The sequence below is a fragment of the Malania oleifera genome, chromosome 12 (genome assembly GCF_029873635.1).
Source record: "Malania oleifera isolate guangnan ecotype guangnan chromosome 12, ASM2987363v1, whole genome shotgun sequence".
NCBI classification, from domain to species: Eukaryota; Viridiplantae; Streptophyta; class Magnoliopsida; order Santalales; family Ximeniaceae; genus Malania; species Malania oleifera.
This window is the reverse complement of record NC_080428.1, coordinates 23,272,235-23,416,413: the sequence shown is the minus strand read 5'-3', so window position 1 is coordinate 23,416,413 and position 144,179 is coordinate 23,272,235. Positions and strand designations below refer to the sequence as shown.

The following is a 144,179-nucleotide window of genomic DNA, read 5'->3' as shown; positions in this document are numbered from 1 at the left end:
TTTATTATTATATCCATATCATTATGTTTATTTTTATTATCTTGAAAAATCCTGGAAGTTTGTTTTGAAAAAAAATTTTAAAAAAAAAGGCTCCAAAAACCTCCCAAAAATTTTGAAAATATTATAAAAATATTTATAAAATCTTTAAATGAATTTGGGAGCTATTTTCGTAACATATTTTCTCAATTTTCTGACCCCATGATTGTAACAAAAGGGTATGAGCTTTTCAAGCTTCGCGTACCCTTGTTCTGAAGGAATATTTATATATATATAATGTAAATATTTGTGTGATTCATTCATGTACATTTGCATTTTGTAAATTCTCAAAGGAGTAAAATAAAAGACTATTAAGTTTATTTTGGAATAATTCTTGATTAATTAGGTACCATTCGTAAGAACAGACGTGTAAGGGGTGCTTGTACCTTCCCCTGGCATAATCGAACTCCCGATCCCTGTTTTGGTAATGCAAACCGATTCTACCTTTAATTGTGTAAAGACCCAGAAAATAAAATAATAAAAGAAAGGAAAAAGAAGGAAAAAGGGAATTTTAAAAGGGAGAAAAATAGGGCTTTGTCGACAAACCCATGGTCTTTGTTGATGAATGTCCCTTAGATTTCGGCAATGAGGAACACGTGTCTCATCAATGAGAGATTATTGAGTGAGTTTAGGGAATTGCAAGTTCGTCGAGGAAATAGCCTCCTCGTCGACGAAGTGTCTTCATGTATTTGTCGACAAACCACTTGAATTCGTCGATGAATCCCAACCTATAAAGGGTAAAACCCTCATTTTTCAGTGCCATTTTCTCTCCCTCTCTCACTCTTTCTCTCTCTCTAGGCCTACAACCCTCTCTCACTTCTCTCTTCGTTTCTGGCTTCGTTGGAGCCTGGATTGACGATCAGGAACCGCCACGGGGCTCCGTGGAAGATTTTTTGTAACATAGGCAGAGTAGATTTTCAAATTGGAGTTTTAAGGCACCATCCCAAAATCAGGGTAAGTAATATACTTTAAGTATTTTCAAGTTAACTGGGAGTCTATGGAGTTTAGAGATTTCTAAATAATAAATGTTTTGGGAGTTAGGATGTTTAATTTGGTAAAATGTGATTTTTAAGCTTTTGAGTTGGGAACGCCGAGGAGCGATAGATCTAGGGTGTCAGCGGACCTCTCAATAAGCCAAGTAAGGGGAATAAATTATAGCAGTCTTGTAAGGGGAATAAATTATAGCAGTCTTTTATTGAAAATTATGGGCTGAAAAATATGTGAAAATGGTATTATGTTATTTACCTGAAATTTATTATGATATAAATATCAGATGAAATTTTTGTGGCATATGACTTGTATTGAAATATGTTTATATTGGGTTGAATGATTTACCGTGAAAATTTGAATTGAGATTATGAGATTTGAAATGGGGAAAAATGATGAAAGTGAAATACACGAGAATATGTATCTTCTAAGAAATGATGAAATGTGAAATATGGAAATGTGTATTGAGAAACAGTGAATTATGTGAAATGAAATATGTATACATTATTATGAGATGAGATGAATTTTGAATTGATGAAACATTATTGAAATGATGAAATGTGCTGAGAATATTGAAAATGTGAACATTGCAATGATAATACTGCAATGAGAATAATGATATGTGAATACTACTATGAGAATATGGGATGTGAATATGTGAAATGAAAATATTGTAATGTTAATTCTACAATATGAAAATGAGGAGTGTGAATATGAGAAATATGATTATGGGAAATGTGGATATGTGAAATGTGAATATTGCACCATTAATTTTGCAATATGAATATTAAATTGTGAAAAATGAAATGAGAAATACCGAGATAGGAATACATACTTGTGATTGATGAAATGACAATACCACATAATGATTGCAGGTATGTGGCAGTGATAACCCTAATGGATGGATATGGAAACCCTAATGATGGGTAGTGATATTGAGCACGGTACCGTTTTTAGTGGTGTTAGTGCAACCACACGGGATCATGGAGCGTGTGGCATGACAGTCGAATGAGCTGCATAGTAGAGTTGTTGTGCCATTGAGTCCGAACTAGGACTATTGGCTGACCAATCGTACTACAGATACTGGATATGTGATGATATTTGACCTAATTGGGTTGGCCAACCGCGGTTAGGTCCAGCTTTTAGGCCGCACAACCCTATCCATGGGGGGAAGCATAACATGGAAAGATATCCTCAGGGCAGCCATGAGTACGGATACAGATGTATTGGTAACTAATGAAACTCATGAGCTTGATATGGAAATGGAAATGGAAAGGAAATGAAAATGGAAATGAATTGGAAATGGAAATGAAAAGAGAATGGAAACAAAAAAGAAAATGTGAAATGAAATTGCGCAAGTTAATAAATAATTAAAACGAAGCAAAACACACCGCCTGAGGGCTTACTGAGTAAGGTGAATGCTCTGATAAGTATCAATTGTAGCTGAACTTGAGTTAATTGGGCTAGGATGCAAACAATATCAGGGTAGAGGGAAGCTACTTGTATGGGCGGGTAAGCTTCCGTCTTATTGAGATGTCTCTCACCCAATCATTTAAATACTTCAGGAAACCGAGATAGACCTGATGATAGAGCTCCGAGATAGAAGGGAGTAGATACCCTGAGTAGTTAGGGTGAGTATTTTGTTCTAGGGAGGTTTGATTACCCTAAAGGTTTTGTGGCTGACTTGTATTTATGGATGGTTGGTACTCTGGCATGTGTATTTGCTGTGGTATGTATATATGAAATAACTTACGCTATTAGGATTGTGTACAAGTATATGATTATGTATACTCGGTACCCACTTTTGAGTCGAGTCATGTATTGTGATATCAGAGGTTGACGTGGCCGATAGGTGATATGTGTGTTACTGTTACATGGAAAAAAAAAATTGTATGAAAAATCGGGGCGTCACAAATTGGGTAGTAATCAAGTGTTCTAACCCCACTAAAAGGTTAGTGGCAACTCCATTACACCATTTTTCACAAAAAAATTAAATTCACTTTTCATTTGCCTCGTTCCACTTTGGGACAACGCAACACCTTGAATGCACACCAACGATCATATTCCAAGGCGTATTCCAAGGACAATCAATGGAGCAGAAGACTTGAAGACTTTCTTTATTATTTTCTAAGTTGTAATAATTATTTAGGTTTAATGTGTGCATGCATATCATATGATCTAAATTGAAGCTCAACCAAGACCTTAGATTGATCTTAGAAGCCTGAACTTTTCATGAAAACATTTGTCCAAAACAAGTTCTTTGAAAAAAAAAAAAAAACCCCTTCATGTTTCTTCCGTTGCTTTCATGAGCACTTTTCTCAATCAATCACTCCTTATCTTAAACAGTATCTAACATGAAAGTTGTGGGATTTTCTCTTAACTTTCTGTTGATACCAAGAACGTTTAATTTGGAGTTGTATAAAAAATGTTATGTCTAAAATATTGAAGGGTGTCTGTGCAAAAATAAAGGACTAGTCAACTAGTGCAGGGGACTGGTCGACCAGCTCAAGTAGTAGCCAAATTTTTTCTCAGCCTAGGTGACTAATCGACGAATACAGGGCTCTGGTTGACTAGGGTGGTCATTGATCTACCAGTACAAGGCACTAGTTGACTAGTCATGTTGGGAACAGACTCCAACAACTATAAAACAGAAAGATTTCAAAATAAAATATTATTTCTTTCCCCTAATGGCTATATAATGGCTACAAACCCTTTTTGCCTATAAATACAAAGCCAACAATATCCCCCTTTTTGGTGATGAAAAATAAGGAGTAAAAGAGAGTGAACCTTTATAAGGCTTTCCCTTACAATAAGCATACTTTTAAAAACATCAAGATCAATATGTCAAACAAGTATCAGTGCATTATAATATATCAATCAAGTATTAGTGCATCATAATTCTTTTCATCGTATCATCAACATCCTTATTAAAAATATCATATCATATCTCATGCTTTACATTGCTTAAGTCTTATCTTTGCATTTTATCTCCTCAATTTTGCTTTTATTAATTCTGCTCTCATTTTTGCTCAAACTTTGTCCCCCTTTTGACATTAATCGAAAAGAAAAGTAACTTAGCAGAGGCAAATGTACCACATAAAAGATATTCATATTCATCCAGAGGTGTAAATAGTGTAAAAAAACATTTGGAAATACAAACCAAAGTATAAAAATAGAAAACTGAAATGTAGAGAAAATGCAAATAAATAACTGAGATACATAGCACAAAAAGATATATCAATCATCATCAGTTGCATCATCAATAGCTACATCATCATCCTCAGTATTTTCTTCATCTTCTTCATTTTTCTCTGATTCTTCATCAGATGCATTATCACTAGGAGGTGCAGAGCTGATGTCCATAGGATCTCTAGTGTGTGAGGAACTAGCCAGATGTTGTTCAGTACATCCAATTCTCTAATCAAGTGAGGAATAGTTGATCTGTAGAGATGCAACATTTTCTTGAAGAGATTTAACTCCAAACCGTATGTCACTACTGAAGGTGGAGAATTGGTGATAGAAAGGAAGGAACCATGAAGGGCTATCTTCTGCCTAAGGAGCAAACTTCTACTCTGGATACTAAACAGGTGGTTGGGGTTTAGGAGCTTGGTAGCGTTGCCTTACTCCTTTGGGAAACCACCCTTGTTAATGTTTTTCATATCCCTTCATCCTAAGGATAGTGGCAAAAAAAATGTCATAGTGAGTCTGTTTATTAAACGAGGAGGATGGTGTGATGAGGTCAAAGTGTGCAACTATCAAATTCAGAATCCAACCAAACAGAAGAACAATACGACGAGCTTCTTCCCTCGTAATCATCCACTTAAGAATGAGGCTTGGCAAATCCAAATTTTTCCCTTTAAGAATACACCACATTACAAAACAATCCAGAAAAGTGACATGGTCATGTGATCCAGCTCGTGGTAAAATATTGTAGGTGATTAGTTTTTGAAGGACCAGAGCTTGGAGGTTTAGTTGTTAGTAAAGTGGGGGATTACCAAAATAAATAGGTTCTTCCTTCATAACCAATGGCAAAAACTCTTCTGGAGTGAAGTCTTGAGCCATTATCCATGATTTTTTAGTTTGAGGAAATTCAAAATCATGTTGCTTAATATGGAGAAATTTAACTATGGATTGTGGGGTGAATGTAATTGAATTCCTTATGACCTCAGTGGATAGTCCCAAATCTCTTTTAACCAAATTGGCATAAAAAATTTTGTTCAAAGTTGGGTAATATCTAGGGGCTTGATATGTGCTAAACTTCTTCCAACCTAATCTTTTGAACATGGGCAATATTTTAGGAAAATTGGTTTCAAGGAAGGATGCATCAAGAACTTTACCGAATATAGGATTTGTGGAACGAAGGTGATTCCTATATAGTTGCTTGGCATGTGGAGAGGTCAGCCATTTTTCAACTTCATCGTCTTCAATAGGCTTGGAGGATGAAGCTTTTTTCCTAGTGGTCTTGGTACATGGCATGATGATTCGATGGAAATCCTAGGTATTTGAAAGAAAATGAGGTAGGAGTATGTGCATCAAGTGAGAATCAAAGGATTATGAGAAGTGTGAGGCTGGTAATCGAAGGAGAGGGAGTATTAGATGAGTGAAGAAATAGAGTCAAATGGCTGAGTGTTTTAGAAATGAGGGTTTTGCGTATATATAAGTATGCAACCCGCCACGTGTCAGTCACCTGACAATCAAAGAGTCAGGCACCTGTTGAATTTAAATTCATCAGGCAATAGCAAGTCAGTCGCCTAACTCACATTATCAGTCTCCTGACATGTAGATTTCCTGTTATCTTCTTTAAACGACTTCTCTAATATGTAACAATCCTATTTCACGTCTAATAGAGATAAATCAATCCTCTGAAAGTGGTTTTGTAAAGATGTCTGCCCATTGATCATTTGTATTCACAAATTCAAGAATTATATCCTTTTTTTGAACATGAACTCTTAAGAAATGGTGTCTAATATCTATATGTTTTGCTCTTGAATGTGATATAGGATTTTTAGAAATATTTATAGCACTTGTATTGTCACACTTAATGGGTATAGCTAAGCACTCTAAATTAAAGTCTTTTAATTGTTGTTTCATATAGCGTGTTTCAGCACAACAATTACCTACTGCAACATACTCGACTTCCACAGTGGATAATGCTATGGAATTTTTTTTTCTTGGAAAACCAAGACACAAGAGATCGTCCTAGAAAATGACAAGTTCCACTTGTGCTTTTTCTATCAATTTTACATCCCGCATAATATGCATCTGAATAACTAATGATCTCAAATCTAGTGTTCTTAGGATACCATAGTCCTAAGTCAATAGTGGCTATTAAATATCTAAATATTCTTTTTACTAATATTTGGTGAGATTCCTTAGGAGTTGATTGAAACCGGGCACACATGCAAACACTAAACATTATATCCAATCTACTAGTTGTCAAGTATAGCAAACTACCTATCATACCTTGATTGTATTTCATGTCAACTTGTTTTCCTTTTTTATCTTTATTAAGGCTTATGGAAGTACTCATTGGTGTTCCTATAGGCTTGCAACATTCTACGTCAAACTTCTTTAGTATGTCTTTTATATATTTTGATTCATTTATGAAGGTACCATTTTTAGCTTGCTTAATTTGTAATCCTAGGAAATAATTTAATTCTCCCATCATACTCATTTCAAATTCATTTTGCATACATTTTGAAAATTCCTTACATAAATCATCGTTTGTAGCACCAAATATGATATCATCAACATAAATTAATATAAGAAGCATATCTTTGCTCTTAGATTTTATGAATAAGGTGTTGTCCGCCTTTCCTCTTGAAAAACCATTTTCTAGTAGGAATCCACTTAACCTCTCATACCAAGTTCTAGGAGCTTGTTTTGATGCATATAACGCTTTTGTTAATTTAAATACATGATCAGGGTTATTTATATCCTCAAAACCGTTGTTCTATATAGACTTCTTCATTTATAAATCCATTTAGAAATGCACTCTTTACATCCATTTGATAAATTTTAAATTCTTTGTGAGATGCATACGCTAATAACATTCTTATGGCTTCCATTCTTGCTACGGGAGCAAAGGTCTCATCATAGTCTATTCCTTCTTCTTGATTATATCCTTGAGCTACGAGTCTTGCATTATTTCTTACTACTGTTGGAATTGGTGTATTCCCAAAAGGGGGTGAATTGAGTAATTAAAACTTTCTTCCTAGGTATAACTAATCCAACAACAGTATGCCACAACCTAGGGTCTGTCTAGAACAAATTCCAATTACCCAACAAGAATTTAACTGAGCAAATAATCAAGGCAAGTACAACAAGCTCAGTTTATCTCAATCATTCACAATATTTAAATCATGCACACATTCATAATAAATTAAATATAAGCAAACATGTGCAGAAAATTAAAGTACATGAATTTAAGAGCAGACACAAGATATGTTATCGGGGTTTGGCCTCAGCTCGGAAGTCCGAGGATTCCACTATGGTTGCTCACTTGCGGGTGGAGCGGCACCTAATACAACACCTTATAGGATGGTGCACCTAGTTCTCTTAACCGGGTCTGAATCAATTTGGGACTATTCACAGGGCTAGTCTCCCTCTTCTGACAACCCGTTGGGAATACAACAAATAATCAATAATTTTTGTATAAGCAAATGCTTCTAATACAAGTTGATGTGTACAATATGAAGCTCAAATACACTCACATATGATATGAAATACAAGCTCGAGTGTGTACATGATTTTCTCAAAATACCTTATGCGATCTTTGAGTTAGATATATATAATACAGCACTTCAAAAAAATCCTAGTAAAAATGATTTTCTCCCAAAAATACTTTTCAAATGAAGTACAGGAGAACCTAGGGTTTTTGCTCAAAAAATATTTTTGCAAGCACAAGCACACGAGCCTTTGAATCTTGTAATGGATGTGCAAGATTCACAAGCAATGAAAATATTTATCAAAGAATAATGTGGGAGAAACTTCAAGAACACTCTCAAAATATCATATGAAAATAAATAAGATATAAGAGTTAAAAGATATTTGATTTGTAAAACAAAAGCCCAAAGGAATGCTTAAAATAATCTCTCTTGAAAGATTCTCAATGTAATAAGTATAGGAGAGTATAAAAGAATGAAAAAATTAAAAATATTTTCAAAGGATTTTCAATCTAATCTCATGTTTAAATTTGAGGAATGACGGGGTATATATAGAGTTAGGAGGAGGGGTATATATAGAGTTTGGAGGATTTTTTATCGTTAGGGACATATTGGGGATTTTAGAAAATGTTTAATTAAGTTTTAACCCTAATTACCCTTAATAACCCACGGTAAAAATAGGCCAACCTAAGAGTTTCGGTCGCCCGAACCATAGGGTCGATCGCCCGAACACTCACAAAAAGAAAAGTGCATTTTATGCATTCGGGTACCCGGTGAAGAGTTCGGGTGGCTGAACCAAGGTGATTTTCAAAGTGTTCAAGGTTCGGTAGCCCGGTTCTAAGTTTGGTCTGCCGAACTTGCCATTTCAATAACCCAAGGTAAAAAGAACATGAAGTTCCGACACCCAAGGAAGGTGAAAAAGTCAACATTAAACGTTCGGTTGACCAAGAATGTTTAGTTCATTTTGGTTTGGTCGTCCGAGCTCGGTCAACAATTTTGAATTTTCATACATTCGGTCAACCGAGGCATTTTTAACATGCCAGGTTCGGTCCCCCAAAGCCCTTTCATACTTAAGATTAGGTTCTGTCTTTAGTTTAAAGTTTACCCCTATTGACATAGATGTGACTTATAAAGTAGAGGGTATTTTTCCAAGTGATGTGCAGCAACCTAACGTCTATCTAAGGCCATTTAAGCTAACCCAAAAAAATTTGGCATCGGTCGACCCTAAGGTCAAACTATGGTCTTGAGCATTCCATTAATATCATGCATGTCATGCAATATTACAGACCAAAATATAAAACAAAATGCTATTACAACATAAAACAAATGTCTTCTTCTTTGACTCTCGAATCTATATGGAGTATGCTAGGGGTATGTGCTTATGGTCTTTTCTGGCCTCCATCAAACTTCTCTCATCTGTGTTTTGAATTAACGACCTGTTAACGTACTAGGCACACACATTAGTTCCAAGTGTTTTGTCAGCATCAAAACAGGGATCAAACTTAAAAGGTCAACAACTACAATACAATTTTCATCCTTTTTATTCCTAAATACCCATTTAGTTCAAATTATTGAATGATCATCAGGTCTAGGAACTAATTTCCATACTCTATTTCTTTCAAACTAATTTAATTCTTCTTGCATTGCTATTATTCATGAATCATCATTTAATGCTTCTTTAATGTTCTTAGGTTCTTCTTGGGATAGAAATACATAATGATTACATAGGTTCTTCAATGAGGATCTAGTGGATACACCTCATGATGCTTCTCCTATGATTTGATCTACTGGATGATTTCTTACAAATTTCCGTTCTTTAGGTAATTCAAAATTTTCAGTAGAATCATTATTTTGAGTTTTTTCATTTTTTTGTTCTTTCACTTCTATGATTTCTAGGTCTTCTAGCTTTTGTGTAGCATCAATTTTAACTTCTTCAATATCAATTGCTTGTGTAAATGGATTTATTTATCAAATGTTACATGAATTGACTCTATAACTGTGAGTGTTCTTTTATTATAGATTCTAAATGCTTTGCTATTCAACGTATACTCTAAAAAGATTCCTTAATCTGATTTTGCATCAAATTTCCCTAAGTTATCTTTATCGTTTAATACAAAGCACTTGCATCCAAAAACATGAAAGTAAGCTATGTTAGGCCTTCTTCCTTTCCATAGTTCATAGGGGGTTTTATTTAAGGTTGATCTTATGGAAACTATTCAGGACATAATATGAGGTATTAACGACTTCAGCCCAAAAGTACTTATGTAATTTGTGTTCATTTGACATGGTTCTAGCCATTTCTTGAAGGCATCTATTCTTTATTTCAACAACTTCATTTTGTTGTGGAGTTCTAGATGCTGAAAAATTATGTTTTATTCCATGTTCATTGCAAAATTTATCAACACCTTTATTATTGAATTCTCTTCCTTGATCACTCCTAATATTTAAAAACCATATCCTTTTTCATTTTGAAGTCTTTTACACAAGTTTATCAACATATTGCAAGCTTCATCTTTTGAAACCAAGAAGAGTACCCAGGTAAACCTGGAGTAGTCATGAACGATAACGAAAGCATATTGCTTTTCTCCTAGACTTTGAGTTCTAGTAGGGCCAAATAAATCTAAGTGAATAAGCTCTAAGGACTTGCTAGTGGAAATATATTTCTTCTTCTTGAAACTGGACTTAGTTTGCTTTCCTAATTGACAAGCATCACAAATTTTAACATTTACAAACTTAGTGCTTGGTAGCCCTCTAACTAAGTTCTTTTTAACTAGCTTTGATAGTAAGTCCATACTAGCGTGTCCTAATCTTCCATGTCATAGCCAACTTGCTTCATTCATGGCTACTAAGCATGTGATATTTTGATATTTTAGATCTTCGAAATTTATGCAATATACGTCATCAATTCTTTTAGCTATGAATAGAACATTATGTTTTTCTCTATCTTCAACAATGCATTTGTCTTGTTTGAAAATTGTGTCAAATCATATATCACTTAATTGGCTTATACTTAAGAGATTATGTTTCAATCCATCTACTAACAAAACATCATCAATCGTCAAAGAAGGTTCTTTACCTATTTTTTTCAATTTCAACGACTTTACCTTTAGCATTATCATCAAATGTGACGTATCCACCATCTTTTTGTATTAGTGTGGTGAATTTGGATTCATCTCCAGTCATGTGTGTTGAACACCCACTGTCCAACTACCATTTGTGTAGAGACTCGAAGAATTATAATAATTAAATAATAAAATAAAGGAGAGAAAAGGATTTTTCAAAAAAAGGGTTTCAGCAGGGTCTTATTGGCGAGTGCAGAGTGCTCGTCAATGAGACATTACCGAGAGAGCTAATTTTAGGGCCTGAAACTCATCGACGAGAAGTAAGTGTTCATCGACGAACTCCCTTCATGGACTCGTCAACGAATCCATGTTTTATAAATTTTTCAAACTCGAGTTTCAACGAAGGAATTTCATGCAAGGTTTTTCTCTCTCTCTCTCTCTCTCTCTCTCTCTCTCTCTCTCTCTCTCTCTCTCTCTCTCTCTCTCTCTCTCTTTCTAAAACATCTTCCCCTCCTTCTCTCTAAGTTTTTGGCTTCATCCTTCGTCAGTTCGACAATCAGAAGCCACCACGCTACTCCTGGGAAGATTCTCTTCAAATCTGCTGGAGTAGTTTGTTGGTTAGGCCAACTAGGGCACCATCCCAAAATCTGGATAAGTTGATTATTTTAGGTTTTATAAGGTATTTGGTGTTTCTGGACTGAGGACAATTCTTTAGATAGAATAATACTGAAGTGTTGTTGGGAAAAATATAATTTCAGGGTGTTGAGCTAGGAAACACACGGGTATAGGTTTGGAATATTTTGCGAGCTTCTCAGTAAGTTAGGTAAGGGGATAAATTAAGTCAGCCTTTTTCATGAAATTATTTATTATTATAGAGCATTTATTTTCAAGAAAATATGTATGATTTAGAACTATGTTTGGGAATACTACTGTTGAACAGGGAAATTATTTTAACACATTTTATATGGAAATATGATTTCAAAGTAAATTATGAGTTTATAAGGTTATGTACAATTGTGTGTGGCATGAGTATTACATTTTCACGAAATTATGTTATATTGAAATATTATGATTATTTCCAAGATAAGTATGTTATGACAGTTTGAGGAAAACCCTAAAAATAGTACTGAAACTATGGTTTTAAAAATTATAATAAACAGTGCAAGAATTTATGATTATTACATTATGACTTATACCAGCGTAAATGCCGTGATTTTTACGTTATGAATTATGCCGGCATTAATGCCATAATTATGTATGATATGTAAAAAATTATGAAATATGTTAATGTTATGTTTACCTTGAAATATGAAACTACTATGTTCAATATCATGAAATGTATTATATGTTACCACAACCCGGATAGCTTAGTTTAGTTTCATGAAGTACGGTACCGTAGCTGTATGTTTACGTTTACATTTACATTTATGTTAGTGCTACCACACATCTTATATAGAGTGTGGGAGATGACAGTCGATATGACTTTATGGGAGTGTCGTAGTTCCCCTGGTAGTCCGGCACAGGTGGAACAGGCACATCGTACTTACACTATAACCAATATTGACTTAGCATGGTCGGCCAGCCATTGCTAGGTCCAGCTTTCAGGCCGCACAACCCTGTTATGTGGGGGGTAAGACATGACGAGAGCTAACTATCTATCTATCCTGGGTAATAATTCAAGTATGATATGGTTATATAAGATGATTTTCCAAGTATAGAAATTTAGTATGTTAAGCTATGTTCTGATAAATCATGTTTTATTCACATATGATACAAGTGTTTATACCAGTTACGAATTATGTAATGTTTATATGAATATCATGAAAAATACTCATATTGTCACACACTGATATTAATCTGTCTGCCTTACTGAGAGATGTCTCACCCCAGCCATATAAACATTTCAGGAAATCCAGGTAAAAGGGTAGATAAAGCTCTGTAGCAGTAGGAGTTGGTCGAGCTACCCTTTCAGATGGGTAAGTAGATGAGATAGGGTCAGATGGGTTTTTGTGATTATGACCCTAGGAAAACTTTTTGGTCTTATTGGGATGTATGTATATGTATATAACAGATTCAGTAGAACTCTTGTATGGTTTCTGATGTTTTATGGTATGTATGTAATTTTATATTTTCTGCTGCTTAGGTATTAGAGTTGTATGACAGATATATCCCTGGTACCTATGGGTCCAGGTTGATTACGAATATGACAGCTTAGCAAGATTATTATGTATGTTATTATGTGGAAAGAAAAAAATATATATTGAAAAATAGGCAGGTTATTACAATTTGTCTTTTGAAGAGGTTGTCCTAAAGCAAACCTACAAGAAGGGTTCAATGTGTTATTTTTAGGTACCCATACCTTCTTAGGTCTTTTTATTTCGGATTTATTTTCTTTGACTTCCCACACTTTCTTGACTTTAATATTTTTTTTTTCTTTTAAATGGCCATTCAAATTTTACAAATTTTACACAAGATGCACGTAATGTGTTCATAAATATTCGTGGAAGATGTACTTGCATAATACTTTGATTCCCTTACAAAGTATCCCATAAATAGATTCTTTTTCTTTTTGTTCTCAATTCCATTATATCCAATTCCTTCTTTGTCTAATGACACTCTTTAGGTTCCAATTAACTTTTCAAAGTTATCTTTTCCTCTTGTAAAATTGTAAATGATTTTATCCTTATCCTCAACAAGTTAGAGCACTAATATACTTCAAATTTAAATATCAATAAAGAATGAATTTGAAGCTCAAGAAATTAATCACCGGTTCTTCTTTAGATTGAAAGAAGCTTAGTAAGAACACAAGACCCAAGTGGTTTTAATTGCAGTAATTCAGTATAACTTCAACAAGAATGTGTGAGCAAGAGAGCTTTGAGAATTAGAGACTTTGATTGCTTGATTGTAAGTAGTTGTTATTGTAAAAAATCCTTTGGTTTTCCATGTATTTATAGAGTTCTAAAAGTAATTCCTTGTTGCCTAAGTTTACTTGGAGTATTTCCCAAGTTCATACAAAGTTTGGAGCCCAAGCAACATTTTTTTAAGACTTTTCAACGCTGCATTTTTTCAAAAATTATGAACATCAGTTGCTTGACAAAAGGGTGTCAATCGCCTGTCACATTAAAAATTGGCGTATTTCAAAAGTCAATGATCTGTTAGCCGCCTGAGTGTGTTCTGTCAGTCACCTGACTACTGTCAGTCACTTGAGAAAGATTTGTGAGGCTCCTGTCACAGTTCTGTTTGCATTTCTTAAAATCATACAAGCGGTCAGTCACCTAACAAAATTCAGTCAGTTGCCTAAGAGTGCAATTTCAGTGTTTCAAAGATTTTGTTTCCAAAAACTCTTTTAGCTTTTAATCTTGGAATCTTTGATTTGAAATTTGAAAAATGTATTTTCCAACGTTTTAAGAATGGATCACTAAGTCCATAATCATTCCTAAAGAGCTTCAAAGCATCCGTATTGATTTTAAATTGATGTACTTACACGAGACTTCCTTAAGACTTAAAACTCTCTAAGTGTGAAGTCTTCATGTATATCTTGCTTTGAGACCATCTTGACTTTGAGCTTAAGAAGTCTTTAAGATTTCTCAAACTTGATCTGTAGAGCTTTCTTTTGATCACTTGTTTGGAATGTAGGCTATCAATGCACTTTTGATATTGACTTTAATGCTTGATTCCTGAAACAGCATCACTTTATCCAAAACATGTTAAATTACCTTAATTTGTTATCATCAAAATAGGATTCTTAAGCCTCGTTAGGCGAACACCATATGCAAATGGCTTTTCAATTTAGCTGTTGGTGTGTAGGTTTCTTTGAAATTGATACCTTCTTCTTAGTTGAAACCTAGTACAACTAACCTAACTTAGTTGCGGCCAACAATACCATTGCAATAATACGAAGCTCTAATTGATTGATCAAGGATGGAGAGCTTATAAGGGAGTACGAATAAATACTCTTATACAAAGATTAACTTAACAATTAAATTAATAAGAGTATAGAGAAGAAATTTTTCTTCTTTTTTGAATCAACCATATGTTGTGAATGCTCAAAACAAAATTGCATTGCATAAATATTTTGAAGTTCATGGTTGAATGGGGGTTTCTTAGATAAGCATGAATGTTCATTTTAGAGAACCCATTATCGCTTTGCGATATTGATAAGATGAATCTTCATTGTTTGACGCGAATGAGTATAAGGATCTAAAAGATTTCCTTTCATCTTATAAGGTTTCATATTTGATTCTCAAAGTGACACTTTATCAAGAATATTATAATGTTTTTTCTTGTGATTATATATGATTTTACAGTGAAGAGCAAGGAGTTACCCCATGTAAATATTTTCCCGGTATTTGATAAAGGGTGGTCTTATTGCAATACCAATTGAGAGTTAAGGATAATACTGAGTTAGCTCATCTTGTGGGAATATCAGCATATATTTTCACTATCGTCGCTGCAGAGGACATATTTGTATAATTTCCTCTAAAGGTAAAAGATGATCTTTCTAATTATGTGGAAAGCTAGCAACTCTAGAATATGTCTATAATAGAATACAAAATGGAGCAATTGAATGATTATTGAATTTTGCTAAGCATTATGTTGAGCGCTAAATGCTTTTGTTGAGCAATTATCTTAACAAAGTGAATCTTAGATAAGAGGTTGATTTGTCCTATGTTAAGATAACCTCTCTCTGAATTACTTTGGTATTACATTACTGATTAGCATCTAAATGATGAGTCATGTATTCCTTGGCAAAGGATGCTCATTAGGTCGAGTATAGCCCAAGAGTTATTTTTCAATTTAGTACATAATTACAAAGTAATTAAAAGTATACATTTTCAAAATAAGCATAATATTTTCATGCTTGTGGATTAAGCATGATAAGTATGTCCTAAGTATTTTGGCAATGAGCATTAAGGAGTACATGAAGCTTTCTTGAACAATGCTCTTGGTGATTCCTAATTTATGACTTATGGGAACATACCCTACAAATATGTTCATAACTTTGAGTAAGGACACGAAACTATGAATAGATGATTCTTTACCGAATTTGATCATGGTTTGGTAAAGTTTTCATATGGAAGAGAAGGCTTTTGCTTCAACAATAATTAGGGAATTTTTACAGATTAAGCACAAAGCGAATATTTTATTTTGAAATGAAAACCTTGAATCCTTTTTTGGATGCTTTTAATTTGGTCATAGTAGGATATCTTTTAATAAGCCCTAACAAATTAAGAATTGATCATGATAATAAGTGCTTATGACTAGGTTTGAGAAGGTTTTACTAGAGAGTTTGATATGCTGATTTGTAAATGATGACTGGATTTTCATTTTCAAATGTCTTTGAATTTTGATTGAGCATTAATGTTCTAAGATGAGTTCTGGTTTGGATGGTACACAATACAATGATTAATTCTCTAAAGCTCAATTTTGTGCACTGGACAAAATATGCTATACTTTATATATTCTTATTTAAGCATAAATAAAGCATTAAGAATTATATAACTAAGAAAGACACCTTTGTCCATTAGAAGTGTATTTTCTAGAGCATGCTTTTGAGATTTTATTCAAGAGTAGATGACTTTAGGTTATTTATTTCAGAAATATGAGGTTCCAAAAAAAATGTTATTGTAACCCTCAAATAGGCTAGTTAAGCCCGTAACCCTTACTTTAGACATTTTGGAGGAATGATATCTTTTGAGTTTATGTGGAGACCAATGTCCCATTAAAGCCTATGCTTTTTCATTCCTTTCTAGTCCCAAGCTAGCACGCTATCTCATCTCTTGAGCAATAGTCAATACTTTCATATATTAACCAATCAATAACGATATATACAGTTAAACGATCATATTAGATTTATCATTTCAATTTCTTATATTGGCTTACTTCTCTAAAGTCCTCAGTATAATAAATGTGTATACTAGGATTTGTCATTTTAAGTGCTATCCACTACCCAAGTACTTAGTCATCACTATTCCCTTTTACTTTAATCCTTATTAAATAACTAATCCTAACATCTAAGGAAGAAATGTTCTAGAAAGTTGTGTAATTCTTTTAGGTACCCATTCTTCCTTGGGACCTAAGGGGTTTGTTTCCTTGACAACCCATTCCATCTTCCTATCTTTGCCTCCAACACATCTAAAGGGACAAGCGTAATGAATGAGCCATTTCCTTTCACAATATGATCAAGTTTTGTATGAATGTGAAAGATTTGGCTTATTAATCCTATTTTTACTTAAAAAGGCATAAAAATTATTATGACCATAGGATTTAGAAGAAGAACCCGAATCCCTTTTGAAAAAGTTATTTCTTTTAACTTCTCAGGATTTATTGGAGTTATCCTTTTTACTTGTAAATTTGCTAATTATTCTAGAGTAGTCATCAATATTTTTTTCCAAGCTAGAGATTTTCAAATCCTTCTCGTTTTTTAAGAGTAGCATGAGATTCTTTTAAATCTATTAATTCATTTTCCAAACTTCCATTTTCATTTTTCAAAATTGTGTTCTTTTTAGACATCTTAACTAGAATCTTATGAACCTTAAATAATTCTTCTTGTAGTTCTTCGTAAGAAGGCATGCTTTCATCACAAAAATTATCATATGATTCATCATAGAATTCATTACAAAAATTAAAAGAGGTAGAGGGAGAGATGTGTAACTCTTCATCATTTATTGCCATCAAGCAACAATTTGTCACATCTTGATCACTTGAGCTTGAATCATCCCAAGAGGTGGCCTTCATCGATCTCTTTGATTTCTTCATAAGAATTTTCTAATTCTTCTCACATTTCCTTAGCACTTTGGCAACTCATGATCCGATTAAATTCATTAGTATCTAAAGCATAATACAAAGAATTTATAGTACTAGAGTTGATTTGCATTAATCTTAGGTCATTATCATCTATTTCATCTTCTAGTTTAGAAATTTCTTTATTATCAACAATTTTAGTAGCCACATAGCTGCCTTCAACAATTAGTCTCCATGTCCTCCAATCCATTGTTTGAATAAAAATTTTCATTTTTTGTTTCCAAAAGGTGTAATTAACTCCACAAAACATTGGAGGCTTTATAGAGGATTGACCCTCACAAAACGGAGATACACCAATATGTTCCATGTGATCTTTATACAAAAACGATTAAGTTTATTGTAATAGAGCTCTGTTACCAAATGTTAGAAAATTTGTAGTCTCAAGAGGCGGGGTGAATTAAGTGTTTAAAAATTTTAAGCAAATACTTAAAAAAATTTAACCACAGTTTAAGCAAGTGATTTAAATAGGCAAATGTAATCAATATTCATAACAAATATGAACAAATATAAATATGCTCAAATTAAACAGATTAAGGAAGAAAGAATAAAACCTGTGTTTTTACGACATTCGATAATCCTTGCCTATGTCCTTGCCTCAAGCAACCCATTTGAGGATCCCACCATGCACTCATTTAATAGGCGGAGAAACCTCTCTTTTTTAGTAGGCGGAGATACCTTTTACAAAACTCCTTCAATAGGTGGAGTTGCATCTCTTCTTTACATAGGTGAAGTTTCCTCTCTCCTTTGGTTGGGTGGAGCACCTCACTCCTTCACTAGGCTGAGTCGCATCTCTCTTTTCAGTAGGTGGAGTTACCTCTCTCCTTCAATGGGCGCAAACGCCTTTACAAGTGGAATCAATGAAAATGATGTACAAAGAGTGCTCCTTAATTGAGTGAATAAGTACAATAAGAATACCACACTAATACACGCTCAAAAGATTATGAATGAAGTTCAAGGAGTAACTAGAAGGTCTCTCTTCGATCAATGATTTTCAAGAATGACTTTTGAGCAAGAGTGTAAGTGTGCACTTGAAAAAATGAGCTAGAAAAGCAAAGTGCATGAAAAGGATTTTTAATCAAGATAAAAAAACTTGGATGTGTGTATCTCTCTTTTCTTTTTTGCTATAACAAGTTAGATTCCTTGTATTTATAGGCAAGATGGTCTTCTAGCCAGTTTCTAGTCGTTGGGCTTTTAAAAATAATTTATCTTTAGAAAACTAGCTATTTTTATGGTCGTTGCATCAATCTGCCGTGATTTTTGGTTGGCCGAATTGAGAATTTGGTTGCCCGAATTACCTAGAGATTTTAACTGCAAACACCCTTCAGTATTTGGGGTATAAAGTTTGCTAGAGAACTCCAAATAGGGCGATTTTGGTATCAATAAAAATCTAAGAACAAATGCCACAACATTCATGTTGAATATCGTGGAAGATGAGAAGTCATTGATTAAGAAAATCGCACATCAATGCGGTGGCAGAAAAAAGAAGGGGATTTGGAGAATCTTGTTTTAGGATTTTTCATTCCAAAAATGATTTTAACACTTTGAAATAACTTTTGCACATTTATAAAATTATTTTCAATGAAATATAGAGTGCCTAGGGTCCAACTAAGGTCATGAGCTTCTTCACAAAGTCAATGATAGTGTACTCACATAGGTCCTATTTGCAAAATACATGAAATAAATTTGTTAAATTTTTCAAGCTTGGACTTCATGTGCTGCATAAGCATAACCATAGTCTTCAAGCTTGGTCTTTATATGCTCCATAGCTTTCCAATTTGCATTTGTTATTGTGCTTAATACCTTAATACCTATGTACACACTTAGTAGCACAATTAGATGCTTTGGTTTGTCATTATCAAAATAGGATGAAACCTAAAAAAGCCAACAATAAATTAATACAAATCATTTTTAGTGTCATGAATATATTATATTGTGCTTTAGATACTAATGAATTTAATAGAATCATGGCATGTCAAAGTGCTAAGGAAATTTGGGAAGAACTAGAAAATGCAAATGAAGGAACCGAAGAGAAGAAGGCTACCACTTGGGATGATTCAAACTCAAGTGATCAAAAAGTAGCAAATTGTTGCTTGATAGCATTAGATGATGAAGAGGTACACATCTCTTCTTCTACCTCATTTAATGATTCATGTAATGATTCTTATGATGATTTCAGTGATAAATCTTGTGATGAATCATGTGATGAATCTAATGACGAAAGCTTACCATCTTAGGAGGAACTACGAAAGAAGTTATTTAAGGTTCATAAGATTCTAACAAAGATGTTAAAAAGGAACATAACTTTGAAAAATGAAAATAGAAGTTTGACAAAACAATTAGAAAATTTAAAGGAATCCCATGCTACCTTAGAAAAAGAAAAGGATTTGAAAATCACTAGTTTAGAGGGAAAGGTGGAAGATTATTCAAGAATAATCTCCAAACTTACAAATGAAAAGGATAACTCAAATAAATCCTTAAGAGTTAAATAAATAATTTTTCTCAAAAAGTATTCGGGTTCCTCTTCTAAAACTTCTGGTCATAATTATTTTTTTACTTTTTGAGTCATATCCCTATTTTGATAATGACAAATCACAACATCTAATTGTGTGCTAAGTGTATAAATAGGTTTATAACTCTATAAGCACAAATGATGGATGCAAAATGGAAGTCGTGAAGCACTCAAATGCGCACATCATACGACATATTCCATGGAGATTTAAAGAGCAAAAGCTTGAAGACGTGTTTTATTTTTCAGTTGTAATAATAATTAGTTTTAAATGTGCATGCATGTCTCATGATTTATATTGAAGCTCAATAACGACCTTAGATTGACCTTAGGACTCCGAGTTTTCATGACAAACCTTTTATTTACAAAGTTAAACAATTGCCAAAAGGTTTGAAGGGTTTTGAAATTAAAAGAAGACAAAAACTTAATATTTCAAAGGAGTCGGTCGACCGATAGGTAAAGCCCAATCAACCAGATGTGCAAAATGGCCAATTTTTTAAGGGCCCAGCAGACTGGCCGTTAAGCTCGGCAGACTGGTTGTTGAGCTTGGCAGACCAATGAGAACAAATAGGCTGAACTTTAATTTTACAAAGGCTCAAAAAACCAGCCTCCTTGGCCTAATCAACCGGCCTTCATACGAAGGATGAATCAGCAGATCGAATCTTGAGCCCAACAAACCGAAGCACATGAAATTGGAAAATTGCCTTTGGTTGGTTGACTGGACCTTGGGTCAATCGACCAGACCTCTTGAGATTTGGAATTTTAGGGCATATAACTGTGAGATTTTTTAAAATAAAATATTATTTTATTACCTAACGATTACATAACGATCAAATTTGGTTTTTGTCAATAAATATCAACTCAAAAAACTTGGAGAAGGTTGAGAGAATTATTTTGAAAGTATATCTTATTTCTCTCTCATTTTTATACTCCCTTTTGAAGATCAAAGTTAAATTTCTCCTCTACTCTTGTTTTAAAAATACTTTTTGGAGAAAGTATTTTCACAGGGTTTATTGGAGGTCTTGAACTTATATTCACTTTCATATATACAGCTTGAAAGCCTCCTTATTGTTTTGAAGATCAAAGATCAAATTTCTCTTATACTCTTTATTTTGAAAATCATTTTGGAGAAATTATTTTGAATTATTTTTTGAAAGGCTTGAGCATATATTTAATGTCATATATATTTTTCTTGAAAGCCTTCTTGTTTTTTAAAGGTCAATCATTTAGAAAGAAAACCCTAATTTCTCCCATTCTTATCTTTGAATATATTTTTGGGAGAAAATCTTTTGGATTTTTCAAGAGAGCCTTAAGCAACATATTCACTTATATATTCCTGATTGAAAGGCATCTCACATTTAATTTTATCAAAGGTCAAAAATTGAGAAAATCATTTTCCAAACTCTCATTTTTCACTTGCAAAATATTTTTGAGAGAAATCCACTTAACTCTACTGAGCTTCATATTTAAAATCATTTGAGAGTGCATATAGTTTTTATTTGCACAAATCAACTTTTGTAGAAGCATTTCTTTGTACACAAAATTGTTTTTAAAATAGCCCTTCACAGTTTGGGTTGTGAACCATGGCCAAGTGAGGGTATATCACTTGGATAGGTAGCTCTGACTAGAAGGAGCAAACCAAATGAGGGGACATTGTTTGGAGAGGGGGGGGTGCTCCACCCCATTTGAAGGAGTGTACCAAGTCTGGGGTATCGCTTGGAGAGGGGTGCTCCACCCTATTTGAAGGAGTGTATCAAGCATGGGATATCACTTGGAGAGGAGGGCTTCGGGCTCCATCCTATTTGAAGGAGTGTGTAACTATTTGCTCCGCCCAGCTAAGGAAGTGGTTTAGTGGAATCTTTAGGAATTTGCCCAAGGCAAGGATGTAGGCGGGTATAGCCAAACCTCATTAAAAATCTCACTCTCTTTCTCTCTCTTTACTTTTATTTCTGCACGTGTATGCATATTTATATTGTTGTGATTGTATTACATACTCGTATTTAAATTTTGATTGGGATATTGTCTGGTGAATTGGTTTAATTAATCCACAAAAATTATTAAAATTCCAATTCACCCTCCCTCTTGGGATTACACCATTCCTCACATTTTTTTTATAAAAATAGGATTAACAAACCAAATCCCTCAAACAAAACATGCCTATATTATGAAAGGAAAGGCCACATTTGTTACATTTGACCATTTAGAGGTGCTTGTCGACACCCCAATTTTAACCAAGCTACCCTGAGGAGACCCAATGTAATAAAAGTTGACTTCGAATCCCAAAAATTTGAGGGCCCTGTTTGAAAATCCTGATGTTTTTAATCGAGTCCCGGTGTCTTAAGTTGAGTCCTAGTATTTTAAATTGAGTCCCGATGTTTTTACCTGAGTTCCAGTGTTTTAAATTGAGTCCCGGTGTTTTAAATTGAGTCATGATGTCTTTAATCGAGTCCCGATATTTTTATTTGAGTCTTGGTATTTTTAATTGAGTCCTAGTGTCTTAAGTTGAGTCCCGATATTTTAAATTGAATCCCGGTATTTTAAATTGAGTCCTGGTATTTTAAATCGAGTCCCAGTATTTTTAATCGAGTCCTGGTATGTTTATTTGAGTCCCAGTGTTTTTAATTGAGTTCCAATATTTTAATTAAATCCCGTTGAATTTTAATTGAGTCTCGTATTGGGTCCTTCAATGTTCAAGAACTAAGTTTTAATTTTCATTTTGGGAGGAATAACATTAGACAAACAAAAAGAAAAAGATAATATATAAAGAAATTTATATAAAAAGAAGAAGGCAAATGTGTGTACATGTGTGTGTGTGTGTGTGTGTGTGTGTTAGGTATGTATGTGTTCTAGAAAAAAAAATGTGTACACTTCAAACAGTAGGTCACCCAAGACTACTCGGGGGTACATCTAGGGGGGAGAAAATCCCAAAATAATAATAATAATAATAATAATAATAATAATAATAATAATAAAAGGGGAAGATTCGTCTGTTAAGATTTCTTTTTCTTTTTTTTTGGCCACGCGCAGGGAACTTTTCTTATGTTAACAAACCTCTTAGCGCGAAATGAATGCCGAGGACTCCTTATAAAGAGAGTCTCAGTGCACAGGAAAGGCAGGAGAGTCTTCATTTTTTTATTCACTGCTCACGCACAGTAGACAAGGGGCAAATTCGTATACATCCTCATCTCTCCTCTCTCACGCTTACTCTTGCTCCAACTCTCACATCCTCTCGTCACTCTGCTGCGACCACCTACCGAGCATCCCCAACCATCTCCCCTCTTCCCTCATCTCCCGTAGCCATATCACATATCCACCACCATAGACCCTATCACACCATCCCAGATCTACCTCGCAGAACCTCCACTGCCACCATCATCATAGCCCCCATTCCTGGCATCACCGAGTCACCACGCTACCTCTCTTTCTCACTAGCTCGGCCATCCCTCTCATACAGCAACCTATCCTCATCACCATCCTCATGAGTTCACCACCTTTATAAAACCACCTCATCTCCATCTCCTCAGTAGAGCCCTCGCCCAAAACAGTCATAGCCTTCCTCCCTTCTCTATCTTTCATACTCCCTTACACACCCCCACACCTTGCTGTCCTACCCACAGACCGGCAACAACCCCACCTCGCGGCTTGTATGCACTCACTCCTTTGTTTCATCTCTTCGCATCTCTCTCAAAACCAACAACACTCCCGTTCTCCAACTCTTCTCATTCTCTCCACCCAACCATACACATCCACTCTATCCCTAGAGGAGCTCTAAAGAAGGAGATTGGGAAGTAGACTGTGATCTGGAAAATGCAGGACTTTATTACTCTGGTTGACAAAGCCACCGTAATAGTGGAGAGTTTGTAGGAGGACCTTGAGGTTCAGGTCCCAAAGAAGAGACCTGCACCTTCCAATTCTTATGGAGGGGCAAAGTAGGGCAACTAGAAGAAGAACAGTGGTGGTGTTTCTCAGAGTACTGCAACTACTTCGGCTTGTTCCAAGTGTGGGAGACCTCACTCAAGGAAGTGTTTGTCATATTCTGGAGCTTTTTTCGTTGTGGTAGGATTGGACATCAAAAGAAAGAATGCTGCATGCCGATGAACAGAGGATCTCCACAATAGTCATATGGAAGAGGTGTTCAGGCATAGCGGGGTGGTCAATAAAGGGGGACAGCCCAGGCTAGGGTGCACTCCCTGACTCTTGGTGACGCAGAGAATGCAAGAGATGTTGTCATAGGTACTGTTAGCTTTATCGTGATCCCAAGAGGGGGGTGAATTGGTATTTTAAAATTGAGGCCCTACGTCAATATCCTAACAGCAGTATTTTCAGACCCCTAAAGTCAATCTAGTGCAATTAAAATAAATCAAGTGTAGTATGTAGCAATAATTAAATAGCACAATCTAATCAACTAAGCATGCACTAGAAAGTAGTAAAAAATAAGTGACACCAAGAAGTGTTATTGAGATTCGGAAAATTGCCTATGTCCCCGCCTTGGCTAACAAGTACAAGAATTACTACTATAATGCTCACTTAAGTGGGTGCAGCGACACCTCAACAACCCGGTTAATTAGCATAGGGCTGACCTCAACCTTTACACACGATCCTTATTGGGCTGGATTACTGCCCCCTCAGGCTACGCTTGGAATACAACAATATTTTTCTCAATCAAACTAGTACAGTGATTATACTTTCATGTAAAGCAAATATGTACCCAATACGCGCAATTACATACACATCAACAATATGGATATTGTGTAAGCTCAGTGATGCAAATAGTTATGCAAACAACACTCAATAGGTTATGATCAATGGAATGCTCAAGAGTGTTCACCACAAGCAATATCTTGGAATTTATGCAAAGAAAATTTCAATAGAAAATCAAGATTCCAAAGATATCAATCAGATATTCAAACTAGCTCAAGAAAATTTTCTTCAATGATATAAGCACACTACTAGTTTGAAATATATTTTGGCTTGTTGAAAATATTTTTGCATAACAAAAATTAAAGCTATGGAAGTCTTGCAACAACTATGCAAAGACCCCAAAGCTTGCTAGTCTATCCCAACAAAGATTTATAATATGAAATCAGTGGAACAAAACTAAGCCAAACTCCCCAAAAAGAATATTAATAATCACACAAGCAAATCAGAGTTTTAGCACAATCTAACAATCACAAGCACACTATATATGCTCTCACAATCTCAGAATGTATCAAGGGAATGGAAATTTGAGAGTATTTGAACAAAAAGAGTATTTGCAAAAGAGAGGATTCTTGGCTAATAAATTTTCTAATTAATTACTAATCCTTAAGTTTGTATGATATATATGCATGAGTGTTGGGACCTAGAGTCATACTAGGGTCATATTGAGCTTACCATATATCCTATATGCATTATATGCAGGTAATTATTACAGACCATATCCCTAGTTACTATTACAGACCCATATTATATTAATTGAATTTACAATATGAATTAAAATCTTCAGGTTTTTCATGTCTTGCTTCAAGTGTCATTCCTTGAGATGCTCATCTAAGCCTGCACATACACTTGAAAACCATCAAATACTTAAGTATTTGTCATTATCAAATCGAGTGTGACTTATAAGGTCAACGGGTACCATTTACATGCTTTCCAATAAAGTCGTTATACTCTTTGACTTGAGGGCAATGCATTCCTTTATCTTCCGAGGATTTGTTAAAATGTGTGGGATTGAGACTCAACAGTTAGATTATGAATTGGTAGTGGCTACGCCTTCAGGATCGGTAGTCATATGTTGTAGGGTAATCTGTGAATTTCTAGTAGAAATTCAGGAGAGAGTACTACTAGTTAATCTCATTGTGTTTGATATGCATGGCTTCGATATTATTCTGGGTATGGACTGGTTGTCTGCCAGTTATGCTAGTATCGTTTGCCACAGGAGAGAAGTGGTGTTTAGACCTCCGGGGAAACAGGAATTCAAATTCTTTAGGTCGTGTGTGTGCTCCACGCCACGGATCCTCTCAGCTTTGCAAGTTATGAGATTACTTTTGGAGGGATACCAAGGGTATCTAGCATTTGTGAAAGACAAGCCGACAGGGGAACGTGAACTGGAGGAGATTCCTGTTGTGTGCAAGTTCCCAAATGTGTTCCCAAAGGACTTGTCGAGATTTCCTCCAGATCGTGAGGTGGAATTCGGCATAAAGTTAGCTTTAGGTATGACGCCAATATCAAAAGTTCTGTATCGTATGGCTCCAACTAAACTGAGAGAGTTGAAAGAACAGCTTCAGTAGCTGTTAGATAAAGGATACATTTGACCAAATGTTTCTCCTTGGGGAGCACCTATGCTATTTGTAAATAAGAATGATGGGTCAATGAGGATGTGCATCAACTACAGAGAACTTAATAAGGTGACAATAAAGAACAAATACCTGTTACCCAGGATTAATGATCTGTTTGACTAGTTACAAGGCACGCAGATTTTCTCTAAGATCGATCTACGATATAGGTATCACCAATTGAAGGTGAAAACGGAGGATGTTCCGAAAATAGCTTTCTGAACTCAGTACGACCATTACGAATTCAAGGTTATGCCATTCGGTCTGACAAACACACCTGCAGCATTTATGGATTTGATGAACCGGGACTTTCATGAATACTTAGACTAGTTCGTTGTGGTATTCATTGATGACATTCTAGTGCATTCTAGTAGTGCTACAGAACATGAAGTTTATGTGAGACTAGTACTACAAATGCTTAGGGAGAAGAAGTTATTTGCTAAACTAAAGAAGTGCGAGTTTTGGCTAGAACAGATTTCATTTCTAGGGCACGTAGTGCCCAAAGAAGGCGTATCGGTGGATCCGAGTAAGATAGAGGCAGTAGTGGACTGAGCGAGACCAAAGAATGTTCAGGAGGTCATAAGTTTTTTAGGTCTTATAGGTTACTACCGTTATTTTGTAGAAGGGTTCTCCAGTTTAGCAAATCCTTTGACGCGACTCACGAGGAAGAACGTGAGGTATGATTGGACTGATGAGTGCGAGTTGAGTTTCTAAGAGCTAAAATGGCGAATGGTTACTGCTCTAATTCTGACCATTCCATCTGGGGATGGTGGATTTATTAGCTACAGTGATGCCTCTAAGAAGGGTCTTGGCTGTGTTCTAATACAGCAGGGTAGGGTGGTTACGTACGCTTCTCGTCAACTCAAAGAGTACAAGAAGAACAACCCGCCCATGATATGGAATTGGCAGCTGTAGTGTTTGCCTTGAAAATTTGGAGGCACTACCTATATGGTGAAAGGTGCGAGATTTTTATTGATCACAAGAGACTTAAGTACATTTTCACCCAGAAAGAACTGAACGTGAGGCAGCGTAGGTGGCTCGAGTTGATAAAGGACTATGACTGTACCATTAGCTGTCACCTAGGAAAAGCAAATATGGTAGCTGATGCTCTGAGTTGGAAGTCAGTTGATGCGTCAGTCTCTGCAATAGGAGTTCAACATCAGATTTGTATGGATTTAGAAAGGTTGGGCTTGGAGGTGAAATCATTAGGTTGTTCTTGCTAGCTTGGTGGTGCAGCCGACCTTACAGTAGAGGATCCGAGTAGTGCAGAAGGAGGATCCAGAGCTGGTTGAAGTTATGGAAGGAGTTCAAAGTGGGTTAAAGTTGGATTTCAGTATTTCCGGTGATGGGATTTTGAGATTTTGTAAAAGGGTATGTGTACTAGATGACGCTGGGATAAAACGGGTCATTCTAGAGAAGGCACGTCATTCACTCTACATCGTACATCTTGGTAGTATGAAGATGTACCGGAACCTGAGTGAATCTTTCTAGTGGTCTAACATGAAAAGAGAGATCGCTCGATTCATAGAGTAGTGCCTGACATGTCAATAGGTCAAGGCAGACCACCAGAGGCCAGCAGGACCACTTCAGCCACTTGACATCCCCAAGTGAAAGTGGGAGCACATCTCGATGGATTTTGTGATGGAGTTACTTGCGGTGGTGCATGGGTAGAATGCTATATGGGTTGTAGTTGATCGATTGACAAAGACTACACATTTCATTCTAATCAGATTCAGCTATTCTCTGAATTGACTGGCTAAGTTGTATGTGTAGGAGATTGCACGACTCCATGGTGTCCTTATTTCAATTGTTTCATATCGAGATCCACGTTTTATGTCTCATTTTTGGAAGTGTCTACAATATGCCTTGGGATCACAACTGACATTCAGTATGTCTTTCCACCCGTAGATGGATAGGCAGTTTGAGAGGACTATTCAAACGTTAGAGGATATGTTGAGGGCTTGTGTACTAGACTTTGGTGATAGTTGGATATGATATCTACCACTTGTTGAGTTTGCCTATAATAAAAGTTACTAGGCTAGCATAGAGATGGCACCTTATGAGGCATTGTATAGTCATTGGTGTCGATCTCTGTTGTACTGGGATCAGGTAGGTGAGTGGCACATTCTGCGACAAGAACTGATTCAACAGGCCTCTGCAAATGCCGGGTTGATCAGGGAGAGAATTAAGGCAGCTCAAAGTTGGCAAAAAAGTTATGCTGATACTCACCAACGAGAGCTAGAGTTCGAGGTAGGAAGCATGGTAGTCTTGAGGATCGCTTCTATAAAAGGGGTAATAAGGTTCAAAAAGAAGGGGAAACTAAGTCCTCGGTATATCGGGCCTTTCGAGATCCTGGAAAGGATAGGTTCGGTAGCTTATCAGGTGGCCTTACTCCCAGCACTATCCAGAGTCCATGACATGTTCCACGTGTCAGTGCTGAGGAAGTATGTGTCAGATCCATCACACGTGCTGAGTTACAAACCTCTAGAGATCAGTGATGCTTTATCATATAAAGAGGTACCGGTACATGTGTTAGATCAGAAGGTTCAGCAATTACGAACTAAGGGAATACCTCTAGTGAAGGTATTGTGGCCGAACCATGCAGTGGAAGAAGCTTCACGGGAATTAGAAATTGAGATATGTCAGAAGTATCATCAATTGTTCAAAGATAGACAAGTTAGTCAGGTAAGTAAATGTATGTGTGTTAGTGTGTTAAGTAAGTAGATATGACCTTCGGGAGAGTTTTTTATGTATATTGTAAGCTCTCAAAGCTTTACGTTGCAACTACGATATTCCTCCGCCATAAGTAAGGGTAGGTAATAAATTCGGGCCGGAGCTGCTTTATACCCAGCTGCCGACTTTTCTGTAGGTTTCTAACATAAAGTAGAGTGAATTTGGTATTGGTTGGTGAATTTTGGGGACGAAATATTTATAAGGAGGAGAGATTGTAGGGACTCAAATCCGAAAAAATAAATAAAGAAAGAGAAGGGAAATTAAAAACGATATAACAGCAGAGCTCGTCGATGAGGCTCCATTTCTCATTGATGAAGTCTCTTCTGTGGCTCAGCGACAAGACGCAGGGACCCATTAACAAGAAGATACTAAGGGATTTTCAAAGATTCTGAAATCTTAGGCTCATCGACGAGGTAACGTTCATAGCCACGAGTGACCTTCTTCAGCTCGTCAACGAGAACTCCGACTCATCGATGAGGCTGGCCGGGTCAAACCAGTTATAAATAGAATATCCTTTTCTTCCATGCTAAGTTATCCCATATTCTCTCTCTCTCTCTCTCTCTCTCTCTCTCTCTCTCTCTCTCTCTCTCTCTCTCTCTATCTCCCTTTCTCTCTATAACTCAAACCAATCCTCTCTCTCTCTCTCTAAGATTTTGTGTCGTCGGTTGTCAGAATCAACAACCCGACATCACTACGTGGGTTAGGAGGAGAATCTTTATATTTATAGCGGATTAGATTTTTGATTTGAGGATTTTTGGGTTTTTCTCTAAAATCGAGGTAAGGATCCGATTTCATTTTTGATTTAGTAGTTATGTAGTAGTCAAGATTATAGTGAAGTAATGTTCTTCGGTTTTTAGGTTTCGGGGATCCTGGGTCGTTGTTTTGGATCGATCCGTTTGTGTTTTAGTTTTCGGGAAAAAGGTAAGGGGTTTCATTTACATCAGTATTTTTAGAAAAAAAAAAAAACCCATAGGATATGTAGTTTATATTTATATTTATATGTACTTATTGAATTTTTATTTGCAAAGTTTTACCGGGTATAAATGCCGATTCTTACGATTTTCACGATTTTGGCAAAAATGGGGTTTTGGGCATATGATCTCCAAATTTCTTAAACTACTTTATTTGCACTAAAACTAAAGTAGGACATACTTGAAACTCTTAATAGCAGCAGAAATGATATTTTATAAAGCAATTTATATAAAATGTATATATATGATCAAATAAGTGTGACGTAGGATATGAATTAAATTTATACTGATTTGAGATGTATGTATATGAACTATAGGGACTAAGCTTCCAAGTGATTATCAAAAAATGTAGAAAAATAGGTGCAGTTAGATATCGTGCCAAGTATGAGAAAAGGGTAAACCGAGAGGTTACGAGCCAATTTTTACCATAGTATGAATGAAAGTATGCATGAATGAGATTGTGAAAATACTGGAATTGCACTGGTGATTATGTTTTAATGTAAATTATATATATATGATATTGGGACCACAGCTTGTCTCAATAGTATATGAAGCCTTAAAAAGCTTATATTATGTAGGCTCAGTACCATTTCCAAAATAGAGGTGCAGTGCAACCACACGTAGTTATTGTTTAGTGTGGGCACCTAGTAGTAGGCTTGGTAAGAAGGGCCACTGGTCAAAAGGGATCAGGGTGGTGATGGCCAAGTTGGACTGTAGTATGTTATGATGCCTGACGATGCCTGTACGTACAGGGCTCGATCAGTGTTTTCTTATCGCACAACCCTTGCCACGGGGAGTTACCGGCATAGTTATGATAGTTTTGAGCCAGACGGTGTTCTAAATATGTATATACATGATTTAAAAGCTTTACTGAGTAGAGTCACAGGTCTGAGTACTGGACGGAGGGATCGTACAGTGTATTGGCATGTACCTTACCCTAACATCAGGAACTCTCACTTGTAATAATGTTGAGTTATCTATTATCAAGAATATATATATACATATACATATACATATACATATTACAGTATTGAGAATGTGCAATCTACATAACTGTTTTCAAACAAGGATATAACTGTACAGTCACACACTGATGTAATATCTTCCTCCTAACTGAGAAGTGCATGTTGACCTTATAGGTCACGCTTGGTTTTGATTATGACAAATACTCATTATATCTAATGGGATATAATGGGTATTTGAGATCATGTGCAGGAACCTACATTGTCAAATCAAGATGCACATAAAGAAAGTGAAGAGTCAAGACCCAAGTCATTCTATGTTGTAATATATAGTTCATTAGTGTAATTGTTCTGTAATAGTAATTAGGGTTTTACTTATAATAATCATCACACACATCACATGCATGGTCTAATAGGTAAGTTTAGACTAAAATTGAAAAATAACTAAAACTGGACCTAGAAAAGACCTTAAGACAATCACCATTGCACTTATATGTGTTAGGCACTTGAATAGGGTGAATGTGAAATGAATAAGGACCGAAATGCACATTTTGTGCACCTTCGGTCGATCGACCTAAGGAGTTCATTTTTGCCCCGGTTGACCGAACCCGGTATGGGTCAACCGGTTGACCACAGTCCAGTCAACCGAGCTCCTAAAGCATATTTGACCCTGGTCGACCGAACCACCCTGAAGTAAACAGTTTGACTTCTTGGTCGATCGTGACATTTTTGCATTGCACTAACCTGGTCGATCGAGTTCCCATGTGTGGGAATCCAATGCCCTAGTTGACCGACCAGTTAGTTTATTTTCACTTTGGTCGACCGAACCTCGCTAATTTGGAAAAATTGCCTTTAGACATACCTATCTAGTCGACCGACCCTCAAGTTCATTTTTGGCCCGATAGACTGAGCCATCAGAACTTCAGTCGACCAAACCCATCCTGGTCTATCGGTGCTCTCGGGTTGCCCTGCATTTTTATCCTGGTTAACTATTTTTTAACAGGGTTAAAATTACTAAATGTCATAAAAATGTTTCTAATAATCTCAACCTTGTCCCCAATGGTTATAATTCATGGGGTGTCTATATATACCCCTACATTTGGGAAAATTAGGAATAAGATTAGCAAAATAGATTAAGAAATTCTCTCTCATTCTGAAAAATCCTACCACTCATTTTCATACTCAAATCACTCATACTTACCCTCTTCGATTGCTTAAAAATTCTATAAGTTGATTGAGTGTTTGTTTTATAGGTTTGCTCTCCCATTCGTGTTTGATTGAATCAATTTAAACGAGAGCTAAACCTAAGTGTTCTTAGTGGGCTTTGCTAATAAGTCTATCCTAAGAAGACTTGCATTAAGCTTCTGAGTATTGCATTTGTGTTGCAATATCTTAGGAAGCTTGTTTTTTTTTTTGGGTTGTAAAAATATTTTCAAAAACATTCTCAAATATCTTGGGTGATTCATTTCGATATATTTCTGAAAATATATTTGTGTTTGTGATATTAATCTTTGTTACAATATTCACTAACTTACATATTATTTTGGTAAACACATAGATTAAATATCTTTTGCAAACCAAGCATATACATTATTTGACATCTACGTGATTGAGATATCCTACCGATTGATATTCTTGAGACTTACTTGATATCTTTGTGTGAACCCGTTAATTGAATATCTTGAGATACAAAGATTGCTTATTGACACTCTCACGCACTCATACACTAATAGCAAATATATTTAAGAGTTGAATTATCAGACCACACTAAGCTTACATATTGAATCATCTTGTGGTGTATGTGACTGAGCACATTTGGGGTACATATCTATTTTACACGACAGCACAATCATTGTACCGATATTGTTTGATGGTAAAATCTGAGTGTTTTCAGGCGTGGCCTAAGGGGGCGGTAATCCAGCCTGGTAAGGATTGGTTGTAAAGGTTAAGGTCAGCCCTGTGCTAATTGACCTAGTTTGTTTAGGTGCCGCTCCACCCGTTTAAGTGAGCAAGTATAGTCGTAGTCCTTGTGCTTGTTAGCCAAGGTGGGGACGTAAGCAATTAGCTGAACCTCGATAACATCTCTGTGTGTCACTCTTACTTTACTGCTCTCTGGTGCATGTGTTGTTGATTAAACTGCTTTATTGAATTTCTGGTATATTTACATTACTTACACTAGATTGACCATAGGGTTGTGAACATACTAGTGTTAAAATATTTTCCTAGGGATTAAATTTTAAAAATACCAATTCACCCCCCCCCCCTCTCTTAGGATCACTGTAAAGGTAACAATTGGTATCAGAGCCACATAATATAGACTAGCCGTTATTTTGCAAAAGATCACACACGACTCACACCTCCATGACCCATTTCCCTGAGGGGCCATCTTGCACATGACCTCCTATTTTCAGTGGTGTTAATTACACCTTCTGGAAACAGAGGATGTGCATCTACCTTCAGAATACTGATTGGAAGGTATGGAGGATTGTTTCTAAGGGAAATTATGTCCCTATGAAAACTAAGGGCATGACTAGAGTTCCTACGACTGAAGAAGAATATAATGATGATGATATGAAGCTGTTAGTTTAAATGCTACTACCATGAATATTTTGCACTGTAGTCTTGATGTAAATGAATTTAATAGAATTATGGCATGCTCTACTGCAAAAGAAATATGGGGTAAGTTAGAAGTCACATATGAGGGTACTAGGGATGTGAAAGACAGTAGGATAGACATGTTGACCAGTGAGTATGAGGCCTTTAGGATGAATGTAGGTGAGTCCATTCAAAGCATGTACACTTGATTCACACACATCATAAACTCATTGCATGCATTAGGAATGACCTATCCCATATATGAGATGATTAGGAAGATCCTTAGAGGCTTACCTCCTCTTTGGGAAGCCAAGACTACGGCCATTGCTGAGGGTAGAGACCTTAAGGCCATGACCGTAGATGAATTAATAGGTTCCCTGATCACTTATGAATTAGCCATAAATGAGAGAATTAATGAGCATAATAGGGCTAAAAAAGTGATTGTATTAAAAATCTCCACAAACACGTCTAGTGAATGCAGTGAATCTGACACTGATGAGGATATGGTCATACTAACCAGAAAATTGAGCAAATTCTTCAGGAAGAACAGAAAACCATATAAAAGATACAGGGAGTCTACTACAGAAAAGGGAGAGTCAATTAAAAAAAAAAGAAAAATCAAATGCTCCCACGTGTTACAACTGCAAGGTCGGGCATATCAAACCAGATTGCCCACTACTAAAAAAGGAGGCTAAGAAAAATAAGAAAACCATGAAAGCTGGGACATCATGGGATAAGCTTAGCAGCAGCGACTCAGAATCAGACCATAGCGACTCAGAGGTAGCCAATCTGTGCTTGATGGCACATGACGATAAGGTATCATCTTCTAGCTCATTATCTTCATATTATTCATCTAATGATTGTGATTCTAATTACATGCCTACATTTAGAGAGTTGCAACTTCAATATATTCGTGTATCTAAATCGTTAGGCAAAATGACCAAAGAAAATAATGATTTGAAAAAAAATGTGAAAATTGGTCAAAATTGTTTAATATGGCAAAAACCTCTCATGCCTCTATTTTAAAAGAAAAAGATGCTACTATTGTTGAGATTGAAAGAAAATTGGAGGATAGTTCTAAAATCATTTTCAAATTCACCGAAGGCAAACAAAGTTTTGAAAAATTACTTAGTGCCCAAAGAAACTCCTTAAGTAAAGAAAGTCTTGGTTTTAATGGGATTGAAAATGTTAGACGACTTGATCTTTACTTAGGAAATTTTACACGTGAGTCAAAATCCCATATTCCTCTTAAAGATCCTAAGTGTAGAATAAGATGTTTTAAATGCAAACAAATTGGTCATATTCAACTTGATTCTCCACTTAGGAATAAGCGTGCTAGAAATAGGAAAATATAGGTAGTTAAGGGAGATCCGGCTACTAACCCCATTGGACCCAAAAAAATTTGGGAACCAGCATCAGTTACTTAGTATATTTTGTAGGTATGCCTAAGATTGTCCTTTTCCAAGGACCAGTGGTACTTGGATAGTGGATGCTCACGGCACATGACCAGCGACAAGGATAAATTCACTTCATTCGTTCCCAAGGATGGTGGCTATGTGACATTCGGCAACAATGCAAAAGGACGCATCATCGGCGTAGGAAAAGTTGGTAAGGATTCCTCTCTTACTATTGATAATGTTTTATTGGCTGATGGACTAAAACATAATTTACTTAGCATAAGTCAGTTGTGTGACATAGGATATAAAGTATCTTTTGAAAATGACAAATGCATAGTAGAAAATAAATCAGATCACAAAGTGCTTTTTACTGTTGATCGTCATAAAAATGTTTATACTACTTCTCTTGATAACTTAGCTTCACAACAAGTGACATGTTTTTCTGTTGTAAATGAAGCTAGTTGGTTATGGCATAGGCGCTTAGGACATGCAAGCATGGATTTATTGTCAAAACTTGTTAGAAAAGAACTAGTAAAAGGCTTGGCCAAAATGTCATTTGTAAAAGATAAAATTTGTAATGCATGTCAAATGGGTAAGCAAACAAAATCTAGTTTTAAGAAAAAGAAATTCATATCTACTACTAGACCACTTGAGATGCTTTACTTAGATTTGTTTGGACCTAATTCTGCGCAAAGTCTTGGTGGTAAATCTTATGCTTTTGTAATTATGGATGGCTTTTCTAGATTCACATGGGTGTTGTTTCTTGCACATAAAATAAATCATGTGAACAGTTCACCAAACTTTGTAGGAGAATTCAAAATGAAAAGGGATATAAGATAACTCATATAGGAAGTGATAGAGGCACCGAATTCAAAAATGAAAGCATAGAAAAATATTGTGACTTAGAGGGCATATCACATAACTTCTCTGCACCTAAGACACCTCAACAAAATGGTGTGGTATAAAGAAAGAATAAGTCACTGCAAGAAATGGGTAGAACTATACTGAATGAACATAACTTACCTAAATATTTTTGGGCTGAGGCCATTAATACTACATGTTATGTTATGAATAGGGTGTTGATTAAACCGTCAATTAATAAAACCCCTTATGAATTGTGGAACAACCATAAGCCTAATATTTTTTATTTTCATGTGTTTGGTTGTAAATGCTTTGTGCTTAGAGATAATGAACATTTAGGAAAATTTGACTCTAAATCTGATGAAGGCATTTTCCTAAGTTATTCACTAAATAGCAAAGCATATAGGGTTTTCAACAAAAGAACATTGACTATCATTGAATCTATTCATGTTGTGTTTGATGAAACTAATCCATTTTCTAAAAGAGATGATGAAGATGATATTTATATTAGAAAATGCTTAGATAAATTATCAATTGAAAACAATGCACGTGAAAACCCAGAAGAAAATGAAAAATCATTTGAGGATAATGAAAATCAGGAGTTGCCTAGAGATTGGAAATTCATTAGAAATCATCCCATTGATCAAATCTTAGGTGAACCATCTTGTGGTGTAACCACAAGATCCTCCTTAAGAAATCTAGTAAATCATTCCGCTTTCTTATCCAAGAAAAACCTAAAAATATTAAAGAAGCCATAGAGGATGACTCTTGGGTGATGTCCATGCAAGAAGAACTTAACCAATTTGAAAGAAGCAAAGTGTGGACTCTAGTTCCTAGGCCTAATGATCACACAATTATTGGAACTAAATGGTTGTATAGAAATAAGAAAGATGAGAATGGGGTAGTAACTAGGAATAAAGTTAGACTAGTTGCCCAAGGGTATAACCAGTAGGAAGGGATTGACTTTGATGAAACATATGCTCCTGTTGCTAGGTTAGAAGTCATTCGTATGCTACATGCTTTTTCCACTTTTAGAAATTTTAAATTGTTTTAAATGGATGTTAAAATCATTTTTCTAAATGGCTTTATTAATGAAGAAGTATATGTAGAACAACCACCCGGTTTTGAAAATCATAAATATCCAGATCATGTTTACCGGTTGTCTAAAACCTTATATGGATTGAAACAAGCTCCTAAAGCTTGGTATGAGAGGCTTAGTGGTTTTCTACTAGAAAATGGGTTTACCCATGGCAAGATTGACACTACACTTTTTATCAAATCCAAAAATAATGATATGCTCCTTGTTCAAATTTACGTGGATGATATCATTTTTGGAGCAACTAATGATGAATTGTGTAATGAGTTTTCCAAGTGTATGTAAAGTGAATTTGAAATGAGCATGATTGGTGAACTTAGTTTCTTCTTAGGACTACAAATTAAGCAAGCTAAACACAGAACTTTCATATGCCAATCTAAATATATCAGGGACTTGTTAAAGAAATTTAATATGGAAGATTAGAAAATTTTTGGTACACCTATGAACTCTTCCATTAAGCTTGATAAAGATGAGTAAGGAATCCTTGTTGACGTAAAATTGTATCGTGGCATGATTGGGAGTCTCCTATATCTCACTGCTAGTAGGCATGATATTATGTTTAGTGTGTGTATATGTGCTAGGTTTCAGGCTACCCCTAAGGAATCTCACCTAAAAGCTGTTAAACAAATCCTTCGGTATCTAGTTAGGACTATAGAGTTAGGCTTGTGGTACCCTAAGCATACTACTTTTGAGATTGTTAGTTGTACTGATGCTGACTTTGCCAATGGTAAAGTTGATAGAAAAAGTACCAGCGACACTTGTCATTATCTAGGACAATCTCTTGTTTCTTGGTTCTCCAAGAAACAAAACTCAGTTGCCTTATCCACAGCCAAAGCTGAATATATTGCGGCTAGAAGTGGTTGTGCCCAAACTCTTTATATGAAACAACTTGTGGATTTTGGATTGCACTATGATACAATACCGATTAAATGTGATAATACTAGTGCAATCAACATCTTTAAAAATCCTATCTCACATTCACGAACTAAACACATTGAGATTAAACATCATTTCCTTCGTGATCATGTGCCAAAAAGGAGATGTGACTCTTGAGTTTGTATGCACTAATGAACAGTGGGCGGATATACTCACTAAACCACTTCTCGAAGACAGGTTCACACAAATTAGACGTGAGTTAGGTCTAATGCACAATAGAGATGCTTCTTAGATGTTTCATAGTTCGCATAAATTTAGAGGGAGCTCTCAAGTAAAATTTACAAGCCTTAGCAACTGCTATTATTGTTGATATGTCTTCTTGCCTTAGACTTTGTGAATGTTGATTATTGCTTATGTACATATGTCTTATATCTATAGCATGATCATATTGGACGTAATGAATATTGATGGCCACTTCCTTTGTCCACTTCATGATGATATTGAAATTTATATTTGATTGTTGGACCATACTGGACTGCTTGAGTAGTTATGGATAAACTGTTAGGCTATATAAACTCAAACAGGTTATAATCTATACAGGAACTATTTTTGAAAAGTCTTATTTACAAACGACACTCTGTTGAAATTTTTCAATATCTTTCCAAAATTTCTGATGTATAAATGAAACACCTACCCATTGCCTAGAGTGTTAACTCCTATAGCCCTTTTTGTTGTTGCCAAAAGGGGGAGATGGAGAGGGGCAAAAATAATTGGGTAAATGTAATTAGTTAAAATAAATTGGATGCATATTGATAGGGGGAGCCTTCTTAGGCTAAAGCCCATATTTTTGCTGATTGTATTTCTCATCATCAAAAAGGGGGAGAATGTTGACCTTATAGGTCACGCCCGGTTTTGATTATGACAAATACTCATTATATCTAATGGGTGTTTGAGATCATGTGCAGGAACCTACATTGTCAGATCAAGATGCACATAGAGAAAGTGAAAAGTCAAGACCCAATTCATTCTATGTTGTAATATATAGTTCATTTGTGTAATTAGTCTGTAATAGTAATTAAGGTTTTACTTATCATAATCATCACACACATCACATGCATGGTCTAATAGGTAAGCTCATACTAAAATTGAAAAATAACTAAAACTAGACCTAGAAAAGACCTTAGGACACTCACGATTGCACTTGTATGTGTTAAGCACTTGAATAGGGTGAATGTGAAATGAATAAGGACCGAAATGCACATTTTGTGCACCTTCGGTCGACTGACCTAGGGAGTTCATTTTTGCCCTGGTCGACCGAACCCGGTATGGGTCAACCAGTTGACCACAGTCCGGTCGAGCAAGCTCCTAAAGCTTATTTGACCCTGGTCGACCGAACCATCCTGAAGTTAACAGTTTGACTTCCTGGTCGATCGAGACATTTTTGTACTGCACCAACCTGGTCGACCAAGTTCCCACGTGTGGGAATCTAATGCCCTGGTCGACCGACCAATCAGTTAATTTTCACCCTAATCGACCGAACCTCGCTAATTTGGAAAAATCACCTCGGACATACCTGTCCGGTTGACTGACCCTGAAGTTCATTTTTGGCCCGGTTGACCGAGCCATAAGAACTTCGGTCGACCGAACCCATCTTGGTCAATCGGTGCTCTCGGGTTGCCCTGCATTTTTATCCTGGTTAACTATTTTTTAATAGGGTTAAAATTACTAAATGTCATTAAAACTTTTCTAATAATCCCAACCTTGTCCCCAACGGTTATAATTCATGGGGTGTCTATATATACCCCTTCATTTGGGAAAATTAGGAATAAGATTAGCAAAATAGATTAAGAAATTCTCTCTCATTCTAAAATATCCTACTACTCATTTTCGTACTCAAATCACTCATACTTACCCTCTTCGATTGCTTAAAACCTCTGTAAGTTGATTGAGTGTTTATTTTAATAGGTTTGCTCTCCCATTCGTGTTTGATTTAATCAATTTTAACAAGAGCTAAACCTAAGTGTTCTTAGGGGGCTTTGCTAATAAGTCTATCCTAAGAAGACTTACATTAAGCTTCTGAGTATTGCATTTGTGTTGCAATATCTTAGGAAGCTTGTATTTGTTTTTGGGTTGCAAAAATATTTTCAAAAACATTATCAAATATCTTAGGTGATTCATTTTGATATATTTCTGAAAAGATATTTGTGTTTGTGATATTAATCTTTGTTACAATATTCACTGACTTACATATTATTTTGCTAAACACAGAGATTAAATATCTTTTGCAAACCAAGCATATACATTATTTAAAATCTACATAATTGAGATATCCTACCGATTGATAACCTTGAGACTTGCTTGATATCTTTGTGTGAACCTGTTGATTGAATATCTTAAGATACAAAGATTGCTTGTTGATACTCTCACGCACTCATTACACTGATAGCAAATATATTTGAGAGTTGAATTATTAGACCACACTGAGCTTACATATTGAATCATCTTGTGGTGTATGTCACTGAGCGCATTTGGGGTACATATCTGTTTTACACGAAAGCACAATCATTGTACCGATATTATTTGATTGTAAAATATGAGTGTTTTAAGGCGTGGCCTGAGGGGGTGGTAATCCAGCCTGGTAAGGATTGGTTGTAAAGGTTAAGGTCAGCCTTGTGCTAATTGACCTGATTTGTTTAGGTGTCACTCCACTCATTTAAGTGAGTAAGTATAGTGGTAATCTTTGTGCTTGTTAGCCAAGGCGGGGACATAGGCAATTGACCGAACCTCGATAACATCTCTGTGTGTCACTCTTACTTTACTGCTCTTTGGTGCATGTGTTGTTGATTAAACTGCTTTATTGAATTTCTAGTATATTTACATTACTTATACTAGATTGACCATAGGGTTATGAACATACTGGTGTTAAAATATTTTCCTAGGGATTAAATTTTAAAAATACCAATTCACGCCCCTCTTGGGATCACGGTAAAGCTAACAGTGTCTCACCCCAATCTTACAACCTTGGTTAGGAGCTCCAGGAAATCAGTCCTAGTCGTCTAGAGAGGCCGTGGAGCATAGGGTCTTGTTAGTTAGCGTAAGTTTCTATATGAGTATTGGGTTGTTAGCCTGGTTGGTTTTTGGGAATGTAATATAATTTATATTTTATGTACGGTTGAGTATATGTAAGGAACATTTAGATACTCTGGTATGTCTATTAGAATCCATATGAATGATTTATGTTTTCCGCAAGATATGTGAGTACAAATCATTATTGAATACCCGTATGTCTCTATCCTGTTTAGGGCTGGTGGTTATGTATGCTATCAGGATTTGTACCAGATATGTATGTATAGTAGCACTCTGGGGCCGTAATAAGGGTCGGGGCGTTACAATGAAAGCATAAAAAAGATATGATTTTTTTAACTCTATCTACTTGAAGATACCAGCTTGTAGCTGCCCTAGTTTTACAGATTCCATCACAAACTAAAAGAAAAACCTTTTTTTGGGCTATGTTATGATTTATTAATTAATTGTTGGCCAACTGCTGTTAGTGTAACCTCGTTTCGGTCATTTGGTGATTTGAGACCTATGACGGGCTTTATTTTGAAAGGACAGACTATTGTGACTATTTTTGAGTTATTGAAGGACCATTATGGACCTTTCTTTAAATTAGAGCCCATTTTGGGTTGAGGACAGTTGAAGGCCTATAATTGGGCCTTTGGTTAAAAGATGAGGCTTCAAAAACTTCAGGTCTAAAGTAGAAAATTTATGCACTGCATAATCAGGGGGCCGTAAACCAAACCTCACCCAAGAACTGAGGTCCTAATTACTTGGGCAGTGTGCTTCAAATGTAGTGTCCAAAAACCATTTGCAAAGACTTCTGCTGGAACAACAAAAATGGCCATCAAGTGCAATAAGTGAATGATTACACGCTTAAATTGCGTAATTAGGTACTTTAATTCATGCATTGCGAATCCTATTTTGTATTTAAATGTCTAATTACTCTCAATATTTTAACATTATGTTCTATTTATAATATTTGAGTTTTATTAAGTAATTTATGAAATTTTGGTATTTTTTCTTGTAGGGCAACTATCGGAAGCCAAAAACCGACGACACTTTTTAATCTCTGCGTAACTCTCTCATCCAACCTCCGATTCAGATTATTCAGGATGCCATAGAAAGATAAGAAAATGATCTACAATTTTCATGTTTTGAATTTTGCAAAATAATGGATGCATCAAGATCGAAATTAGACGTGAAGTTAGCATACGCAGTTTTATGGATTATTTCAACAATTCTTCGTAATCTTAGCGTAACTTTATCATCCGAGCTCCAATCGAGACGATTCAAAATTATAGGAAAAGCTGAAAAAGAGTTCTACATCTTTTATGTTTTAATATTTAAGAGTTACGAGCTGTAAGAGGGTCGAAAGTGGGTTTGAAAGAGGAGGGCAGTTTATGTACCTTTGAAAAAAAAAGAAAATCAAAAAAATCAAAAAATGAGATGTGACCCGGCCATGCAGCCGAGTCATCTCTGAAGGGTGAGGCACTGGGTTTTTAGAAAGGAAAGACAAAAAATGGAAAGACAAAAGAAAGGGAAGAAAAGCAAAGAAAGGAAAGCAAAAAGGAAATGAAAGAGGAAAAGTCAAAAGGAGGAGGGTTTCCTTGGGAGAGAGGGGTGCGCAGGAAAGGAAGAGGGGGGTAGTGTGCACTGGGCTGGGAGGAAGGCCGGACCATTGGAGAAAAAAAGAATTTATTTTTTTAGTGAGAGACACAAGGGAGGCCAAACCACATAAAGTTTCTTGGAAAAAATATTTTTTGGGAGCTTTCTTGTGGTTTTCTTTTGGGGGTGCTGTGAAGATACACACACAGCCAGCAAAGGAGAGTTGGAAGCACACAAAAATAATATCTTTTCAGAATCGGAAGGCGGCAAACAACGGCGGTGTTAGGGGTGTTCGTGACGCGCGACGGCGGTGCGGCGAGTGTTGATCTTTCCCGTACACTCCAAATTGAAGAAAATATAGTGAAATCTGTAATGTTGGATTTAATTTTTGAAATGAACTAAATTTTTGAATTCTAGGAAAACGATGTAGCCAGTTTCGAACTATGCTTGCTCTTTGATGCTAATCTGAAGTAGTTTTCGTTAATGTTTGTTTGAGTTATTCTGTGCCTAATGCTTTTAATTAACTAACCATTAATTAAATGATTTTAGTCTTGTGATTTGCTACCGAAAGGGGGGATTATAGGATAGATCTTGGATAATTCAGCGTAGGTAAATATAGAGATCGAAAGACTTGTATGAACCTACGTAGCATTAAAAATTGAGGGTCTTACTGCGTTCTTGCGTTATTAATTTGCATACTCTTATGTTAAATAATAAACAAGAATAGGTTCTGATTGACTATCGAAAGAGGCTTTTGGAAAAATTGGCGATTTGCTAACAAACAGAGAAAACGAAGTTGAATTAACTAAATGAGTAAAGCATAGTGAGAAACTAGGTGAAATCGATTTCCTAGAAGTTTTTACCATCATCAATTTGACACGCGGTATCCAGTTTTAAATTCTCCTGAATAGTTTATTTAAAGTAACTTTGTTTAAATTTTGCAGTCTAAAATTATTAATTTTTCTAAATAAAATCAAGGTTAGTAAAATTTCAGTACTTGGTAAAATTAAGACATCAATCCTTGAGGACGATACTCTACACATCATTATATTATAAAACTACGATACTGTGCACTTGCAATTTGCACCGGTCAGTGAACATAACTAGATTTTATTCCATTCTAAATACCTAATAAAAAACATTCACTTTATTGTTTGACATATGCCTCCGAATTGGGTCCAATGATCCATCCAAATACCTGCTTCTCATCTTACATCAACCCAATTCTTATACCATTTCCATTGATCACCGTTTTTAGGAGGTAGAGACCCCAAGTTGGGATGTTGCAACACCTTTCTTGACTCAAAATAGCTCAAATTCCCACCTTTAATACACCATAATCCCTTTCGAAAAAAAAAATAAAAATAAAAACTCACAAAGAAAAAGTTAACGCCTCAATTATAAACTTCTTTAATAACTAAAAACTTTATTCTCCCATAATAGACAACAATACACTTTGAAGACCATTAAGTGGTTAATCAACCACCCTATGCTAAAATTTTTTTTCCTAAAGAGACTAGTGGTTGGTTGATGGCCCTAGCAAAGTAAAAGGATAGTAAAATATGAACAACAATTCAAAACATCCAAGAGACATTCATTCAAGCATGTATGAACCTTCAAAGGAATTCAAAGAAAATTCAAAGGAAAATGAAGCAAGGAATATATGATCCAATTAATTATATTAATTAAATTATTATCTTGTAAAACATACACTAAGATAATTAAGTTATTGGATTCCATTGCATGCGCGCGCACACGCACACACACAGTAATAGAAGAAGAAGAAGAAGAAGAAGATGATGATGATGATGAGGCTGAGGGGGAGGAGCAGCATACACACTTGGATAGCGGCAGTAGCGGCGGTGATAGAACGTGCAGGGAAGAGGGAACAACACAGGGAGGAAGGAGCTGGCGGGAAAAGGATGATTTGGGGGAAATTTTGGGATTTCTCCGTGCAAGGGGAAATAAGGGTTCTAGGTAAGGGTTTTAGTGATGGTTTTAAAACCGTCACTAATAATCTAAAAATCATCATTAATAGGCCATTATTAGTGGTGAAACTTTTCGTCACTAATACCTAAAAAATCGTAGCTAATATTTGCCCGCAATAGTTTGAGCAGGAAAATGAGTTTTTAGTGACGAAAGCATTAGTAATGATTTCAATTTCATCACTAAAAAAGTATTATTAGTGACGATTTTAAAAAATGTCATTAATACTTAGATTATTAGTGACGATTTTGATTTTCATCACTAATGACTCATTATTAGTTACGATTTTAGCTTCGTTACTAATAATTTCTGTAGAATTAGGTGTAATCCCAAGAGGGGGGTGAATTGGGTATTTTAAAATTCTTTGAATCTATTTACCACTTAATCCCTACTTATATATTTAGCAATGAGTTCTTATTACCTAATTAATTGTGTGCAATGTTATTCAACCTACACATACAATACGAACAATTTAAATATAATGCTAAAAGTAAATGGTAAAGGTAAGAGAGAAGACAAATACAGTTTTTATGAGGTTTAGCCAACTTGGCCTACGTCCTCGCTGTAAAGACCTGAGGAATAATGATATTTTAAATAATAAAGAAAATAAAGGAAAATGGAAACAGACGCGTTCGTCGACGACATCGCACTTTGAGAGAAATAAATGAGGAATTTAATCAAGGACTCGTTGATGAATACAGTGGATTCGTCGACGAGGATAACATAGGGTCTCGTCGACGAGGGTATGTTTTGTCAACGAAAAGATACCGAGAGGATTTTTGGGCGACTCTGAATTTCATCGACGAAGGGGAGAGTTCATCGACGAATTGCCTATTGACCTCGTCGACGAGGTGACATGGCTCGTCGACGAAGCCCCTAGTATAAATAGTGAAAAATTCGGTTTTAACGCAGAAGAAAATCAGAAATCACTCCCTTTTTCTCTCTCTCTCTCTCTCTCTCTCTCTCTCTCTCTCTCTCTCTCTACGGTTTGTCTCTCCTCTTTCTTTGATTTTGGCTCCGTCATTTGTCGAATCGAAGATCTGAGGCCACCACGATGCTCTTAAGGAAGTTCTCTCCAAATCTGCCAGAGCGGATCGTTGGTGGAAGCAAGTTGAAATTCATCCCTGAGTTGAGGTAAGGCTTTTTATTCGAAATTCGGTCCTTCCACAGTTGAAGGAAATGATGTACTCGAATAAATACTGAAGTTTAGTTCTGAGAATTATCATTTTCAAGGTACTGCTTAGGGTTTCCTACGGGCGTAAGACTAGTATTATAAAGAGGCTTTTCAGTTGCCAGGTAAGGGGATAAATTAAAACAGTTATTTTCATTGAAATTACTTTTTTTAATAGTAAAATAATTTTCAAAAAGCATGTGATTATATATGAGTATAATTGAGAAAATGTAAGTTTGGGAAAATACTGTAATTGTACAGGAAATGTGATTTCAGAACGGAATATATGGTTTCATTCAATTCGTGTGGCGTGAATATATATATATATATATATATATATATTATACCATGTTAAGTTAGATTTACAAAATAAAGCATGTTTACAAATATTTTCAAGAATAACATGATAAACACAGTAAATTATGATTTCAGAATATATGATATGCTCAGCGCAAGGCCGTAATTGATGATCGACGTAAGGCCGCAATTATTCATGTTATTCGGTGTAAGGCCGCATTTATTCATGTTTTTTGGCGCGAGGCCGTAATTATTATGTTAATGTAAGATTCAGAAAATGCTATTATTTGATTTACGATAAATAGTATATGTTTATGTACTATATGTTATTAAAACCCAAATGTTAGTTTAGTTCAGCTTCAGGAGCATGGTATCGTAGCTTATAGATTAGACATCTATGATCAGATTGTTGCTAACCACCCCACGAGGGGGTGGGAGATGGATAGTCGATGTGATTTTTATTGTAGAGTTGTAGATGTCCACCTGGCAGTCCGGACCAGGGTGTGGTGGGCCCATCGTACTTACAGACATTTTTGACTTGGTAGTGGTCAACCAGCCATTGTCGAATCCTGCCTTCGGGCTGCACAACCCGTCATGGGGGGGTAATACATGAAATCAGCTAGCTATACATCTTGGGTAGTTTTTAGTATTATAAATTATATTAGATAATACATGATTAGTATGATTACTTGGAAGTATAAAATTATATGTTTATCTAACCATATTATGATTTATGTTTTATAGTATGTGAAATGTACGGTATATGTATTACAACGTTGAATATTCATGTTGCCACACATCTGATTTTAATTTATTTACCCTTACTGAGAGGTGTCTCACCCCTAAGTTTAAATTATTTTAGGAAACCCGGAGAGGCCGGCGGGTTAGGGCCGCCGCTGAGTAAGTTGAGCTTCCCTGCTAGAAGGGTAAGTTTTGATCTAGGATCAAGAGATTTTTGTTGTAAGATCCTAGGTTTATTTTGATGTTTTGGAGATTGTATATAAATACTGTATCTTTGGGAATATAGTAGACTCTGGTATTATGTAATTTATGGTTGATGAATGTGATTTACATTTATTGCTGCCTAGGTTCTGCTGTATATGACAGGTGTCCCCGCTACCCACGTGTTTGGGTTGACTATTTATTTATTATGTTTTATTATATGATTAGTTAAGCAGGTCATTACACTCGCCTTGAGCAACCACTCAAGGTTTTCACTAAAATCCCTGCTCCTTAAATTAGGGCGGAGCATCCCTTACAATCCGCTGCTTACAAGAGGCACATCTCCCTCATACTCTACTGCTTACAGGAGATACAACTCTCTCCTCAACCCCGGTTCACACACCGAACCGTGAATACAATAGAATCTGTATAAACACTCAAAAATGCTTCCAAACAAAAGCTTTTGAGTACAATTCAAATTCCTAATACATTTAACATATGATATAACTTGAAGCTTAGAATGTATGAAACGATACAATCATTTATGTATGATATGCTTCAACACACAATTCTCTTTTTATCAAATCTCCCCAAATGTTTGTATGAATCAATACTTTGGAGAAACTTAGGTTAAATCTTTGAATATAAAAATAGCTTTGGAGATTGCAAAGATTTAGCACACACTTTGTCAAAAACAATATTTCTCTCAAGAGTTCGATCTCAATGTGATCTTGGTAGTATTTTCCCTAATATATATATATATATATATATATATATATTTATATATATATATGTATGTATGTATGTATGTATCTATGTGATGAGAATACCAAGTATCAAATACTTAAAATATGATTTTCAGAAAATATCCTTCAATATGTATAAATCTAGTTATGCACTTCTTAGGATATCTAATCAACTAGTTTAGAGGTAACCCAAAAATCACGTCTTTAACTTTGAACACACTTAACAATCACTCTTTAAACAATGGCCAAATAAAAACTTTCTCAAGTATTGAGTTTGTCAAAAATGATCTTTATATGAATGTGAAAACTCAATATCAAGTTTCTTTAAAGATATCAAAACAGATGGTGATATGAGATTCTCTAACAAAACTAAATGTAAAAACCAAACCTCAACCAAGTTGAAGCACAAGATATATAATAGAAATCCCTTTAGATTTTCTGAGGTGATTTGTCCAAAGATGATGTGTAGAAACTATAGTGTAGGCAAACGTACAGCAATCAGCTCAAGTATCTCAGTTTTCTTTTCAACAAGATGTGTTATTCGCTTTACGTTGATCTGCTTGTGTTTAGCTTGCATACTAGGGTTTAGATAATTAGTATTTATAGCGTCTTACCCTTAGAATTGATCTCAACCGTTAGATCAAAAGATAGCTCGCGTGTTTACACAATAAAAATTAAATTTATAATCTTTCCAGCAAGTTCAGACGTCTGAGGTCTAGGGTCCAGACGACCGAAGTCACTTTTATCCTTTGAAAAAATAGCTTGGACATAGGGTCAAACGACCGAAGTCAAGGTTCAAATGACCGAAGTGTCGAGTTCAAATGACCGAGGTCAAGGTTCAGTCATTTGAGATGCTTCTGTTAGTTTCTGTTTTTCACCCAAAAATCTTCAGACGACTGAATTTATTCTTCAGACGTCAGAGGAAATTCTTTAGCCAACTGAACTTAATGTTCAGTCAATCGAAGTCCCCATTTTCTGAAATTTTCTTTTCTAATTTAAAATTCTGCTTTACTCTCCTTCTTAGGTCTTTTATAAAACATATTTTCTATGATTTTAAAAGTATTTTTAAGTTCATGAAGGTCCCTTAATGATATACATGAAATGCATGAGTCCTAAAGTCTTTCTAAGTTATGTTGAGCCTCAAATTAAATCATACGAAAATGTAAATACAAGAGATCTAAGTACTCATTCCCAAAATGTCTTTGAATTTTGTTACTTGCATCTTGATTCTCGTACTCTTTGCGTTCCATGGATCTTGTCAAGATTTGTGTGATTTACTTTAAGGCTTCCATGACTCGTTATCCTTCCGTGCATATTTAATATAATTCTTGTTCACAAACTCAATGCACAGATCAAATATCAAATGATTTGTCATTATCAAAACTAGATTGGACTCATAGAATCAACAATTTCGTTACTAAAAACTTTTTTTTTTTTTTTTGTAGCGAGAAAAAGTGACGGCCGAGTTTATGTTGGACATGGTTGGCTGGACTTCTGAGTTGCAAATGGCTTGAAGAGTGGAGACATACTCATCTTTGAGTTCACTAAGAAAGGGGCCAAGCCCATTACTAATGTTCATGGTAAAATTTAATTGGTTTTGAATATTATCCATCACAAGTCACAATGATTTTTGCTTCCTTAATTTTCTCTAAATATATAAAAAGATGAGGGAATAGTAAGTCATTAGCGGTTGATTCTTTGTGAAGGGTAAGCATATATTTAGTATTTTATGACACTAGAAAATGTAATATTAAAATGGATACACTTTATTTAACTTTTGTTATTATTGCATGTTGTTGGAAAAGTGGCATATGTCTTCATCCTTATTTTATTGAAACTATGAGGACGAGTTCTTATTTGGTAAGTTATACATTTGTGATCAAATTATAAAATGGAGGAAGAATTGTAATTAAGCTCTATTAATTTTTTAGGCACACACACTAATGAACTAACAAATGCAATGTTGGGTTGCAGACTATTCTTATGAAATTTGTAAAAACGAATGATATATACCACAAAAATTGTGAGATAATCCTTAAAGATTAACAAGGTAGGTCATAGCTTGCAACATTGATACACATAAATGATGACCGAATTCGTATTGAAAATGATTGGAGTAAATTTATTGTGGCAAATTACATAAAAGTAGGAAACTTGTTGGAGAAAGAAAATGATAAGCTTGTTATGAACTTCTTTTCTCTTGCATAATCACCAAAGAGTAAGTATTAGAAAAAATTTGTTGTGTGCAAATATGACTAAATAGTTATTTAACTTATTTTTATAATAAGAGACTCAACGATTAACTTTTGCTTTATAAATTAGGTTCGTATATTTCAAGTATGATACGTTTTTCGTTAGTACAATTGAATTTTTGATCTTTAAATATTAATATTTCCGTAAAAAACTAAGGAATTAGCCGCCGCTCCATACCCTGATGGAAGGACAAATTTTCTTCAAAGTACAACAGCTCTGTAAGATCTTTCAAAAGCAGCGTCGCACGCGTCCGCGGCCACGCCATAAATAAATGCCCTCCTTACCTTTTTCTCTACGCGACTATGTCACCCTTCCCGCTCATTTCCCCGTCCCAGAAATCCTCCGAAATGGATGTTGCCGTCGATAACGGTCATTTCTCCGGCGAGGAGTTGCCTAGATCAGCTCTAATATTTCTCGGAACCGGATGCTCGAGTGCCGTCCCGAACGCGATGTGCCTGATCCAGCCTTCTGATCCTCCTTGTCCAGTCTGCGTTCAGGCATTGAAGGTTCCGCCCGAGAAAAACCTTAATTACAGGTAATTTGATCACCCATTCAATGTCAAAGAGGCGTTTTGGGCTATCGACCCTCATCGTCTGGCTTCGTTGTTTATATTTTTAGACTAATTTCAATTATTGCTTTGGTAATGTGGTTCTTGTTCTAGCTGTTTTGACTTCCAGTTCTCCCAATTGTCCGTTTGAGGGCAATTTTAGCTGCCGGTTTTATGTTTATGTTTTTTATGCTGCATTTTTAATTATTTTATTTTAGTTTATTCTTTGGCAATGTTACAGGTGGAGAATATCCTGTACATGCCACATAGAGATGCTGATATGTGGTTGATGTAGGAATTGGTTAGTGTAGGGTTTGCATTATTATAGGCACCAGGAGTGTAGCACACGTTATAAACGTGCATTTCAATACACAGTATGCAACCGCTGTCCAAACCAGGGATGGCCCCACAATTTCATGTCAGTGGAGGCGGAAAACATTTATTTATTAGGTTGATTTGTAAATGCATTAAATTCTTACCAATTTTAATTGTATCCAAATTGGTGATAAACGGAGAAGAACATAAAACAATAATTTAACAAGGAAAATGTTTGCTTTATTTTACACCCACATGTAAATGAACCTAAGGCCTTAAAAAAGAGAGGAAAAAGCTTAAAATAAGGTTCAATATTCCTTTAAGTTACAAAAATCATCTATAATGGAAATCACTTCTCATCAATTTCTCTTTTAACATAGGGTGGGCTAGTAAGAAGGATGCTAAGGTCTCAAGGCTATATAGACAAAGCTATTGGAAAAGATGTTAAGCTTTGAAGGTTGCGCTTGTTTTGTAGGGCTGGATTGGACTAAATAGAATTGGATTAGAAAAATTATGTTAGTTATCTTGTCATGTGTTTGACATACCATCTATAAGGGACATGCTAAGGATGTGAATCGAAAATTTGTCTCCACTTTGGCTTTACACCTAGAAAACTCCTTAGCCTAAGAAATATGATGGGAGGGATTGGCTAGCTCTAGCCTAGGAAGCACCAATGCCGATATGAGAGATGGACACACCATGATACCGACACGACGATATGGTGATTCTAGAAAAGAAGGATACGACACATCCAGGATATGATAGTTAATTAATATGATGTATATATTTAGGCATGTTTTTAATTTTAATCGACAAATATTGAGGTAATTTAATTTAAAATGAAATAGGTACTGGTCATGCTCAATTATGAAAGAGGGCAGTGATAGCAGTCCAAGTTCCATAACATGACAACAACTTTAATATTGATAAATTAATATTAATATTAAATCGTTGTTCAATATATCAATATCATCATCAATTTTTGTTCAAAACAAATAGACGAAAAAAGGTAGTAGGCTAGGACAGGAGCATGGTTTAAATTGTTGTAGCGGGTAGTGTAATGTAACGATAACGGATGTAACAGAAAGTAGGAGTAGCGGATGTTACATAACGGGAAGTAGGTGTGACGACCGTGAATTTTTTTTAAGCTTGCACAACCTTGTGCATATTAGTGTATTTGCATGTTTTAAATTTTTAAGCCTTCTTAGAAAGAGTTATAGTGTATTTTGGATCCTTTAGTTCAACTAAGTTTTTTGGTAAGGGGCAAGAAATTTACGTTTGTTTTAAACCACCATTGATAGAAAAAGTACGCGTGTGTTCCTAATTATACTTTCTCATTGTTCTTATGCGTGATTAATTCTTATGTGTGATAAATTAATTAATAAAACAAAATACATTATGCATTCTATTAATCTATTAGGCAGGTACATAAGACATACGAATAATACAAATATACAATAACTAGAAAAGAAAAGAAGGTTGAAGTTGAAAAATATAGAACATAAATTTCAAATTGCTAATATTATCAAGATAAAATTTTTCCTAACAAGTTAGTATTTTGTGTTAATTAATGCATCTCTTGTGAGTATTTAAAAAAAAACCTAGAAAATTTAGTATCACTATCATCCTTATTATAATCTTTTTCTCCCTCTTGCAACATAGTATATTGGAAATGATTTTAAAAGGGGGGAAAGACAAAAGTGAGAAAAAAAAGTAAAAAACAATGGTGTAACAGTCTTGTAGTAGCTACATAATGGTTGTTGGCCTTTATGTAACAATGCAGTCCATAACAACCGCTACGATCATGATTTTTCTTCCCATTGGTTTCGCACTGTGAAACGGTATCGGGAGCCCAAAAAACCGTTACGGAATGGGGCTACGTAATGGTTGCGGCTGTCATTTAAAACCATCGACAGGAGGGATGGAAGGAGTGATCATGTTTGTGACTGGGAAGTAGGAGCCAAGACTTCCTCCTTTGACCTTCGCTAAGATTTGTAGGCCTTTGATAGGGAAGAGGCATTGAGCCTTTGTCATGAGCTAAGATTGTTGTCAAAAGGATTGGAGGCTAAGATGTCAATTGGCGAAAGAGAGAGGCTAGGAGGCTAGGAGAGAGGGATAGGGATGAGGATAGGGGACAGAGGCCGTGAACTGCACTTGGGCTTTGATGAAGCTTGACTGCTCGAGTTTCCTTTATTTTTTTCCTCATTTTGTGTAAAGTGATCGAAGGAAGGAAGTGAAATGCATCGTATAGATAAAAATTTGTCCTGGCCATGTTGATTGTCGACAGTATGTCTTCACATATATGGGTGTGGAGCATGTTCCAAAAAAAAAAAAAAAAAAACCGCAAAATTAATTTTTGACATGTATCAAATGCGTATTCGGCTGTGTGGGGCGTGTGTTAGTGTCTAACATGACACGTGTTGAACAGTGACACCTTGGCCTCAATAGGAGTGTCATGTTTCTTAGGCTTTAGCCCATGTAAATGGGCTAAATAGGCCCCTTTGCCCTGTCTAGTCCCTTAGTTTTATTGCACCAAACATGGGCTAAGCTCCCTTAGCGAAGCCTAGCCACTTTTGGCATGCGAAGCAAACACATTTGTAAGGGACAAATTAGGACTATTGTTAAAAAATTCTTATCTCTACATATAAACCATTTGTTTTTTTAAAATTATAAGAAGGTATGAATTTTAGGGTGGGTATTGCACACATAGGTCTCCTCATAGCTTTGAAGTTTGCTCTCTATTTTTTATTCTCTGCGATGAATAAACAAAATCCAAGATTTTAACAAAATGTGGACTTTGAAAGAGAGGAATAGTGAAAAAAGATTACGGTACTAGGCTAGCAAGTACTTTGGATTAATACTTAGTTGAGTTGAATATTTTAGGAATAAATAAAGATTAGTTGAAATGTGTGAATAGGGAATGTATATGCTGAAGGTATTGCAAACTAAAGGTTTCAGGGTGATGAGAACATTTTCCATGGTTTGACATATTCAAAAATTTCAAAATGAGACTTTATCCAAATCTTCTGGTCATAATAATTTTAAAATTTTTTCTTAATATAAATTCTTAACCAAATAGTTAAGGGAACAAGCACTCTAGAGGCAATATGTTAAACTGAACAAGTCAATTTCCTTCCTTGAAGATTAATACGCTATTTTTATAGTGCTTGCTTCTTGTTTGGCTACAATGCTTAGAGTTGGATATTGGGTGACTTGAAGGGAATAAACACAACAACAACAACAACCAACAACAAAAAACAAAACCAAGCCTTAAATCCTACCAGGTGAAGTTGGCTACATAAATCCTTCTTCGCCAATTTACACGATTGTGGGCAATTTCCTTTTGATAGTTTGAGGGCTATTAAATCCTTACTATATCATTCCAAATTATTTTAGTTGTCTACCCCTACCCTTTCTACTTATAGCAAGTAGCTCACTCCACCTATGTGCACCATTTGGTCTACATTGTAGATGCCCAAATAGCCACCCCTCTGTTATCTTCTACAGGTGCCATGCGTAATTTATTACGAGTATGTTCAGTCATTAATTTATTGCTTGACAATATACCACTCATCCACCTTAGTATTCTGACAACTTTTACATTTTGGATATGTTTTTTCTTATTTGTCCAACATTTTGATCCATATAGCATAGTTGATCTTATAGTCGTCCTATAAAACTTCCCTTTTAATTTTAAGGGAATTCTACGATCACACAACATGCTCGAAGCACTGCATTATTTTACCGCGTAAACTCTATGTATCACATCTTCTTCAATTTCTCCTTTAACTTGCATAACAGATACAAGATATCAAAATCTATAAGTGCTATTATTTTCTTGACCATCAAGTTTAATCTTTTCTCTAGTATTCCTCCTACAATGATTGAAGTTACATTTTATGTATTGTATTTCTACTTATCTTAAAATATCTAGATTCTAAAGCTTTTTTCCATAATTTGAACTTAGATTCTACTTAACCCCTAGTTTCATCAATTAAGAGAATGTAATCTGCAAATAACATAAACCATGCAACATCATTTTGGATACTCTTAGTAAGCTCATCCATCACTATTGCAAAAATATAGGGTACAAAATAGATCCTTGATGTACACCTATTCTAATTTGAATGGGATTAAACATAGGATTATTGAATTTCCGTTAATGTGGGGGGAATAAACACAGGATCACTGAAGGCAAGAATAGAAAATATATTAGGTGGGAATGAGAAGATTTAAGGCAGCTGTGCATGCAATCTCATTTTGACAAAAAATGAGGCATTTTATATAAACACTTAACGAGTGCATTCCTTCTCATCGCCATTGACCAACCATTCACAAATATTGCAAGTGAGTTCTTGATATCTCTTGCGCCCCTTTGATTCATTGTCTCTAAGGTGGTGTTTGATAAATTGGTAATTAGGAATCAACTTTCAGAATTAGCATCAGAATGGTGGGGAATAAACACAGGATCACCGAAGGCAATGATAAAAAATATATTAGGTGGGAATGAGAAGATTTAAGACAGTTGTGCGTGCAATCTCATTTTTTCCAAAAATTAGGTATTTTATATAAACACTTCATGAGTGCATTCCTTCTCATCTCCATTGACCAACCATTCACAAATATTGCAATTGAGTTCTTGACCTCTCTTGCTCCTCCCTGAATCATTGTCTCTATAGTGGTGTTTGGCAAATTGGTAATTAGGAATGTACTTTAGGAATTAGAGTAAGAATGATTGATTCTCATTCCTATTGTTTGTTTTATGATAATCTCATTCCAATTCCCATTCCATGCAGGAATGAGATTTCCTCTTTTGCCTACCTTTTAATTCCTAACTTTTACTTCGAAATTAAATCATTATTCTTGAAAACATAGTATTTATTACCCTATTCATTATAATGCATATACGTACATACATGTGCCCCTACATATTATGATATGATGATATCGGTATTAATATTTAAAATTTAATAATATATTTTAATATAAATATTAAACCATCATATTTTATTATATGTAATAATATTATAACATATAAAAATTAATAGAATAGTATTAAATGTTAAAATATTATGATATACTTGTGGTATGATTATTGATTTATTATATTATTATTTGTAATCTTAAAAATAAAATAAAATAAAATATTTAATAACCTTATTGCGTGTGCTACTAACTATGAATTAATAAGTGTATTATGGTCATTCTGATGTACTTGACATATATTATATATATAGAGGGAGGCCCTGTTCACACATTAACAATAGCTTTGCCCTACAAATGCATATGCATGTGTGCTTGTGCGCATGCATGTCACGTATGCATGCACTTAAGTATGTATATTTACATTCGTGTAAATATTTAAACATGCACATGTACATATACATATTAATATAGCCTATAAAAATAATATTTTGAATAACAGTACTATATTATTTAATATAGCATTTGTTAACATTTTTTATCTAATATATTTTATTGTAAAATATATTATTATGATGTAATATTTATAAAACTTTAACTTCGTTACATATTGTGATGTTCGTTATTGTATGACTTAATACACACATACTTGGCAATATTTTTGTACTACAACAATCATTTTTTTAAATATAATTTCTTGGGATGCCATTTTCTCGAAGGCATGACATAGATTTCATAACCCTAGAAATGTAAGTTGCTTAACAATATTACTTTTACCATATTTTCAATGATGACTAGCATCATTTGCTCATCAGAATTCATTCATTTGAATAATATGCTGATTTCAAATGATTAAAATGAGTAGATGCTCGATCTATGTTGTTTGCTTTTGGTATTCTTCTATTTTTCTATATATATTTGGGGATTCACCCTATGCTATACACTCAATGCCTTAAAATTGATGCAAATTAATTGCAGGTGCAACACATCTCTTCTTATAGATTATTATGAAAGCAATGACATACACAAATATATATTGATTGACGTTGGAAAGACATTCAGGGAGCAAGTGCTTCGTTGGTTCACCTTCCATAAGATTCCTCAAGTGGATTCTGTGAGTTTTATATTGTTGAAAATTTTTTTGTGACACAGAATTTGTAGACCAAATGTTGCTTTCTTAGTACTTGATGATAACATCATGTCATGAATTTGTGATTTAAATTCCAATACATATTTGCATACTATCTTTTGCTATTTTGACTATTCATTGAACAATTTCCATTCCATAGTTGCCTTTTTAAGTCATTAGAAGTGTAATGCGCCATCTTTTGCTTATCTAGAAAACAATTGCCAAGGAAGTCCATGGTAGGATCTTTGCTGCCGTACAGAATTAGTTTTAGATTAAGCAAGGCTGATGTCATATCTTATATTTGGCCGTGGTATTGAGCTAGCATCTCTATTGGGCTGAAGGAGGACATAAAAAATCAGACCTTTTTTTTTTGAATATTAGAGGAAAATAGTTGCATTCTTTTTAGTATATTCAGGTATTTTGGTCACTTCTATTTGTCAACCTTGAACCAATAAAACCAATTAGACAATTAGTCTCCAAATTTTATTCGTGTTCAAATAATTTTATTTCGCTTGAACTTAATTTTTTTTCCCTTTTGTATTTTGGTGGTTGGTGAGTACAAGTTATTTCGCTGAAAAAAGATAAAATCAAGTACACAAGAACCTAGGAGACTAATAGCACGAAGTGAGGGAGAAAAATACAAAAAGCAAGACGCCGATTTTTAATCAAGATAGCAGCCTTTTCAATCCTTAGAAAAGAAATATTAAGCCAATATTGAGAGGCTGAGAGCATAGTTACTTTGAAGAGGACCTTGGTTCTGTTGACTTAAGTTGAGAGGTGATGTATGGGGCTGCATATGAGTGGAGCTGGTTGCAAACTGTTCTAGATTGGAGTTTGAGTTGAACTTGAACAATATTGAAGCTTGACTAGCAACACATGTGCATATTTACATACATGTATCCAAACATTAGTAAATATGTACAATACATAAGGGTTAAATGCACCCGTGGTTACTAAACTTTGGACTAAAATGACCAATACCATTCAACTATGTTTTTGTGCTCGAGATCACTTAACTACAAAAATTGTCGCAATCTCCCTATTTTCATCCTTAAATGACCCCCTCAGCTAAAATTTCTCACATGACAGTTCTAGAACTCATGCTTACCACTTTTCTTTTCTTTAGTTTATTTATTTATAATAATAATAATAATAATAGTAATAATAATATATTTTTTTTCCTTTCACTCACCCTTCTCTTCCTTTTTCTCCTTTGACTTGCAACCCCTCTTTGACCCATGACCGTCATCATCTTTAGTGCCTTGACGGGAATTGTCATTGTTGGCACCACCCAGAATTCACCACCCTAAATTCATCTTCAAAGAGAGTAGGGATAAACCAAACGGGTTGAGAGAGGTCCTTTATCTTAGGAGGATAATGGTGGTACTAATGCTTTCCCCACCTTCTACCCCCCAAGCTGAAAAATCCTACCTCTATTTGCGTATATGGGCCTAATACACGCAATTAGCCTTGCATCAATTACCCGCCTTCGTCGCCGCTAACTCTGAAGAAATTGAGACACTCTTGATGGTTTCGCCACCCTCCATGAACAGGGCATTATCCCCCGTGCTTTTCACCTCCATCGCACAATCGTTGTTGTCCACCACCTTCCTCCTGGTCCTGTCCTTCACCTTGAAAGCCCTTAACAATCCACAAGGTTGGAGCTCCAATTGATCTTCTTTATTCATTTGCAATTGTGGCCTAGTGCAGATGCGTTCTTGTCACATACATGAATTTGGAAGTGTCCCACCCTTTGGCAGCCCACATCTTATTTAGCATCACAACCCAACCCCAGGCATTTGCTGTGTAGAGTCGGCTCTTATACCACACCATGTCCATTCACACTGGTTGTAACTACACCCAACTGTGTTCGTTTGGATTTCTCCTCAAGAGATGCACAGAGGCGTAAGTCTGGTCTTTGTTGCTGGCTGTATAATGAGCCAACCTCTTCAAGTTCTTGCACACTGCCACATCCTCACGATTATGGCTATGACGGGCATGGGGCATTGTCGGAGCCCCCTGAATTTGGGTGATATCAATGATAGGGTTGGGAATGGTGGATGGAAGTTCTGATGATTGGAGAGATGGTGGGGAAGATATTTTAGTAGTGGAGATCGGAAGAGAAAGAGGAAGAGAGGGGTGAGCAAGAAGAAAAAATTATTATTACAAATAAAAAATTCTAAAGAAAAGAAAAAAGTGGTAAGCATGGGTCTCATAATTGCCACATGAGCAAATGACAATGCATTAAACACATCTAGATCTTCTTCAATATTATAAAAAAATAGTGCAAAGTACACCCACGTCACCTAAGGTTTTCCAAAAATACGTTGACCTCTCTCGGCATTTTAAAAATGAAACTTGATATTTAGATATAATAATAGTCATACCCCTTTTGTTAGTTGATCACCTCATATAAAACAGAAGTAAGCTAATTTGCCAGCCTTCATTGAAATAACATCTAAATTGTGAAATTATTTGAACAAATGAACATAGTAGCCAAAACTTGGTACATCTTCACATATGGATGCACCTTCTTTTCCATAGGCATAGAAAGATTAGAGTTGCCTCGGTTGGCGACAACAGTCTCATTGAAACTCATCCAAGAACACCATGTGAGGTTTTTTTTTTTGCTAGAGATTCTTCCACTTAAGGAGGTCATATTCATTATTAAGACAAAAATATACCATGCCATCATGGGGGGACAACTTATGGAGAGGGTATAAGTGTCATTAATTTAAATGTTAGTGGAGGTCAGTGTGGCTTTATGAATGCATGAGAGGTCTGCCTTTTTAACAAACCCCAAAAAAGATGCTATTACATTTTTGCCTTAAAAATAATGGTTTATCAAAAAGTAATATAATATAAAAACAATGGATTGGTTTGAAATGCTTCCAACCTAGAGAAAGATTCTTGGACATGAATTATATCAAGGTACCATTAAGAAAATTTAAAGAGCAAATGATTTGCCAAACAAATTCCTAGATGGATAGAAAAAAAAAATCGTTGCAAATATTTTTGAAATGTCTCTATTTTGTCTTTAATTTTTATCCAAACTGAAGAGAAGTAATTAAATCTTTATTTCAAAGGTTAAGAAATATCCATTTGCATGAGCTTTGGAGCATACATCCATAGTTCAAAGGGTTAAAAGCTCAGTTAGAGATCTTCTTTATCTTAGCATTCCTCATCCCTGAAAATGCATGATATTAGAAATTGATGCCTCAGATCAAGCCATAGAGGCATTTTCAAGTAGAAAATCAAGTGCACTTGTGTTTCATAGTGACATGTGGTCAACTTAGTTATTCCATTATTATAAAGGAAAATTTATTCTTATAAAAAATAAGATGGTGCTTTCAGATGTAGAATTTTTTTGCAATTGATTGTAAAGTAGGTCAAGAAGTTTTGCGAAAGGATATGTTCAGAATTTAGTTTAAAAAAAAAGTCTGATGACAAGCTATTTTATTTTTGACTTTTCAAAGTGAATCTATAAAAGGAAATTCAAAAATGGAGGTGGTTCATCTAATAATGGTCATGATTATGTTGTAACAGATACTATGCTTTATGAATTTGGTGAGATCTTTCTTTGTCAGGCATATTCAGCCCGTGACACCTAGTATTAGAGCTCGATTATTTGCTATGTGAATTGTAAAGCTTTGGTAAATGACAATGCCGACCAATGCCCAGAGAATCGATGTGCTAGAAGCACAGGCTGAGACGATTGCCAACAAAGTGGTTGTAGAGAATGGCCTGACTAACGAAATGTGTTGATGAATTGGAGGGATCACAAAGGCATAAAAAAAATTCGATAGTGGAAATGTAAGAGGATTTCCACCATATTGTGGAGACCTTGTAAGCTCTGATAGCTGATCTAAATGCAAAGATGAATGTGATGGTTCTTGCTATAAGGTACTCTTAACACTCTGAGGTTTAGCAAGACCAAGGTACTTGAACCCAGGACGTATGAGGGTGCTTGTGATGCCAAGAAGTTGGAGAGCTTTTTGTTTGATATGGAGCACTACTTTTGCATTTTGAGGATGGACTAAGAACATGTGAAAGTGGATACTACAACTATGTACTTGGTTGGTGACGCCAAATTGTGGTGGCCTACCAAGTACGATGAAATTGAGAATGGATGTTGTGTAGTTGATTGTTGGGCAGACTTGAAGAGAGAGCACAAGGCCCAATTCTTTCCTGAGAATGTTGAGTATAATGCTAGAAGAAAGCTGAGAGAACTCAAGCATATTGGGTCAATCAGAGAATATGTGAAACAATTTTTTGCTTTGATGTTGGATATTAGGGACATGTCGGAAAAGGACATGCTATTCTATTTTCTTGAGGGATTGAAATTGCGGGCAAGGATGAACTTCATAGGCGAAGAGTTTAAGACTTGTCTACCGCACAAGTTGCCGCGGGACGCTTTACTGACTACATTGTTAATATCACTTCGTCCAAAGAGAGTGGTGTAGGTGGAAACAACGGAAAGTCTTTCAAGAAGGGCAAACCCAAAAGTAGGGGAGTCGACAGTAAGGTGTCAACTTCAAAAAAAGCTTCATTGTCTTGAGGGTTCAACACACGTGATGGAAAGGGTAAAATTTCCTACTACTTGTGTTGAGGCACTCACACAGTTACTGAGTTCCCTCACAAGTCATCACTCAATGCCTTACAAGCTCTCATCGTGGAGGGGGCATTGGAGAGTAATGAGGAAGAGGAGGATACCTCGAGGATGGGTGCAATGCAGCTAGTGAACGCATTGGAAAAGCAGGTGAAAGCACCAAAAGTTGCACAGGCAAAAGGGTTGATGTTTATGGACTTGAGGATCAATGGGAAGAGTACTTGTGCTATGGTGGATACCGGAGCTACCCATAATTTTTTTTCACGGGAAAAAGTAGGGAGACTCAACTTATCCTTGGATAAGGATTCAAGACGTATGAAAGCGTTGAATTCTGTAGCCCAGGCTGCTCTCGGATTAGCCAAGCAAGTGACTGTGAAGGTTGGGCAGTGGGTAGGTCATGCGAATTTCATAGTGGTGTCATTGGATGACTTTCAAGTCATTTTGGGAATGGAATTCCCAAGGGAGACTAAGGTAGTGCCGATACCTTTTGCTGGTTCTCTGTGTATGATGGGAGATCACCCTTGCATGGTGCAAGCTGTTGCAAAGAAAGGAGACGATGAGAAGCTTCTTTCAGCGATGCAACTCAAGAAGGGATTGAGAAGGGGTAAACAGACATATCTCGTCATGATGGTGGTAGAGAAAGAAGTAGGCCAAGAGCTGGAGCCTATGACCATCCAAGCTATGTTGGATGAGTATAAGGAGGTGATGCTTGATAAGTTTTCTCACAACTTTCCTCCACGATGAGGTGTGGAGCATGAGATCGAATTGTTGCTAGGAGTAAAGTCATCTGCTAAGGGGCGATATCAGATGGCGCCTCCAGAGCTAGCGGAGTTGAGAAAACAACTTGATGATTTGTTGGAAGTGGGATATAATCTACCTTCCAAAGCACCGTTCGGAGCACCAGTGTTGTTTTAGAGGAAACATGATGGGAGCATGCAAATATGTGTAGACTATTGCTGTGCTTAACAAGGTAACAATGCGAAACAAGTATCCAATTTCGTTGATTGCTGATTTGTTTGGTTAGTTGAGTCATGCTAAGTACTACACTAAACTTGATTTTAGGTCAGGCTATTATCAGGTGAGGGTAGCTCATAGGGATGAGCCGAAGAGAACTTGTGTGACTCGGTATAGGGCATATGAGTTCTTGGTGATGCCATTCGAGTTGATGAATGCGCCTGCGACATTATGTACCTTGATGAACTAGGTATGTTGTAAGTGTCTCAACAAATTTGTTGTGGTGTATGTGGATGATATTGTTGTTTACAGTTCCACTTTGGAGGAACATAAAGAGCATCTACGGAAGGTGTTCGACATGCTGAAGGAGAATAGTCTGTATGTGAAGAAAGAGAAATGCTCTTTCGCTCAGCAAAGCATCAAATTCCTTGCTCATGTGATTGAGTAAGGTCATATTAGGATGGACATGGAGAAGGTGAGAGCTATTCAAGAATGGAAGATCCCGAGGATTGTGAAGGGGCTGTATTCCTTTCTGGGTCTTGCCAACAGGAAGTTCATAGAGGGGTACTTGAGGAGAACTGCTCCTTTGATAGAAATACTGAAGAAGGGTTAGTGGTGGAATTGGAAAGAGAAGTGCTGGGGAGCTTTTGATGACTTGAAAGATGCCATGATGAGAGATTTGGTACTTGCTTTTCTGGGCATCATGAAACCCTTTTAGGTATAAACAGATGCATTGGACTATGCCTTTGGAGGAGTCTTGTTGTAGGAGGGACATCCTGTTGCGTACGAGAGCCGTAAGTTTAGTGAAGTGGAACGGAAGTACACAACTCAAGAGAAGGAGATGCTAGCGTTGATACATTGCCTTTGCATGTGGAGGCATTATCTACTTGGGTCAAGGTTCGTAGTGAAAATAGATAACTCTGGTGTTAGCCACTTCTTCACACAGTTGAAGTTGACACCCAAGTAGGGCTGGTGGAAAAAATTCTTGGCTATATTTGATTTCTCATTTGAGCATAGGGTGAGGCGCTTGAACAAAGTTGCTGATGGACCGAGCAGGAAGGCCAAGTTGGTGGCCTTACTGATGGTAGCACACTTGACGCTGAGTACCGTTACCACGACGATGCGGGAGCTCATCAAGGAGAATTTAGCCAAAGATCTAGTTGCGCATAACCTCATGAAGCTGATATAAGACGGGAAAGCACATCAGTTCTGGATGGAAGACGGATTGTTGATGACCCATGATAGGCGGTTCTTTGTGCCATGAGCTAGAGATCTAAGAAAGACACTGTTGAGAGTGTCATGATACCATGTGGGCCTGGCATCTAGGATGGCAATGCACTTTGAAATTATTGCAGCAGAGGTATTATTGGCCGCACATGCATGATGATGTGGTTGATTATACCCTAACTTGTCTCACCTGCCAACAAGACAGGGTGGAGCAGAAGAAGATTGCAGGATTGTTAGAGCCTTTACTAGTGTCTCACTAGACTTCATCACCAACTTGCCCAAAGTGGGAGATTTAGGGTCTATACTTGTGGTTATAGATAGGTTTTCGAAGTATGGTACATTTATACCCGCACCGAAGTATAGTTCGGTAGAGGAGACGACACAATTATTTTTTAAGAATATTATGAATTATTGGGGTGATCCCCAAGATATCGCTAGTGATCGAGACTTAAGATTCATTGGCAACTTTTGGACCAAACTTTTTCAGAATTCTTGATTCACAACTTGACATCTCTTTGAGCTATCACCCCCAAACAGATAGACAGACGGAGAGATTCAATGAGCTACTAGAAGAGTACATGCGCCATTTCGTCAACGCCAACTAAAAGAATTGGGTGCAACTTCTTGATGTGGCTCTGTTATGTTTCAATGCCCAAAAGAGTTCAACAACCAAAAAGAGTCCTTTTGAGTTTGTTATAGGCCAGCAACAACTATTACTTCACATAGTGGACGAGCCGTACAGAGGAAAAAGTCTCATAGCGTACATCTTCACCAAAAAATGGAGACAAAATTCAGAGATTGCCCGAGCCTACCTGGAGAAAGCTTATAAGCAGATGAAGAAGTAGGCAGATCAAGGGAGAATACTGTTGCAACACTTCAACATAGGTGACTTGGTGCTTGTTAAGCTCAATCCTAAATAGATCAGGTCACTACGAGGACGAGATAGGAGACTACTTTGTAAATATGAAGGACTAGTCCCCATCTTGGCCAAAATTGGGAAGACCTTTTATAGAATTGACCCTCCGACTTGGATGAAAGTGCATCCCATGTTTTATTTTAGCTGCCTTAAGCCGTTCAATGTCGGCATAGAAGATCCAAGAAAAAGTCAGAGTAGAACAACCCAATAAATGAGAAGTTGAAGACATCTTTGCGGACAGAGAGTTCACATCCTCAAGGAAGAAGCGACCGAAATTCTTAGTGAAGTGGAAAGGCCTTGGCGATAAAGAAATCAGCTGGGTTTCTGCGGAAGATATGCAACCGTTCATGGATAAAGTTGAAGTGTACCTAGCGTCAAAGTCTATAAGGACATCAACCGCATAAGTAGGGGAGCGTCACGAGTTGAGCTTGTTTAGGGCATTATGCTTGCCTATGACCGCTTGTTTCGTGCGTTTGGGATGAGTTTCATGATATAAATACTAGTGTAAGGTTATTTTCAAAAGATAGTTTTTCCTTAGGCTAAAAAAGGGAGTATGACTCCTCGATCATATTGATGTTTCCTAGTGCTAGAGTGAAAATAGCGTAGAAAGCGCTTTTGGGGAGGGTGAGTGTTCATTAACTTGTAAAACTCACTAGCTATTGTAAACGTGTTTAGCCTACTTGCCCCTCTCACTAGACACACATTGTTAACGAGGTGTTGATATTGAATTACGTTGCTTCAATGTTTACTGCTTAAGTGCCATTGCATTCTTCTGCTTATATTTGCTTGAATGACAATGAAAGTGTTCTTTGGTGAATTATGACAAACACTACGTTGGCTAGTTAAACAAGAGTGCTTTAGTTAGCACCATACGGCCCTTTCACAAAGGTGTGAAATATTTAGCCTGTGACATCATCGATCCAGGAGTCAAATAATATGATGAAAACTGATGCTGATGGAGTTCCTTTGATTCCAAAGGTTGGTGCTTCCCCAGTTCCTAATGATGGAGTTTGCTCAATCCCAAAAATGTCACGAAGGTGACGTGCTCGGTGTGGGGGGAAGATGCAAGAGGAGACTCTGCAGACAACTCTACATGATCAATTGATGTTGCTAAGGGAGAAGGTTTTGGTGGAGGAGGTTAATCTAGAGGCGGCGAGGGTTTTCTACTTGAATGATAAGATGATGAAGGTTAGGTGGGCTGGGCCTGGGTTTTCGAATGATTAATTTTAGACATGGGACGGCTGTTTGAAAGAAATGAAGGCCATTTAAAATTTTTGATGGGCCTATTGGTTAGGGAGGCTCAAGAGCAAAATTTTGATTCTATATTGGGCTAGATTAGTGAGGAGAAAATTCACAGGGTAAATTGCAGTTGGGCCAATCAGAAGGACAGGCCCAGATGTTTAGTCACTTTTCTAGTGAAAAAGAATGCCTTCTTATGAAAACTTAGGCTGTGGGAATTAATCTCTCCTAAAAAAAGAAGGAAGATGTGTGTGATTGAGTGCTTAAATCATATTCTAACAAGATTTATGGTGGTCAAGAGGAATGAAGCAGTTGCTCTGAAAGCAAAAAAGAAAAGGAGGCGGAATTGGATAGGTGGCCTCCTAATTAGTCTACTAATTTTCTAGAGAGTGGTGCGTCTTCTATTCTAGATAAGAATGATAGTAGGCTAGGACTCTAGGTTCCAAGATTGAGTTTAGGGGATCTTCTTCAAAGAAATTTAATTCTTGTGGGCTTGTGGGGTGAAAATCAAGATTTTATTGTTTGTCAGAAGGGAATTCAGATGATAAGGGAGTCAATTCGGATAATCTGAGGAGTCAAAAGGTTTACGCGCGCTGTAGGAATTGCAGTTGGGTTTTGAAAGGAGGAAGTATTTTGAAGATAGTCGGGATTCATTTGGTGATAAAACAAAAAAAAAATTGTTAAGAGAGATTCTAAAAGTGTTTTAATTGTAATGGAGGGGCCAATTGTTGAGAGGATTAATACAAGTAAGGATAATAAGAGATGGGGGGATGTTTCAGAGGACAATATTGTAGGTAGTAGTGAATTTGAATGTGACAAAGGTTTACTTTTGGATCAAATTTAGGAGCAGCATGGATTTTTTTCCGACTCTTCTAATGATTGTCTCAAGGATTTATCTTATGTGCTGCTTCCTCCTCTAGAAGGTTTAGATGGAATTAACATTTTTGAGGATGATGCTTCTAAAGAGGAAATGAAGGCAAAAGATGGAATTCTGCCTAATCAAGTTTGAGGTCTGCTGAGAGTTACATTCAAACTCAGAATTTGTTGGATAGCTTAGGTGTCATGTTGTCTGATCATGGAGGAAATGAAGTTAGGCTTGATGGTGGTAAATCTAATGCCTATAAACTATGGCAACCAAGTACCAAGCATAGTTCAACATAAGCACGTATTGGTTCAAACTAAAGGGAAAATGAAATCGCCAAACCAAAAGCATTGACGTCATAGGCCAATATCAAAAGACGAATAAAATAAAAGATTCTAAAATCTAAAATCTATTAGTGCTATATAAAAGAAGATATCATCATCTTCTTCTTCATTAGACTTATCCTCCAAAATGTCAACCGAGATTGGTGGCTTTATTAAATTAATGTTTTTTTCTTCTTTCTTTTCATGAGCAAGGAGTTCTTGTTCTCCTGGATTGCATTTGTTTCTCCTTTCTATTTTCAATAAAGCTTCTTTTCTATTAAAAAAAATTCTTCCTCTCCAGTCTCCTCTGCACAAGCTTCTTGGATCTCATTCCCATCTATAAGTTTCAATGTTGCAGCCCGATCAGTGGTAGATGAAGTTCTTCCTCTACAAATGAGGATAAGACATAGCACTCATTCTTGATCTGGCATGATGTGCACGGGTAGGGGGCGGTTGTGTTCATTTACTCCAGCTTTGGCAAAAGCATCAACACCCCATCAAAGAATCATCTCCAAATAGACATTCATAATCCTTATAAGAATCTCCGTCCATTCTACTGATTGGCCACTCATTACTATCATCTTGTAGAGGGATGGGATCTATAATATTGCACCAGTTATATCAATCCCTCAAAGTTCGAAAATATTTCATGAAAACTTAATCATTCAAATGTTGGTGGGCTAGCCTATCTCTCCTTTTTCTATGAAGCTGCAAGAAATAACTTAGCAAATAGAATGGTCCTAAAATGTTGTAATAACCAAATGTTCTAGGTTATTTAACCCATGATATCCTAGTGACTTGCTTGTAGGAATATGCTAAGAGTTCTCACAGCAAATTATTGCAATTTTGGAGCATTAATCCAAATGAACTCGACAATTCCGCTGTTAAATAAATTTCAAATGAACAGAATGGCTTCTAGATTATGATAAAGGGAAAGAGGTAGTCAAAATGCATGTAAAAACTAAGTAAGACAGAAGTAGTTAAAAACCTTTTTACCTGGTGCTTTTGCCCTCCATTTTCTCACAGCCATATAAATTCCGAAGAGGCCTAGAGCAGTCATAGACGTTGTCAACTCTTTTGAAATTTTATCTTTCAATTGAGCGAATGACATCAACCTTTTAATGCATTTGTATAAACCCATCATGATTTCTTCATCTTGCTCAGTGTTGGGGTTTGAATAATAAATTCTGGGTTCAACAAGTGTGTGGCTGCATCAAAAGTTTGATGAAATTGACATCCTTACCTTGTATGAATAATTTCAAATGCTTCCTTAAATTGATCCTCTCTCCTTGAAACCCCTAGCAATGGCTTCCTTAGTCCAATCCATAGCTCCATAAACATAACTCATTGCATGTTTCTTTTCCCTATCAACCAATAAGAGTTCATGAACAAGGGGGCTGTCAATTTAAGGGCATAAACAATAGTAAAAGTTTGGCATCAAAACGATACTAGCTTCTTCTTTTTTGTCTCCTTTGTCAATCTATACTATGCTATAAAACTAAGTTAGGGTCAGCCTTTGCTCGACACCTTTGGGTCTTGCAGAGAAAACGTGGGTATGGGTCACTTAGGTGGGTTATTGGATGAAGTATTATGTTTATTAACATTAAATGATATGTTCTGAAAAAATTTATAACGACAATGGATGATACAAAGTCTATTATAAGGGCCCATATTGAGGCCTGGTTGCAAGTAGATTTCATGAGTGTTATGTGGCAGCAGTACTTAGCTTTTATAGATTGAACGGAGGCTGCCCTCTCCTCCATCATGTGGGATTCTCCCCTCATGCATTCAACAGTTGACAAATTGAAGTAACATTAGTCCACATCTAATCAGGTGGTAGTGTTGCCTTGTCCACTAACTCTAAGTAATCCCCACCAACCCCACCTCTACTCTTCATGCTGAATCTCCGGTTAACCCCCAGCTCAACCTACTTATACAAGCCAAGAAAGCCCTAATCAAATTTAACAAGTTCAAATGCTCTCACATAAAAAATTAATTTGTTTAATTAAATTCTGGAAAAACATTTAATAAAAAAATTGAAGTAAAAAGAATATTCTTTAAATCTTAATAAATAAAGACATTCATATTATAATATATTTTATTTAAATTTATATTAATATTTACACTTTGGTGGAACTAAAACATATTTTTTATAAAATAAAAAACTGAAACAGAAGAAAACAGAATTATAAAATAGTTAGGTTTTGTTCTGGTTTTTGATTGCTCGAACTTTTCAATTGTTTGATAAATATCGTAGAGGGGTTTGCTCCAGTTTACAATTGTTTGATAATTTTTGTATATGGGTTAGTTTGGATTGCGAGGTGAGCATCCATGTTTGGTCCTTCGGATTTGGGTCGGTTTGGGTGAGGACCTAGCTTGACCTTTTTTCATTTTTGGACAAATTGTATACTTTAAATTCTTCTAATGAGAAGCATTAGGTTTGGGATAATTTTTATTTGTCTTCCCAATGCATTCCTAATTTGGTTAATATTTGCATGCAATTGTGCAACCCTTTCTTTTAATTTACACATTTGGTAAGATGCCGCCTATTTTTTATTCGTTTAAGATTGAATGAATTTTTAAATATGTGCATTTTTGCGGCATTGGTATGCATGATATTTTTGGCCAAATTTGTGGTGAACACTTTCTAGGTGGGATGAAGGGTGTTGCAAATCATGTAACTACACGCCCAAGTAACTCCTTCCATCTTGTGAATTGCGTTTATCCTACTCACCACACCAAATGGTTATAAATATATAATCATTCAAGAATACTGGCTTTTTCAAAGTTGCATGAATTGCAAACTATCTTCCTAGCATCCTCCAATATCAAATCGATGCAATGTGCACAACACACTGTCCTATGTAAATATGGCCTCTTTGCTTCAAACAATCTCCCTATTCAAAAATCAAGAGCGAAGCCATTAATATATTAAAATAAACAATATATACATTATACAATTAAGTTTTAGGAATAAGTTCTTACCTATTGCGGCATAACTCAAGGCATTAGCTATCACTACTTGAATCACATTTGGTCCTCTATTCCGTCTCATCAAGCAATTTATACAATCTATTTGTATTCTTCATAATATTAGAAGCTTCACTAGACTGGATGAACATTAATCCTCTCATAGATTTAGGGTTTGTCTAGTTTGTGGCATCAAGAACATTCCCCATGGAATGACATTCCTAGGAATTTCATTCTTGTAAATAGGATGCTTGCCTCATGGGAATATTTTTGTTTGATTCGCTTTGTAAGATTACTAGGAATTTGCATAGGACTCCCAAGTCAATGTTTGGTTAACATGGGAATCTTGGTAGCAATTTTAAGAAGATACCATTATACCCTTGACATGTATATAATGAATATATGACGAACAATTGTAATTTTCAACACAAAAACGTGCTAAGAATATGTTCATTAAATCTATATCCTATAATCTCAATGACTAAATTTAAAACATTTAACACTTAATAATAGATTAATTGAAATAAATGAGGGCAATATAATGTCTAAATATTAACTAATACATTAAATTTTTATAAAATAATAATAATATTATTTTTATTTAAAAAATTACAAATGTCAATTAACATAAATATTAAGACTCTTAATAGACATTTTTAAATGTTGTCTAATCAAAAAATTAATTTAATATTTTTAATTTAAAAATTAACTAAATTTACGCTAATTAATATTTTTAATTTCCATTTTAATATTTTTCTAATTAAAATTGTAATTATTTCCTAATTAATAATTAATTAAATTTTAATTAAAAATTTATAATTAATGTCTTTGATTAAGATTTATATATATTTTCTAATTATAATAATTAATATTTATACTAATTAAAATTTTTTTTTCCTTTAGTCCATAAGAAATTTATTATTTAAATCTAATAATAGAGCGTAATTATATTATATTTTAGGGGTGTTATTGTCCAAAAGCCAAAATAGTGAGGGCAATTTGGTCCAAAAAGTAGGATTCCCATGATTCTTACCTATTGGGGAGGTGGTGAATAGGGTGCCCATGTTTCATGGGAATCCTTGCATTCCTAGGAATGTGAATATTCCCGCCATGTAAGATTGCCATGCTTAAGCAAATGTGGGAATGAGATGCCATGGGCATCACATTCTTAGGAATGTTGAAAGATGTTGCGACACAAACACCCTCTTACTAAAAATATCGTTATGTCCTTATTGGCAACTGAATCCCTCCAACCATTGGACATGCTTGTGCATCCATATTTTGCCCATCCCTTGTGGATATTCATCAAAATTTTGGTTTGATCAACTGTTTTTCAAGCAATGAATTCTCAAGTTATGATTGCTATATAGCTCTTTTCCAAGACCATATTGCTCTATAAATTGAAGTGTGCAATTGCAAAACTATACAAATGTACTTTAAATGATATTCTAGTATTAGACGTCCACCGAGCTACATCTTTACAATGCCTTTCTTGTAGTTCTTCCTTACATGTCTCATTAATGGATGCTTGCTTCATCTTTCCATATTTCCTTCTTTTTGCACAGATTTCTTTCGATTGGAGTAAAATGCAAATCCATAGGCCCTTTTGTTTTGGTTTCTTCAAGGTGGGGTGAGGTGACTTGCTACTAGAGAGCTTTACTCATCATGAGAGTCAATTTTTTGAACCTCATTCTCTTCGACTTCACCATAATGATCTATATCATCAAAGTCAGGCATGGGCAAAGAATCTTTTTCCTCCTCCGCTTCTTTCTTCAACATAGATTCCCTCTCTGAATGAGCATGAGGTAGAGACCTAGGGCATTCTTTTACATTTTGAAATACTCCGAATGATCTGTTTTTTTTTTTTCGTGAATACTTCTCCCTTTGTTGCTTTTCCACAACAATTGCAAGTTCTTATTATTCTCATCATCTAAATGTGTGTAAACCATGTTGGATCCTTCTTTTGCAGAGCCTCAAGGGTCCTTTTAAACCCTAAATGCAAGGAATAATTAATAATGAATGGTAGGCAGCTGGAGCTATAAATTCCAGAAACAAGTAAAGGTAAACAATGTTCATCCCGAATTGTCTCCAGAAAATAACTAAATAAGCAGAAATAAACAATGTTCATGCTTTAAGTTCCAGAAAATGCAGTAGAAATAAGCAGCAGGTAGCTGGAAACAAAAAAGAAATGAACCGCAAGCACCCATAAAAATAAATGCAACACCAAATCAAGAAAAGAAAAGGAGGTGTATTTCCTAAAAAAACAGCAAAAAGAAAAATAAGAAATAGTTTCAGACTCGGAGGCAGAGGCGCGTAGCTGCTTTGAAGTCTAAACAATAGTAGAAGGTCATCACTCACACACAGTCACTCACCAGGTAGAAGAAGAGCAGAAAGAAGAAGAAAAGACGAAAAGAAGAAGAAAGAGAGAAGAAGAAGGAAGAACATGGCCTGAATGTTTGATTTGGTTGAGTACTGAAGAAGAAGAAGAAGAAAAATGCAAGTTGAGAAGAGCAGTAGCTCCGAGTTTCTGACAGTTTGACCTAGTTGAGATTGATATTAGAAGAAGAAGATGAAGAAGAAGAAAGCAGCAAGGATGAGAACTGTAGCAATTCGGTTGAGATCGAAATTCAAAGGTTTGAAGAAGAAGCTTTGTCACTATGCCTTGCGCAAGGTGCGCTTTTGACTGGTATGGCTGTTATGGTCCATTACAGTACTGTAATGGCTGTTATGGCCGTTATGGGCATTATTCTTTGTTCTAGGCTATATGCCCTAAAATGGCTTTAAATTGCATCAAAGATTTTTTGGCTCCAAGTAAGGTGGCTTTTTAAAAAAGGATGTAAATAGTCAACATTCACGAGGCATCGCTCTTGCGTAGTTGTGCCTCATAGCACCTCACAGTGCATCACAAAGGTCGCCTTGCCTTGGACCCTTTGAGGCGCTAGTTCTCTCATGCCTCTGTGGCTCACGCCTAGGCGTGCCTCAAATGTGCCCTTACTACTATGGCTGTTACTGTCCATTGCAGCACATTAATGGATGTTATGGACGATTATTCTTTTTTGTGGGCTCTTACGTCCTAGTTTGGCTTTAAATTGTGCTAAATATTTTTTCAGCACCATTTTTCCCATTATTTAGAAGAACTTTTGACCCATTAAAACATAAAATGAAACCTCTATACTAAAATTTTCATATTTGTGACCTAAAAATAATTGATATTCAAGTTACTCAATTGAAATTAAATTGAGTCGAGGCCAAAAAATTTTTTGCTTGAAAGAAGAAAAAATTTTTTTTCATGAAGTTTTGCATGGATTTCTGGTAAGGTCTAACATACATTGTCCAACAACTTAAGCTTTTTGGTAAAGTGGTAATCTATCATGGTATCAAAGCCAAGTTGACAAGAGGTCTTGTGTTCTAATCTTGTTGCCATGCTCATTGTTAATTTGTTGCAAATTATAATGGGTGTTGTTTACCATTTGTTTATCTCTCCACATGCTGTTGGGCTGCACTTGTGGGGGAGTGTTAAGGCTTGATACACTTTGTTGGCCCACAACATAACAACTTAACCTTTAAGGTAAAGTGGTAATCTATGCCCTTTTAATGCTGAATTAATGGAACTAAAACTTAAATTTGTGATCAGGCACTTCTCAAATTTGTACTCCTTATATCTAAATGTTTTATGCATGTGTATGTGAGGTTATTCTATGAACCTTAGACATGCTAAATTGTTTTTATTTCACACACACAAGAAGGGGAGCCGAGGCATAACTGTAAAGTTGTCGCTGTGTGACTTGGAGGTCATAGGTTTGAGGCATGGAAACAACCTCTTGCAAAAATGTAAGGTAAGGTTGTGTGTACTATAGATCCATTGTGGTCCGCCCCTTCCTTAGGAGCTTTGCGCACCGGGCTGCCTTGTGCTATTTTCACATACATAGACAGACACACTTTTTACTTGACTAAATGTTTTCTATGTTTATGTGCACATGCTGTAATCTAAAATCTTATGTTATGTTTTGAAAATTTTTCCTTTTTTAGGTAAATTGATAAAGTAGTGAAAAGTAACAAATACAAGGCATTTATTGTCAATGATGACTACAAATATAATATACCATTCAATAGTTGAATATGTTTTGTTCTTCTTTGGTGATCATAACTCCTCTTTTTTGAATATTTTGTCTAGTTTATATTTTTTAATAGGTTCTCTAGACTTACAATTAACTTGGGTAAGAATGGTTTTGCTGCTATGAATTTGAGTTCTAGTAGATCTAGAGAGTTGGCCTCATTTGCAGGTTGTTGTATTTTGGATTGGCCATTGTCTTATTTAGTGGTTCCTTTGGGTAGCAATCCTAGATCAGTGGACTTTTAGGATCCTGTGGTGGACAAGGCGTCTAAACATTTTGATGGTTGGAAAGGCGTGTTTTTTTAAGGGGCTGCATTACTCTTATTTAGGTTTGTCTTGCCAGTATCACTTTATTGGACGTTTGTGTTATGTCTAAAATGGAGCGGGGTTTGGGCCTTGGAAAGTTGGTAACTAGAAACGTTGCCCTTTTGGCTAAATGGCTTTGGAGGTCCCTCTTAAAGGATGCCTCTCTTTGGCATTGAGTCATTATAAGTAGGTTTGGATATCTTTTGAAAGGTTGGGATGCTAATTTGGGATCTAGATGTTCTTTGGCCCATAGAGGTTTATCTCTCAAATTTACCCCCTTTCCATTCCTCATACTAAGTTTGTTTTAGGTGATGGTTCTCGAGCTCATTTTTGGGAAGATGTCTGGGCAGGTTACACTGCTTTGTTCATTTCCTTCCCTCTTCTTTATAATTTGATTGGGGCATGATGCTGTTATTTCTTCTTTTTGGTTTTGATAGTCCTATGCCTTCTTGGGATTCACTTTCATAGATCTCATAATGATAGGGAGGTGGAGGGGCTTTCTTCTTTGTTGTTGATGTTAGAAAATTGTAATTTCTTCTCGCACAAGAAGGAGTTCTTTATTGTCCTTTGATACCAGGCAAGGATTAGATAGTTCTATTAAGCACAAGTCTGATCAAAAGACAAATTTGATTGACGACGGCTATTTGTCCTCTGCTTTTGAGCTTATTTCTATAAAGGTGGACGTTGGTGTTAGTCCTTCAGGTGTCGGGAGGGGCGATGATGAAGAGATAGCTGCTCCAGTGGGCGGTTTGAATTCTTCGGAACTTGGAAAAGGATTCTTCCTACTCTTGTTCATTTTTTTCTTTTTTTTGATGATTCTTTATGCCATGACGAGGGAACTAATTGGAGGAGTGACTTTGGTGCTTCCCAAGGGGTTAGTGAGAGGGACTATAGAGACTTGAGTGAACTCTTAAATGTTATGGGGTTGAAGTTAGTGAGTCCTACAGTAGTTGAAGTTAAATTGGGGGTAAGTCCAAAAACTTACAAGAGGGGAAAAAAAAGGTGGAAAAAGAGTTAAAAAAATTTGATTTCTTCCATTAATTACAGGGGAGGGAAGGAGAAAGGGAAAGGAGGTAAGCGCGTTAGACTATCCAGATTACTAGTTGGAATGTTAGGGGTCTAAGGGATATTAAGAAGAGAAGTCTAATTAGGGAGATTTTGTTAAGGAATTCCTCAGATATTGTCTTAATTGAGGAGACTAAGCTTGAGTTAATAGACGGAAAGGTAGTTAGAGGGATTTAAGAAGAGCGGTGTAAGGATTGGGACTTCGTATCTTCTTAGGGTGCGGTGAGTGGCATTCTAGTTTTGTGGGACACTAGGTCTATTAAAAGAGTGGGCAGTTTAGTGGGTTTTTTCTCTTTTTCTGTCTTGTTTGATATTAGAGATAGGGGTCAATGGTAGTTTTCTTTTGTATACGGTCCTCCTAGACTTGCTTTTGGGGAAATTTTTGGGATGAGCTATTTTTTGGTTTTGGCCTATGCTCACTTAGGTGGTTAGTGGGAGGTGATTTTAACTTAGTCAGGTTCCCTTTGGAAAAAAAGGTGGGGAGTGGTAGGGTTAACGTCTCTATATAGAAGTTTGATTTTGTTATCAAGGAGTGTGAGTTGAGGGATCATCCTTTGGGAAATGCTAATTTTACATGGACAGTGGGTGGGGTTAGGGAGGTTGCTAGTAGAATTAGTAGATTCTTGTTTTCCATAGACTAAGAGGAGGAGGAGTTTCCTAATCTTTCTTAAGTGGTGCTACCTAGACCCACTTCTGATAATTTTCCTATCTTGTTGAAATCTAGGAAAGTGCCTTGGGGCCCACCCAATTTAGGATTGAGAATATGTGGTTAGAGCATGGTTCCTTTCAGACCTTGGTTAGGGACTCGTGGAGTGAGGAAGTGGAAAGGGGCTTGGAGGGGTTTAGATTTATGAAGAAGTTGAAGAGGTTGAAAGAAAATATTTAAGTGTGAAATAGGGAGGTGTATGTAAAAATTAGGATTAAAATGTTTATTATTCTAGGAGAGTTGGAAGAGTTGGATAGAAAGGAAGGAGTGATCCATTTTGGGGAGGAAGAGGTTAAAAAGGTTTCTTTGAAGAACGGATTGGAAGAGCTAATTTTTTAGGATGTGAGAACTTGGAGGCAGAAGACATAGTTTAGATGGGTTAGAGATGGTGATTGTAATTCTAAATTTTTCCATTGGACAGGCAAAGGAAAAATGAGGAAGAATTTGATTAGGGAATTGGAGGTGGATTGGGAGGTTATTATCTCGGATCCTATTGTTATTGTGTTTGAGATCATTGATTTTTGTAATAATCTATATATTGAAGAGGATGAGAGTAGACCGATGGTGGAAGGCTTAGAATGGGATCCTTTGCCTATTGATAAGATAACTTGGTTAGAGAGACCTTTTTAGGAAGAGGAAGTTAGGGCTACAATTTTTGGGATGGAGAGCGATAAAGCTCCTAGGCTAGATGGTTTTAATTTAGCTTTTTGTCAAGATTGTTGGGCGGTGGGATTTTAAGTAAGATTATTAATTCTACGTTTATAACTTGGTGCCTAAGAAAAGTAGGTCTATCAAGAACTCTGACTATAGACCTGTTAGTCTAGTTTCGAGTGTTTATAAAATAAATGCCAAAGTGCTAGCTAAAAGGTTAAGTGGGGTGCTTGATCAGACTAATTCTAAGGCCCAAAGTGCTTTTGTTGGGGGGGGGGGGGGTGGGGGTAGACAGATTGTGGATGCAATCCTGATTGTGAATGAAACCGTTGAGAATATGAGGTGGGAGGAAGAAAAAGGGGCTTGTTTTTAAGTTGGACTTTGAAAAAGCTTACGATAGAGTAAGTTCGAACTTTATGGATAAGATTTTAGTGAGGAAGGGGTTTGGAGAGAGATGGTGCAGATGGATGAAAGTTTGTATGTCCAATGTGAATTTTGCGGTGATAGTAAATGGTAAGCCCAAATCTTGGTTCAAGGCCACGTGGGGGATTAGACAAGGAGATCCTCTTTCTCTGTTCTTGTTTGTGCTAGTGGGTGATGTTTTGAGTAGAATGGTAGAAAAGGCTGTGATAGAGGTTTAGTGAAAGGCCTTAAAGTGGGTAGGGAGGAGATCATGGTGTCGCCCCTTTTTTTTGTGGATGATACTATCTTTTTTTTGGAGCATCATAAGCCTTCTTTCATTAATATTTTGGGGCTCCTTAAAATCTTTGAAAGGCTTTTGGGGCTTAAAATTGACTTGGGTAAGAGTGGTATTACAACTATTGACGTGCCTGTAGAGCCTGCTAGGGATTTAGCCATGGAAGTTAGGTGGGCTGAGCTGGGTTGGCCGTTGCCCTATCTAGTGGTCCCTTTGGGAGGTAATCCTAGATCATCCAGTTTTTGGGATCCTATGGTGGAGAGTGTCCAAGTGTTTAGATGGGTGGAAGGGAGCCCTTTTTTTTGGGAGGGAGGATTACTCGAATTTAGGCTTGTATTTCTGGTATTCCGTTGTATGTTCTTTCTATATTTAAAATACCAATGGGAGTCGCTAGTAGGATTTAGAGAATTATGAGAGATTTTCTTTGGTCAGGGGTAGTAGGCTCTAGGGATCATTTGGTGAGTTGGGAGGTGGTTTGTAGGACTAAAAGGGAGGGTGGTTTGGGTCTTGGAAATTTGGTGTCTAGAAACACGAATCTTTTGGCTAAGTGGCTCCGATGGTTCCCACTAGACGTTTCTTCATTGTGGCATAATTTGGGTTTTAGATGCTCTTTTGAAAATCCATGGAATGCTATATGTAATGACTTGCTTATTTTACTATATATATATATATATATATATATTTCTATATAACAACATACATAATAGCTCTGATATCCTGCTAAACTATCATAGTCGTGATCAACCTGGACCCATGGGTACCAGGGATATATTTGTCATACAACTCTGATACCTGAGCAGCGGGAAATATAAAATTACATACATGCCATAAAACACCAGAAACTATACCAGAGTTTTACTAAATCTGTCATATACATATGCATACATCCCAAAAAGACTAAAAAGTATCCAAGGATCATCACCCATAAATCCATCTGACCCTAGCTCACCCACTTACCCTATAGACAGGGTAGCTCAGTCCACTTCTACTGTTGTGGGGCTCTATTCGTCCTCCTAACTGGATTTCCTGAAATGTTTGTAACGTTGGGGTGAGACACCTCTCAGTAAGGGAGATAAACTAATATTAGTGGGTGGCAACATGAGTATTTTTTGTGATATACATATAAACTATACATAATTCATAACTGGTATAATAGTACTCTCATATCTGAATAAAACATGGTTTATCATAACATTGCTTAACATACTAAGTTTCAATACTTGGAAAATCATTTTATATAACCATATCATACTTGAATTATTACCCAAGATAGATAGTTAGTTAGTTATTGTCATGTCTTACCTCCCACATGACAAGGTTGTGCGGTCCGAAGGCGGTACCTAGCAATGGCTGGCTGACCATGCTAAGTTAAACATAGGTGTGTAAGTACGATGGGTATGTTCCACCTGTGCCAGACTACCAGGGGAACTACGACACTCCCATAAGGCCATATTGACTGTCATCTCCCACACTCTACATAAGATGTGTGGTAGCACTAACATATTCATAATCGTGAACACATAGCTACGGTACTGTGCTTCATAAATCTGAACTAAGCTATCTGGGTTCTGATAACATATAATACATTCCATATTAAAAACATAGTTGTTTGGTAATTCAAAGTAATATTTGGCATAAACATATTTCATGATTTCTTACATATCATACATAATCACAGCATCAAAGCCGACATAATTCATAACGTAAAATCATGGCATTTACGTCGACATAATTCATAACGTAAAATCACAGCATTTACACTGGTATAATTCATAACGTAAAATCATGACGTTTACGCCGACATAATTCATAACGTAATAAACATAACTCTTGCACTATTTAACATAATCTTAAAACCATATTTCCTGTACTGTTTTTATGGTTTTCCTGAAAACTGCTACAACATTCTTGTCTTGGAAAAAATTCATAATATTTCAATATAACATAATTTTCATGGAAATGTTATACTCATGCCATACAAATGTACATAGCCTTATAAACTTATAATTTACTCTGAAATCATATTTCTTTAGTTCAAAAACACCAAATACCTTATAAAACTCAAAATAACTAACTTACCGAGATTTTGGGATGGTGCTCAAGTTGGCATAACCAACGAACTACTCCGGCAGATTTGAAGAGAATCTTCCTAGGAGTAGCGTGGCTGCTTTCAATCGTCGAACCGACGAAGGATGAAGCCAGAAATCTAAAGAGGAGGGGAAGACGTTTTAGAGCAAGAGAGAGAGAGAGAAAACCTTGCATGAAATTCCTTCGCTGAAACCCCGAGTTTGACTTATTTATAAAACACAGATTCGTCGACGAGTCACGTCACCTCGTCGACGAGTCCATGAAGGGAGTTCATCGACGAACACTTGCTCCTTGTCGACGAGTTTCAGGCCCTGAAATCAACCCTCTTTGTAATGTTTCGTCGACGAAGACACACGTCCACGTCGACGAGCCCAAGAAGCTTGTTCGTCGACGAGACCCTACAAAAACCCCCTTTTTGAAAAATCCTTTTCTCTCATTTCTTTTATTATTTAATTACTATAATTCTTCGGGTCTCTACATTCTCCCCTCCTTATAAAATTTCGTCCTAGAAATTTACTATCTGTAGAACACTATCCTTTGAGGAAAATGGGCTACTTCTTTTATTACGTACTCTCACTTGTGGCGGAGGAATACCGTGATTACATTAGGGTTCTAGGAGATTACAAATACATAAAAGAAAAATTCCCCCAAAACCAAAACACTATCTACTAAGAGAAAATTATTATATGTATTAACTAACCTGCACAAAAGATACTTAACATACTTACCTGCATCTTTTCTTGATTACTGCTGATCCCCACTAAAATAGATACGGGTATTTCTGTCGTATTTCTTCCTCAAGCTCACATGAAGCTTCTTCCATCGCATGATTCCTCCATAAGACTTTTACTAATGAAATTCTCTTATTATGCAATTCCTGTTCTTTCCTGTCTAAGATCTGCATTGGTATCTCCTCAAAAACCCGTGAATCTCTGAGTTCTATCCCTGCATAATTGATCACGTGTGTAGGATCTAGGACATATTTGTTTAACATAGAAACATGAAACACGTCATGTATTTTGGATAAAATCGGTGGTAACGCTAGCTGGTAAGCAATTGACCCCACTCTCTCAAGTATTTCGAAAGGGCCAATAAACTTAGGGCTCAGCTTACCCTTCCTCTCAAACCTTATAGTACCTTTCAATGACGCTATTTTCAGAAATACATGGTCTCCTATTTCGAATTCCAATTTCCGGCTGCGATTATCTGCATAGCTTTTCTACCGACTTTGAGCTGCACTGATTTTGTCTCTAATAAGATGGACTTTATCATATGCCTACTACACTATTTCTGGTCCTACAACTCGCCTCTCACCTACCTCATCCTAGTATAAAGGAGAACGACATCTCCTACCATATAACGCCTCGTAAGGTGCCATGTCAATGCTGGTCTGATGGCTGTTATTGTATGCAAACTCTACCAGCGGAAAATACTGGGTCCAACTACCCCCAAAATTCAGCACACATGCCCATAACATATCCTCTAATATCTGAATCATCCTCTCTGACTGCCCATCTGTCTGAGGATGAAATGTTGTGCTGAATGACAACTGAGATCTCAGAGCTTCCTGCAAGTTCCTCCAAAACCCTGACGTGAAACGTGGGTCTCGGTCTGATACTATAGACAATGGCACACCATGTGATCGTACTATTGCTTGAATATATATTTTTGCCAGTTTGTCCATGGAGTAGTTGACTTTAATAGGAATAAAGTGAGCGGTTTTGGTCAGTTGATCTATGACCACCCAAATAGCATTCTGCCCCTGTTGTACCGGCGGTAAACCCGTCACAAAGTCCATAGAAATGTGATCCCATTTCCACTTTCGAATGAAAAGTGGCTGTAGCTGGCCCGCCGGCCTCTGGTGCTCGGCTTTTGCCTGCTGGCACGTCAAACACTGCTGCACAAATTCAGCAATCTCTCTCTTCATACCGGTCCACCAGAAATACTCTCGCAGATCCCTATATATTTTAGTGCTGCCCGGATGAACTGTGTATAAGGATCTGTGAGCTTACTCAAGGATTGTCCTTCTGATATCCACATCTATAGGCACACACAGCTTGGTACGGAACCTCAGAGCTCCATCATCAGAATTACTGAACTCCTCTCCTTGTCCGTCCTGTAACTTCTCTATCAACTCTGTTAACTCTACGTCATTCTTCTGGGCTGCTCTTATCTTTTGATATAACGTAGGCTGCACCACCAGGTTGGCAATCAATGCCTGGGAATCACTCTCTACTAACTCCACGCCAAGCCTCTCCAAGTCTATCTGGATCAAGTGCTGAATTTCCACTGCTGACAATGCTGCTATCATGGACTTTCGGCTAAGCACATCAGTCACCACATTTGTTTTATCTGGATGGTAGTTGATGGTACAATCATAATCCTTGATGAACTCTAACCATCTTCTTTGCCGCATATTTGACTCCTTTTGCGTGAAGAAGTATTTTAAACTTTTATGATCTGAAAATATTTCACATCTCTCTCCGTACAGATAATGTTTCCAAATCTTCAATGCATGAACCACTGCAGCCAATTCTAGATTGTGGAAGGGATAATTCTTTTCATATTCTTTCAATTGTCTAGAGGCATATGCTATTACTCTGCCTTGTTGCGTCAATACACATTCGAGCCCCCTCAAAGACGCGTCATAGTAGATCACGTAACCATCGCCTCCCGATGGAATAGTCAATACTGGTGCTGTGATGAGCTTTTGCTTCAATTCCTAGAAGCTCTGCTTACAACTGTCGTCCCATTCAAGCCTAACATTCTTTCTGGTTAGTCGTGTCAGAGGCCTTGATAATACTTAGAATCCCTCTATAAACCGTCAGTAATAACCTACTAGTCCTAAGAAACTCCTAACTTCCTGTACGTTCCTCGGTCTGACCCAATTCACAACTGCCTCTATCTTGTTGGGATCTATAGAAATTCCATCCCTTTATATAACATGCCCCCAAAATGTAACTTTCTCCAAGCAGAATTCACATTTGCTAAACTTGGCGTACAATTTCTTTTCCTTGAGCATCTGAAGTATTAGCCTTAGGTGCATCTCATGCTCCTTAAAACTCCTCGAGTATACCAGTATGTCATCAATGAAAACCACAACGAACTGATCCAAATACTGGTGAAAGATTTTATTCATCAAATCCATGAATACAGTAGGAGCCTTTGTCAGACCAAATGACATAACTAGAAATTCATAATGCCCATGCCTGGTCCTGAAAGCTGTCTTTGAAATATCTTCAGTTTTAACTTTCACCTGGTGATAACCTGACCTAAGGTCGATCTCGGAATAGACTCGTGTACCCTGTAGCTGATCAAATAAGTCGTCTATATGGGGTAGAGGATATGTGTTCTTAATTGTTACTTTATTTATTTCTCTGTAATCTATACACATTCTCATAGATTCGTCTTTCTTCACAAATAAAACTGGAGCTCCCCAGGGTAATACATTAGGTTTAATAAACCTTTTATTCAATAAATCCTGCAACTAATCTTTTAATTCTCCTAATTCTGCTAGAGCCATTTGGTTAGAAGCTTTAGAGATCTGTGCCGTCCCTGGAAGTAAGTCGATGGTAAAATCTATCTTGCGGTCGGGAGACAACCTAGGTAATTCTTCTGGAAATACGTCTTGAAACTCCTTAACCACTAGTGTACTGACAAGTTTTAATTCATTTTCCGTCACCTCTTTTACATAAGCCATAAACCCCTGACATCCATCCAAAAGTAGTCTTCTCGCCTGCATGGATGGCACTAACTGAGGTGGGGATTGCACCGGCAATCCCATAAATATGAATTCTGACTTTCGTGGTGGTCTGAAAATCACCTCTTTTAGATGACAATCGATACTAGCATGGTTAGTAGTCAGCCAGTCCATACCCAATATTACATCAAATCCATGCATATCTAGCACAATTAGGTCGGCTGGTAATACTCTCTCCTGAATTTCTACTAGGTAACCCCTGAGCACCCTACGACACCTTACCACTAACCCTGTCGCTGTTGCTACTGACAATTCAATATCTAATAACTGTGTCTCAACACCCGACAATTTAACAAATCCCGCATACACAAAAGAGTAGGTGAGACCTGTATCAAATAAAACAATAGCTTAATACAATAAAAGCAGTAAAGGTACCTGTCACGACGTCGTCTGCTGCCTCTGCTTCTCCCGGCGTCAAAGCATAGACCCTCGTTGGGGCTACATTCCTCTACTAGCCTCCACGAGGCACTTGATAACCTCCTCGATGCGGTCGGGGAGCAGGTGCGGTACCAGATGGTGTAGGGCAATCTTGTATTAAATGTCCCGGTACACCACAGCAATAGCAAACGCCTCTCCCTACTCGACACTCTCCCAAGTGTCTCTTTTCACATGTCTGACAAAAAGGGTAGATCTGCATACCCTGAACCTCATGACCCCTCATCTCCTGCCTCTGTCCCCTGCCATAATTACCTCTTCTACACGGGCCCCGACTAGATCCTTGCTGAAAACTTGAAGGTGTGGACCTCTTCTTTTGTGCCTGCTCCTCTGCACCCATCTGCTCACTAGCCTCTGCCACAATTGCTCTATTTACCAACTCAGCAAAGTCCTACACTTTTAACCCTGCTACCTGTTTATAAATTTCTCGTCTCAGATCTCTTTCAAATTGTCTTGTCTTTTTTGCCTCATCGGGTATGATGTACGGGGCGAAGCGGGAGGACTCTATAAACCTCTCCGCGTACTGCTAGACTGTTTGCTGTCCTTGTTTCAAATTCAGAAACTCCTCCACTTTGGCCTCTCTAGTAGTGGCTGGAAAGTATCTGTCAAAGAACAAATCCTTGAATCGGCACCAAGTCATAGCTATAGGCACCGCCCTTTATTTCTCCAATAGTTTCACCGCAGTCCACCATCTTTTAGTCTCTATTGTCAGCTTATAGGTGGCAAATAAGACCCTCTACTCTTCCGTGCAATGTAGCACTGCAAAAACTTTCTCTATTTCCTGCATCCAGTTTTCGGCGACTGCAGGATCTGCTCCTCTTGAAAATGCCCGAGGATTCATCTTTGTGAATTTCTCTATCGTGCACCTGTGGTCTGCAGACAGGCCTCCCTGCTCTCTGGAGTTCCGTGCAATCTCATCTATAACCTGTTGACCCACACTGCGTAATACCACATCTGAATCAGCTCCGCTTGCGCCTGAGGGCCCTGCATCCTCACTAGCGCTCGCATGAGCACTGCCACTACCCGGGTCTATCCTAAAAAGATAATAAACATAGCTTAAGGATCCCATCCTTAAAATTTATATATGTAACCAAAACTCATATTATCCCTCTACCTTGACATCCCTATCTTAATTCAAGATTCAATTCTACACTTCAGAAACACAACTTGGCAATAGTTTACTATGACTTTTTTAAAATCGTCACCCCAGGAAAGACACAAAAACCATCACGGAAGTCCTGCCTCCAACTGCAAAACAAAACTTCAAATCTTTTTCCTATACTCTGGTATTGTTTCCGCTGCACTCTAGAGTTTACGGAACCTAGCAACCTAAGCTATGATACCAAACTGTAATGACTTGCCTATTTTACTATATATTTTTTTTCTATATAACAACATACATAATAACTCTGATATCCTGCTAAACTGTCATAGTTGTGATCAACCTGGACCCATGGGTACCAGGGATATGCTTGTCATACAACTCTGATACCTAAGCAGCGGGAAATATAAAATTACATACATGCCTTAAAACATCAGAAACCATACCAGAGTTTTACTAAATCTGTCATATACATATGCATACATCCCAAAAAGACCAAAAAGTATCCAAGGGTCATAACCCATAAATCCATTTGACCCTAGCTCACCCACTTACCCTATAGACAGGGTAGTTCAGTCCACTTTTACTGGTGCGGGACTCTATCCACCCTCCTACCTGGATTTCCTGAAATATTTGTAATGCTAGGGTGAGACACCTCTCAGTAAGGGAGATAAACTAATATCAGTATGTGACAACATGAGTATTTTTCGTGATATACATATAAACAGTACATAATTCATAACTGGTGTAACAGTGGTATCATATCTGAATAAAACATGGTTTATCATAACATAGCTTAACATACTAAATTTCTATACTTGGAAAATCAATTTATATAATCGTATCATACTTGAATTATTATCGAGGATAGATAGTTAGTTAGCTATTGTCATGTCTTACCCTCATATGACAGGGTTGTGCGGCCCGAAGGCGGGATGTAGCAATGGCTGGCCGACTATGCTAAGTCAAACATAGGTGTGTATGTACGATGAACATGTTCCACCTGTGCCAGACCACCAGGGGAACTACGATACTCCCATAAAGTCACATCGACCGCCATCTCCCACACTCTACATAAGATGTGTGGTAGCACTAACATATTCATAATCGTGAACATATAGTTACGGTACCGTGCTTCATAAAACTGAACTAAGTTATCCGGGTTTTAATAACATATAATACATTCCATATTAAAACATAGCCGTTTCATAATTCAGAGTAATATTTGACATAAACATATTTCATGATTTCTTACATATTATACATAATCACGGTATTTACACCGGCATAATTCATAACGTAAAATCATGACTTTTACGCCAACATAATTCATAATGTAAAATCACGGCATTTACACCTGCATAATTCATAACGTAAAATCATGGCGTTTACGCCGGCATAATTCATAATGTAATAAACATAACTCTTGCACTATTTAACATAATCTTAAAATCATAGTTTGTTTACTGTTTTTATGGTTTTCCTGAAAACTGCTATAACATGCTTGTCTTGAAAAAAAAATCATAATATTTCAATATAACATAATTTTCATGGAAATGTTATACTCATGCCACACAAATGCACATAGCCTTATAAACTCATAATTTACTCTGAAATAATATTTCCATATAAAATGTATTCAAATCATTTTCCTATTCTACAACAGTATTCCCAAACATAGTTCTATATCATACATACTTTCCTGAAATAAATGCTGTATAATAATAAATAATTTCATGAAAAAGGCTGACTTAATTTATCCCCTTATCTGACTTGCTGAGGAGCCCACAAAATATCCCAAACCTACACCCATATGTTCCCTAGCTTAACACCCTGAAACTGCATTTTTTCTAGTAACACTTCAGTATTATTCTATCTAAAGCATTTTTCTCATTCCAGAAACACCAAATACCTTATAAAACTCAGAATAACTAACTTACCCCGATTTTGGGATGGTGCCCAAGTTGGCCTAACCAATGAACTATTCCAGTAAATTTGAAGAGAATTTTCCCAGGAGTAGCGTGGCGGCTTCCGATCGTCGAACCGGCGTTGGATGAAGTCAAAAATCTAGAGAGGAGGGGAAGATGTTTTAGAGAGGGAGAGAGAAAACCTTGCATGAAATTCCTTCGCTAAAACCCGAATTTGACATATGTATAAAACACAGATTCGTCGACGAGACATGTTACCTCGTCGACGAGTCCATGAAGGGAGTTCGTCGACGAACACTTGCTCCTCGTCAACGAGTTTTAGGCCCTGAAATCAGTCCTTTTGTAATGTCTCGTTGACGAGACACGCGTCCACGTTGATGAGCCCAAGAAGCCTGTTTATCGACGAGCACTCTGCACTCGTCGACGAGACCCTACTAAAACTCCTTTTTTGAAAAATCATTTTCTCTCCTTTCTTTTATTATTTAATTACTATAATTCTTTGGGTCTCTATACTATATCTTCGATTCATCCTCTCTTTATTCCCTATACTAAATTTGTTCTGGGTAAGGGTTGTAATATCCATTTTTGGAAAAACCTATAGATGGGGAATGTTGTTTTGTCCACCTCCTTTCCTCTTTTTTTTGATTGAGCTCAGGGCAAAATGATCCCATTTCTTCATTTAGAGTAGACTTGGACGGTCCTTTGCTCTATTGGGAATTCCATTTCTGGAGAGCCTTGAATGATAAGGAAACTATTATCTTCTTTATTGATTCTGTTGAATAATTGTAGGGTATCCTTCGAAAATGATAGCCACTATTGGTTGTTGGATTCTTCGGGAGTCTATTCTTGTAAATCGTTCTTTGAATTCTTGGTTTTGGAAAAGATTCAATTTATGGCTTCTTATGGCGTATGGGCTATGAAAATTTCAAGGGAATGTGTGTTTCAAAAGTTCAGTGCGATTGGAGGCCTCTTCTTAGGGTGTCGTGAGTTTTTTGTCATTGTTTATTTTTGAAATTTTCTTTTTGCTTTTTTTGAGGATTATTAGACTTCGTTAAGGAGATGTCCTCTCTCTTGCTTGTAAATTCTATCTTTATCTAATGACTTTTTTTTTTCTATTAAAAAAATAGTGCATGTATGTTTACTGGGAAGAAGTTGAATATTCCCTTGTTATGGAACACGATTCATTACTTAGCAACGTTCTGGTGTGTTTCTGGTTGCTTTAAAGGAGGGAGATTCTTTGACATCCAAGAGGGCTACCTTTGTTGGTTTGATTGTTGTTTCTTCTTTGTTATTTCTACTTTTTTTTTCCCCTTTTTTTGGGTATGAAGATTTTCTATTCTCCTTTTTGTACATTCTTCCTTTTCTAGTGAAATCATCTTCTTTGTTGTGTTTATATAAAAAAATCTTCTTTTCTTATTAAGAAAAACAATCATTTAATTAAAAAAGTAGTGAAAACTAAAAAATAAAGCGGTAGCAGGTAAAAAATCTTGTATAACATTCAATACTTGCATAAGTTATGCGTTGATTAATTAAACTTTTGTCGAACAATCATTTAAAGCTCTTGTCTTTGTGTTTTTGGGTTTAAAACATGTGAATTTATAGATTCTTTTATGAGTTTGTTAATGTGAAAATTGAATTCAGATGTAACCATTACCCATTGTGTTGTGCTTGTGATAACAAAACCATGACCATTATTGTAAGGCGGACTTTTACCATTTTACTATCCTTTGGGAGAAAAAATTTACCTCTTTGAATATTATCGCGCTGATAAAGATTTCATCGTCATTATTGAGTCATAGGAAGAACATAAAAAATTGATTATGACTGCAATGCTTATATGAGTATTTTTCTTTTACTGGCTTGAAGATTTTCTAAAGTAATTTCCTTTTTATTTTTTGTTTTAATTGTGCAATTACAATTTGTATTTGTGAGTATAATGATATATTACATTTTTCATTATGCCTTTTTATTTCCTAGAATAATTCATTTTTTTATTTGACACTTATCATTATTCTTGCTAACTGAAACACCATTGTTGGGTGAGGTAAGAAACTAATTGTTGTATGAACTGCAGATAATTTTGACTCATGAACATGCTGATGCAGTTCTTGGTCTGGATGATATACGTGCCGTGCAACCATATAGTCCTACCAATGATATCAGTCCTACTCCCATTTACCTTACTCAGCATTCAATGCATAGGTATATTGTAGCTTTCTCAACTGAATGTAACTAACATCTTTTGATGAATCAGTTAGCCACTTTCTAGTTTCTACTCATACTTTGGAATTACTATAACATCCAAGATTTATGACCTATATTTTCATGAATCATTTAACCACTTTCTTTTTTCTACTCATACTTTGGAATTATTATTATGAAGCATCCAAGATTTATGCTATTGATGTCCTAATGATGACTGTGGCTATGATCAATGTAGGGTTGAGAGTTCAGTTGAATGTTATGGGTTTAGAGGCTTTTTTTGAATTGAATCCTTATAGAGCTGAGCTGTTCAATATTTTGTTGAGGTTGCAAAGACAGTATTCTATGCCTGTTTTTATTTATTTATTTATTTATTTTTGTTTTTTTGTTTTTTTAACTTCATGATACAACTAAGGCATGAGACTAAAGTTAAATAAATTTGATTTCACCATTGCTTTGCATGGTTCAATCATCTTGAGCATGGCTAAAGTGCGCGTATTAAGTTGAAGATGAAGATATGGAAAGACTGATGAGAATTAGTGGGAGTGAGGAGGGGTTGCCAACTATAAAAATGTGAAGTAGTAACTAAGCATTGTTTAATTGGTCAATCAAGGATTTTAGCATAGTTAAGGGGACCAATCATAAACTTTTTCTTATTGTAATAACGTATCAAGATGGAATTGTATTTTTGTCAAACAAAATGTGGAGTTATATATATGGATGTGTGCACACATAGACGCATTGTTGGAATTATATCTAATTATTTGGTGATTTTAAGGCTAAGAAAACAGCGTTTTAGGTGAGCTTAATTTGTTGGATAGGAAAGAAGAAGAAGGGGGTCTTTAGGAGTGTGATAAGGTGAAGAGGGTAAAGCTGATTAATGAGTTAGAGACTTAGAGGAGGCGACTTTTAGGGAATTAAGTTAGAGGCAAAAGACGAAGTTTAAATGGGTAGGGAAGGTTAAGATCATACTTAGAAGTGAGTGAATTTTCATTGAATTTGATTGTGGTTGTAGTTCAAAATTTTTCCATAGATTGGCTATTGGTAAGAGGAGAAGTAATTTGATCATGGCATCAAAGTTAAGGAGAGAAGAGGTTACCACTATTTTTTGATTTATGAGGAGAATACAATTTTCTTTTTTTTGCTATTTTGTTATTGAGGAGGATGTTTGTGGGCCTATGCATGAGAGGTTGGGGTGAAGTTCTAGAGATTAGATGAGGTGGTTGGAACAGCCGTTTGAGGAAAGTGAGGTTATGGCAGTTGTGTTTATGATGGAGAAGGATAAGACCCTATGTTTGGATTGGTTTAATATGGATTTTTTTCAAGACTGTTGGGATGTGGTTAGAGGGGATTATATGAATGTCTTCAATGAATTTCTTTTTAATGGAATTTTGGCTAACAGCATTAGCTTAACTTTCATCGCTTTGTGCATAAGAAGAATAGGTCTATTAAAGTTGCAAAGTTTCGTCCTATTAGTCTATTGATTAGTGTGTAAAAGATCATTGCAAAGGTTTTAGGTGATGGCTGAAATTTGTGATGGGAGATACTATTTTGCAGGCTTAAAGTACTTTTGTGGGGAATAGGCAGATCGAAGGTGTTACTTTAGTAGCAAATGAGGTTGATGAGTATGTTCATAGAAGAAAAGATAAGGAGGTTGTTTTCTAAGTTGACTTTGAAAAGGCTTATGACCTCGTAAGTTAGAACTTCCATCATAAAATCTTTTTGAGGAAGGGGTTTGGTGAAAGGTGGCGGTCATGGATGAGGGGATAAAATCTTTTTTGAGGAAGGAGTTTGGTGAAAGGTGGTGGTCATGGATGAGAGAAGTGTTCTAATGTTTCTTTGTCTCTTATCATTAATGGAGAGTTAAAAACTTGGTTTAGGGCTTCGAAGGGGATTATGTAAGGAATTTCTCTCCCTCTATCTCTCTCCCTCCCTTTTCCTTTTTGTTTGTTTTTGTGATAGATGTTATGAGTAGATTTGTTTACTGGATTGTGGAGGGTCTGTGAGTGGGATTGGGGTGGGGAGCAAGGGGTTTGTGGTTTCTCCGTCTCAGTTTGTGGATGATATAATGTTCTCAAAATCTACTAGTGCTATTTATTTCCTGATTATCAAGTTTAATCTTATCTCAGATATTCCTCTCTATGTGGCTGAAATTGCATTTCTTATATTATGTCTTATAGAAACTTATCCTAAAACCTCTAGACTCTAAAGTTGTTCTCTGTAGTTCTAATGTAGATTCTACCACACTCCTACTTTCATCAATCAAAACAATATCATTTGCAAACAACATACACCATAGGATCTCGTTTTGGATATTTTTAGTGAGTTCACCAATCACTAAAGTTAAAATATATGGGCTCATGGTAGAACCTTGATGTAGACCTATTGTGATTGGAAATTCTTTAGACCCCTCCTACAATCCTAATGCTAATCTTTACTCTACCATATATATCCTTTATGAACTAGCATATCTATTGCATACTCCTTTCTTTTCTAAAACCCACATTAGAACTTCCCTAGGTTATCTATCATAGGATTTCTCTAGGTTAATAAAAACCAAATGCAAGTTCCTCTTCTTTTTTTCCTATAATTTTCCATTAATGATAAATAGCTTTTGTTGTTGATCACCTAGGAATAAATGAAATTGATTCTCTAAGGCTCTTGCTTCTAATCTTATTCTTTGTTCAATTACCCTTTACCACAATTTAATCGTATGACACAAAAATTAATTCCATGATATTACAATTTTGAACATCACCTTTTCTTTGTAGATAGGTATTAACGTGCTTTTATTCCATTCCTTATGCATTTTTCTTGGTTTATAGCGTTGAATAGATTAGTTAACCATATGCTTCCATTATTCCCTAAACATTTTCAAACTTCAATTAAGATGCTATCTAGTCTTACAGGTTTCCTACTTTTCATTTTTTTAAAGCCATCTTAACTTCACTAACTCTAATTTTGCAAATAAATCTCACAATTTTAGTCTTTTCCTCATTTGTCATTTCTAGGTTCAAGCTTTCGATTGGTTTTCATTAGACATCTTATTAAAATATCTCCGCCACCTCTCTTTTATGTCTTATTTTTTAACCAAGACATTTTCATTCTCCTCCATACATTTTATATTACCTAAATATTTGCACTTTCTTTTTCTAGCTCTAAGAAGTTTATACACGTCTCTTTCCCCTTCTTTTGTATTTAGTCTAGCACAAAGATTATCATAAGATTTTGTTTAGTTTCACTAATGGATTTTTTTTGCATCTTTTCTAATCTTTTAATATTTTTCAAGGTTTACTATATTTGTTAAATTTTTCCATGATTTATACCAGATTCTTATTGTCTTTATGGATTTTTGGACATCTTGATCCCATCATCAACTTTCTTTACTTGCCTGAGAATCTTCCTTTGGATTCACCTAAAATCTCTGTTGCTATCTTTTCAATAGAGCTAGATATTTCTTAAGAGTGTTTGCATCTACCTTATCTCCTATTGTCCAATCACCCTCTTTGATCATTTTCTCTATAAATTTTACTTTGTTTTCTCCTTTCAAGCCTCACCACCTAGTCCTCTTGTATTGATTTATGTTGCTTTTTCTCCTCCATTTTTCGGTACATATATCTACTACTAGGACTCTATGTTGTGTAGTCAAACTTTCACCAGGGATAACTTTATAATATTTACATGATAAACGATCCCGCTTCCTAGTTAAGAAGAAGTCTATTTGACCTTTATTCTGCTCATTCAAACTTATTTAGTGTTCTTCTCTTTTATTAAAGTAGGTACGCAATATAACCAAATTATAAGACATGGGAACATAGTAGTCAAAAGTTCAAAGGCGCACTGAGGCGCAAGGCTGCCTGGAGCCTAGGCGTGCGGCACGAGGTGAAGGTGCACACCTCATGGAGGTGATGCCCATATTTATTAAAATTGTCTGTAAAATATCTTACATAATGGATTCTTGATTGTAATAAACACATTAGGACTAATATTTGAATTTTAAAATATCAAAATACTCAATACTAGGACATAAAAATGAATACTAGAACACAAATTTTCAGTAACATGTGATGTTCATGTCATAAGTTCCACAAAATAGAAGCAGCAAATAACGGCAGAGAAATTAAAAAAAAAAAAAAAAGGAAAGTAAAACAGCGAAAGCAGCAGTAGTGTGGCACTGGCTGATGCCAGAAATTGCAGATCGCAGAAGCAGAAATGCTGAGAAAAAGAAGTGCTTACAGGAAAATTTCCCAATAAAGCTGCAAAGAGAAAGGGGAAAAAAAGAACTTGAGGTGGCACAGAGCAGTTCAGAAGAAGAAGAAGAAGAAGCAGCAGCAGAGTAGAAATTTCTGGGAAAGAAACAGAAATTAAAAAAAAAAAAAAAACAATAGAAAAAAGCGGGGGGGGGGGGGGGGGGGTTGGGGGGGTTGCTGCTTTGACTGAGAGCAGCACAGCAGGCCAGAAGAAAAAGAAAAGAAGAAAGAAGCCTGAAAGCAGCATAGTATATATGTCAGGAAAAAGTGGCAGCAATTCCATGAAAACAGCAAAAAATAGAGGGGAAAAAAAAAAGAAAACAGATGGTTGAGATTACAAGAGAAGAGAAAAACAAAGTATAATCTGAACATTTGTCAGGCATGCCTCAATGTGCCTTGCGCGTTGCTGCACCTTAGTGTGCCTTACTGCTTCTCTTAAAAGTCACCTCACCTCAACCTCTGTGAGGCGCAAACCTTATCGCCTCAATGCGCCTTGCGCCTAGCAAGCGCGCCTGAGGTGCATCATCGACTATTATGCATGGGAAAATCTAAATCATATTACTGGGCTTATTTTTTCTCCATATCCATGGCCTCCATGTATTCTCTCACAACCTTTATTGTCCTTTCCAGTGCGTCCATTTGAATAAGCTCCTCTGAATGTTTTTGCAGACCTCAGTGTCCATTGTAAGATACTATCCAGTATCCATATCTTCTCAAAATTGTCTTTTAAGGTTTTTTGGTAAGCCTAGTTGGGGAGCATATGCACTAATGACATTTATTCTATCTAGGCCTAGAGCTATCTTGATTTTTATGATCCTATCCCCTATTCTTTTAACATCTACCGTATTATCTTTTAGGTTTTTATCTAAAATGATTACCACCCCATTTTTATGTTTTTCTTTTCCAGTGTACTAAAGTTTAAATCCTGATTTTACAATTTCTCTAGCTTTCTCCTCTACCTGCTTAGTCTCTTGAAGGCAAATTAATGTTTTTTCTTCTAATCATTGTGTCTACTTTCTCCATGCTTTTGCTGATAAGCGTCACTATATTCCAAGTTGCTAATCTAATCTTGGTTTCTTGTACTGACTTCTTAACCCTATCCTGTCTAGAATGACCCAACCTAGACCACCCTTGTCCGTTTAAAAAGATGCACGAAAATGAAATTGAAAAATCTAAAGCTTGCAAGCTAAAAGTCTGTTTCAACATTCAAAGCTAGGATAAAATCATGACTCGTGCATAAGTAATTTTGAAAATTAAAGTGTATCCAAGAATTGAAAATGTTTTGAGTCTTGAAATCAGAATGTAGAGTTTAATGCATTGATTTGTCTGCAAAATGGAAACAAAACCTTGTCTACCAGCCAATAGCCCTACCCACAAAACGTCTTCTAGATTCACAGAAAGCGATAAGAGATTTGAGAGAGATGGTCCAGATCATGAGAAATCAGAGTGAAAGATATGAAACTCGAGAAGAGAAAAACAGATTGAGAGAGGGAGAAGATCTTTCCAGCAGACAGATTAGAGTGGTGATGGATGGAGGCTGTGCACGATGGAGATTTACCACACAGACAACCTCTGAGTGAGAGAGGGACGGATTCAGTTTGGGGGGAATGAGCAGTTGTAGCAGATTCATGGTGGTGGTGTACATGCTGGTAGAGAGACAGAGAGAGGGATGAATCTAATTTCCAGGAAGGTGATGGAGTCTTGTTGGTGGTGGACATGACTGTAGAGATCAAGAGAGGGACAGTCTCGTTTGGGGGGGAGGCGATGGCATCACAGCGGTGGTGGATGCAACAGATCTGGTTTGTGTGTCTATTCCAAGTGGCCGGATCCTTTCCCCCTGCAAAGGAAATGGCAGCAGGAAACCAGAGCAAGGTCGTAGTGGAGGCGGCACTGTGGTCACTGGCCAGTGGTACGAAAAACACATCTAACAGTAAGTTTAATATTCTAAAGGTTGCCCAGTGCACGAGGCTGCTCATGTGGGGTTTGGTGAATATAGATGTAGGCAGCTAAGTTCCAATTCTCGTAGGCTGGGGAGGCTTATGTGTGTGTGTGTGTGTGTGTGTGTATATATTATTTTTCTGTTTTTCATATTTTGATCTATGTTATGTTTTAGTCTTTTTGTTTATACCTGCTAGTTAATGGGGTGGAATTACTAAATTACTGTTTAGTATAAAGAAAATATTAAATTTAGTTTAATCATTTGGAACTTGGCTGATTTTCATGATGTGTCTCAATATTTTGTAGAAAGTGGCATGCTTTCTACATTTTCCTAATTGGATTTCATTCTTGATGTTACAAAGCGGAAAGTTGTTTTTGATATAGTAATGTGACTTTATGATTACTGTTTCTTTATTTATTGCTTTATCTGATGCATAAGTTAACTTGTGCCTTTACCTTATTTTTGTATGGTTGTATCTTTGAAACAGCATTACTGAAAAATTTCCATACTTGGTCAAGAAGAAACTTAAAGAAGGTCAAGAAGTGAGACGGGTAGCACAGTTTGACTGGAAGATAATTGAGAACAACAGTGAGAAATCATTTGTTGCATCAAGCCTCAAATTTGTTCCTTTGCCAGTTACTTGCTTCTAATCTATGTCTCCATTATGATGATTTTGCCCCCTCATTGTTTCCTACTTTCTCACTTCCAATTTGTCAATGTAGGTGATGCATGGGGAAGATTATGTTTCACTGGGTTTTCTTTTTGGTGAAAAATGTAGGGTAGCTTATATATCTGATGTTTCACGGTTTCCTGCAACTACCGAATATGGTGAGTTTTAGTTTAGTTCATTCAGTGGGTGATCATAAGATGTTTATCTATATTTGTGATACCATGTATATGCATTTGCAACTCACACATCCACTGAACAAAGAGGTAGTGGTCTCTTAAAGGAATTTCATTTTGAAGTGCCCCCAAAAGATAGGCATTGTAGGATGTCCTTACTATTTTTTCTACTCATCTACTGTATAGGGATATAGTATTTTGGAAAAGAACTGTTTCCTGTTTCTTAAATTGACTTTTTACTCTGGAAATCAGCTTTTTTGTGACCAAGAAATATTAAATCAAATGTAGATGAACAATCATGTGCATTATGTGCTTCATAACTTGAAATATTAATGTAAATTAGATTTAGAAACTCCGCAATCTGGTGTTTTGGGGTCTTCCAATTATTTGACTTCGTATTTGTTCTTGGACTCTTTTAGATGCACTGAGTTGTGTTTGCAATTCTTAGGCACAAGCCTATGTACTCCCTAGTTACAGCCTTCTACATTTCCCACCATTGGATTCTCTTTGTGCACAAGCCTATGACTTGGTCAGAGGTGGTTACACAGGAGATGTCTATAGGAGATAGTAGGCCCGAGTACGAGTGAGGTGGTTAGAAACATCAGATGCTGGGTTGGTGTAAACTTTTAAAAAAATCAAACATCTTTAAGAAAATAGATATTGCTAGAACGGATAAGGAAATGCTAACTAGATGGGGACAAAAAAATCTTCTAAAAATGAAAACAAAAAAATAGATAAAAATCAAAAACCAAAAATTAAAACTGCTTCTTTGGAAACCCTCTCTTCAAAGCTTTACTGTCATAATCACTTGTACTCCTTAAATTATCTTGCTCCTTCGCATTCCTTTGCATTACATTACTTTATTTAGGATTCCTTCTCAAGCAGCTTGCAATCTTGAAAAGTTGATGAGAGGTTTTGCATGCTCTAGGATAGGTGATAGCATAATGGTTCATTTAGTTAGTTTGGAGATGGCGTGTAAGACAGGTAAAGAGGGTTTGCATCATGGGATGGGACCTCGACATCTAAGAACATCTCCTTAGCAAAAAATGGTTATTGTGCTTCCCTTTGGAGCAAGATCCATTTTGGTGTAAGGTTATTCATAGTATTGGCATCAAGTGAATGAATTGAATGCTGGAGCATGTGTCAACATTATTCATGGTGTTCCTTGGAAGATTTTGCATCTCATTTTTCCTCATGTGGGGCATAGCTGTGGTAATGGTAAGAGGATTTGGTTTTGGGAGGATCTTTGGATGCTCCTCTTTTGCTCAGAGAGCATGTGTTATCATTTCTTGGGATTTCCTTGTTTTTTGGAATTTGAACAAGAGGGAGACTAGTGCTCTGTTCTATTGTTGAATATTCTTGATCATCATTTTATTATTCCATCGGGAGTGATAAAAGGTGTTGGAATTGTATTCTTGTATGCTTTCTTTTATTGAACATGTTTTTTCTCCCATTTGAGCAATTGTCCAAATGCAAATATTCCCTCTAAAATTAAGGCATTTTCCTGGACTGGTCTCCTTACAATCAATTCTCAGGACTAATACAGGAGAAGGCCAAAGAAAGCATCATCTCCAAGCATGTGTATACTTTATTATCAGAGTGGAGATATCACTTCTTATTTGTGTTTTTACATTGTTTCTTTCTTGGCATATTCAGAATCCTTTATTTGATTTTTTTTTTTTATTTGTCTTCTTAGAGAATCTTCCATTTTAAGGGTTTTGTAAATACCAAGGACAGGAGGATGTTTTGGAAGTGTGCTTCTTTGTGTTGATTTGGTTATTTCCTGGAATTCAATTGAAGACTTCTTATGGTTACTTACACTGTTCTTATTTGGAGTAGGGTAGGTTTTCTGCCTTGACTTTGTTAATTTCTCTAAAAATGTTTCTGGCTAATATGTAGAAGGATTAGAGACCTTTTCTCCATCATTAGTCTCTTGTTTATGTTTTCTTTGTTATTTTTGTTAGTCATTTGTTTTTCTGTTTAGGAGTTTGTCTTATCCTTGCACTGTTTCTTTATCTTCTCTTAACATATTTATTCATTAATAAAAAAGTTTGTTAGCATAGATTTATTTGTAGCCATATTAATACTGCATAATGTTGTGGACCAAAGATCTATTTCAATGCATGCTTTTCTCTATATTGACTAGGTTAAGTTCAGTGGAATAGTCATGTAAAATCTTCTGTACATGATAAAATCATTTCAGTTAGTAATGGTTTACAGTAATTGCCAGAAGGTATCTATGTCTCTGTCATCTTTTCATTAAGGGATTTGAGGTGCAATGTTAAAATGAAGAAAATGTTTCCTGTGTTTTCTGATGTTTGGATCATTTGGAAAATTTTGATCAAGGAAATAGCTCCCCTAGTCAACAGAAAAAATTCCCTCAAAAACAAGAAGCCTGCTTTGCTTAGGTGGACGTTTTTTTCACCATTGTAGTGAACAATGGAAGATAATTGCCTGTGGTTGTCCTTAGGATCTGTTTTGTGGCTAATGGCTTCCGGATAATGTTTTCTGTGCTTTCTGATGTTTGGACTGTCTGGAAAATTTTGGTCAAGGAAATAGATTCCTTGACTAACTGAAAAATGGCCCTCGAAAAGCAGAAGCCAACTTATGCTTTGCTACGCTACAAGTTTTTCTACCATTTTAGTGAACAATGGAAGATAATTTCGAACCTGACATTTTTCTGTCAAGAGGTGATTTTTTGTCGAGCAAATGACATTTTAATGTTGCTTGCGGATTTATTTGTACTGAATTTGTCACTGATGCTGTTGTCCTTTTGCATATTAGTGCTAGTATTTATTACCTATGGCCTCAGATGCTATACTGCATTAGACTAAAAAAAGCAAGACATGCTGGAGATCCATTCAAAGTCCATTATTCAGTTTGTAGAAATGCCAAAGTTAACTTTCTTCACACAGACAATTTACAGTGCCTGGTTGACCAAGGATGCTGTGATCTTTGATCCCGTTTCTCATGTTTAAATTGATGAGTAGTGTGTATACATGTGTGTGTTTGTGTATTATTTTGTCTCTGGATGGAGGACCTACTTTCTGCTTTCTGTTTCTTGATGTGGTTCCTCAAATGATTTTCATCCCGTTTTTTCCCCCTCAACACAAAAAAAAACAGTAAGTTTATTTATATATTGGTGCATCAATAACACTGTTAAGTCTGGCTTGCTATTTATGCCATCCATTTTCAAGATTAATTGAATACTATTTGCTCCTGTGAGAGTGTTGGAAGTGCTTTGTCAATTGATAAGTAGCTTTTCAAGTCACAGAAAAGTCCATTTGTTGGACTATCCTTTCCCAATTATTGTTTGTTGAGGGATTTCTGGTTTTGCAGTTATTTCAAAAACTGGAGCTGGACAGTTGGATCTTCTTATTCTGGATACACTCTATAAGGTCAGGCAATACCCAAATTTCTGCCTTGGTATTTTATTTGATCTCCTTTTATGGAGATAATTACTGAAGAAGAAAAAGGAGTCATAGGTAGAGGTATACTGGAAAATTATTATGCTGACTGGACTATGTAGAGTGCATAATGAGAAATGAAGTATGGGAAAATCACAAAAGCATCCCTTTAAGTTTGATAATTAAAAAAATGTTCCCCTTATTTCATATACCACACTTTGGACCCTTTATATTGATGGAGATAGCAATAAAATTAACTGGATTATTATAGGAGATATTTTATGGATAAGTGGCAAAAGAGCCCCTCATTTAATGCAATAAAGAGCCCCTCCATTTTCTGGGATCTTCTTCCCTCTCTTTCACCAACATATAAAACATTTCTCCCCTGCTGCTGCTTGGTGATACAACCTGTAATCCTTTTCTAGTTGCTGCCATTCGCAACCCATATGAGAGATGTTTTGTGTAAATTAAGTTTCCTAAAAATTGTCATTGGCAAGCACGACCTTGAATTCTGCTCCAGAGGATGCTGGCTTCTAAAAGCGATTAGCTTAGGATTGATCACTAGAGCTTGGAGGGGTCTGCAGGATCAGATCCTAGGATTGAATGAAGGATCGTAAGATTCTACTTACAATGCAAAATAAATATTAAAAATTTATGTCTGGAATTTTATGACAATTCTTAAGACTAAAAACTTGGTTAGTAAGTATAAAAGCACAGTTTGCGAATGGAAGCTACTAAAAAACTTATATTTTAGGAATGTAAGCTACTAGAAAATTTCTTTGCTTTCCTGTAATTAGGCTATTAGAGTGATCACTCATCAAAGTATAAAAATTTCGAATTCTGACCATACCAAGAAAGAAGAAGAAGAAGAAGAAGAAGAAGAAGAAAGAAGGAAAGAGAAGAAGAGAATCAGTACACAGCAGTTAGCAGTTAGCACTGTTGTTTGTTGAAATAAGGAGAGAATCAGAGAAAGCCAGACTCAAGAGCTAGCTCTCTGGGTGTCAAAGGTTTGACTCCCTCTCTGCATCTGCAAGATTGCAACTTCAAGGAACAAGAGCTTTGCAAGCTGATCGAACTCCAGGAGACTGGAACTGATTGAAGGCAAGAACCTAGAAGCTCTGAGCTGATCGAACAAGAACAATTATGCCAGAAATGACCCAAGAAGTCCAGATCTGATTGAACAAGAATAAGTATGCATGCTTATCAAACAAGAGCTGAAAAACAAAACCGCTGCTGCTGTTAGCTTTCTATACAAGCTGGACCTTTTCTTTTCGGCCTTTGAGGGTGTCAAGTGTTCTCTGCAAGCTGCTGCTGTTGGGGTGCAAAATGAACAAATCCAGGTGCTACTTTTCCCTAGTTGTAAAGGATTTGGGCCAAATGGGTCAAACAGCTGCAAAAAAAAAATATCGGGCCAATAAAAATGCATTTTGAGCCTTATATTTAAAGCCCAAGAACAAGCATTGGAGTATTGACAAAAAAAAAAAAAAAAGTCAACTTTTACCACATTCATTTCAAAAAAAAATACACCTTAAAATTATGCTCGACCGATTTTAATCTTTTGGAATCACTCCTTGATCAACTTATTTGCATGTTATAGAAAATCTCTCCCAAATATAAATAATTTAGGGTTTAATATGGAAAAAAACAACAATTTGGACTCATAAAGCAACAACTCAAGCTGCGTTTTGGAGTGGATTATGGTCCTTAGATGTGGAATTAGACAAAAAACTCAACACATTTTTCCAGTACAGTTGCAAGTGTGGATCCACCCCTGATCATGATTGGCAGTGAGTTCTTCCTCTGCCAACTGCTTGTACTTCCTCAATGTCTCCGTCACATTCTTCTGCAAGAATTCTATTTGGACTATTATCCTTTTCACATTGCAAGCTTCTGGTGCTTTATTCTCACTTGCCTAGACCTTCAATGCCTCTTCAAGAACCTTTGTTATTGCATCAATGTTGCCGTGTCTTGGTGGCTAGAAAGCAAGAAAGTATTGAAAGAAATAGAGGGCCAGGGCAGCAATGTTGGCATAAGAAAGAAGAACGTAGAAAAAGAATAAATATTGAAAAACAGATCAGAATGAAGAGAGACATAGTGGGGGGAACAAAAAGGAGAGGGCTGAGACAATTGAGAAAGGTGATGTGTTTGCAGCATGTGAAGGTTGGGTCATTTTCATGAGTCAATGGTGGATATGGGTTGCCAGAATTGATGGCTTTCAGGTGGACCGAGATGAGTTCTGGTTATGTTGGAGCTATAGCTTGTGGTATTGGGAAGATAAGGGGAGGACAAAGAAGAATAAGAAAGAGAAGAAGATGGTGTAATGGGGTTGGTTCTCATTTTATAGTATTTGGTGACATGGAAATTGGTTGTGACATAATTAAACCACGTCATCTTTTGTTAACTAATAGATATGGAGGGGAAGCTAAAGTGGGCTGAAATAAGTGGATTTTCAATTTTTTTATTTTTAATCAACTCAAACTTGAAAGGAAATATGTAGTCTAGGAATTTTCCCATGAGAATATTTATTTTGGATAATGCTTAATTTTAAACTACATGAATTTGCTTTTTCACATCATTGACAATTGGAATGAATGGACTTTGTTCCCACCAGTTTATGTGGTGAGTAAATATTTGTGTGTTGGCTATAATTGTTACGCAGTATGAATGGTAATTGTTTTTGCCAATAGACAGCACATGATCCTCTGATTTTTTACTATTCTTCTGATATAGCTTGATAATATTCAGCAGTAACAAGGATCCAATGCCCTTTCCTATCTCCATCAGGATGGATACCAAAGAATCTGTTGGAAAATAGAAAATTTATACCAATGGACACAGGCACCTGTATCTTGAATTGTAGTGTTTGCAGTTAAAATTTTATGGCATGTCCCAAATGCCCACCAGAAACTGTTCTTCATTTTGTGTAGTGGTTTCCTGATTGAATAGCTTCCCACATGGAGAAGAGCACTCTGACTGCTTGTTTCTTCTATGATTCGTGACATGAAAAATCTATTTATATATATATATATAGTATAATAAAGGTGGAACTAGACATTTAGTTTCAAAATATCTTCTAGATTGGGATTAATCTAGATATAACACTCAGTGCACAAGGCTCCCACACCATCAGGAGTTGTGCGAGGGTGTGACATATGCAGTCTTACCTGCACACCGCAGGGGTTTGGAACTTGTTTGTTTGATGTGGTTGTGACTTGACTCATGTTCAAGGTGCTAAAAAAAGGAGAATTTGTTTAAAGAGAGGAAAGAATGAGCATGAATTTTGGCAATGAGAAAAGAATTGACCACCAATAATTTGATGGATTAATGTCTTCCTCTCATTGGCCAACGACCTTGATTTGTAGCTCCTTTAAAGTTTTGCTACTATTCAATATTGTCAAAGTTGGGATCCAATTTTGAACAATTGGAAGATTTCCAGGTTTGGGTCATGGGATCTTAGGTTTGTAATGTTGTAACTACTAGAAAAATAACACTTAAATCTTAAAATAATGTTTATACATTTTAAGAATTTAATGCAATTAAATGATAATTCAATTTCAAAAATAGGTTCAGGGAAGGTCAATAGAATAAATTTAATCTTTATGATTTTATTTAATTGCCTACTTATATTTTTATGGATAAAAAATATGGTAAATTGTTGCTATAAAAAAATATTAAATTGTGGTAAAGGATCCATGTGAGTGGTATTTTAGGCTTTTCTGTCGATGTAGAGGCTATATTGAGTCAATGTTCAGATCAATTACTTTCCATGACATATCATACCATAACATTTAAGAGAAATAGAAAGGAAAATTGATTAAATTTAAGAGAGGATGAGTGAAGGACTGAACTATAGATGGGAAAATACAGTATATACCTAACTTTAATCAATGAATGAATGAAATCGCCAAATTGGTGAGGACTGAGGATATGATTCCATAAAATAAAGGAATTTTTTTTCCTGCAAAAAAATATAAAGAAAATTTGGAATTGACAAATTGAGCGTAGTCTCTTAGACTAAAGTTAGGCTATAAGGGTTTTTTCTTATTGTGTGATCGAAGCTCAAGCTTGGATAAAAGTAAATTTTTTATTTATTTATGTTTTTTGGGGGCTTATACTTTGACTTTTTTGGTATTTGTTCCATTATGTAAAAGGGTGTCCCTGGGCCCAAGACTCCCCACTTTATGAGGGTAGGGGGAGACTAGTGATAGTTATGCAACCTTACCCCTGCTTTTATGTCGAGAGACTATTTCCTTGGACTTGAACCCATGACCAACTAGTCACAAAGAAGCAAACTTATCATTGATCCAAGGCCCACCCTTCTTGTTCCATCATGTAGTATGGGCTAAATAAAAGTTATTAAAACAAGACTGAATTCAAAATAAAATATTTATTTTAAATTACATCCAAAATTTTGCAATGTGTAGGATCATTGGATCACAAAGATCCCGTGATCCTAGGACATGGATTTTGCTCCCATAAGGATCTTGTTTTTGAAATATACACACAGATACACAGACACACAGACACACACACACACACATTTTATGAGATTCAAATCGGTTTGTGATTTTTGCATTGTAGGATCATAAGATTTTGAGATCCTTATTGGAAATTTAATGATACTATAGGGTCATTCGGTGTTGGTGTTGATGAGGAATGTGGATATTTAGTTAAGAAAGGACTAAGATATGAGGGGAAGATGGACCATCCTTTGTGACGCCCGCCACACTTCGTGATAGCGAGAATGGCAAACTACTCTGGACATCCTTCTCCCTCATCTTCTGGCCTGAATCTTAGTTTCCCAACTATCCCTGACTTGTAATCAAATTGAGTTGTAGACTCTACACCTTTAGAGAGTTCGAACCTTATAGCCATAAACGAGACCTATCGTATTCTCGTATAGCCCCTTGGAATGCATTCAACAAGTCATCCTTAGCTTTAGGATTTGCACAGTTCCATTAGCGATGGAGGGTGATCAGTCAACTGTATCATAGTCGATCGTTTATCCAGCCAGTCGAGTGCCCTTCTACGAAGATCTATCAAGCCTCATTTTCCTTTCTTTTTCCATCTTTTTTTTAGAAAACCCTTCCGATTCCCTTTAGAACACCCTTGTAGATCTTCAACTCCCTTCAAAGCAGATTAACCTTGGCTTTCGGAGATTACCCAGCTGCGTGTCTTCTCAGGTTTGGCGAGGGTGGTTTTTGGCTTCTTTATGTCTCATATCGATCGGAGGTGTTATTGCAGAATGGCTGAGACCAGCTATGTATCATACTAGAAGTTGTTTGGGTGGGGAGGTCATTCCTCAGTTCGGGCCGATTGCAAAATATTCTATGCTAATCCTCTTAGGCCTTCACATTTCAAAATTTCAGAGTTTGTAGGGAGAAATTTCTCATATCTCACTAGAGAAAGAGGAACTTCTTTATTTCGTTAAGTTATTGGGGGTGATTTGCAAAGGAAATAAAGGAGTTGATGAGCTATCCTGAGGAGGCTTATACCTAAAAGGCAAAGGATCTTGGGTCTTGATGAATTTGCGATCCAATCCTAAAAGAAGATTCCTATGAGTAGAAAAGGGGATTGCAAGAGTAAAACGAAGCTTTCTTTGTGTCCTTGAGAGTAAGAACAGTGAATGTTGGAGGGATTTCTTCGCAGCCCTATTGCAACTCTTATCTGAACAAGGCAAGAAAATTGCATTTAGATGTTTAGATTGTGGTGTTTTGAACATTATTAACCACAAGATGTTAAAGAGCGAGCAGAGTGGGGGTTGAAGGAAACTGGAGAGATGATCCTTTGTAGAAGTCATTGGAGTTGTGCCTTTGAGGGGAAGAAGGGATTCTGAAAGGAAAGTTGGAGAAGCTCATGATATTAGGAAAGATTTTCCAACTTTCCTGTCCAGATGCAATTTTAAATTTGCTTCTAAATATAATTTTGGGCTTGGAAGAGGGAAGTTTGGGCTTGCTACTAGGGGGCCTCTAATAGTCACTAAATGGGTAATTAAAAGGAAAGAGAAAGCAGACCAAGCTTTATCCAAAAAGGAGTTGGGTTTGTCTTAGAAGATAAAAGATTAGAGGTTAGTACCTAAGTCCAAATGATTGATGGAAAAACTAGTAAGGAAAATACTGAGACCAGAAATGAGGAAGGAAATACAGAAATCAGCCCAGAGATGAAGGCTTCTATTGAGCATACTTAGGTTAATTTATCCTTAAAAGGATATGACTAATCTTCCCAAAGACCTGTATATGAAATTAGGGTTGGAGAAGGCTAAAATGGTTGAGGAGGTAGTCAAGAATATTGACGATGTAACTAGGCATAAAGTATGTATAGAGGATCTGGTACAGCAATCATTGCAACAGAAAGAGGGCCAGTTTTCTTTTGAAAATGACCCAAATTGCAGCAAAGGGATGCATTCAATTGTATATGAAGATACTAAAACTTATAAGTTTAGTGAGGATTGTTGTGCCGGGCACCCCACTTGTGCCAAACACCAATACTACAACTAATGCTATTGAATATATAAGAAACTAGAGCAATGCAGAAACTAATAATAAAAACAGTAAAAAGAGCAAGACAAGAAATTAATGTGGTTCGGTATAGAATTACCTACGTCCTTTTGCGCCGACGATCAATCCACTACTTCTTGACAAGGTACAACTTTGAGGTGTGTTTTACAAATGGAGAGTTGAGCTCTTTATATATCTTCAACCTCAAGCCCAAAAAACACTTCTCACCAATGTGGGACAAACAAAGAAAAAATTCAAAACAACTTTTTCTACCAATGTGGAACTATTCTATCAATGTGGGACAAAAACAACAAATCTCCACCTTGACAATTAATTCAACAAAATTTTCAGTCACCAACATTTTCTGGAGTTCCACATCATTAGCACCTTCCAAGAATATTTAAACTTGCAAGATATTGATCAAGTCCAAACAATGTTTGAACTTGATTGTTGTCACCATCTTGGTCAACATATCTGCGGGATTTTCAACTGTAGCAATCTCTTGAAGAAGTATCTTGCTTCCATCAATAATATCCCGTATAAAATGAAACCGAACGTCGATGTGCTTCATTCGTGCATGATAGACTTGGTTCTTTGCCAAATGAATAGTACTCTGGCTATCACAGAACACATTAATAAACTTCTAAACAACTCCCAAATTTTTAAGTAAACCCTATAACCAAATAGCTTCCTTAAAAACCTCTGAAGTTGCCATGTACTCTGCTTCTGTTGTAGGCAAGGCAATGGTAGGCTGTAAGGTAGATCGCCAACTCACTGGACTATTAGCAAATGTAAAAACATATCCAGTAGTTGATCGACGTTTATCCAGATCACCTGCACAATCAGAATCCACATATCCAACAACACGTTGATCAATAGTATTATTTTTCTCAAATACTATACCAACATCAATTATATTTATAATATATCTCAAAATTCATTTCATAGCTTGCCAATGCGCTTTACCTAAATCATGCATATACCTGCTCACTATACTAACAACTTGTGAAATATCACGTCTAGTACAAACCATTGCATACATCAGACTACCAACAACACTTGCATAAGGAACTTGTGACATATACTTACGTTCCTCGTTTGATTTAGGAGATAAAGCTGCACTAAATTTGAAATGAGGAGCAAGAGGAGTGCTTACTGGTTTTGACTGCTCAGACATGCCAAAACTCTGTACGACCTTTTTCAAATACTGTTTTTGAGACAAACTAACTCTTCCTCTCATTCTATTTCTGCGAATCTCCATGCCAAGTATCTTCTTTGCTTCACCAAGATCTTTCATCTCAAATTCTTGATTTAATTGACTTTTCAACTTGTTGATTTTTCTCTTGTTCTTTGAAACTATCAACATATCATCAACATACAAGAGTAACTATATAAAAGATCATTTTGTGGTCTGCGAAAATAAACACAATAATTATGTTTATTTCTGATGTACTTCTGACCCATCATAAACTGATGAAATCGTTTGTACCACTATCTTGAAGACTGTTTTAAACCATACAATGATTTACCCAGTTTACATACCCAATTTTCTTTCCCAGCAACCTGAAATTTATCTGATTGAGTCATATAAATTTCCTCTTCTAAATCACCATGTAAAAATGCAGTTTTACCATCGAGCTGAACTAGTTCAAGATCAAATTGTGCTATCAAAGCGAACAAAATTTGAATGGAAGAATGTTTAACAACTGGAGAATATACCTCATTATAATCAATGCCTTCCTTCTGTGCGTAACCCTTAGCTACCAATCTAACTTTGAAACGAACATTATTTGCATTTGGAAATCCTTCTTTTCTTACATAAACCCATTTGCAACCAATTGCTTTCTTACCCTTGGGCAGTTAGGCTAGCTCCCAAGTTTGATTCTGATAAAGAGACTGCATTTCTTCATCCATCGCTCTTTTCCACTTGTCTGATTCAGAGTTCCTCATTGCTTCTTTGAAAATGCTAGGAACATTATCCTCTACAACTGGAAGTGCATAGACCACCATATCAGTATACCGAACAGGTTTTCGAATTTTTCGTCTTGGCCTCTGAGAAACAATTGATTCTTGTTGTGAAGATTTTCGAATTGAAATCTCCTCTTTTTGTATGCTATTCCCCACCGTAACTGGAGAGTTACCTTGTGTAATCTCATTTCTCACTGGGTTTCCCAAAATTGTCTCAACCTCCGCCTGTTGTTGAGTACCACTGGTCTTCTCTTCAACTTGTGACTCCTTGCGTATTGTTTTCTTCATTATTGCAAGTTCATCAAAAGTCACATCTGTGCTTAAAATCATTTTTTCTATCTCAAGACACCAAAGACGGTATCCTTTTGACTCTTGCACTTATTCCCAAGAATATTGCTTTCTTGGCTCTTGTATCCAACTTAGATTCTTTAACATGATAATAAGCCATAGTACCAAATACATGTAAAGAATCATAATCACTAGTAAGTTTTCCAAACCATACCTCATAGGGTGTTTTTCCCCCTATTGCAGATGATGGTAGATGATTGGTGAGATGACACGCATATCTAACAGCCTTAGCCCAAAACCTTTTGTCTAACCCAGCATTAGACAACATACATCGAACTTTCTCCAGCAAAGTCTCATGTGCTCTGCCACCCCATTTTGCTGTGGTGTATCCCTAACTATGAAGTGTCGAGCAATACCTTTATCCTGACATACTTTCATAAACGGGTCACTCTCGTATTCATTACCATTATTTGATTTGAGTCGTTTAATCTTTCTGCCAAATTGAGTTTCAACTAATTTTTTCCACTTAAGGAAAATATCACACTTCATTTTTATTCTTCATAGAATACACTCAAACTCTTTTGGAAAAATCATCAACAAAAGTGAGAAAATAATGCATACCACCCAATGAAGTCGTTTTTGTGGGCACCCATACATCTGTATGAACGTAGTCTAAAATATCTTCAGTCTGGTGGATTGTAGTGCCGAATTTCACTCTAGTTTGTTTTCCCAGAATACAATGCTCACAAAATTTCAAATTTGCACACCTTTGCACCCTTCAACAAATCTTGTTTAGCTAATTGTTGCAAAGATTTTTCTCCTGCTTGTGCCAGTCGCATATGCCGTAACCTGGTTGTATCTGAACCTGTATTTTTCTCAGAAACAACTGCTGCTGAGCCAATAATTGTACTACCTTGTAAATAATACAAGTTATTTTTCCTTATTCCTTTCATGATCACCAGCGCACCTGATTTAATTTTTAAGGTTCCATATTTCAAAGTGATAGTGAACCCTTTAGATTCTAAGGTACCCAATGAAATTAGATTTTTCTTTAGACTTGGAACATACCTAACATCGGTTAAGGTTTTAATAGTTCCATCTTGACAATTGTATTGATCCTATTCCAGTTGTTTTACAGGTATTATCATTTCCCATAAAAATAACCCCACCATTTAATTCTTCAAAATTAGAAAATCATTCCCTATTGGGACACATGTGATAGGAACAACCAGAATCTAAAATCCACTCACCAAAATAATGTGACGAAGATGTTCCAACAAGAGAAAAATCTGACTCACTTCCATCGACATTGGCAATATTGACATTAGAATGTGCTTTGCCCTTATTCTTCTGCTGTAATTTAGGGCAATTTTCTTTTAATGCCTTCTCTTATGACAAAAAGCGCATTCATCTTTCATAGGTCTCCCACAAGATTTACTCCTCCTTCCTGGCTTACGACTCTGAGAACGTCCCCTTATTGTTAGTGCTTCTGCTGTTTCCTTATGGACCCTCTAATTCTTCTTTCTGCATTCAGTACTAATAAATGCAGTACATACAACATCAAAAGTAACTTTATCTTTCCTATACAATAAAGTGGTGGTCAGATGTTCATAATCATCAGGGAGAGAGTTCAGTAACAATATGACTTTATCCTCATTTTTCACCTTTTCATCCAAATTTAACAAATTGGTCAAAATTTTATTGAAAGCATTTATGCGGTCATTAATCGAAATACTTGGTTGATACTGGAAGCAAAACATTTTCTTTTTCAAATAGAGCTGATTTCCTGACTCTTGGTCATAAATGTATCTTCCAATGTCTTCCACAATTTCTTTGCAGATGTCTCCCTCATAATACAATATTTCTGATTTTTAGCGAGACACAGATGAATCGTACCACATGCCTAACGATTGATCTTTTCCTAATCTCTGTTACCCATATCCACTGATTTATCATCCAAAGCAATATCTAATTCTTGTTGATACAAGATGTCGATCACCTCACATTGGCACATACCAAAATTATTGGTACCATCAAATTTCTCCACCTCAAACCGAGCATTAGCTATCATCTTTGACGATGATGTCGATGTTGAAGGGGTTGGAGTTCGTGTGGATAGAGTGTCTTCTACTGCTGCACTAGTTTCTGTCATCTTCTATATATTCAATAGCAACCAATAAAGCAAAAGGCCTAGGATGAATAGTACGTACCAACTGTGTCTACTCTATTTTATCCTATGAAATTTCACTTTGATCAGGCCGACCTACAGGGAGCGACTGAGTCGCAATGGTCTCTAAGCACTCGCTTAAACAAGGTCTTTCTTAGGCATCAAACGTGGAATCAAGTTTACTAGCCGAATAACACCTCCGTATCGACACTACTCAATTTAGCTCTAATACCAATTGTTGTGTCGGGCACCCCACTTGTGCCAAACACCAATACTACAACTAATTCTATTGAATATATAAGAAACTAAAGTAATGCAGAAACTAATAATAAAAACAGTAAAAAGAACAAGACAAGAAATTAACGAGGTTCGGTATAGAATTACCTACATCCACAGGCGCCGACAATCAATCCACTACTTCTTGATAAAGTACAACTTTGAGGTGTGTTTTACAAATGGAGAGTTGAGCTCTTTATATAGTTTCAACCTCAAGTCCAAAAAACACTTCTCACCAATGTGGGACAAACAAAGAAATAATTCAAAATAACTTTTTCTACCAATGTGGAACTATTCTACCAATGTGGGACAAAAAACAACAAGGATGAGAGGATCTCAAAAGCAGATGATGACCTAAGTAGCTTTTGTGATTTTGAGCCTGACCTTCTAGTCGATCAGTTGAGAAGGGAGTTAGATATGGGAGACGAAGATAATTGGGAAGAAATTGTTGGAGATTTGGGTGCTAACAAAAAAACTGAAGATTTAATATTAAGTAAGAAGCAATCTTCTATACATTAGCTTGCACCAGAAGAGAGTTTTTTATTGTCCTCTAATATCAGGAAAGGATTTGATAGTTTTATTTGAAATTAGGAATAGCTTCCCAAGAAAAAAGGGGGGGGGGGTGAATTGGCTTTTAAAAAATTTCTTTTAATTCCTTTTTAGAATTCTTAAATTTATTTTATTTCTTTTAACCAATTTGTGACTTATTTGTTTAATTTGTTAAGCACTCAAGAACTTAGTTTCTTTATTTAATCCTTAACCATACAAACATCCAATCATTCAACCAAACCAATCAACTATAATTAGAAAACAAACAAATAAGCCAATACACAGCACTTATGTAATATAAAAACTCGAAATGATTGTGTGTTGATATTAGCCAAATTTGAACCAAACCCTGTAGTGAATGAAAATTTATGCTTACTGACGTAAAACCCTGTATAAATGAATCTAATCACTCTTTCCAAATTTTTAGAATGCAAATAAACTCTTGGTAAATTTATCTTTGGGATGTTAACCAAGTAACGTACTTCCATATGGTTTCCGCAAGATATGGTGTAACCAACGTACTCCCTTTCGGTTTCCGCAACCCAAATCAAAATTAAACCTTAAGTTTGTTTGATTTCCAAATATATGTAGTTTATATGATTTTCAAATTTAAACCATCCACGCAATTTAAATATGAACTGAAAATAAAAAATAGGGAAAGAGAGAGTGAGACGGAGATTTTTACCAGGTTCGGCTTATACCCAGCCTACGTCCTCGCCTTTGGCAAACTACCAAAGGATTCACTAAACTTGTTCCGTTGATTGGTGGAAGAAAACCTTTACAAGTAATACCCCACACTCAAACACTCCTTCACTAAGCTAGAACCCGCCTCTCCAAACGATGTCCTCTCGTTTGGTCACTCCTTTAAGCTAGAGCCCGCTTCTCTAAGCAATATCTTCTTGCTTAGCCAATGATCCAAACAATCCTTGAAACGTCAAAGAACTACAAGAAAACAAGATATAATTTGCGTATAAGTATACTCTCTGAAAGAGCAAGTTAGTACAATTTCAGCACTATATACTTGAATGTAAAATATCAATATAAAATACAATGAAGCTCAAGTGTAGAAGTCACCAATATCCTTCTTAGATGAGGATTAGTAGTAGGAATTCAGAGGAAGAAGGATTAGCACTTTAGAATATCTCAGCAAAAGAGATTTGCAATGAGTGAGCAAGAGAACTTTGGAAGAACAAGAGAGCTTTCAGCTTCTCAAAACAGATTTTTCAATTCTTGGGTGTATTTTGATTTGTAAAACCATGTATTTATAGGCTTTCAAACTTATTTCCATGTTTCAAAAGTTTCCTTAGAGAGTTTTCCAAGATTTTAGAAAGTTTGGAGCTCAAACAGCTATATTTTAAAATATTAGAATTTAAAAAATTTTCCCGTTGAACAGTGTTCAGATGTCTGAAGATTCGAGTTCAGTCATCTGAAATTCTTGAAACCCCTTGAAAAATGAACTAGACACAGGGTCAGATGTCTGAAGTAGGGTTTAGACGTCTGAGGTGTCAAGTTCAGATGTTTGAAGTGTCGGGTTTAGACGTTTGAACAGCTACTGCCTCTTTATTTTTTTTCAGAAAATCTTCAGACGTCTAAAGTGACGAGTTCATATGTCTGAGGTGGTTCTGTGTGCTGTTCAGACAGCTGAAGTCCCACCTGTGAACAGTGTTCAGATGTCTGACAGCAGTGACCCTGCTTCAGTGTTTTGGCCATAACTTTTTCTGTATAACTTCAAATTAGGTCTTCTTGGTGTCAAAATAAAGTTAAGAGAAAATCTTACAACTTTCATGTTGAACACATTTTAAAATAAGGAGTTTTAGATAGAAAAAAATTCACCTCTATGCGAATGTATAAAAACTGACAGCATTTGGAAAAACTCTTTTTGGTGCTTTTTATTCCAAAAATGATTCTAACCTTGTTAAAATAATTTTTAACCTTATAAAAATTTTTTCCAGGTATTTTAAAAAGTATCTAGGTCCAAGAAGTTAACCTAAGAGCTTCAAAATATGTCAAACGATATTTTAAACATTAAAGCACTTACATGAGACTTCTAAGACATTAACATTCTAGGTTCTTGAGTCTTCATGCTTTGTCCTTGGATTGAGTCCATCTTTTCTTCAAGCTTCCATATTCTTTGAGCTTTCTCACTTTGCCTTTCTTTGACTCTTTTGACTTTAATATTCCTTGGCTTTCAACAACTCATTAATGTCCTCATAATCTTCAAGGTTTAATATATCATCTTTAAATCCATGCTTTGACTCATTTAAGCTTCATTTGATCCTTGTGAGCACTTTGACCTTGCTTTCTCATATATGAGCCTTGAAATATCATTACTCACACAAATACATTAAATTTCACTTGTTTATTAGCATCAAAATAAGATAACAAGATTTTAAACCTTGTAAGGCCAACACTATTAAGCACAAGTCTTAATCAAAAGACAACTTTGATTGATGAGGGGTATTTTCCTATGCTTTTTTTCTTACTCCTATAAAGGTGGACGTTGGTGTTAGTCCTTTAGGTGTCGGGAGGGGCAATGATGAGGAGATAGCTGATCTAGTGGGCGACTCAAATTCTTTAGAACTTAGAAAAGGTATTCTTTTTAGTCTATTTAGTCCTTTTCTAATGATTCTTTATGCCACAATGTGGGAACTAATAGGGGGAGTGACTTTTGAGCTGGTCGAGGGGTTAATGAGAGGGACTATAGAGACCCAAATAAGTTCTTAAATGTTATGGAATTGAAGTTAGTGAGTCCTACAAGAGTTGAAGTCAAATTGGGGGCGAGTCCAAGAACTTACCAGAGGCAAAAAAAGGTGGAAAACAAGTTAAAAGATTTGATTTCTTCCATCAATTACGGGGAGAGGAGGGGATAGGGAAAGGGGGTAAGCACGTGAGACTATGAAGATTATTAGTTGGAATGTTAGGGTTCTAAGGGATATTAGGAAGAGAAGTCTAATTAGGGAGGTTTTGTTAAGGAATTTCGTCCATATTGTCTTAATCTAGGAGACTAAGCCTGAGTTAATAGATGACGAGGTAATTAGGGGGATTTGGGAAGAGTGGTGAAAGGATTGGGACTTTGTACCTTCTCAAGGTGGAGTGGGTGGCATTCTAGTGTTGTGCGATACTAGTTCTATTACTAGAGTGGGCAGTCTCTCTCTCTCTCTCTCTCTTGTTTGATATTAGAGATAGGGCTCGATTAGGGATTTCCTTTGTGTACATGCCTTCTAGACCTCTTAGAGGAAATTTTTGGGATGATCTATCTTTTATTTATTTATTTATTTATTTTTTATGGTTTTTTTTCTGGCTTATGCTCACCTAGGTGGTTAGTGGGCAGTGACTTTAACATAGTTCGGTTCCCTAAGGGAAAATGGGGGGTGGTAGGATTAATGTCAATACGCAAAAGTTTGATTTGGTTATCAGGGAGTGTGAATTAAGGGATCTTCCTTTATGCAAAGCTAATTTTACGTGGTCGGTGGGTGGGGCTAGGGAGGTCACTAGTGAAATCAATAGGTTCTTGTTTTCCATTGACTGGGAGGAGGAGTTTCCTAATCTTTCCCAAGTGGTGCTCTACCTAGATCGTTTTCTATTCAATTTCCTATCTTCTTGGAATCTAGGAAAGTGCCTTGGGGTCCCACCCCGTTCAAGGTCGAGAATATGTGGTTAGGGCCTAGCTCCTTTTAGCCCTTGGTTAGGGACTCGTGGAGTGAGGAAGTGGAAAGGGGCTGGGAGGGGTTTAGATTTATGAAGAAGTTGAAGAGGTTGAAAGAAAATTTGAAAGTGTGGAACAGGGAGGTGTTTGGAGACATTAGGATTAAAAAGTTAACTATTCTAGGAGAGTTGGAAGAGTTAGAAAGGAAGGAGTGTCCTTTCTAGGAGGAAAAAGGTTAAAAAGGTTTCTGTGAAGAACAAATTGGAATAGCTAATTTTTAAGGATATGAAAAGTTGGAGGCAAAAAACAAAGCTTAAATGGGTTAGAGATGGTGAATTCTAAGCTTTTTCAAAGGATAGCCAATGGAAAAATGAAGAAAATTTTGATTAGGGAATTGGAGGTGGATAAGGGTTATTATCTCAGATCCTAATGTAGTTGCCTCTGAGATCACTAATTTTTATTATAATCTGTATACTGAAGAGGTTGAGAGTAGACCGATGGTGGAAGGATTAGAATGGGATCCTTTTCTTGTTGAAAAGATAGCTTGGTTAGAGAGACCTTTGAAGGAAGAGGAAGTTAGGGCTACAATTTTTGGGATGGAGAGGGATAAAGCTTCTAGGATGGAGTTTTAATTTAGCTTTTTATCAAGATTGTTGGGTGGTGGTGAAGACTAACCTGATGAAGGTTTTCAATGAATTATTTTGGAATGGAGTTTTATGTAAGAATATTAATTCTATGTTTATAACTTTGGTGCCTAAGAAAATTAGGTCGGTCAAGATCTTGAACTATAGACCGATTATTCTAGCTTTGAGTGTCTAAAATAATCACCAAAGTGCTAGCTAGGGGGTTAAGTGTGGTGCCTAGTAAGACTATTTCTAAGGCCTGGTGCGCTTTTGTTTTTTTTGGGGGGGGGGGGGGGGGGGGGGGGGGTAGACAGATTGTGGATGCAATCCTAATTACGAATGAAACTGTTGAGTATATGAGGAGGGAGAAGAAGGGGCTTGTTTTTAAGTTGGACTTCGAAAAAAGCTTATGATAGAGTGAGCTAGAAATTCATGGATAATATTTTTGTGAGAGGAAATGGTTCGGAGAGAGATTGCGTAGATGGATGAAAGGTTGTATGTCTAATTTGAATTTTGTGGTAATAGTGAATAGTGTGAGCCTAAATCTTGGTTCAAGGCCACAAGGGGGACTAGTCGAGGAGATTCTCTTTCTCCGTTCTTGTTTGTGCTAGTGGCTGATGTTTTTGCGTAGAATGGTAGAAAAGGTTGTGTATAGAGGTTTAGTGGAGGGCATTAAAGTTCTTAGGGAGGAGATCACAGTGTTGCACCTTTAGTTTGCGGATGGTACTATCTTTTTTTTAGAGGATCATAAGCCTTCTTTCTTTAATAATTTTGGGTTCCTTAAAAACTTTGAAAATGTTTTGGGGCTTAGGATTAACTTGGATAAGAGTGGTATTGCAACTATTAACCTGCTTGCAAAATGTGTTAGGGATTTAGCCATGGAAGTTGGGTGCGTTGAGCTGGGTTGGCCATTGTCCTATCTAGGTGTTCCTTCGGGAGGTCACCCTAGATCATATAGTTTTTGAGATCTTGTGGTGGAGAGAGTGTCCAAGCATTTAGATGCATGGAAGGGATCCCTTTTTTCGTTCGGAGGGAATATTGTTTTTCTAGTATTTCGTTGTATACTTAAAATTCCAATGGGAGTTGCTAGTAGGATTGAGAGAATTATGAGAGATTTTCTTTGGTCGAGAGTAGCAGGATCTAGGGATCATTTAGTGAGTTTGGAGGTGGTTTGTAAGACTAAGGGAAAGGGTGGGTTGGGTCTTTGAAATTTGGTGTCTAAAAACACTACTCCTCTAAGTGGCTTTGGCGGTTCTTGCTATAGTTTTCTTCATTGTGGCATAGAGTTATCCAAAGTAAATTTTGACCTCATGGGAATGGATGGGATACTAATTTGAGTTTTAGATGCTTTTCGGAAAATCCGTGAAAAGCTATATCCTAGATTTATCCTCTCTTTATTCCTCATGCTAAATCTGTTTCGAGTAAGGGTTGTAATATTTGCTTTTGGAAAGACCTATGGATGGGGAATGTTGTTTTGTCCACCTCTTTTCCTTGTCTTTATTGATTGAGTTTAGGGCAAATTGATCCCATTTCTTCATTTAGAATAGATTTGGACGGTCCTTTTCCCTCATGGGATTCCCATTTCAGGAGAGCCTTGAATGATAGGGAAAGTGTCGAGTTATCTTTTTTTGTTGATTTTGTTGAATAATGTAGGGCATCCTCTGAAAATGATAGCCGATATTGGTTGTTGGATTCTTCAGGAGACTCTTCTTGTAAATCTTTCTTTGAGTTCTTGGTTCGGACAAATTCCTCTTTTCCTCTTTACAAGGTTATATGGAAGGTAAAATTCCTCCTAAAATCATCATGTTTCTTTGGTTGGTTGTGCTTAATAGGATAAATACTAATGACTTGTTGCAGATGAGGAGACCTTTAAAGGCTCTCCTTCCTGATATTTGTATGCAGTGATTAATTGTTCAGAGTCTGTTTCAAACCTTTTCCTGCACTGCGATTATGCATGGAAGGTCTGGAACAAGTTATTTAATTACTTCGAAGAAAGTTGGGTTTGTCCTAGAACAGTGAAAGAGTTCTTGGCAATTTTTTTTGGTGGGGTTTGGGAGGAAGAAGGAAGGAAGTGCATTATGGAATTGTGCTATATTTGCAGTGTTTTGGGGCTTGTGAAAGGAACGTAATGTGCATATATTTGCATGGAAGAAGTTACCATATTGGTTGGTGTGGGAAAAGATTCTGTTGATGGCTTCTTTATGGTGTATGGGTTATGGAAATTTCAAGGGAATGTGTGTTTCAGAAGTTCAGTGTGATTGGAAGTCTCTTTTAAGAGCGTCTTGAGTTTTTGTCATTGGTTATTTTTTCAGTTTTCTTTTTTTGTTTTCTTGAGGACTACAAGACTTTGTTACGGAGGTGTCCTCCATCCTGCTTGTAAATTCTATATCTTTATCTAGTGAATTTCTTTTTCTATAAAAAAATAAAAAAATAAATAAAAAATAAAAAATAATGATACTATGATTTGAGGCCTCATTGTTGCTGGCAGATTGATCTCTCATTGTCGTTTATTATGTGTTTCCTATGGTAAATAAATGTTCTCCCTTTTCCATGTTATCATTATGTATTTTCTCAAAATTTCTGGGTTTTTTGTTTTGTTCTAATGGTCTTGGCCTTTTTTTGTTTCAACCTGTGCAGAATGGATCCCATAATACTCATTTTTGCTTCCCTCAGGTTTGTTCTACTTTCTGAGTTGTTTGAACTTCTGATACTAATTTATATTGGTTAATGGACAAATTCTTGCGACATTGCAACTTACAATTTTAACCAATTTGTCTTTCCAGTCTCTTGAAGCTGTGAAGAGAATATGCCCAAGGAGAGCTCTGTTTATCGGAATGACTCATGAGTTTGATCACCACAAGGACAATGAGTTTCTCATGGAATGGTCTAGGAGGTACAAACTGTATAAACCCCTTCACCTTAAATTATCAGTGTCATTGTTGTATAGGCATTCAACATCAGATTAACATGCTTTTAGTCATTCAAGTTCCACTCATTTTCATCAGTTTGTGTTCTGTGGTGCTAGTCTGATGTTAATTAAACAGTTGAAAGGCAAAGGTGGATCTGTAGGTGCTTGCTGATGTTATCATTTTTAGAAATATTTTTCATTTAATGCACTAGGAATGAGAGAACCATCCAAATATGGGTCAAATCATTGCATTAAATGCAAGAATATTTTCTAAAGTAGCATCTTATAATTGCCCCAGGATAGTTGTTAACAGAGTTCTTATTCGTTATTTGCGGTGATGCGTGTTGTTGTTGATATCTAGTACCTTGGAAGCTGATTTTTCTTGGCGTCTTATCACTTTGCACTCAGGGAAGGAATTCCGGTTCAGCTTGCCCATGATGGGTTGAGGATTCCAGTATATCTTTGATGAGATTCCATAGATCCTTGCTCCTTCATACCTGGTGAAACATCATTTTCTTTAATTAATATTTTAATTTTAGGCAAAATAATATCCTTCCCGCTAACTTTTAAAGTAGTTTTCATTTTAGTACTTCAGCTTCTAATTTTTGCAATTAAAGCATAATGTTTCTCAATGTCAATTTGCTGCTCTACTGAAAATCACTTTTGCTACGTTTGGGAGCATGAATTTTGGAAATTGGATTTGGATTTGGATTTAGATTTGGATTTGGATGGATTTTGATAAATTTTAATACTATTTTATATTTACATCTCATCTAAATCCAAAACAACTCCAACTCCAACTTAAAAGTAAATAGATAAAATCATAGTTGAACTCCTATGTCCAAGGGGTACTTAGGCGTCGAAGCTTGCTCCTAGGGTGGGTTGAATGGGCCGTCCTGGTGCTCAGTGAGCTTCCCAACAGCTTTTTCCTATTCCCAGCACAATGTACCGGCTGAAAAAGAATAAAGCTGGCCTGGTGCATATTTTTCCCTTTCCAACAAATTCAGCAGTTACACCCTGTTTCTAGTACAATAAGCATCTTGTTTGCATGCAAAAGCATTCAAGTAAATATTTAAGATATTACACGTAAATAAGAAAATGACCCCCTCTGCCGCATTTGAATTGAATAGAACTACTTTTAAAACGTAAAATTCCAAATGAATAAGGAGTCAAATTTCATTGAAAAAATTCAATTTTTTTTGTCTCTTGCAGATTCAGGTTTGAAGATATCCAACCAGAGTAAGGATTTAGAAAATTAGTTTCTCCTACTAGTCGATAGAAATCAAAATTTTGGGATAAATTATTCTTAGAAAAGCTCCATATGTTCTTGGTAAAAATTTGGTCAAATACAAAGGTTGCTCAGATGCATTCTGGATTTGGTCAAATCAAGAAAATACTTTTTGTTTAAGACCACAAAAAATCTATAGTAAACTAAATTAATAAAGTTATTCATAGAGGATGAGGTAGATACAAATACTCTTTGGAATAGATTAGCTAGCTCTATTAAAAAGATAATAAAAGAGATTTTAGGTGAATTAAGGGGAAGATTCTCGAATAGCAAAGAGAGCTGGTGGTGGGATAAAGATGTACAAAAAATCATAGAGACAAAAAATTTAGTATAAAACGTGGCAAAAATGTAGAAACAAAGATAACTTTGAAAAATGTAAGGAGGTAAGAAAAGATACAAAAAAGGCCGTTAGTGAAGCTAAATATAAATCATTTAATAGTTTGTATGATAGATTAGGTACAAAAGAAGGGGAAAAAGATATATTTAAACTTGCTAAAGGTAGAGAAAGGAAAAGTAAGGACTTAGGAAATGTAAAATGTATAAAAAGTGAGGATGATATTGTTTTGATTAAGGACGAATACATTAAAGAAAGATGACGAAGTTACTTTAGTAAGTTGTTTAATGAAAACCAAATAGAAGGCTTAAACTTAGAATTGTCAAATGATGAAAAAACTAAAAATATAAGATTTATTTGCAAAATTAGAGTTAATGAAGAGTTTGCACTAAAAAAGATAAAAAAATGGGAAAGCTATGAGACCACATAACATCCCAATTGAAGTTTGGAAATGCTTAGGTGATAACGGAATTCTATGGTTAAATGAATTTATTTAATACAATTATAAAAATTAAGAAAATGTCAGATGAATGGAGGAAAAACACTTTAATACCTATATACAAAAGTAAAGGAGATATTATAAATTGTAATAATTATCATGGAATTAAACTTATGAGTCATACGATGAAACTATGAGAAAGGGTAGTTGAACAAAGATTAGGGTTAGAAACAAATATCTCCGAAAATTAATTTGGTTTTATGCTTGAGAGATCTACCACAGAAGTTATTTATCATTTAAAAAGATTAATGAAAAAGTTTAGGGAAAAGAAGAATTTATTGACCTTGAGAAAGCATATGATAGGATACCTAGGAAAATTTTATGGTGAGTTTTAGAAAAAAAGAGTGTATATAGTAGGTATACCGATGTCATTAAGGATATGTACGATAGAGTAATGACTAGTGTTAGGACTATAGATGGAGAAACTAGAGAATTTCCAATCACCATAGGTATACATCAAGAATCTGCTTTGAGTTCTTACTTTTTTGCTTTAGTGATGGACCAATTGACTAAGAGTATTCAAAAAGAGACCCATGGTATATGTTGTTTGCAGATGATATTGTATTAATTGATGAAACTAAGGACGAAGTGGAGACTGAGTTAGAATTATGGAGAGAAGTTTTGAAATCTAGAGACTTTAGGATAGCTAGAAATAAGATAGAATATATGAAATGTAATTTTAGTAATGATAGGAGGAATATTGGAGACAAAGTTAAACTTGATGAAGAAGAAATAAATAGCACTTGTAGATTTCGATACCTTGGATCTATTATGCTAGCTAAAGGAGAAGGTCAAGATGATGTAATGCATAGAGTTAAAGCAGGTGGAGTAAAATAGAGAAGTGCTTCAAGTGTGCTCTGTGATCGTAGAATATCGTTAAAATTGAAAGGTAAGTTTTATCGGACAGCCAGAAGACCAACTATGCTATATGGATCGAAATGTTGGGTGACAAAGGAACATGATATCTAAAAAGTAAAAGTTGTCGAGATGAGAATGCTTAGATGGATGAGTGGTATAATATTGAAAGATAAATTAAAGAATGAACATATTCGTGGTAAGTTAGGTGTAACTCCCATAGAAGATAAGATAAGGGAGGGACGACTCAGATGGTATGGACACTCGCAACGTAGGCCACATAGTGCACCTGTGAGGAAGAGTGACTTAGTTGCTGTGGGGGGCAGTAGAAGGGGGTAGGGGTAGACCTAAAATAACTTGGGAGGAGATAGTGAGTAAGGATTTAATATCCTTAAATCTATCAAAAGAAATGGTGCATGATCGCATAAATTGGCGAAAAAAAATTCATATAGCCGATCCCACTTAGTGGGACTAAGGGTGTTTGTTGTTGTTGATGATCATTTGTTTACTACAATAAAAATTTATTTTTTGATAAATTTATACCATTTTTTAATAAATGAGGCCTTATCTTTTCCTTAGGCACCCTGTGCACATGTCTTGTGCTGGGCCCTAGGTGTCCTTTCTGATTAAGTATACCCTGTGCCTTTTAACCATGGTGATAAAATAAAAATTATTACTGTGATAAACAATGGAGTTGGTTGTCACGTGACCATTTCATTTTACTGTTTTTCTTTTTAATTTTAGTTTTATAGGTTTCTAGTGCTGATGGAAATCAGAACTAAAAAGAACTCTACATGATGTTTTCATTTTAAATGTTTTATTTATTAGCTTCTAATTGCTCATGACAAGTAATTTTTACTTATAAACAAATGATGCACTGATTAGCAAGAAGTTAACATTAGAATTATGTTGATATTTACTTCTTCGTTATCATATTACCAGAAATTATAAGAAAATAAGCTCAACAGGTGCCAAAGATTCTAAAATGACATCGTTTTGTGGTCACATAAAAATTATTTACTTCCAACTTGCTTTTAACACTGGAAACTCTTAGAAAGTATATATATTTTTGGAAAAAACCTAACAAAAAATAACATTGGCGTCCATTTGATGGACTAAGATGGTAGTCCTGAAAAATGTTAGGATGTTAATTGTAAAAATTAAAACACGAAGGACCAAAATGATGATACTACTATATGTTGCGATGCAATTATATGTAGTCGAGTTTTGCCCAAAGTTTACGTGGTTTCTCAACTAATATGCTAAATTTGGTGATTGAAGAACATCAAATGCTAAAAGTTATGCTTTTTTGAATATATTTTTGCAGGAGAATATATAGATGTGCATCAATAATGGCTGGAAACACAGCATATACTGTTCATTCCTTATATTTAATGCTGGTGGCGTCAAATAAACCATCCTTTCAGCCCTTTTGATTCCAGGGGTTGAAAAATGATACAAGTGGCTGATGACTACCACGACGCAGATTGTGAGATAACTTGGAAAACTTTGGCATTGGAGTCCCCTGACCTTATACCCTGCCTAAAACTGTACTGTGCAATTATTTACATGCATATATACCTACATACATATATATATATTTTTGATGTTGTACCATTGAAGAACATTGTTGACCAGCTGTGCAATATTTTTGTTGAGCTATTAATCTGTCTCGATTTTCAAGATGTGGATTCCAATGATGGGTTGTTGGTTAGATTCGAGGCTGGAATTGGTTACAAATTTTTCCTTTTTGTTTTGGTTACTTATTACATGATTAGAATGCTAATTTGAAATAAGCAATAAGCATTTCTTCTATTTAAAGAACAGGCATTTGCAAGGAAGAGTCATTACTAAAGAGTCATTCATTACTTTATATTTTTTTAGTAGACAAAACGCCCTTGGCTACTGCTCTCTCTCTCTCTCTCTCTCTCTCTCTCTCTAATTAAATATCATTTGCCAATATATACACATACCATTCCTATCTTTGTGTTTCTACCAAATACTGAACATTTTATTCTTAATTTATGTTCTCATTAATTCTACGTAGCAAGCCAAACATGAATGATACACATCTGTTTTTTTTTTTTTTTTTTTGTTTTCTAAATGGGTCCAATTTTTTTATAGATATGCCAATGAAAATAACGTCAAAAGTCGTGAATCACATTTAGAACTAGCTTAGCTGTCTGTTGAATTACTTGAGAAACGCAGGAATGGTTAGGCTCAGTTTGGCGGAAGCGTGGATAGAAGTTTGGGTTGCTTGCCCGTAGGTTTTGGTGTTAACTCCTAGTTTCATCTCGTCTTATTGCTGACCTTAGCGAAAGATAAGTAAATAAATAAATGAATAAATAAAATGGTCATGTTTATTATTAAACTCCCATGCTACCGGTGAGATTTCTGGTGACCCATTCGGCCTTTGGTCATACCAGTCAAACTCACAAATTAAAAAGCTTTGATTGGTTTCACATTTTCCTCCTTGTCTACGTAGGCAAGGAATTGACGTAGGTTAGGGGCTTGCGACAGATTTAGGGTCAAATATCTTTACCTTTCCTACAAATCTTAAAAACTAATTAAATTCATAAATATTTTTTGTTTCAAAAAAAAGTAAAATACTTTTCCCAACCTCTCCTATTTCCCTTCTAAGTTCGATCATATGCCCGAAATTGAGAAATTTATTTATGTCTTATGGGCTATGCTTTTGGTGTTTAGATGCTCCATCACTGCATGGTGGTACATGCTGCTTATATATATAATAGTTGAATTTAATTTTCTTACGAATTAAATTAACAGAAAAAAGAAAAAAGAAAAAAGAGTGAGGGTCATGTCACGTATAGTGAGCCTTTGGATGCTACTTGGCAAATGGGAATAAGGCTTGGATGACTTTAATAATTCAAGAAATAATTGGTTAACCTGCGAGAGCAAGAATATATAGGAGTGAATGATGGCGTTGAAGAAAATGTAATTAACTTTCTCAAAAGTTTTATGCCTACACATCCATCCGTATATGCATGCACGCATAATACAAAACGTAATATACTAATTAATGAGCACGCTGCAGGCAGCTGCTGAGGTCGACATATATGCATTATTAATTTGCATTTGCATGCGCGCCCGTCCGCAAAACAACAGCTGCAAGGAGAAGGAAAGCACTTGATAACTTCTTTTACCTCTCCCATTCCTTTCCATTGAACATCTAGAAACATTCAAACCCACCAGCAGCCCCGCCCCTCCATTTTGAAATTTTGATCCATTATATCCCTACACTTCTCATTTTTTTCATTTTTTTTTGGGTGGGGGTGGTGGGGTAAGGAAAAAAACAAAATAAAGTTCTTTCTGGACCGGAAGCTCCGACGCCAAAAAAGAAGTTTCTCGTCTTTGATTAAGTACCCACAAGCTCTACTAGTTCAGCATGTCAGAGAGAGAGAGAGAGAGAGAGAGAAGTAAGAAGAAGAAAAGAGAAGTGAAAATTAGTTATAGAGAGATAATTAAATGGGTTGCTTTGTGCCTTTTAGCAACAACAGCTTAGAGATGAGCTTATTGGTATTCAGACCCACTGTGGTGGTGGTGGATGATGTGGTTGACGCCCTCAAGCACTTCTCTTTATTTTCCAAGACACTTGGCTGTGTTTGCAGTTCCATCTTTAAGAGCATTCACGGAAATATGGTATAATCATCACTCTCCCACTTTTCCAAATAGTTACAACTTTCTGCACAATCTGTTTAATCTTACATATATATTGCATATCATATATCCGTCATCCGTGCCAACAAAACAGCTAGAAAAAATAATTTGCTTCAATCAACACACCTGAATTTCTTTACTTTATCACATAGGTAGATGCATTCCAGTGTTTATTTTAAGCTGTTTCTAAAAGATTAATATTAATGCTGACGGTCTACTATTTGGTCTAGATCGTTTGGTATGGCGCATGGATGAAGGCGTCAAGTGATGACAAGGGGAAACTATATTCAGCTCTCGTAAGTTGCATTACTATATCAATTAAGATAAGGTTGCCAAAAAAACATGAATTACCTTCTTTGCCTTCTTTATTCCTTTTCTTGGGGATTATATAAATGATTATCGCACTGTCTATATTATCATTGTTTTTTTGAAAAAAAAAAAAAAATAAAACAACCTAAAAAACTGTGTCTTTGAGGCAACATCAGACTTTTAACTTTCCAAGCTAGAGTATGCAAAAATACTTGGCCATAACATATGGATCTGAAAACCCAGAAATTTAAAAAGTAAAATTGCTGCATGTAATATAATGTAATCTAAGTAAACTTTGTTGAATGTAATTCAATGTAATCTAGTATCTTTGGTAGCATGACTAGGCTAACCTCGATCTTCTAAGGATTTTCAATGTAATTTAGTGGCACTACATGACTATATACGCAGCAGTAACTTTGGGAGCGTTCCTGCCAAATAAGGTTCTGCAAGTTCTTGTAAAAATTTGAGAAAGAAAGAGAAATTTATTAGGACCCAAGTAATTTGGTGCGAGTGTAGAAGTCTAGAACTTTTAAGAGCATCTACTAACACCAAAATATTCAAAATTTTAGTTCAATATATCTCACTCTTCCGAGGCCCTATTTGGCAAGATCATAACAGATCGAGGAGCATACTGCAATTAAAAAAATCAAATGAGCAGAGAGGAGGAGCAAACTAGAGATATGAGTTAAGCACTCTTCTAAAAGTCTAATACTCTTTCTTCTATGGTAATTTCTCCGCTTCCTTTTTAGGTTAGGTATCCATGCAGAGTGTAAGAATTGTATTAAAGCGTTTCTCTATATACTTATGTTCCTTAATTAGACTGGGTGGTTTAGTGTGTTCTCTTAAAACATAATACATGTAAGAACTCATCTCCTCAGTATCATTCTAGCATAATATTATTTTATTTTCATGTCAAGCATCATAAAAGTTTGATAATTATATGCTTAGATCAAGTGGTTATTATTTATTGAAACAGCTGGCTTTTTGTAGAGCTTTTATGTACCTAAAATGGGACTATCAAAAGGTAGGCTCTTCTCCATTTTCTTATGCTAAAGTATGATAATTTAATTATTTGTCTTGGGAAATCTTAGGCATCTAGCTTAACCTAAAGAACAAAACTAAAGTCTTGCACTCGATATCCTGTTACTTGACAAATTTAACTAAACTAATACCCTTCCATGAGCCAAGGAGAATGCTTAGGACAGAAGAGGCATGCTGTGTGGCTGCTTTGAAGGTTTAAATACCTAACCCCATGATTAACCCATTTGAATTGTTACGAGTACTGTTTTTAGGATTGGGACCAGATCAATAAAAAATCTGGGCATTATTGAGTCCAGTGATCATTCGGCTGTTACTTTTGCTTTGTGTTTGAGCATGTACTCGATCAAAATCTGAAGTCATAATTCAATCTTTTTGCACCTCTGAACACTAGGGTTTTAAAATCACCACTGAGATTTCTTAATAATTTAAAAATAATGCCTACCAGTCATCATATCTTATTTCAAACCTAGGTCGTATGAATAATGAGTACTAACTAAATTACAGTTACAAATAAAAGCAAATAGTTTTGAGTCTTCACACAGTAGATTTAATTCTTTACATGGATATGTTTGTGTTATCAATTATAACTACCATGCCATGCCATGCCATTATATATTCACTTTCTAAACCTAAATATGTATTAAGAATCCATTGTTTAGACCGACTTTCATTAGTTTGCTTTTGTTTTAATTGAGATTTTCTTAACCCATTCATTTTACTCCAGCTATCAGGATTGACAGATGTATCCAGTATGGCTATTTTAATATATCATAGCGTTTTTGAAGCATTTGCTGGTGAATCAAGAACCAGCTCCATTGGTGCAAAACTTTCTACTGGCGACACAATATCCCTGAGCTCTGCAGTCCTCATGGCTGGTGACCTTAGTGACATCTCTTATACATGCTTGGCTCTATTCGAATCTCATTTCCAAAAGTTGGAAGGAGTAACTGCTGGAGTTCTCTTGCAATGCCAATTTGGGCCAAGGATAGCATGTCTATATGTATGGAGATCCACCGATTTGTGTTATTCATGGGCTATAAACTCCCATTATCGAAAAACAGTTCTACCCTATCTTGATCAATACTCTGTCGACATCAAGTATGACATATTTCGGGTAGTATACGTAAGTAGTGAGAATGTGCACAACCTTCATTTCTACTCTTCTGGTCTGGCATTGCGAAATGAAGTAGTGTGTCGAACTGGCCATGTTATGCAAGATGTAGAGTGAGTCCTCGCAAAGATATGTGAACCATATATTTATGCATAAGTATTATATTTCCATGTAAATTATTATCTTAGTTTCATTATAACATTCATCTCGTGAACTAGTTAGAGGAAAAATGAGATGCCATTGATAAACATGAAACATTACCTAGTGCCATGAGCTAAGCTTGATCAAAAAATTATGTTTGTCTATGACCGCTTGTTTCGTGTGCTAGGGATGAGTTTCCATCTTGTACATACTAGTGTAGGGTTATTTTCTACTAGTAGTTTCATTTTATGTCAAATAAGGTAGTATGACTCTTCAATCACTTTGATGTTTCCTAGTGTCAGGATGATATTTACATAAACCTTTTTAGGGAAGGGTGAGTGTTCATTAGTCTTGTATAACTCACTAGCTATTGTCAATGTGTTTAGCCTACTTGTCTCCCTCACTAAACACACAATGTCAACGAAGGTGTTGTTAATGAATAGTGTTGCTTTAATGTTTGTTGCTTGCTTGCCACTGCTTTCATGATTGCCTACTGTTTCCGATGCCATTTGATTGAATGCTAATGAAAGTGTTTCTTGAATGAATTTTAGTAAACGATGGACTAGCTAGTTAATCAAAAGTGCTTTAGCTAGCGCCACACAACCCTTTCACAAAGGTATGAAAATAGTCGACCTGTGACACTTGAAATCAGAGCAAAGGTTAGTTGCTACGTGAATTCAGTTACCTTTGTTGTGGGATTTGGAAAGCTTTGGTAAGTGACCATAACACCAAACAATGTTGAGAGAATCAACCTGCTGGAAGCACAGGTTGAGGCAACAACCAACGCTATGTCCGCGAAGGTGGCCCAGATAAGGGAACTTGTTGATGAAGTGATTGGATCACAAAAGCATCAAACAAGTTTCCTAGGCGACATGTCTAAGGACTTTCCCCATACAGTGGAAACTTTACAATCGCGGATGGGTGATTTGGATGCAAAGATGAATCTGATGGTTCTTGCTATGGGGAACTCCAACACTTGAGGAGTTAGCAAGACCAAGGTACCAGAACCCAGGATGTATAGGGGTACCCATGATACTAAAGAGTTAGAGAACTTCTTGTTTGATGTGGAGTAGTACTTTCACGCTGTGAGGATGGCCTCGAAAGAGGTAAAAGTGGATACTATGACCATGTACTTGGTTCATGACACCAAAAACTATGGTGGCGTATCAAGTACAATGAAATTGAAACTGGATGTTGTGTAGTGGATAGTTTGGCAGATTTGAAAAGAGAGCTCAAGACCCAAATCTTTCTTGAGAATGTTGAGTACAATGCTAGGAAAAAGCTGAAAGACCTTAAGCATACTAGGTGAATCAGGGAATGCGTGAAATAATTTTCTACTTTGATGTTGGATATTAGGGACATGTCAGAAAAGGACAAGCTATTCTATTTTATAAAGGTTATGAAATCATGGGCAAGAATTAAATTTCATAGACAAAGAGTTCAAGTCTTGTCTATTGCACAAGCTGCTGCAGAATGCTTGACTGACTACGTTGGGGATAACCCCGCTTCGTCCAAAGGGTTTGGCAGAGAGGGAATAAGAGGAAAGTCTTTCAAGAAAGGCAAACCCAAGAGTAGGGGAGCCGACTATAAAGCATCAACCTCAAAGGAAGCTTCATCATCTAAAGGAATCAACATACCCAATGGTAAGGGGAAAATTTATTGCTTCTTGTGTCAAGGGCCTCATAGAGTTAGTGAGTGCCAACACAAGGGATTACTCAATGCCTTACAAGCTTCTACTTCAAGACAGGTGGCGGAAAGTGATGGGGAAGAGGATGATACCCCGAGGATGGGTGAAATGCGGTAGGTGAATGCATTAGAAAAGTAGGCAAAAGCACCAAAAGTCACACGAGCGAAAGGATTAATGTTTGTGGACTTGAGGATCAATGGGAAGAGTACCCGCACCATATATGATAGATACTGGGGCTACATATGATTTTGTTCACAACTGGAAGCATGGAGACTCAACTTCTCCTTAAAGAAGGATACATGACGCATGAAAGTAGTTAATTCTGTAGCTCAGCCTACTCTGGGAGTAGCCAAGCAAGTGAATGTAAAGCTTGGACAGTGGGAAGGTCATGCAAATTTCATAGTAGTGCCATTAGATTAATTTCTAGTCATTCTAGGAATGGAATTCCTGAGGGGGACGAAGGCAATGCTGATGCCTTTTGCTGGTTCCCTATTGATGGGAGATCACTTGTACATGGTGCAAGTCGTTGTAATGAAAGGAGATGATGGGAAGTCCCTTTTAGCCATGCAACTCAATGAGGGATTGAGAAAGGGTGAGTAGACACATCTAGCCATGGTGGTGGTAGATGAAGAAGTAGGCCAAGAGCTAGTGCCTATGATCATCTAAGCGGTGTTGGATCAGTACAAGGAGGTGATGTTGAATAAGCTGCCTCACGACTTACCTCCATGATGGACTGTGGAGCATGGGATCGAGTTGTTGCCAAGAGTGAAACCACCTGCAAAAGGGCTATGTCGAATGACGCTTCTGGAGTTAGTAGAGTTGGGGAAACATCTTGAGGAGATGGAAGCAGGATGTGTTCACCCTTCTAAAGAACCATTGGAAGCATCAATGTTGTTTTAAAGGAAACATAAAGAGCATCTATGGAAGTTCGATAGGCTGAGGGGAAACTGTCTATATATGAAGAAAGAGAAGTGATCTTTTGCTTAGTAAAGGAACAAATTCTTTGGTCATGTGGTTGAGCAAGGTCGTATCCGGAGGGATATAGAGAAGGTAAGGATGATTTAAGAATGTAAGATCCCCATGAAAGTGAAGTAGTTGCATTCCTTTCTTGGCCTTACTAACTATTACAGGAAGTTTGCTGAGGGTTATTCACGGAGAATGACTCCAATGACAGGACTACTGGAGTAGAGGTATTATTGGCCGCACATGCGTGATGATGTGGTTCATTATAACTAAACTTGTCTCACTTGCCAACAAGACAAGGTAGAGCAGAAGAAGAGTGTAGAGTTGTGGGAACCCCTATTAGTACTGTATAAACCGTGGGAAAGTGTCTCACTGGACTTCATCACTAACCTATCCATAATAGGAAATGTAGGATCTACACTTGTGGGTGTAGCAAGGTTTTCAAAGTATGGTACATTCATGGCCGCACCAAAGTACTGTTCAGCAAAGGAGATGACACAATTGTTCCTTGTGAATGTTGTAAAATGTTGGGGTGCTCCCCAAGGCATTGTTTGTGACCGAGACTTAATATTCATTGACAACTTCTTGACAGAATTTCTCAAGTTCGTCGGTTCACATCTTGACATCTTTTCGAGTTCTCACCGATAGACAGACTGAGTGATTCAATAGGCTACTGGAAGAATACTTGCGCCATTTCGTCAATGACAACTAAAAGAATTGTGTGCAACTACTTGATGTGGCTCCCTTCTATTTCAATGCCCAAAGGTGCTCAACAACTAACAAAGGCCTTTTTGAGATCGTTACAGGCTAGTAGCTGCTATTAGCTCACACAGTGGGTAAGCCGTATGGAGAAAAGAGTCTTAAGGCATACATCTTCACTAAAGAATGGAGATAGAATGCAGAGTTTGCCTGAGCCTATCTTGAGAAAGCTTCTAAGTAGATGATGAAGTGGGTAGATCAGGGGAGAAGACCGCAACACTTCAACGTAGTGCATAATGTGTTTCATGTCAACTTCCTCAAGCTGTTTAACGCTGAAACTATTGATCCGAGTATAAGTTAGTTAAACCGAGCAGAGTTGAAGACAGTACAACCTGAAAGATGTGAAGTTGAAGATATCCTTATAGACAGAGACTTCATATCCTCAAGGAAGAAGTGGTAGGAGTTGCTAGTGAATTGGAAAGGCCATGGTGATGAAGAAATTAGCTGGATTTCTGCGAAAGATATGCAACCGTTCGTGGACAAAGTTGAAATGTATCAAGTGTTAGTTTTGGTGCAATCCCAAAAGGGGGGGGGTGAATTGGAGATTTAAAAATTATGTCTAGGTTTATCTAGTACAACAATCAGTATTACGCAACATAGGAGGCAGTCTAAGCAGTTTCAAACCCAAGCTGATATTCAACTAATAAACACAAAGGTGTAGAAAATAAAGTGCGAAAAATAAATTGACACCAGATATGTTATCAAGGTTTGGCCAAAGTGCCTACGTCCTCGCCTTGGCTCACCAGCACAAGGATTCCACTACGACTCACTTAATGGGTGGAGCGACACCATTTATAATTAGGTCAATTAGTAGGACTAACCTCAAACTACACCTTACTAAGATGGTGCACCTAACTTCCCTAATCAGGTCTAAGCCAATCCGAAATTATTCCACAGGGATAGTCTCCCATTTCAGGGCCATGCCTGAAATACAAAAAATGTATATGGAATTTTGTGTACATGAAAATATGCTTCTTCAAACAAGCAGATATGTACCACAGTATAGCTCAAATAATAACGCAAGCACGAATGATAGAAAATATGCTCAGTGCTTAATGATGTGTGCTAAACACTCAATCAAGTTTAGATAAACAATTAGGATCTAGAGTGTATATCTAAGCAAGCTTTGAAATGTAGTATTGAATATCACAATATCAGTTTAAGGTTTCAAAAGATGCTAGCAAGATGATTCAAACAACCTCAACAACATGTTCTCAATAAACTAAGCACAAGAGATGTTTTGAATGCAAACTTGAAAACGATTTTTGCACACAAAAATATGGGTTAAGGTAACTTACAATGACAATGCAAGAACCACAAGCCTCTAAGTCTTCCCACACAAGATCTATTAAATAAAATCAGTGGGAGAACTTTAAGCTTTACTCTCAATAAAAAAATCAATCAATGAGCACAACAAATGAGAGTATTAAGCTAACGAGAATGAAGCACAAATACTCTAAAGCACCCTCACAACTCTTGGATAATCAAGAAAAATGAAGTTTTTGAGTGTATGGGAGTAGTATAGGCTAAAATATGATTTTGATATTTTGAGAGAATTTGACCTTAATGATCCTGCTAATCCTTGCTAATTTTTGCAAATGAACTAGTATATATAGGCAAGGGGCAAATTATGACCGTTGGGGACATATAGGGTATTATTAATTTTGTTTGAAAACCAATTAAGAAAATTAACCATGTTTACCCCTCTTTAATCTCGGTAAAAATAAAACTAACCCGAGAGTTTTGGGTGCCCGACGCAAGATTTAGGTGCTTGAACAAACACAACAGGAAAAGGCAAATTTGAAGTTCGGGTGCCTGAAAATAAGTTTAGTTTGCTGAGCCGAGGCAATTTTCCAAAAGACCGCGGTTTGGTCGTCCAGTCTAAAGTTCAATATCCGGAACTCATGTGTTCGGTCGCCTGAGGGTAAAATAAATGTAATGTTCGGGTGCCCGAGTTGGTGGGAAAGGTCCTGACACAAATTCGGTTGACCATGGAAGATGTGTACATTTTGGTGGTCCTGTCATAGGTTTGGTCGACCATGGAAGATGTGTACATTTTGGTTTGGTTTGCCGAACATAGGTCAACATGTTAACCGGTCCATGGTTCGGTCGACCGAGGCAATTTGAACTACCAGGTTCGGTTGACTCACAAAATTTGGACTTTTAGATCAATTTTTCTTGAGATAATTCTCCTCATATATTATGTGATATTGGGGACTTAGTGCACTATGTGTAGGAACCTAAAGTCCAATTAAGGTCGTTTTGAGCATACCTACCTATCATGCATGATTCACATTATTACAAGCCATATTGAGGTACAATCCATAATTAAATTGCATCCCAGAATGAAGAAAATGAAAATAACTACAACTACAACACAATTTTCTTCAATCTTTTGCTTGATCACCGTACGCCATCATGATATGACTTTCTGTTCGAATACACACGTAAGGTGAACCTGCATGCAAGCCTCAATACAAACATTAGTACCAAATGTATTTGTCATTATCAAAACCGGTATATGACCAACTAGGTAAACAATCTCCCTCTTTTTGATGATGACAAATACTTTATGCAAAAGTGGGTATAGCAAAGAAAGTCTCCCCCTGACTATATGCATAAAGAGAATTAAAGCTCAATTTAAATTTATCAATGTACCCAATTTTGCCTCTTCTCCCCCTTTTGGTAACAACAAAAAGGGCTAAGAAATATAGCATGAAGGCAAAAAATAATTATTTAGATACAAAAGATATATTGGGAAGATTTTTGAAAAATTCGGCAGCATGCCTTTTGAAAATAGAGCATTCCCAAAATAACTTTGTACCTAAGTGACCTGTTTTGAGTTTCAACAAACAATATATAGTAAATTTCATTTAATCAACTCAAACAGTACATAAGTCAAAGATTTAATATTATCATGCAACATAAAAGACTTAGGACATCAACTGATACCAACTATGAGTTGTTACCACTTTGTTTAATTGCCTTTTCTCCCCTAATTGATGATTATGTATGGATGAAGATTAATTTTCATTTAACTTTCACTCATCCTTTCAAAAAGATTTTAATATTTGATCTACCATAATCATCTTTGATTTCTGCTTGTTAGCAAAAATATATATTCCCACAAGATATAAAGCAAGAAGAGAGATGTGGGACCGAGTTATACCACTTGTTATAACCATTTATTAGAAAAATATGATACCAAATGTTAAGTTTACAAATGTACGCATTGATACCAATTGTTAATATATTTCCACAAAATATAGAATTATAGTACTGAATACATTTCATTTTCTTAGAGCCGTATGTTTTAAAGTAAAGTGGCTCCCCTTAAGATTGTGCATTTTCTTTAAACTTATACCTTAAACACAATACAAGTATGTTATTCTAGAAGCACAACTTAAGTTTTTAAAATATTTAGCATTTTTAAAAGATATAGGATATGTGCAGTGATTTTGAAAAATTTCGCAGCATTTTGTCTAAAAATGTGATTTATCCCTTAAAAACCTGCCAATTTCAAAAACTTTAAATGTGTATGCACAAGCTTTAGATGATTCAAATTTAAATTTAGCTAAGTGTAGACATTTTGAAATCTAAACCAAAAATTACATGCACATCCATTTTCATTTTAGAAAACATTCCAATATTTTTAGGAAAATGTCTACCAAAAATCCAGCAACCTACTGTTTGTAAATAGGACATTTCCCATATTAAACCTACACAAAAAGATTCTCAACCAAACAGTATATCACAAGTTTTGAGCATGCGAGAATCTATAATATCTACCAGCAGACAATTTCACACCAACTGCATCCGTCATGCAGGAGGCTTTCAATCAGATAAGCATGTATATATGTCAAAGCATGCAGGCCAATAAACTATCAGATATGTATAAATATAAGCGAAATGACAATCACCACAAGATAGTATCTGTATGTATCTGTGTATGTGTGTGGTGAGTGTGTACGGCTGAAAAACAAAATAAAAAGCTATTTTAGGTATTACAAACCCCCAAATATAAATGTATGTAAATAAAGCATAAGATAGATCAAATGTAAAGCAACTGAACTCTAAGGACTCCTCTAAGTCTCATCATCATCGTGCTTGTCATCCTCATCACCACTCACCTCCATTTGATCCTCACCGATGTCCTCATCATTTATCTCTCTTAGGTGCTCACCGAGGATATGGAAGTTCACCCGCACATCGGACTGAAACTCTTTGAACTCGCCATAGAGAGCATCAAGCCTGGCCTGGGAGGAGGATGCCTGCTCTATCATGGAGGTCTTAAACTCTTGAATTGATGCTGTGAGACCAGTGATGGCCGCCATGATCTTGACGTTAGATGGCACATGGGGCTGCTCCTGTGGAACCTCCTAAGCCTCTGGACCTCTCTCAGGAATATTAGGTAACCACATGTTACCAGTGAACTCATACCCCATCAATTTCAGAGTGGTGGAAGAGAAGATGTTGGTGCTCTTTATCTTCTTTAATACTACATATGGAGTCCTCGTGACTCTCTCTCTGACAAATATCCTAGATAGGATACCTCCATACAGTCTTCACGAACATCCACTTGAGGATTAGTCTAGGAAGATCTAGCTTCTTCCTTATGAATAAACACCACATGACGAAGCAGTCTAGGTATGAGACATGATCCCTGGACGCTGACTTCAGCAAGATATTATATGAAATCAAGTGGTGTACCACCTTTGCCTCTAGAGTCAATGGTCTGTAACTAGGGGTGTGTGTGAGATCTACCACGGGATGAGACATCACAAGATTCATGAAAGTGCTCATGGTGAAGTCCTCCTCATTTATCCAAGTCAAGGTGGAGTCAGGATAGTTAAAGTCGCCTCGCTGGATATCAAACACCTTAGCCAGGTATGCATCATTGAACCGAATGTCCGTCTCAAACACCCTGGAGTAGCATCCCTGCTTATCCTGCCCAATGTTGGCATAGAACAGCCTGACAAATATGGGGTAGATCCCCTCGGACTGCAAACTTACAAACTCATACCATCCCTGGTATTTGAACTCGTCAAACACATTATTAAAATACACTTGCACAAATTGAATGTCCAGTACCTTACCGAGGATGGGATCCTTGAGCTGGAAAACTTTATCATTCTTGATCCGTCTCTCAGGCATACGGAACCATTGATCAAGCTTAATCCCTACTTCAGCGCATCTTTGGTCTCTAGACATGGTGGGAAGAAGTTTTTCTAAAAGGTACTAGGCTAGGGATGAAAATGGAGTGGTTGGGAGTGAGGAAAATCGGAGGAGCTCTCAAGAGTGGAGTGAAAATGAAGCTTTTTCCGCGAGCGAACATTTATATATAGCGCGGTTCTGGTGCCTAAACAAGGATTCGGTTGCCCGAACTGTAATGGTTTCCCCAGACGCTGAGTTTGTTCAGCTGACCGAACACAGATTCGATTGGCTGAATTTCAAGTCTTTTTAGTTTTCCAACACTTGGTAGCCCGACCTTAATTTGTTCATCAGAATTTGGTTGGCTAAACTTATGATTTGGTTACCCGAATATACATTCGGTCACCCAAACAATGTTTGGTTGCCCGAACAATTTGAACTGAAAAATTTAGTAGCCTGAGTAAGGTCAACACGCTGGTCAATATTCTAAGTTCGGTCGCTTGAAAAGAATAAGCTGAAATGGTTCATCCGACCGAACTATGTTGATTTCTCTTCCTTTGACCTTTTCTTAATATATATGACCCCCTATGATTTAGATATAAGACCTAAGGTTTATGGAGTCTACCTACTCTATTCAATTGGCACTTGGAACAAGTTCGGATCAAGAAGGGATGAAATCAAAATTTTCTTTTACTCTTCACACTTGTCTCATTTTGACCCCTTTACTTTTGAATGCACAATCAAACTTGATATGTCCCTTCTTTTTACACAACACACAATAGATATGGGTATAAGGAATGGAAGAGGTACTAGCATAACACTCGAATTCTCTCACAAAGTACCCCATATACAGATTTTTCTTCTTTCTATTTCTAATTCCGCTGTACCCTACACCTTCCCTATCTAAGGTCATCTTTTGTGATCCTAGCAACTTATCAAAGTTGTCCTTCCCTCTAGTGAATGTGTGGATGATCTTAGATTGGTCTTCTATTTTCTTCTCTAGTTCTTGCATTTTTAAGTTTTTAAGACCCTTGCAAACATCTTGTAATTTTATAAACTTTTAGTCATTTTGTTTGCTTTTTGTTAAAGTTTTGTAATCAGAAGATCTTTATTATTATCATTAAAGATTTTAGATTTCAAGATAGACATTTCATTTTCTAATGATTCATTCTTGTTCACTAATCTTTTGATTTTCAGGTCATTTTCTCTTTCAGCAAGAGCTTTAGATCACATTCTTTCATACATGCCTCATACTTGTCCTCCAAATTAGTATATTTCTTATTAGATTTAACCAGTAACTTAAGAATTCTAACATATTCAATTTGTAGTTCTTCATAAGTAGCATGCTTTCACTATCACATGATTCAGAATCATATACATCATTCAAATCATCACATGAATCATTTCCAAATTTTTCTAATAAAATGGAAGGTGTTGAAATTACCTCATCATTGGTCAAAGCAACAAAGCACAGATTACCTCCTTCAAGATCCGTAGAGCTTGAGTCACAAGAAGTGATCACTTTATTTTGCATGGATGCTTCATATCTCCTCTCAAGTTCATCTCAAATCTCTTTAGCACTGCTACATGCCATAATCTCACATAAAATATCAAAATCTAAAGCATATAGTAAGGTATTCATAGCATCAAAATTTACTTGCACTAAGTTCCTATCATTATTATCCAACTCATATTCAGATTTTGGAACATTAACACAATTAATGGTTTTCAGAAGCAGAATATCACCCTGATCAATGACTTTCCAAAACCTCCAATTTAAAGCTGTCACAAATACAATCATTCTAAATTTCCATACAGCATAATTTTCACCACAAAATACTGGAGGGTGCGTAACTATCCTTCCCTCGCATGACAAGGATGCACTAACATGAACCATCATGATCTTTTACTAAGTAACGTTTAAGTCTAAGTGACGAGGCTCTGATTCCAAATGTTAGCTTTGGTGCAATCCCAAGAGGGGGGGGGGGGGGGGGAGAAACCTAGGAGGCAATCTAAGTAGTTTCAAACCCAAGCAGATATTCAACCAATAAACACATAGATGCAGAAAATAAAGTGCGAAAAATAAATTAACACTAGATATGTTATCGGGGTTTGGCCAAAGTGCCTACGTCCCCGCCTTGGCTCACTAGCACAAGGATTCCATTACGGCTCACTTAACGAGTGGAGCGGCACCGTTTACAACCAGGTCAATTAGCGTGGTTGACCTCAACTTACACCTTACCAGGATGGTGCACTTAGATTTTCTAACCAGGGCTAAGCCAATCCGGGACTATTCCACAAGACTAGTCTCCCTCTTCAGGCCCACACCTGGAATACAAAAAATATATATGAAATTTTGTGTACACGGAAATATGCTTCTTCAAACAAGAAGATATGTACCACAGTATAGCTCAAATAATAACGTAAGCACGAATGATAGAAAATATGCTCAATGCTTAATGATGTGTGCTAAACACTTAATCAAGTATAGATAAGCAATTAGGATCTAAAGTGTATATCTAAGCAAGCTTTGAAACATAGTATTGAATATCACAATATCTATTTAGGGTTTCCAAAGATGCTAGTAAGATGATTCAAACAACCTCAACAATATGTTCTTAATAAACTAAGCACAAGAGATGTTTGAATGCAAACTTAAAAACGATTTTTGCACACAAAAATACGGGCTAAGGTAACTTGCAATGACAATGCAAGAACCACAAGCCTCTAAATATTCCCACACAAGATCTATTAAATAAAATCAGTGGGAGAACTTTAAGCTTTACTCTCAAAAATAAAATCAATCAATGAGCACAACAAATGAAAGTATCAAACTAATGAGAATGAAGCACAAATACTCTAAGCACACTCACAACTCTTAGATAATAAAGAAAAATGAATTTTTTTAAGTATGTGGGAGTAGTATAGGCTAAAATATGATTTTGGAATTTTGAGAGAATTTGGCCTTAATGATCTTGCTAATCCTGCCTAATTTTTGCAAATGAGCTAATATATATAGGCAAGGGGCAAATTATGACCGTTGGGGGACATATAGGGTATAATTAATTTTGTTTGAAAACCAATTAAGAAAATTAACCCTGTTTACCCCTATTTAATCTCAGTACAAATAAAACCAACCCGAGAGTTTCGGATGCCCGAACAGACACAATAGGAAAAGATAAATTTGAAGTTCGGGTGCCTAAAAATAAGTTTGGTTTGCTGAACTGAGGCGGTTTTCCAAAAGACCGTGGTTCAGTCGCCCGGTTTAAAGTTCGGTATGCCGAACTAATGTGTTCGGTCACTTAAGGGTAAAATAAACGTAATATTCGGGTACCTGAGTTGGTGAGAAAGGTCCTGACACGGGTTCGGTCAACCGTGGAAGATGTGTACATATTGGTTTGGTTTGCCAAACACAGGTCAGCATGTTGACCGATCCACGATTCGGTTGACTGAGGCAATTTAAACTGCCATGTTCGGTCAACTCACATAATTTGGCCTTTCAGTCCAATTTTTCTTGAGATAATTCTCCTCATATATTATGTGATATTGGGGACTTAGAGCACTATGTGTAAGAACCTAAAGTCCAACTATGGTCGTTTTGAGCATACCTACCTATCATGCATGATGCACATTATTACAAGCCATATTGAGGTACAATCCATAATTAAATTACATCCTAGAATGAAGAAAATGAAAATAACTACAACTACAACACAATTTTCTTCAATCTTCTACTTGATCACCGTACGACATCATGATATGACTTTTTGTTCGAATACACGCGTAAGGTGAACCTGCATGCAAGCCTTAGTAGAGACATTAGTACCAAATGTATTTGTCATTATCAAAACTGGGATATGACCAACTTGGTCAACATCTAGTGTCAAAGTCTACAAGGACGTCGACCGCATAAGTTGGGGAGTGTCATGAGCTAAGCTTGTTTTGAGTATTATGCTTGTCTGTGACCACTTGTCTTGTGTGCTAGGGATGAGTTTCCATAATGTAAGTACTAGTGTAGGGCTATTTTCTATTAATAGTTTCTTTACATGCCAAATAAGGCAGTATAACTCTTCGGTCACTTTGATGTTTCCTAGTGTTAGGATGATATTTACATGAAAACCTCTTTAGGGGAGAGTGAGTGTTCATCAGTACTGTATAACTCACTAGCTATTGTCAACATGTTTAACCTACTTGTCTCACTCGCTAAACATTGAATGTCAGCGGAGGTGTTGTTAATGAATTGCGCTTCTTCAATGTTTACTACTTGCTTGCCATTGCTTTCATGATTGTCTACTGTTTCTGCTGCCATTTGATTGAATGCTAATGAAAGTGTTTTGTGAATGAATGTTGATAAACAATAGACTAACTAGTTAAGCAAGAGTGCTTTAACTAGCGCGACCCTTTCACAAAGGTGTGAAAATAGTCGACCTGTGACACCTAGCATTGATATAAATATATAAATAAAAATATAATTGAATTCGTACATGTAAAAATATGCACAAATTAAAAATATCTCACCATTAATTAGATTGAATTTTAAAACTGGTCTGTATACAATGGGTTAACATAATCCCCCTTTTTAGAGAAGTGTAATGATTTTGTTACATGTTAATATCCTAGTAGTTTGGTTATAGAGCTTGGAAATCCAATGTACCTGAAAGAAATTACTGGTAGAGGTGCATTCTTTTTAAAAAAATATTATTATTTTTTACTGATATAATTTGCACATGGATATCGCTAATCCCATCCCAACCCTTTTCTGCCTAAGCCATGCCTTGGAAGCTCTGTATGTATTCCATTTTTTTAGGGGTGTAAGCAGGTGAATAGGTGATTGAATGAACAAGATTTTTTGCAAAATTTCTCATACGAGTAAATTAAAAAAAAAAAAATAGCGTAGAAAGAAATATTTCCCAGACATGAAAGGATTTCAAGGCCTAGTAGCTGTATTAAGTTGTTTGTTCATCTATGTGTATCAAGCTTGCAGGCTACTCCTACGCCAGTATAGCCTCAACATCTTTTGATTCAAAAAGAAAAGAAAGTTTTCCATTTTATTTGTATCATATATAAAAGTGCACCATAATAGCCGAGTTAACTCAAGTGGTAAGGGCGATTTGTGACTTTGATGACCTCAAGGTCACAGGTTCGATTGCCCCTTGAGAGTTTATGTAACGATCTACTTAATTTCCATAGATTTTTTTTATATATATAATAAAACCAATATCACAAAACTTAGCATATCATAATCCACTTGGACCAGTAGGTACCAGGGATACATCAAAACACATAATGGAAGCCTAAGCAGCAGGAAACATAAAATCATCATATCATAAATACAAAACCATCCATCACAATACCAGAGTCACTACATCCACTATATTTAAGTATATACATCCCCAAAGAAAGATCTAGGGACATTTCCACAAAATCCAACAGTCCCTACCAAAACTTACTCTTTAGAGATGACAGATCAACAGTACTAAATTAGCGGAGCTTTACCTACTCTCCTATCAGGGGCACTTGAAATGTTTATAAAATTTTGGGATGAGACACATCTCAGTAAAGGAAATAAACTAACAGTAGTGTGTGGCAACATGAGCTTTTCTGTGATATACATATAATTATAAACATAACCAGTAAAACTGTATATATATCATTTATGGGAAAAACATATATAATCAAAACATGGTAGAACATAATGGTTTTCATAGCATAATTCATCTCATATAAATAATAATACAAAAACATTCCTGGTAGGTTAGCTGGTTGTTATCATGTATTACCCCCACATGACTGGGTTGTGTGGCCCAAAGGCGGGACCTGACAATGGTTGTCGACCACTGCCAAGTCAAGAGTATAGTCTATAAGTCCGATGAATTTACCAGACTTGGTCCGTACACTAGGGGTGCTCACACACTTCTTAAAACCACATCGACTATCCAATTTCACACCACTTTGTACAACGACGTTAATACAAATATCATGATAAATCATGAACATATAGCATCAGTAGCGTGCAAGTACTAGCCTAGACCAAGCCAACTAAGTTCTGATAACATATAACATATACTGAAATTGTGATACATAGATATTTCATACCATTAATTATCAAATCAATCATATCATTTTGTATATATAAGTATATCATGAAAATCATCGGCCTGTAACCGGTATTTCACATTTTACCATATCTCGGCTCGTACGCTAGCAAATCATATCCATAGCTCAGCTCGTACGTCGACAAATCATATCTATAGCTCAGCTCGTACGCCGACAAATCATATACATAGCTCGGCTCGTATGCCAGCAAAACATATCCATAGCTCGGCCCGTACACTGGAAAACATATAAAAATCTTGGCTCGTATGTCGGTTTTTCATTATAGAAATCCATATCTTTATCATAGTCTCAGAAAACAATATTTCATAATAAGTCTACTCATGTCACACGAACTAGATTTTTCGTATATTTAACATACCAACATTTTCAACAGTATTTCCAAAATATAAACATATATAAATATATTTATTTTCTTGAAACCAGATGCTGTAATAACATACATATATTATCATAAAATAACTAGCTTAGTTTATTCCATTACCTGATTCCTGAAAAGCCCCTAAGAGAAATACTCCTGCACCCGCAGGATTCCCCGCTCAACTCCCTGAAAATGACATTCCCCTAAACTAAACTTCAGTATTTTTTCATAAACAACACTTCTTATAGCTGTAGGGAAAGTAGATTCTAAATAAAACACCTTACCCTGGATTTGGGATGAATTTCAAACCGACTTTCCCTATGATCAATTTCGATAGACTTGCAAAGAACTTTGCCAAGAGCGTCGTGGTGGCCTCAGATCTTCAATTCGACGAGAAATGGGGTCAAGATCAAAGAGAGAAGGGGAGGGAAATGTAGGAAGAGAGAGGAGAGGTTTCTGCGCTGAAAATTATGTTAAAAATCCGAGTTTCAACTATTTATAGAGCTGGATTCATTAACAAGTTCGTTAACGAACTCGCATCCTTGTCGACGAGTTTCAGTCTGCCTTAAATCCTCTCTCGATATCTTCTCATCGACGAGATGGGACCTCGTCGACGAGATCCTGAAGAGCCATTGTCGATGAAACCCATGTGTTCGTCGATGAGTCCTGTAAGAATTTCTTAGGTTACAGTTTACCCTGGTGAATTACCAGAGGTGCATTAATGAGTGGGCGATTTTAACCCCCTAGATTTGGTGTCATACCATAACGTCCAAAATGGCACGATAGTGACTAAAGTCTTTGGGTTATTAAAAGAAAAAAAAAAAAAAAAACATGACAATTAATTCTATGCCCGAGTAAAGCTAAAATTGCAGGATTGTGAGCCCTAGTGAAATGGGAATCTTTGTACGTAGAAGAGTCATTTCTTGTCTGTAGCAAATGGCTATATATGTATTTGCTTCAACTATGAAGATGATCAGTTGCAAACCACCATTACATTTTATATCTTTTGAAGACTAATTTAGGAGTCCATGTAGTTTAGTTGAAGATAGTTTCCTTTAACCTGCATAAAGAGGCTAGAAGCAACAATGGACAACACTTTTGCTAAATTCAAATCAACAATAATATTTTAATGCTCAATTGGTTTGGCCAAATAGTTATTCTTTGAAATAAGATGGTATATAATTTAAATTTTGGGAATCAAAAGATAATTATTTCTTATATATTCATAATTATTGCATTCAACATGTACTAATAAAAAAGGGGCTTCAACCTGACAGTGTTCAATGCATATAAAGAGGAAGAAAAATGAAACAAAATAAAATTACTCTATTTCTACATGCTCATTATGCAGTTTTAGCTCATTCCATTAGATTTTTCTATTCAGCAAAACAAACATTCTGCTAGAGCAGAATCAGCCATAACGAGGCAAGAGCAGTACTCAAGTAACTAAACCAACATAACAGAAGCAGATACATGTGAACCATGTGAGAGGGCGAGGAAGGCAAAAATGCAATGACATAATTTCTCCTCCACA

General features: G+C 36.2%; 2 protein-coding genes across 4 annotated transcripts; both read left to right on the top strand.

Moving 5' to 3' along the window:
* The first annotated feature begins 50,112 nt into the window (after positions 1-50,112).
* LOC131144895 (putative hydrolase C777.06c) lies at positions 50,113-123,013 on the top strand. Of its 3 annotated transcripts, none has more exons than XM_058093830.1 (9): positions 50,113-50,460; positions 56,689-56,824; positions 88,866-88,993; positions 95,670-95,817; positions 95,905-96,010; positions 99,365-99,423; positions 118,084-118,119; positions 118,230-118,339; positions 122,658-123,013. In XM_058093830.1, the coding sequence occupies exons 1-9, from the start codon at positions 50,228-50,230 to the stop codon at positions 122,764-122,766; spliced, it is 1,065 nt and encodes a 354-aa protein (XP_057949813.1). In that variant the 5' UTR covers positions 50,113-50,227; the 3' UTR covers positions 122,767-123,013. The 3 variants fall into 3 exon arrangements, with proteins under 3 accessions (XP_057949813.1, XP_057949814.1, XP_057949815.1); XM_058093831.1 differs by lacking the exon at positions 122,658-123,013 and adding an exon at positions 118,763-118,988; XM_058093832.1 differs by lacking the exons at positions 118,084-118,119; positions 122,658-123,013 and having other exon boundaries at positions 50,127-50,460; positions 99,365-99,451.
* A 1,723-nt stretch (positions 123,014-124,736) lies between these two features.
* Positions 124,737-127,777, top strand: LOC131144492 (uncharacterized). The gene is made up of 3 exons (XM_058093175.1): positions 124,737-124,990; positions 125,239-125,304; positions 127,083-127,777. The coding sequence occupies exons 1-3, from the start codon at positions 124,817-124,819 to the stop codon at positions 127,584-127,586; spliced, it is 744 nt and encodes a 247-aa protein (XP_057949158.1). The 5' UTR covers positions 124,737-124,816; the 3' UTR covers positions 127,587-127,777.
* The last annotated feature ends 16,402 nt before the right edge of the window (positions 127,778-144,179 follow it).

Bases quoted from the DNA above. Each gene is read 5' to 3' on its own strand.
- LOC131144895 (XM_058093830.1), top strand. From the start codon at position 50,228: ATGTCACCCTTCCCGCTCATTTCCCCGTCCCAGAAATCCTCCGAAATG. The intron at 99,424-118,083 runs GTCAGGCAATAC...CAACCTGTGCAG, and splicing joins TTCTGGATACACTCTATAAG to AATGGATCCCATAATACTCA. The intron at 118,340-122,657 runs GTACAAACTGTA...ATATTTTTGCAG, and splicing joins CTCATGGAATGGTCTAGGAG to GAGAATATATAGATGTGCAT.
- LOC131144492 (XM_058093175.1), top strand. From the start codon at position 124,817: ATGGGTTGCTTTGTGCCTTTTAGCAACAACAGCTTAGAGATGAGCTTA. The intron at 124,991-125,238 runs GTATAATCATCA...TATTTGGTCTAG, and splicing joins AGAGCATTCACGGAAATATG to ATCGTTTGGTATGGCGCATG. The intron at 125,305-127,082 runs GTAAGTTGCATT...ATTTTACTCCAG, and splicing joins GGAAACTATATTCAGCTCTC to CTATCAGGATTGACAGATGT.